Source organism: Thamnophis sirtalis, unplaced genomic scaffold, assembly GCF_051295495.1.
Source record: "Thamnophis sirtalis isolate CommonGarterSnake01/CBP01778 unplaced genomic scaffold, rThaSir2_p1.2 scaffold_12, whole genome shotgun sequence".
NCBI lineage: Eukaryota > Metazoa > Chordata > Lepidosauria > Squamata > Natricidae > Thamnophis > Thamnophis sirtalis.
The window spans coordinates 62,944,969-63,072,588 of NW_028261392.1; the positions used below are offsets into that span (position 1 = coordinate 62,944,969).

The 127,620-nt window shown below is 41.3% G+C and overlaps 1 protein-coding gene across 3 annotated transcripts; it reads left to right on the top strand.

Moving 5' to 3' along the window:
• Positions 1–5,281: 5,281 nt before the first annotated feature.
• Positions 5,282–115,404, top strand: RGL1 (ral guanine nucleotide dissociation stimulator like 1). Of its 3 annotated transcripts, none has more exons than XM_087726979.1 (18): positions 5,282–5,437; positions 6,928–7,038; positions 39,935–40,143; positions 53,835–53,912; positions 67,016–67,200; positions 72,123–72,235; positions 77,273–77,488; positions 78,426–78,529; positions 80,249–80,333; positions 83,883–83,972; positions 85,728–85,814; positions 86,478–86,510; positions 89,411–89,532; positions 96,276–96,365; positions 100,421–100,607; positions 105,959–106,213; positions 109,888–110,002; positions 114,870–115,404. In XM_087726979.1, the coding sequence occupies exons 1-18, from the start codon at positions 5,411–5,413 to the stop codon at positions 115,055–115,057; spliced, it is 2,295 nt and encodes a 764-aa protein (XP_087583105.1). In that variant the 5' UTR covers positions 5,282–5,410; the 3' UTR covers positions 115,058–115,404. The 3 variants fall into 3 exon arrangements, with proteins under 3 accessions (XP_087583105.1, XP_087583107.1, XP_087583106.1); XM_087726981.1 differs by having other exon boundaries at positions 106,145–106,213; XM_087726980.1 differs by lacking the exon at positions 53,835–53,912.
• Positions 115,405–127,620: the final 12,216 nt, after the last annotated feature.

The window sequence follows — 127,620 nt, forward strand, 5'->3', positions numbered from 1 at the left end:
TGACCGGAAATTCATAATTATGAAATTATGAATTAGTACTAAGGCCGGCCCAAGTAGCTATTCAGAAGTTAGTGGTTAGAAGTAATTGTAAAGCAAGATATGGAATTAAAACCAGAAATATTTTGTTGGCTATTTGAAAGGGAGTATAATATATATTTAATTTTACACATGTTAGCAGCTGCTGGAATTGTGTTTGCACAACAGTGGAAAAACAGAGATATGTAAATGAATAAATATTACAATGTGCAGGAATAAATAAATTGACAATTAAAATCAAGAAGGCTTTGAATACTTTTTCACGTGGGATTGGTTTTAGCAATTGCCAACTAACGGAAACAGAAATTAGAAATCCAAAAGTATGAAAGGAAACACCAATTATGTAAGGAAAGGTCCCTAAAATGCATAAGGAAATATTACTAGATCATTATTAATGCGTAGATAACTGCGGGACATTACACACCCACCAGTGGTGGGTTTCAAAAAAAATTGGAACCTCTTCTGTAGGTGTGGCCTGCTTTCCGGGTCCACTGGTGGAACCTCTTCTAACCGGTTCAGTAGATTTGACGAACCGGTTCTACCGAATAGGTGCAAACTGGTAGGAACCCACCTCTGGTATACAGATAGAACTCAGCTTACGGCCACAATTGAGCCCAAAATTTATGTTGCTAAGTGAGAAATGTATTATGTGAGTTTTGCCCCATTTTACAACTTTTCTTGACACATTTGTTAAGTGAATCACTGCAGTTGTTCATAACATGGTTGTTAAGTGAATCTGGTTTCCCCATTGACTTTGCTTGTTGGAAGATTGCAAAAGGTGATTTACATGACTCACGGACACTGCAATGATCATAAATGTGAATCAGTTGTCAAACATCAGAATGTAAATCACGTGACCACGGGGATGCTACAACAGTTGTAAGTGTGAAAAACAGTCATAAAGTCACTTTTTTCAGTGATGTTGTAACTTTGAACAGTCACTAAATGAATTGTTTAAGTTGAGGACATAAGATTTGGTGGCATGCAAGTTACAAAGATATAATTCAGGATAGGTCTGAAGTCTTATTGGAGTTGCACCATAATCAAGTAGGTTTATTAAAGGTTTAAAGGTTTATTTAGTTTGTATGCCGCCCTATTCCCGAGAGACTCAGGGCGGCTAACAATCTGAAGGGGAAGGGGGGTACAAAATAAAAAGACAAACAATTTAAAAATACAGCAACAGTCGTAATATCAGATGGGGCTGGAAAATTCAACAGCCCCAGGCCTGCCGGAACATCCAGGTCTTAGTTGCTTTGCGGAAGGTTGGAAGGGTAGTAAGGGTCCAGATCTCCACGGGGAGATCGTTCCAGAGGGCCGGAGCAGCCACAGAGAAGGCCCTCCCCCGGGGAGTTGCCAGCCAACATTGGCCGGCAGATGGAATCCGGAGGAGGCCTAATCTGTGGGATCTAATAGGTCTTTGGGAGGTAATTGGCAGGAGGCGGTCTCTCAAGTACCCAGGTCCAATACCATGTAAGGCTTTAAAAGTGGTTCCACCACAAAACCGCGGACGACAAAATCGCGGTCGACGAAAGCGCGCATTTGACGTCATCACAGCGCGACGAAAACATCACGCTGTGATCGAAAAATGTAAAAATAAAGCGAAAACCTTACCCTAACCTCCCCAAACCTAACCCTAAACCTAACCCTAAACCTAACCCTTAACCTAAGCCTAAATCTAACCCTAAACCTAACGCTAAACCTAACGCTAACCTTTAACGTAACGCTAAACGTAACCCTAACGCTCTAAACCTAACCCTAACCCTAAACCTAACCCTAACCCTTAACCTAACCCTAACCCTAAACCTGACCCTTACCTTTATGTGAATCGGCTTGCTTTAATTTTATTTTTATTTCAATTTTTAATTTTTTTCGTCGCGCTGTGATGATGTCAAATGCGCGCTTTTGGCGATCGCGCTTTTGTGGACCACGGTTGGGTCACGTTAAAAGTAACGACGTAAGTAGGTAGTGCAAGTAAAACTATTGTAAAGTATAATCTTCTCTCGCTTGACAATGTGACTTTGCAAAGATCATTACGAAGTCCAAATTTGTAATAAAACATCCAAGTTGCTATTCTATTAATTTAACAGATAATGCATCATCTAAAATTCATCACCAGTTTTATTAATCTCCTCCCTCGTTTTTCCTCCCTTTTCAAAAGACTTTCCCACCCTATTCCTACAGGAGGATCATTCGCTCCTATTTCTCACCTTAACCAGCTGTTTAATCCAAGTTTGTATAATACCTTTGCATTCCATAGTGTTGCAGGAAATGACAGGCTTTAGACTTCTCAGGATACAGGAAAAGTTTATTTGGCAGCCAGGTTCAGAAAGTAAGCACAATGGCTAACACTGCAAATTCTGAACCACCTTCGTCATCAAAGCCTATATATTCTTATACATTCTCAAAAGCATTGCAACACGGAAATACTTAACTCATTTCTTATTGGTTATTTTGGGGGGAAAGCCTTATAAGTAGATGAGTTTTATAAAAAAAACCCGCAGTTGGATTGGGAGGAAGAGATCCACAGAACTCAAAAGCCTACTTGTAATGTTCCTACACCTTGAGTAAACTAACAAGAGTAGGCTAAAAACAGGTGAAAGTTTTTTTCAGATGGCAGGATTCATCCCCCAGGCTGACAGGCGAATTTCATTAACTCTCCTGCCATCAGCATTTCCTATTCTGGTGTTGAGGACTTTGATAATCCATGCAGATTGAGCCATTGAAAAGGCTTCCAGGCTGGGGGCTTGTCTGCCTTGAGAGCCCTACTTAGCTAAGCCTTTGTGGAGAGGAGCCTTCCGTCCCCATTGTCAATTTTTACTCAGGGTTCAAACTTCTTCGGAGAGAAGGACTCCAGCTAGCTTCAGACAATGGCAGTTTATTGAAGCCTCATCTTTCACACACACACACACACACACACACCTGATTCCCTGGCGTCGCTTTTGGTTAAGGAAAAAAGTAAGATAATTGCATTTCCATTTAGCTTCTCTGGCACCCTACCCAGGATTTATACATATTTCAAACAGTTCTTTAGTATCATAAGGAAATACACCCCCCCCCCCCCAAGAGGTGGGTTCCTACCAGTTCGCACCTATTCGGTAGAACCGGTTCGTCAAATCTACCGAACCGGTTAGAAGAGGTTCCACCAGTGGACCCAGAAAGCAGGCCACACCTACAGAAGAGGTCCCAACAAATTTTTGAAACCCACCATTGACACACACACACACACACACACACACACACACACACACACACACAGACAGACTGACACAGAGAGAGAGAGAAAGAGAAAGAAAGGAAGAAATAAATAAAGAAAAAAAGAAAAAAGAAAAAGTGAGAGAGATGAAAGAAAAAAAGAAAAAAGGGACAGAGAGACAAAAGGAAGGAGAGAGAGAGAGAGAGAGAGAGAGAGAGAACACATGGCTAGCAAGCCACTCCCACCAGGTCACATGGCCGGCAAGCCACTCCCACAAAGGAGGCCACACCCACAGAGTAGGTTTGAAATTTTTTTGAAACCCAACACTGATGGTATCATAAGGAAATATCCCCCCCCAACATACACACATTATATCCCCAATAACTATTATCGTCAGCATTTAAACTGCACCAAGAGCTGCAACCTTTAAAAGCTACACATGCATTGTTGGATTGCAGTCACTATGGAACAATTAGCGGAGTTTATTTTAGCCTTTTTTTTTTAAATGGGACTTGAGAAAAAAAATCAGATAAGATTTTTAAAGAAAAGTTTATTTTAAATACATAAACACATCAAAAAAACAAACACATGACTTAAAACAACATAGGAACAAGAAGTTCCATCGTATATCCAACAGCAGTTCCGTATCAGTTTCTTTACAGTTAGTGTTTTCCCTTCTATACATTTCTATCTTGCATTCATGGTCCCCTTATTCGTTATCCATTTTTATATACAATTCTATATTTATTTATACTTAGCTATTTATACCAAAATATTGTTTACCTATATTATGCTTTATATTCTTACTGTCATTTATTCTCTTACATACAATTATAGATATACATTCACATAGTTATTCTTTTTCTTTGCCATTCTTATACTTTTGTTATTCCATTTAAAAGGTTATAATATACAGTTTGAGTTGCTTTGTTTACCATCCCTAACACCTGTTGTAACACCACCTTATTTTTCCTTTCTTTTCTCCCTCCCTTCCTTCTCTACTTACTTCCTTCCTCCTCTCCTTCCCCTTCCTTCTTCCCTTACCTCTCCCCTACTCCTACCCTCTCTCTTCCCCTTCCTGCCCTCTCTCCTTCTCTTTCTCTCCCTTCCACCCTCCTCTCCTTTCCCTTCCTTCTTCCCTCCCTTCCCTATTTCCTTCCTCCTCTCCTTCTCCTTCCTTCTTCCCTTACCTCTCCCCTACTCCTACCCTCTCTCTTCCCCTTCCTGCCCTCTCTCCTTCTCTTTCTCTCCCTTCTACCTCCTCTCCTTCTCTTTCTCTCCCTTCCACCCACCTCTCCTTACCTCTTTCTTCTTTCCTTGCCTCTCCTCCACTCTTCCTCTTCCCTTCCTACTATCTCTCCTTCTCTTTCTCTCCCTTCCACCCTCCTCTCCTTTCCCTTCCTTCTTCCCTCCCTTCTCTCTTTCCTTCCTCCTCTCCTTCCCCTTCCTTCTTCCCTTACCTCTCCCCTACTCCTACCCTCTCTCTTCCCCTTCCTGCCCTCTCTCCTTACCTTTCTCTCCCTTCCGCCCTCCTCTCCTTCTCTTTCTCTCCCTTCCACCCACCTCTCCTTACCTCTTTCTTCTTCCCTTGCCTCTCCTCCACTCTTCCTCTTCCTTTCCTACTATCTCTCCTTCTCTTTCTCTCCAAGTCAGATAAGGTTTAACAGAACTCCGTTAAAGATTAAAAAAAAAAATTACGCATGTCAGAAAGTTGAAAGGATAAACTCGGGAAACTATAGCAGAACTCTACTTTGTTGTACCGTGAGTTTAATCACTGCAATAAAGTGAGGAGAGAGATGCCGAAGGGAGCGGGAGTTCAGAAAGTTTTCAAAGCCAGGGAGAGCTGGCCGAGCTTCATTGGAGGATGCTGGCTTCGTGTGAAGCCTAGAAAGAGTTCACTAGCATAAACAGGAAAGCCTTACATCACCCTGGTGTCTGTGTGTGTGTGTGTGTAGGGGAGGAGCCCTGCCTGCTCTCCACTCTTTGTGATCATGAATTGAGCGCAGAGCGCAGAGCGCAAGAGAGAGAGAGAGAGAGAGAGAGAGAGAGAGAGAGAGAGAGAAAGAGAGATAGAGACCTTCGCCTTTCCAGCCAGGCGAATCAGTGCCTGCCAGAGGGTTGATTAGAGCGGGTTCCTACGACTCACCATGCCCCTTCGGAGCGCGGAGGAGAAACCCAAGGATGAAACTGCTTTGGAGAGCTAAAATGGTAACACACACGCGCGCACACAAAGCTTCCTTGCTTTCCTAAAAGGCTTCTCTGCCCAGCCAGAGGGATTCATACTTTTGGGGACTCCGAGGTTTGTCTTTTGGAGAAGGGAAACCGCTCTGGTGCTGACTTCCCAGAGGGGAAAAAAGAGATTTTGAAGTCTTTTTTTTTCTTTAAAGGAAAAAACCTCCCTGCGACTTAATGCGAATTCGCGTTTGGAAACGACAAACGCCTGCAATTCTCCCTCTTAAGGGTGGGAAAGAACGGCGGGGGGTGGGAAGAGGAAGGGGGGGGGAAACGAAGGGGCTAATGAGCTTTTGTGCACATCTCGGAAGCTTTGGTAAGCCCTTCGGCCATCAAAAAGAGTTATTTTCCTATATGTGTATCTGTGTGTGTGTGTGTGTATCTTGTAGAATGGTTTATTGCAGTGATTAAACGGACGGTGCAGTTAAGTATAGTTCTGCTATAGTTTCCCCGAGTTTATCCCTTCAACTTTCTGACATGCGTAATTTTTTCTTTAAAAAAAAACTTTAATGGAGTTCTGTTAAACCTTATCTGATTTGGAGAGAAAGAGAAAGAGAAGGAGAGATAGTAGGAAAGGAAGAGGAAGAGTGGAGGAGAGGTAAGGGAAGGAGAAAGAGGTAAGGGGAGGTGGGTGGAAGGGAGAGAAAGAGAAGGAGAGGAGGGTGGAAGGGAGAGAAAGAGAAGGAGAGATAGTAGGAAAGGAAGAGGAAGAGTGGAGGAGAGGCAAGGGAAGAAGAAAGAGGTAAGGGGAGGTGGGTGGAAGGGAGAGAAAGAGAAGGAGAGGAGGGTGGAAGGGAGAGAAAGAGAAGGAGAGAGGGCAGGAAGGGGAAGAGAGAGGGTAGGAGTAGGGGAGAGATAAGGGAAGAAAGAAGGGGAAGGAGAGGAGGAAGGAAGGAAGAAGAGAAGGAAGGGAGGGAAAAAAATAAAGGGAAAATAAGGTGGTGTTACAACAGGCACTGTTAAACCTTATCTGATTTTTTTCTCAAATCCTGTTTTTTTTTTTTTTTAAAAAAAGGATAAAATAAACTCCGCTAATTGTTCCATGGTGCCTGCAATCCAAAATGCATGTGTAGCTTTTAAAGGTTGCAGCTCTTGGTGCAGTTTAAATGCTGACCATAATAGTTATTATGTGTGTATGTGTGTGTGTGTGGGGGGGGCATTTCCTTATGATACCATAGAACTATTTGAAATATGTATAAATCCCGGGTAGGGTGCCAGAGAAGCTAAATGGAAATGCAGTGATCTTGCTATGTATTCTAGCTTTTTCTCCATTGAATAGCTCGCAGTTTGGGGGGGGGGGGTATTTGGGGTATTTTTTGTATTCCGGTTGTCCTTTGGAAAGTCTCCTTTGAAAACAAATTGTGCAGCGGCTGGCTCAAAACTCGGGGAAAATGACTTTGTTTCTACTATTATTACTAAGAAATCCAAGCATTTCCTTTTTTTCCCCTTTCTTCTTCCTGTGGCAGAGCTCAATCCAAGACTGGGGCGAAGAGATAGAGGAAGGAGCAGTTTACCATGTCACTCTCAAACGGGTACAGATCCAACAAGCCGCCAACAAAGGCGCAAGATGGCTAGGGGTGAGTGCAAAAATGCCACTTTGGCATCTTGTAAAAATGCTTAGTGGACTTTGGAGTCCCCAGCTGAGAGCTGCATTCCAGGCTGCCTATATTCTAAAGCTGGGTTTTTTTCCCATTCAAATACTTTCTTCACGCTGTGTTTGGGGAAGTGTAAAGTAAGGATCAGTGATACTTTTGGCCATATAACAATACATCGCCACAGTTTCATAACAAATAGATTTTTGGTTTTGTTTTTAAGAAGACGAGGGAGGCCTAGTAATAGCTGAAAGCCTTTAATGCAGATGTTCCAACGTTTGTGCACCTGTGGGGAAACACTTGTGAATTACTCCCCTTCAAAGTTAGCAATTCTGAGCCAGGTGGACCAATTTTCAGTTGCTTTGTTCCATATTATCTTCTTTTAGATAATCACAAGAGGACACTTTGGTAAAAAGATGGCTTTAGTTTGGACGTGCCTAGCTGGGAAACTTTCCGTGGGACTTCTAAACTTCTCTGAACAAATAGTGCAGTGGTTCCCAAACTTGGCAACTTTAAGACTTGTGGACTTCAACTCCCAGAATTCTCCAGCCAGCTGGCTGGAGAATTCTGGGAGTTGAAGTCCACAAGTCTTAAAGTTGCCAAATTTGGGAACCACTGAAATAGTGGATACATATAGTCTTTGACTTTCAGCCAAAATTGAGACCAAAATTTCTGTTTCTATGTGAAACAGTTCAGTGGTTTCCAAGTTTCAAAGTTTAATGAATTTATATGCCGCCCAATCCCGAAGGACTCCGGGCGGCTTACATAAAAACAACACTAAAAGAATACAAAAAAATTTAAAATAAAGGGGAAAAGCAGGTTAAAAAGACACATCGTGCACTCAATCTTAGTGGGGCTGGACCTCGTTCATGAGGTCAACAGCCCCAGGCCTGCCGGAATAGCCAGGTCTTAGAAGACTTTCGGAAGGCCGAGAGAGTGGGGAGGGTCCGGATCTCTAGGGGTAGATCGTTCCATAGGGCCGGGGCAGCTACAGAGGAGGCCCTCCCCCGAGGAGCCACCAGACGACATTGTCTAGTCGACAATGTGGTAGGTTGCAGGCGGTATCCCCACTGTACGGGCGTACCGGTGCCTATCTGGAGCACCGGGTACCATTCCGGTACGGTGCTCTGGAGAGCCCACCCGAGTTCCTTACCTGTATTTGAGCTCCTTGGCGCTTCCATGCATGTACACGGAGGACAAGGTGTCTGCGTGATGCTCCGCCGAGCAGCTGGAGCATCGCGGAGGCATCGCAAGAGGTAAGTAAGTAAGTAAGAGCCGAGGTGGCGCAGTGGTTAAGGTGCAACTTTCAACTTCAACTTTAATAAGATTTGTATGCTGCCCACTCCCTAGGGACTCTGGTGCAGTACTGCAGGCCACTTCAGCTGACTGTTATCTGCAGTTCAGCGGTTCTAATCTCACCAGCTCAAGGTTGACTCAGCCTTCCATCCTTCCGAGGTGGGTAAAATGAGGACCCGGATTGTTGTTGGGGGCGATACGCTGACTCTGTAAACCGCTTAGAGAGGGCTGAAAGCCCTATGAAGCGGTACATAAGTTTTGAAAATAAAATAATAAATAAATAATAAAAAGTACGCATGCACACGCTGTGCACAGTTGTCAAGTGAATTTTGCTCCATTAATATGACCTCGCTTACTACAGTTGTTAAGTGGATCACTGCAGTTAAGTTAGTAACATGGTTGCTAAGCGAATCTGGCTTCCCCATTGAGTTTGCTTGTTAGAAGGTTACAAAAGGTGATCATGTGAGCTGTGACATTGCCATAAATATGAGCAAAAAGCCAAGTGTCAGGAGTTTGATCATGTGATGATGGGGATGTTGCAACAGTCATAAGTGTGAAAAATTATAAGTCACTTTTATAAGTGCCGTAGCTTCAAACAGTTACTAAATGAATGGTTGTAATTTGAGAACTACCCGTATGTATGTGTTCTTCCTCTGATTTTGTATCTGCAGTTATGTCTGTTTGCTACTAATATGTTTTAAAATGGCAAGATTATACTTTTCTGATAAATTAAATCCAAATGTGTACGTTTAATATCAAGCTGGATATCCGAGAGACCGCCTCCTGCCACATACCTCCCAAAGACCAACAAGATCTCACAGGATGGGCCTTCTCCGGGTGCCGTCGACCGGACAATGCCGGCTAGCGCCGCCCCGGGGGAGGGCCTTCTCTGTAGTTGCTCTGGCCCTGTGGAACGATCTACCTGTAGAGATCCGGACCCTTCCCACTCTCTCGGCCTTCCGGAAAGCCACCAAAACCTGGCTCTTCCGGCAGGCCTGGGGCTGTTGAACAAGGTCCAGCCCCACTTAAACGGAATGTTTGGTGTGTGTTTTTAAATTGGATCCCTTCTTTTTTAAATTGTGTCTCTCCTTTAATTTAACTTTCACTTTTATTTTTGTTTCTGTAAGCCGCCCAGAGTCCTACAAGATTGGGCGGCATATAAATTTATTAAATTGCCAATTGCTGTGCTTTACAGAGTGAACCCAGAGTTGGGATTAAATGTCAACAATTCCATTGGAGCAATGAGATACACTTTAGTTAGATACGGCAATATAGTTTTGTAGTTGGGCCAATTTTCTTTCAGTAGAGTTGATCAGAAGTATTCAGATTATCGTTTTTGTATTTTTTGTATTATCTACTATTTTTTATCTTAATTTTTATTTTCTATTTGTTCTTTTTTTCTTTTCTTTTTTTTTGATTTCTCTCCCTTCCCATCGGTGTGGGTAGGTATTGTTCAAGATTATTACTCCTACCAATACTCCTAAATAATAATTACAGTTAAATGAAAATGGATATATAATAATGCTTGAGTTAATATGAGTTACGTTGGTTGACTGTGGAGGAGATGTACCAAAACTTATTTGTAATCGATTGATATATTAAGAAAGATGCTATACCTGTTTCAAACTAAAATTAAAAAACATTTAATTAAAAAAAAAAAAAGAAATATTCAGAATGTACTTCCAGCCAATGTGGTATATACATTTGAATGTGGGATCTGTGACTTGAAGAGAAAAAAACAACATCATGCAAATACTTAGCTATAAAGCTCCCCACAAAAATTTGATCTATCATTAACTTTCAATCTAACCTACTTGGCAAGATTGCTTTGAGGAGGACGTGGAGACGCCTGTGTATATTATCTTGGCTTCATGGAAGAAAGGGAAAATATAGGTGTAAGATACATTAGTGACTCAGAACCCTGATTGAGTCAAGACTGATGGAAAATTGCTTACAAGATTATCAGGATTAACCAAGCACCCAGCATGAACAGAAACAGATGAAATGTTTCATCTTGCTTTCTTGCTGACTCCAAGAAATTGGGATTAAGAAAACAAATATCTTTACCTGTCTGCATTTTAGCGACACTGCTAATTTAGAGAAACTGACTGTTTTTGAATTATAATATAATATAATACTGCGCCCTACTTGAATCATGACTCTCAGGGAAAATGGCCTGTACCAGGGAGAGCCAGCCTAAGTGGACACATTTGAGATTTTAAGAATATGTGTATCAGCGGTGGGTTTCAAAAATTGTTCGAACCTACTCTGTGGGTGTGGCCTCCTTTGTGGGAGTGGCTTGCCGCCCATGTGACCGGATGGGAGTGGCTTGCCGCCCATGTGACCGGATATGAAGATGCCGACGACACTTGTCAGAACCACCTTAAATTACCTCGCACACAGCACTGGCATGCATAAGAATAGGATGTAAACTTGTTTTTTAAAAGGCATCTTTGGTTTGCGTTAAAACAACTTCAACACACGCAATGTTCTGATTGCACCACAAACGCAGTAGTCATCCTTACCTTTCACAGAGGCACTGAGTTTTATAAATAGGAGCATGATAGTGTAGAATAATCATATCCAAGGACCAGTGGTGGGTTTCAAAAATTTTTGGAACCTCTTCTGTAGGTGTGGCCTGCTTTCCGGGTCCACTGGTGGAACCTCTTCTAACCGGTTCGGTAGATTTGAGGAACCGGTTCTACCGAATAGGTGCGAACTGTTAGGAACCCACTTCTGATGTGTATACTCTCACAAAATAACTTCAGAGGAGGCGTATCCATTCACAAAATGGCCACCAGATCTAGTTTTAATTCATGCAGGAAACAAATTACTATCGGTCATTCTCTCTTCCGACTTGACATTATTGTTGCTTGGTTCCAGCTGTATTTTTTTTCATAACAAAGCTTGCAAACCATTAAGATAAGAGTTTGGCGTTTTATTTGCAGTATACCATTTCACACTGTTAAAAACATTCAAGTAGGAAGCCTGATACGAATGCAAGTTGCATGCAAAATAATGGAGATTATCTTGGTGTCCTAGGTGCAGGGTGTAAAAACAACGTAGGAATGGGATCACACCTTACTCCTGTGATCCCATGCCAACTCTGAAACTGTGGGATGCATAGATGTCAAACTTAAATAGTACTTGTATCCTTCTTTTGGCCCATATATATTGGAGGTTTATGCATTCTGAGAGTTACTATGAAACAGTGGCGAATATGGGTATCTCAACAAAGTAGCTATAGGATGAGTATTTGATTTTATACACAGCCATCTCTGAGTATGTCTTACATGGTACTTGTGGGACTTATATTAATTTTATCCCACAATGCACACATACACAAATAGGTTTGTGGATAAAAAAAAACAAACCTTGGGATTTTTATTATTTTATTATTGAAAAAATCGTAGGTTATGTTTTGACTAAAGGCAGACTAGGTAAGAGAAGGCAAATGTTTTAAGTTACTTGAAATCTTTTGTGGACATTCTCACTAAAGACTTGTGGTTGAAGAACTTACACATTTGCAAAATGGAAGCTATTGGTAGATTTGACCACTCACAAAAGCCTCGTTTATCAAAAGAGAAATTGGGGATGCTTTCTGAGAGTTTCTCATTCGGATAGGCATTATTGAAAAGAAGATATAAGCTGGTTAATTTATTTCAATACATACCTGTCAATTCATTACCGACACTCTTGAAATATAATTGAAACAACAGCTTTAGATTTTGTATTATGATACAACCAAGTAGGGAAAGCGAATTTTGCAAAACTTATAGATAGGCTGTATTGCTAGTTTCCCCTTTTTCATATTCTGGAGGAGTACAAAGTGTTCTTAGCAGAACGGATGAATTCAAATCTGCTTCCTTTGGTGGCAGATTTCCCATCAATGCCTTCTGTTTATAGCGAAAAACTAGTTTTTTAAAAATATAATATTTGCACACAGATGGCAGCTTTTCCTAGGGCTCAAGGCCACCAAGAGTACTTGTATGTCCACTAGGTGAGAATCTGTTTTTTGTATGAAGTTGAGAATTCGAAAAGACCCATTATGGCTGATTTGGGATATGAAGAATGCCAAAATGTTTAGCTGGTTTAGCGTTAACAATTTTGGAAGGCCATCGTGATTTTATTGAAAGCAATTCAGTGCAATCGTGTCATTCTGAACCCAAAATAATAGTGCTACTTGGAAGAGCAATCATCTCTCCCTCTTTTCGGAGCAAAAATCTTCTGATTGTCTCATTCTGGGCTGGAGGAACGAACTGTCCAGTGAGAATGCATATCTGCAGCCAGATTAAATTGTATCGGCTTGTAAAATGTCTGTACAACATGCCAAATCCCACTGATTCCTGGTGAGATAGAATAATGAGAAAATAGCACATTGATATGAGACCCTGAAGTCACTGGTGTGGGAAAGAGGGAGATAAAAGCGACAGAGGGAATTAAGAGGAGAACTGCAGATGTCAAGTATGGAATGACAGTGGGGAACATAGTTAAAAGTTTGTTTCTAGAAGAAAATTCTCCATTTAGGGCAGTTTTCTTTATATTAGGGTCACCTCTGCTTTCTACCATAATATATTATTCTTTCTCATACTTAGCTTTAATAGAAGCAACATAATTTCAAGAGAAAAACTAGTTCTGAGATCAGCAATCCATAGTTCCTGGCCTAAATCCTTTAAATTTTTCATTTTTTTTTCTTGCCACCAATCCAGAAGCAAGAAAGATGGCTTAAGTTGGCTTAAACCTGCTGGGAATTAATTTTGGAGAGAAATAAAAAGAGGTCGGGCCCACACAATTCTTAAAAGCAGCCCACCATAAAACTAATCACACTTTGTAGAGTAATGGTACAAGGATTTTGTTATTCATTTAGTAAGTTGATTTAATTCACTGTCAGCAAGACTTAAAACTGGGAACTGCTGGTTTCCGCATGGGTCAGCAAGGGATATTTTTTTTAGTATAGTTTGAAATTTAGTCTTGTTTCTTTGAAAGGTTTCATTTCCTAGTCCTCGATAATCTGCTGTTCCAGGAAAATAACTGCTTTTATCTTTGTGAAGCTAGGCATTTCTCTCTCCTTCTCAAGTTATATGCAAAATAGCTTAAGTATGTGCCAACTATATCAATATAGCTATACTTTAGGCACACAAAACGTGTGAGGGAAAAATATCAACTTTTCAGTTGTGCAGAAGATAAAATAAATGATTATAGATAGACTGATAGCTTTAGAATATTTAGAAGTTGGCAAATGCCTCAATAATTCTTTGTTGTGGAATAAATTATCGTTGTAGTTATTTTTCACAGTGTGGAATGAAGAGTTATAATTTGAGAGCCTGTAAGAATCTTGTGTAAGAGTTGATCCACTAATAATTGGATTCTGTATGCTGTTTATTTCCAATAACACAAATGCTCTCTTTCTAATGGAGGTATTGTTCCTATTGTTAAGAACTTCAAAGGAAGGTGGTCTATCTTCATCCACTCCAACTTATCTCCCTCACCCCCCAGATGTGTTCATGATATCTTTGTTCCATAAGGTCTATCTGCTTTTCAGGAGGAGGCCTTGTGACTGTCCTCTCCCTCTGATATACATAAACATGACCGCTTCAGGTTTCACTTCCCTGTTAACCAGAAATCTCTCAATGGCCCATTGACATATTTATTGTAGATGAATAAGTCAGTCCGGGCAGATTACAGCAAAAAATGTCAATGTTCTCTCTTGCCTACTTAGATGCTTCATTTGATTGTAAAATATATATTTGCTTAGTCTTGCTACGTTGCAAAACCCACAAAACGTATTAGTGCATTATTTCACAGTTAAGGAAAAACCATCAATGCATGATTTCATTTCATTTCATTTCATTTATTAATAGCAATAGTAGCAGTAGACTTATATACCGCTTCATAGGGCTTTCAGCCCTCTCTAAGCGGTTTACAGAGAGTCAGCATATTGCCCCCAACAATCTGGGTCCTCATTTTACCCACCTTGGAAGGATGGAAGGCTGCGTCAACCCTGAGCCGGTGAGATTTGAACCGCTGAACTGCTGATCTAGCAGTAGCCTGCAGTGCTGCATTTAACCACTGCGCCACCTTGGCTATTATATTTATATGCCGCCCTTTCCCCCCGAAGGGGACTCAGGGCGGCTAACAAATCAAATCAGGGAAGGGGGGGTACAGACAAAAAAATAAAAAACGAAACATAACAATACATAATTTAAAAACACACAACAGTCATACCATTCGAGACGGGGGCAACAGCTCTTTAGCCCCAGGCCTGTCGGAACAGCCAGGTTTTAAGGGCTGTGCGGAAGGCCTGGAGGGTGGTGAGGGTTCGAATCTCCACGGGGAGTTCGTTCCAAAGGGTCGGAGCAGCCACAGAGAAGGCTCTCCTCCGGGTAGTCGCCAGTCGACACTGGCCGGCGGATGGAATTCGGAGGAGGCCTAATCTGTGGGATCTAATCGGTCTAGTGGAGGTAATTGGCAGCAGGCGGTCTCTCAAGTACCCAGGTCCAATACCATGAAGGGCTTTATAAGTGACGACTAGCGCCTTGAAGCGTATCCGGAGACCAATAGGCAGCCAGTGCAGCTCGCGGAGGATAGGTGTTACGTGGGTGAACCGAGATGCACCCACGATCGTTCGATGATAATATATACACACACACACACACTATGGACTGTTCCATTATTCAGATCCTGAGCCATCCTTTTCCTAACCCGTGAAGCTGCTCACACAAAGGTAGCAGAAATACATTTGTCGGATGGAATTTAGAATCGCTACTGTATTTGGGTTCTTTGATATACTGAGATTGTTGAAAGTATTCAACAATATAATCAGTCCCGTTATGATTTTAAGCAGTTTTACACAAAGGAAGGTGTTGCCACCTTGCTAATTGTTGCCTTGCTTTTGAAACCTTTGTCATAGAGTAAATAAATTCAAGGAACAGGAAAAGAGAAGTTTGTAATGTGGAGAGAGAACTCTTGCTTATTGTGAGGACAAAGAAGTTTATAAACAGACATGGGGGTTCTTGTTTTCAGCTTTGAAACTGTATTTAAGGGTGTGCTTCCCCACCACCATCTCTCTTGGGTCAGATAAGTTTATTAATGTGTGTGCGTTTTTCAAGATTTCCTGGGCCATACCAGTTTAATCGTGAATTGCCCCTTGGATTTCTTACAGTTTGACACTGACAGTCAGAACTTTTCGTAGGATTGAGGAAAATTCCCTTTATGAAGAGTATATAAGTAGATTATTTTTTGCCACATTTATTGCCACAGCGCTTTAATTCTCTGAAACAATTTCAAACAGGGAGAATCAGTGGAAAGCCAGCCGCCACATGACTTCTGCCAAGAGGGGTGTGTGCACAAGTAGCCTTTTTATAGTCTGGAGAGGAGCCTAATGACCACCAGTTGAGTGCAATTACCTCCTGTAATTGCATAATTGTTCCTAACGACTATTAGCTCTTCGGTGCCGGACATCCAGGAACAACTCACTACTGGCTTCCGGCTCACTTTCCCTTGTCTCCTCCCTACTGGTCCAAGGCTCAGGTGCTTCTTGGTGGCCAACCAGCCTCTCTGCGCCCTGCTCGGAGTCAGAACCCTGTCTGGGGTCCTCCACATCCTCCAGAGCCGACTCAGAAGACCCCTCGCTGTCGGAGTCTGGTGGCAGCTCCAACGGCTCCTGCTGGGCCACAACACTCCCCTATATGCACCCTTTTTTTCATTCTCTTTGGAAAAAATAAGGAGAGTTATTCGGGCATAATTTTAGTAAACTCAAAAGTTAAGATTCAAGTTCTACTATATGCAGAACTGTACCCTCAGTTCTGTTTCTTGGGCCTGCTATTTTGGAGCTAGTTTTTAGAGCACCACAGTACAGTTAATCATAATAGGATACTTCCCTTAAATAGCGAAGCTTGTAATTTAGACATGTTTGGTCCCCGGAGTGAGAAAAATGCATATTTGTAGCATAATGGCCATGTATGAATTTGAAGCTATTGGTTTATGTGCTCTTGGATGCTTCCTTTGTTCAAAATAGTTCCTTGTCTTCAGAAAGCCTTGAAAGGGAGCTGTCCCGATGGTCTCATTGTAGCCAAAAGGTCACAGAGAAAAGTTCACAGAGAACTGTGTTAAGCCACTTTTTCTTCTATAGAGTGGAAGCCAGGTTTCCATCCCCTTTGTGCCTTCTAAGATGGCTCCTTAGCTGAGGTCATGTAACTAGAAAGCCTGCCAAGAGCAAAAATGTTTGCAAGTTATAGCAGTTTTCCTCTTCCAATAAATAAGTTGATACATAAATGTTGAATTCCTGAGCCCGTTGTTTTAACCATAGTATTTCTGGTTTTATAAACCCTTCCCATCACATTTTGTTGTACAATATCTTTGCATGTACAATTATAGAAAACTTTTGTCATCTCTTTGGAAATTTAGCTTGGATTGGAAAGAACTTTTCCCCCCATTCTGGAATGCAATAGCAATAGCAGTTAGACTTATATACCGCTTCATAGGGCTTTCAGCCCTCTCTAAGCGGTTTACAGAGTCAGCATATCGCCCCCAACAACAATCCGGGTCCTCATTTTACCCACCTCGGAAGGATGGAAGGCTGAGTCAACCTTGAGCCGGTGAGATTTGAACAGCCGAACTGCAGAACTGCAGTCAGCTGAAGTAGCCTGCAGTGCTGCATTTAACCCCTGCGCCACCTCGGCTCTTTTGAATGCTTTTCAAGAGCAAAATATCCAGAAGTTTATTCCAGAATTAAAACTTATAACGCTAGCCTTTTCAGGAGGATAAAAGTTTCATTCCATCCCACCTGCCTTTAGTAGCAATGGGCTTGTGTTTCTTTAGAGAGGTGAATGTGGGACATATATCACCCTTTCCCTGACTGGGCTGGGAAGTACATAAATGTGCATTTTGCAAGATCATTTAATAATTTTTTAAAAAGAAAATTGTGGAAGACAAATAGGGATATCCATTAATTTAATACCAGGTCACAGTTCTGCAGTTCATTTCTGACATTGTGTGGGAAAGAAGTAGGAAATCCAGAAATTAATGGGCCACAACTACATGGATTCACTAACTTTTGCATTCTTACTGTATCAAGGAATTGTGATGAATCTGGGTCTCTTTCACATCTGTCATAATTGCCAGAAGGCATTCCCAACTATGTTATATTTAGGCCTGCGATATATCCCTTCTTTTAGCAATAGCAATAGCAGTTAGACTTATATACCGCTTCATATGGCTTTCAGCCCTCTCTAAGCGGTTTACAGAGTCAGCATATTGCCCCCACAGTCTGGGTCCTCATTTTACCAACCTCGGAAGGATGGAAGGCTGAGTCAACCCTGAGCCGGTGAGATTAGAACCGCTGAACTGCAGATAACAGTCAGCTGAAGTGGCCTGCAGTACTGCACCCTAACCACTGCGCCACCTCGGCTCGTATGCATGGCAATGCACCCGTAAGTGTGTAATAGTGCACAAAATCTTTTTAACTGCATAGCCATGTTGCTTGTCTAGTAGCTAAAAAGTTTTATATATAATTACGTGAACTGTGTATATATGTTTACTTCTCTTATTTCTCATCATACGCTAAATAATAACAATAGTTTTTCTAAATAAAACATAATAAAAGATCTTTGATTGCTTAGACCTGGTATCAGTTCCAGGATTTCAGAAAGTCTTAGGCAAAGAATGAAAATTAGATGTGTGGAAATGCAGGTTTCTTAGTTGCCCTGCAGAAATGGAGAATGATAGTTTTGTTGCAATCATACATCATTAATTAATTTTGGAAACTTCCAGCAATTGCCAATCTACCCACAGTTGGGATAAACTCAGGAAAAAGCATGAATGCCCAATGTTTCTGATTTATTCCTCCATTTCCACTGCTCTTGCATTTCACACTTCAACCTGCAGTGCTAGGAAAGATAGGCATGAAAGAGCAAAATCAAATTAGATTCAAGAAGTGCAAATTTTTGCCCAAAGATTTCTGCTACTCAATCATAGTTATATTTGTTTTTTTCCAGTGTCTTAAATAGCCCTTCCCTCCATTCAGAGCTGTGTGATAATGTATCAACATACATGTTGATTCTGATTTTCAGTTGGACAGTTTTGTTGGCATAACATGGGAAAATATGAGAGGCCTTTTTAAAATATTACATTGTAATATTCCATAGCCTATTCACATTCCTTAGAAGCAATGTGCTCCTTAATGTTATAGCAAAAGCTTACCCTGAGATGAACTTGACTCCTAGATGAAATTGCTAATTTTTTTTATCTGATTGACATCTTTAAAGTGGATCAGCATTAAAACCAGTAGAGGGTTTCAAATTTTTTTGGAACCTACTCTGTGGGTGTGGCCTCCTTTGTGGGAGTGGCTTGCCGGCCATGTGACCCGGTGGGAGTGGCTTGCCAGCCATGTGTTTTCTTTCTTTCTTTCTTTCTTTCTTTCTTTCTTTCTTTCTTTCTTTCTTTCTTTCTTTCTTCCTTCCTTCCTTCCTTCCTTCCTTCCTTCCTTCCTTCCTTCCTTCCTCTCTCTCTCTCTCTTTCCTTTTGTCTCTTTTTTCTTTTTTTCTTTCATCTCTTTCTCACTCTTTTTCTTTCTTTTTTATTTATTTATTTCTTCCTTTCTCTTTCTCTCTCTCTCTCTCTCTTTCTCTCTCTCTCTCTCTCTCTCTCACCTCTCTCTCTCTCTCTCTCTCACCTCTCTCTCTCTCTCTCTCTCTCTCTCTCTCTCTGTCAGTCTGTCTGTCTCTGCGTGTGGGGGGGCAGTGGTGGGTTTCAAAAGTTTTTGGAACCTCTTCTGTAGGTGTGGCCTGCTTTCCGGGTCCACTGGTGGAACCTCTTCTAACCGGTTCGGTAGATTTGACGAACCGGTTCTACCGAATAGGTGCGAACTGGTAGGAACCCACATCTGATTAAAACCCAGTAGCACAGTCCTATAGATGTGTATTTAGCTATAACTTTGATTGGTGGTGGTGTAGTATTATTGATTACCTCTATCAAATACTTCATAAAATAAGTATCCAAGATAGTAAGAATAATGCAAAGAGAAAAATTGGGTAGATAATAAATCTGTCTAACCTTTCTTACTGTAGGAGTGTTTTGTTTTGACAGTGTTTGCCCAGCAAACATCTAGTGGAAACATATTCCTTTCATTTAGATTTATAATAGGCTTACAAATAGATTTTCCCATGGATGAAATGAAAACTGGCCAAGGCAGTTATCGTATTTTTCGGAGTATAAGATGCACCTTCCTCTCCCCAAAAGAATGTGGAAATGTTGGTGTGTCTTATACACCAAATAGAACCATATTTTGGCTTCCAGAAGCCCCACCCCCAAATCCCATTTTTGCAAAAAAAAGGTCTGTTTTTCACAAAAATGGGGGCATTTTTGCCTTCCCCCAGTCCTGCTGAAGCCTGCAGAGTGCTTCTGGGGGCCGTGGAGGACAATTTTTTTTTCTTACTTACCTCACTTGTACTTTAACTCCTCTTTTGTTAAGCTAACTCTAAACAAATTGTATCATTCCTTGCTTTTTCAGTCATAAGCTATCTGGAATTTCTTAGTCCCATATTTATTCTGAATATAGTCAATCCATCTTCTCCATTCCAGCTTGTATTTCTCATCTGAATGGTCCTTAAAATATGCTGATATTTTAGCCATCTCTGCTAAGTTTGTTACTTTTAATGTCCATTCTTGAATAGTAGGCAATTCTTCCTTCTTCCAGTATTGCACCACCAGCAGTCTTGCTGCCGTTGTTAGGTTCAAAATCAAATTAGTCTCTATAAGAGTACAATCAGTAGTTATACCTAACAGAATAACTGAGGGGTAAACTTTATCCCCTTTTTAAAAATATTTTGCATAATCCACCATAGTTTTATCCAGAATGCTTTAACCTTTTTACAAATCCACCATAGAATGTGACAACTATTTCAATGTAGGAATGTTTGAAAGAAACTAAACCAATGAAGTAAAACTTGATTACAAGGTGTTGCCATAACGGTGTGAATTTAGCGTAAGGCTAAGGAGCAAACTACATCCTTTTCAGTGCAGTAATGAATCTTGAATCGTTCCACTAAATGTACGTTCTATGACGATTCTCAGTCATCTAGATCAGTGTTTCTCAACCTTGGCAACTTGAAGATATCCGGACTTCAACTCCCAGAATTCCCCAGCCAGCATTCGCTGGCTGGGGAATTCTGGGAGTTGAAGTCCGGACATCTTCAAGTTGCCAAGGTTGAGAAACACTGATCTAGATGTCCCAAATATGTTTATTTTTCCCCCCCAAAAGGCAACTGAACTGTTTTTTTCTTGAGGAAGAAAATGAAGAAGTTTTGCTTCTTGTCCAAGAAGCTTCATTGGTTCTGGATGGTGGGAGATGGAAGGAAGGACTATCAGAATTATCCTCACCTCCCTCCACCGTCCAGTCAAAACTGATGAAGCTTCTTGGATGAGAAGCTAAAGTCTTCTTTCTCAGGAAAAAAATAGTTCAGTTGCCCTTTTTTGGGGAGGGGGGGAGTCTGCTAAATGTAGCATTTAAAAAAAATAATTGATAAATGAAGCAAAACATTTATATTGAGTCCTATCTCAATTAGGAAAAGTCCAGTTTAACTGTCTTTTGAGTTTGTTATCTTTTCATTGTGACAAATATCTTCTTGGGCAAAGGAAAATAATTTATCTCCTATATATAGATGCTTATTTAGGTTTGACCAGAAATTATTATAAACAATGCGTCCAGAGATTACATTACCCAGAGAAGTTAATTGAATATAGTCTGCTGGGGGGAATTTGCAAATTGCTTGCCCTGACAGCTTTCTTTGATGGAAACTATTACATTCATACATGGCATATGTCTCATTTTACGAAGCATATTTCCCCTCTGGCTCTGTTGCTTACCAAATTGTAGTTGGTTATTTGTATGATTATTGATATGCCTGCAACAGTGATATTTATAATCACTGTTATTTGTTTTCTAGAAAGCCCCTTAATAATGCAGAAATCTGGCAACTGCAAAGTAATTATTTTAATATTTTAAGTTAGTACCATTGCTTTTCACAAAATTCTATTTTACATCATACTATCAGTTCTTATAGTTTACAATATCAATATAAAATAGTTTACCTGCAGAGGTTCGTGATTGTTTATTATTTCATCTTATTTATTTTCCTTCATTCTATAGTTTTATTACAATTATATTAATTCCTAATACATTTACTTTTATCGCAAAAGACCTTAAATATACAGTCTTAGTGGTATTGATATCACGACTATGGTGTGTTCTATAATATGAATTTGTAGTATTTAAGTTACACTATTAACACAATGGGATGGATATAATTTTATCTTTTAACGATATGTTATGCTGGTCAATTACTAAAATAAAAAGACTACTACTATTAGTAGTACTATTACTACTGTTGCTGTTGCTGATTGAGTATGAGGGAAGGATATGAATAAATAGAACAAGCATTCTGTATATAAACACAGAAACTAAACTTTAAATTTGCATGTGGGTAGCTACAGTTTAATATGTACTACTTTTGTTCCTTCTTAGAGCAGCAATCAAGTATATGAAATAAAAAAAGTGTCTTTTGACAAATCAAGTTCTAAATGTACTGTATTTCATTGCATAATCAAAGTAGATGCTGAGGAATTTTGAGGGCATTTCAGTCGGTCATCATTTTTAATCCCCCATTCCCGTCCTATCCCCGCCCACAATTTTCTTTTCTTTTTTTAAATTGAAATTTAAAAAAAAAAGATTTTACAAATATTTTCCTCCCTCCCACACACTCCCCACCCGAGCCCATCTCCCCCCCCAACCTCCCCCCCGACTTCCCAGAGCATAAATCTTTAACAATCATATTCTAAAATAAACTAAAAAATAACTTGGCTTCGTCTTTCATTTGTGCTTTAACTCCTCTTTTGTTAAGCTAGCTATAAACAAATTAAATCATTCCTTGCTTTTTCAATCATAAGCTATCTGGAGTTTTTTTTAGTCCCGTATTTATTTTGAATATAGCCAATTCATCTTCTCCACTCCAGTTTATATTTCTCGTCTGAATGGTCCTTAAGATATGCTGATATTTTAGCCATCTCTGCTAAGTTTGTTACTTTTAATGTCCATTCTTGAATAGTAGGCAAATCTTCCTTCTTCCAGTATTGCGCCACCCCGCCCACAATTTTCAAAGCCAGGTGTAACATCAACTTCATTTCTTACGATCTCAGAACTATTGTTGATAATAGTCTGGGTTTGACAGCTTTGGCTCCAGTGGCGCTTCGGGTCATTTTAGGCTGGATCTGGAGCCAAAAGAGGCCCACAGCTTCAGCTGCCGTCTGAGGAAGCCTTGCTCCAAATCCAGAGCTGTCCCGAACAGCTTCAAACTGCTGTTCCAGCTTTGGTTGATTTTGCTAGGTTCAGCTCTGTAGTATGGAGTTGGAGAGGAGGATGATAACTATTGTTATCATCCCGAGGTGGTGCAGTGGTTAGGGTGCAGCACTGCAGGGTACTTCAGCTGACTGCTATCTGCAGTTCAGCGGTTCAAATCTCACCGGCTCAAGGTTGACTCAGCCTTCCATCCTTCCGAGGTGGGTGAAATGAGGACCCAGACTGTGTGGGCAATATGCTGACTCTGTAAACTGCTTAGAAAGGGCTGAAAGCCCTATGAAGCGGTATATAAGTCTAACTGCTATTGCTATTGCTAGATGGCTGTAGGATGGAGCCAAAGGTATTAGTTATTCACCTGTGTTTATCTTTCTGGTGGAGCATTAGGCTAAGGGTGGGGAAGGAATCACTCATTTGGAACAGGTACTTGATATTGCTTTTGCTGGCCTAGCTCACCCAAATGACATTTTGTGGTTGAAATGCACTGATTTATTTGAAACTGGTAGCTTTATTTTTTGAATTAGGACCAAGCCAAAGTTATTCAGTGGTCTGATGTTCGTCCATGGAATGTTAACAACAACTGTAGTAAGCAAGGAATTGCTAATTCAAGGCAGTCATTTCCATAGTACAACTGGAAATGAGCGTGTTGCATCTTCCATAGCAGACAAGTTTTATAATAATTCCATCTATTTCTGCACGACTTCTGTTATATGAGAAGGAAAGTCATTGTCCCATAATCATCGCCTTCATGTTATTTATGATTACAGAAGTATCTCCAAGTGTATAAATAATACATTTCACTGAATCCACCATGAATTTCTTACATAAAGACAAAGTGTAAAGCAAGATAGACATTAAACTGCCTATTGCGATTAAAGCTCATCCTGAATGTTTCAGAAATTTGTCATGATGACATGCTGAAATTAACTCCCCGTTCATTAACTTAAACTAACATTGACATCAGATAGGGAGTTAATGAAAAATAAAATCCTTTTTCTTCAGAAACTTCCTTAAGGGAGCCAAGATCTATTAAGTGAATTATTGCAATATACTTTACTCACTGAGATCAAGGAAAAAATGTGAAGTTAATGAAACACAAAGCTTTTTTTTTTCTTGTCTGAAATAACCCTGAGGAATTCACGCTTTAGTGAATTGTAGCAATGTATTTCTCATCTATATGATTTTTTAAATTATCCATTTCTCTTGCATCCACTTATTTTCACAAGTAAAATATAAAGTACTTTTGGACTTTGTGGCATCATTTGGTATCCTTCTCCAAGGCCCAGAATAGCAATTCATGGAAAAACACGTTTTCTGGGAAATAGGAACTGTCGAGTCAGCAGCTGGGATGAAATCAAGGGAGCTGGCAGAGAATTTGAACCCACAGCTTTGTAGTCCAGAGCCAAAACTGCTATCTTTTGAACGGGCAGTTATGTTAATTAAATGTGGGTATTCCAAGTACTTCCTTAGAATAATATTATTACTCCTGATCCTTCTATTTTTCTTGAGCAGATTTAGTGCTGGTTATGCTTTCTTCATGAACTGGCTGCAGATGTTTTCAATTGCTCCTTAATTTTTGTTTCATGTTCTTATACATGCAGTAGCTTCTCTTGCAATTCCATTCTATATTACTTTTACGGTGGTTATCGAGCAGATAGCTGTTCCTGTCAAAAGCATTGCCGGATGTTCAGGTACAAGTCATTAATGGAAAAGTAGAGGAATAAAAATAGGAAAAATATAAGGTGTATGTTTTGGTCCTATAACTAGTTTTTAGTTTTGAAAAGCACCGCTATTAGTGGCTTTAGAGTAAATGGACCAAGTTCATCTGAACTATTTTCAGGCCTGGAGTTAATGTATGCTTAAAATGTGATTAACTTCTTGTAGGCAAATCTTCCTTCTTCCAGTATTGCGCCACCAACAATCTAGCTGCAGTTATTAAGTGCAAAATCAAATTAATCTCTACAGCTGTACAATCAGTAATTATACCTAACAAAAATAACTGAGGGGTAAACTTTATCCTTTTTTAAAGAACGTTTTGCATAATCCACCATATTTTTATCCAAAATGCCTTAACCTTTTTGCAAGTCCACCATATATGAAAATATGTAGCGTCGAGAGAGTCACATCTCCAGCATTTGGGTTGTAAGTTCGGATACATAGAAGCCAACTTTTTAGGATCTAAATGCCATCTATAAAACATCTTATAAAAGTTTTCTCTCAAGTTTTGGGCTTGTGTAAATTTTACATTTCTTACCCAGATCCTTTCCCATGTAGCCAACATTATTGGTTCTTCAATATTTTGAGCCCACTTTATCATACAATCTTCAACTAGTTCTGTTTCGGAATCCATCTGTATTAATACATTGCGTATTCTCTTTATATGCATTAAACTTTGATCTCTTATTTGTTAATGCGATTAACTTCTTGAAGGATGTTAAATGTAGATGTATATAACCAAATGAGGTAAATAAAAATATGCTTTACCTTTTGCTTTCACTGAGTAGTCCATCAAAGAGCCGAGGTGGCGCAGTGGTTAAATGCAGCATCACAGGCTACTTCAGCTGACTGCAGTTCTGCAGTTCGGCTGTTCAAATCTCACCGGCTCAGGGTTGACTCAGCCTTCCATCCTTCCGAGGTGGGTAAAATGAGGACCCGGATTGTTGTTGGGGGCAATATGCTGACTCTGTAAACCGCTTAGAGAGGGCTGAAAGCCCTATGAAGCGGTATATAAGTCTAACTGCTAACTGCTAAAGACACAAACCACCTGTTGTTTTGTATATGAAGTCTGTTTAGACAGACAGAGTAGTGTGGCACCTAATTGAGTATGAAGTGTTTAGACAGATGTAATTATGTGGCACCTAATTGTGTTCTTGGAAGCACAGACATGTTTCTAATTGCGCTGCAGAATCCACCCATAACGCCATATTGAATGTTTCAGCCTGCTGCTAATTTGGCCATGTTCTATTTGGCTCATGTGTATATCAAGCAATGAGACTTCCATCTTTCTGCAGACCAAAACAGCTTTTCTATTTTGCAAAACAGCATCTAGAAAGCAAGAGAAAGAACTGAGAAAACCATATTCACGTTGCTAAATCCTGCATCTTCGTTGATGATGAAATACTCAAGTTTATGTATCTGTGTCAAATACATACATGTTTTATGTCAGGAGGAATGAATAATCTCCTCCTGGGAATGGACTTTTGTTTTGTTACAAAGTCTATTCTAGCTACTCCTCCCTTTCCGCATCGTCTAAATTCAGAGGAACTCTCTCTTATCTTTCACAGGTTAAACAAATTGTTTCTGAATTTCCTGGGTAAATCTTTTCCCTTGCTTTTCTCTTTTTAAAAGTTTTTTTTCTGCTTTCTTGTTACAATGCTTTCTACGGTTAAAATATACTCACCACGGTTCGCCCACATAACACCTATCCTCCGCGAGCTGCGCTGGCTACCTGTTGATCTCCAGGTGCGCTTCAAGGTGCTACTTACCACCCATAAAGCCCTCCATGGTAGTGGATCTGAGTACTTGAGAGACCGCCTTCTGCCGATTACCTCCCTCCGTCCCATCAGATCGCACAGATTGGGCCTCCTCCGAATTCCATCTGCCAGTCAGTGCCGACTGGCGACTACGCGGAGGAGAGCCTTCTCAGTAGCAGCTCCGACCCTTTGGAACGATCTCCCCGTGGAGATTCGCACCCTCACCACAGTCCAGATCTTCCGCACAGCCCTTAAGATCTGGCTATCCCGTCAGGCCTGGGGATAAGATCCTAATCCGCCCCACCCGAATGCTGAATGAATGTTGTGTTTTACTGTTTTATTTTATTTTATTCACATATTTTATGTTTTGTCTTGCACTCCTTTCCCACAAATTGTAAGCCGCCCTGAGTCCCCTCAGGGAAAAGGGTGGCCTATAAATGCCAAATAAAACTCTAAAAAAAACCTCTCTAATCTCAAACCAGAGTCACTTTTTCCAATCCGGTTTACCAACACTGCAGTAGATTTGAATAATACAAAATTTTGTGCTCTTGCAATGTAGTGTAATTAATAGGGGCAGAAACTTTTAAGATCCGTATTTACTCACCTGGAATTGCTCTGTTTCTATGGATTTTGCAGGAGGAGAGCAGTTTAGCAGCCATAATGCATTCTTTGGAAGGCAGAAAAGAAATGTGGCGATTTTCAGAGAGAATGGAACGGAACTTTTATAACTCGAATATAAATATGTTGACATATTGAAAAGTTTTTCATAAATGTCACAAAGCTACTCATGTGTCTCATAGGAGCGGGACTGCAATAACAAAGTAATTTGAGCGTCTATGAGAAATATAAATCTTTAGTTTCAATTGTGACTTCATTTTACAAAAAATCTTTGCGGTCCTATATTTTATTGTTCCAGAAAGATGCAGGAGTAACATTGGGTTTGCTACCAGCATCTGCTATTTTAAAGCTTATGACCTGAGCTTCTTATTTAATTTCTTTTTGATATATCTACATCTTGATATATCTCCAGTGAAATTTCAAATAAAACAGTTTACAAGAATAATTTAAACAAGTAGCTAGTGTAAAACCTTCATACTGTAGGAAATACTATCAACTTCTGAAGTGATCGCTACTCAAGATAAAGAAACAGATTTCTCCCCCCCCTCGCCCTCCATGGATTCTCTCCATGGAGAAAACATAGTAGGTTGATGAAGATCTTCAGAAGACCCCAGATGACTTCAGAAGACCCCAGATGACTGTAGCACTGGAACAGAGATATGGTTGGAAGCTAGAGAATGGCACCTTCCATTGAAAATAGGATTATTAAAAGATCATTGGCTTACATTCCTATATCAATCTATACAACATATTTGTGATAGGTTATACAGAGTCCTGAATCATATGCAACCAGCTCTTAGCTAAGCATTCATTATTATCTTTGATTTAGTCAAGGTCCACAGAGAGATATTTATTATAAGGTTGATTATCCTATTGTGGATTTGTAATCAAAACTCTGAGGCTGTGAAATTACAATTGGGTGTGAACAACCTTGCAAAAATCCATTTATATACTGTATCCTCTGAAGTGTCCTTTGTCTATCCTGATGTTGCTATATCTTCCTTTCAGCTTCTCAAGGTAGGCCAAATCAGGAAACTCACAGGAAGGCTATATTCATTGAGATAGGCTATGATAACAGAATCTTGAAAATCTGATTGTGGTTCTCCTTCCTTCCATGCTATACCTCAGTGAGTCATGGTGGAGTTTAGTCTCCCTCTCTTCTTAATACTGTCTTCCTTCCCAGGACTTAAGGAATGTTTCCGTCCTCTTGATTTACATAATTATTTGCTTTCTGATTCTGTACACTTCCTTTGTTCAGTCGAGTGGAAAACGAAACACTTCTACCTTCACTGAGTTTATTTATTTATTTATTTTGTTAAGTAGACTTATATACTGCTTCATAGGGCTTTCAGCCCTCTCTAAGCGGTTTACAGATTTTTAGCAAATTGAGTCAGCAAATTGTCCCCAACAATCCGGGTCCTCATTTCACCCACCTCGGAAGGATGGAAGGCTGAGTCAACCTTGAGCCGGTGAGATTTGAACCGCTGAACTGCAGATAACAGTCAGCTGAAGTGGCCTGCAGTGCTGCACCCTAACCACTGAGGCCACCTCGGCCTTGGTCTCAGAGATAGCCTCCCCATTTCTTAATTGGCAGCTCTCTCTTACCTCTGTCACCATCCAAAACAGATTTTGAGTGGGGAACTGCAAGTTTAAAGGGACTTTCCATCACACCTGCAGACGTCTGATTATAGGACAGTGAAATAGACACCTTTTGTATTGCCACATACCTCTTAAAACAAAGCTTTTGTCGATATAAGTTTCTATACACATACGAACAAAGGTGTGGGTGATAGATTTGGTAACTGATTCTTAAGAATGGCTAGTATGTCTCAAGTTCTGACAAGGTGGCGCAGTGGTTAAATGCAGCACTGCAGGCTACTTCAGCTGACTGCAGTTCTGCAGTTCAGCTGTTCAAATCTCACCGGCTCAGGGTTGACTCAGCCTTCCATCCTTCCGAGGTGGGTGAAATGAGGACCCGGATTGTTGTTGGGGACAATATGCTGACTCTGTAAACCGCTTAAAGAGGGCTGAAAGCCCCATGAAGCGGTATATAAGTCTAACTGCTATTGCTATTGCTAATTGCAGATTCAATTTGTTGGTGATTCTGTTTAGAGTTATTAGTAACATAGTTCTGACACCTTTCTAATTATTTGTAAAATTTCTAGTCTATTTCAAAATTTCCGAAGGAAAACTGCTCTTTCTTACAACGTTATGTCTGACGCTGATGTACAAATATGTCAGCATTATCGTTATTATTATGAGTCCCCCTTCGGGGGAAAAGGGCGGCATACAAATGAAATAAACATACATTATTATTTATTAAACTTATTGGTCATCCATCTCTTTTCAAAGCATCCCTTCATTTAACCTCTCTTAATTGTTAAAAAAAACTTGTCTGGTGAAATCTAAGTAGTCTGTATTTATATAGTAGATGCTGTTGAGATCAGCATGCCTTGTTCTATACATGTCGTGCTTTAGCTAATCAGATTAGCATGATGGAGCTAAATACTAAATGAACTATGGTGTTTTATTCAAACTCAAGGTTGTTTTCAAAAATGGTTAAAACTGCAGTACTGTGTTTAAAGAACTGAAAATACTATCTGTCAAAAGACAAAAAGAAGCCATGCTTAGCCAACTAAAAACTTTACCCCTTGCAATCACTTTTAAAAAGCAGCCAGGTTTGGAAGAGATACATCTCTGAAGAAAATCTTATAGCGTTATCTAAGATAGCATTTTACACTGCTTTAAGTAATTAGCAATCTCCCCTTTTCCTTAAGGGAAACAGAAAGACAGAGAAGAAATTCTATCCCATAAGAGCCGAGGTGGTGCAGTGGTTAAATGCAGCACTGCAGGCTACTTCAGCTGACTGCAGTTCTGCAGTTCGGCTGTTCAAATCTCACCGGCTCAAGGTTGACTCAGCCTTCCATCCTTCCGAGGTGGGTAAAATGAGGACCCGGATTGTTGTTGGGGGCAATATGCTGACTCTGTAAACCACTTAGAGAGGGCTGAAAGCCGTATGAAGCAGTATATAAGTCTAACTGCTATTGCTATTGTTTTTTGGGAGGAAAGCTTTATAGTAATTGCTTCATGAAACAATTTGGCACTGGTTATAGTTATATCACTGTGCTTTTACCTTACACATCTTTAATATCAAGATACATTTAGTCCTTGACATACAATTGTAGTTGAGCCTGGAGTTACAGTCGCAACTCACTGTGGTCATAAGTCAAGATATCATGTGACTGAATTCAAAGTTATGACTGTTTTTTATGGTGATTATTAAGTGAGTGTTGTGGTTGTTAAGTAGCCACCACAGTTGTTAAGTGCATTTATTTTCCCCAATGAGCAATTTTTGCCAGAAACTACAGGTAGGACACAAATTGTGTCCATGGGACGCGGGACACTGTAAACAGCCATAAGTGTGAACCAGTTACCAAGAACCCAAAATGTGACCACATGACCACAGGGATGTGTGAGGCTATTGTGACTTTGAAAATGGGTTGTATGTAGTTCTGTGGTGGTCATTAAGCTATTGGTTATAAGTTGAGGACCATTTAATGGTCACTAAGTGATTGGTTGTGAATTGAGGACTATCTGGAAATCCACTTTTTTTTCTTTATTATAGCAGCAGCTATTAAGCAAATGTATTTTTTTTAAAAAAATAAACCAGTAAGAGTTTGTGATATTCCTGTTAACATTTCATAAAGCTCCATTACATTTGAATGTTATTATTAAGGATACAAAACATATTTATTTTATTTATTTGACAGTGTTTACAATCCAACTCAACGCCAAAGGACTCTTGGTGGTATTCAACATTTTACAATACCAAAACTAAATACTGTGTTTCCCCCAAAATAAGACAGGGTCTTATTTTCTTTTGACCCCTGAAATAAGCGCTTGGCCTTATTTTTAGGGAGGTCTTATTATTTTTGAGATGAAGGAGGCGGCAAGTGTGGTCACCTCATGGCTGCTGTGTTGCAATATTTTTCAGGGAGGGCTTATGCCTCCTTTGTGGGAGTGGCTTGCTGCCCATGTGACCTGATGGGAGTGACTTGCCGCCCATGTGACCGGATATGAAGATGCCGACGACACTTGTCAGAACCACCATAAATTACCCCACACACAGCACTGGCATGCATAAGAATATGATGCAAACTTGTTTTTTAAAAGGCATCTTTGGTTTGCGTTAAAACAACTTCAACACTCGCAATGTTCTGATTGCACCACAAACGCAGTAGTCATCCTTACCTTTCACAGAGGCACTGAGTTTTATAAATAGGAGCATGAGAGTGTAGAATAATCATATGCAAGGACCAGTGGTGGGTTTCAAAAAAAATTTTGGAACCTCTTCTGTAGGTGTGGCCTGCTTTCCGGGTCCACTGGTGGAACCTCTTCTAACCGGTTCGGTAGATTTGGCGAACCGGTTCTACCGAATAGGTGCGAACTGGTAGGAACCCACCTCTGATGGTGAGGCACCATAGTAAGCTAAAGAATGTGACATACCTCATGGGAGTTGAGGGCTGGCACAGGCCATGTATGAATATGTCTCTGTTCAGGGGTTAAAAATATTTTCTTGGCAGGGGAATTTTCATCTTCTGGGTAGAGACACACTCATATGCAGCCTGCCTCAAACCTCCTTTGGTCTCCCCTACATCCTTGAGGAACTCTGTGCTGTTTACCTGAGACTTAATGATAGGGAAGGCTGGAATTGCAGTCATTGACAAAAGCAGTCAGAGGCCGTCTTGCTTAATGACTTCTCTGCTCAACAGCTGACATTCCAGTCCCAATTGTGGCTGTAACTCAAGGATTACCTGTAACTATATATCTTTCTTATAATTATATAGAGCTTAGAACTGGCAACCTTTTTACTGCTAAGGACCACATTTTCATGGGAAGTAATATATTGGGACAGACCACATGAGAGTTACAGTAGGACTGAAGTCAGAATGGAAAAAGGAAAATGAAAGATTGGTAGAGTTTCCTGATCTTTTATAATACACTTCTTTCTTTCTCCTTCTCTTTCTGATATAGCAATAGCAATAGCAGTTAGACTTATATACCGCTTCATAGGGCTTTCAGCCCTCTCTAAGCGGTTTACAGAGTCAGCATATCGGCCCCCACAATCCGGCTCCTCATTTCACCCACCTCGGAAGGATGGAAGGCTGAGTCAACCTTGAGCCGGTGAGATTAGAACCGCTGAACTGCAGATAACAGTCAGCTGAAGTGGCCTGCAGTACTGCACCCTAACCACTGTCTGCCCTCTGCTGTCTACCTTCCAACACATTAGATTGTCAGAAAAGTTAGGAAAGGGTAAAAAGTGGTGTTTGGGGGGTGGGGGGAAGCTTAGCTGTAAGCTGCCAGTCCTGATACATTCTTGGAGAATGAGTAGCCTGTATATTCCTGTCACATTATTTTAAATGCTGCAAGAGAGTTGTAGTTACTCTTTAAAAAAAGCATGCTAAATGCTTACCAGATATTTTATTTGGAAAAGTTAAGTCAATTCGTTGCGGTGGTTAAAGCATCAAACTAGAAACAAGGAGACAAGTCACACATTAGGGACAAAGTCAGTTTATTTATTTATTTATTTATTTATTTATTTATTTGTTTGTTTGTTTATTTATTATTATTAAAATTTATATGCCGCCCAATCCCAAAGGACTCCGGGCGGCTTACAAAAAAGAAAAGAAGAGAAAGGAAAAAAATAAGGAAAAGACAGTTTACAATCACAACACACACGCATTCGTTCTAATCGGGGCTGGACCTCAACAATGAGGTCAACAGCCCCAGGCCTGCCAGAATAGCCAGGTTTTAACAGATTTCCTGAAGGCCATGAGAGTGGGTGAGGTCCGGATCTCTGGGGGTAGCTCATTCCAAAGAGTCGGAGCAGCCACAAAGAAGGCTCTCCTCCGGGGACCCACCAGCCGACATTGTCTGGCTGACGGCATCTGAAGGAGGCCCAATCTGTGGGATCTTACCGGCCGTTGGGAGGTATGTGGCAGTAGGCGGTCTCGCAGGTACGCTGGGCCTAAGCCATGTAGGGCTTTAAAGGTCATAACCAACACCTTGAATTGCATCTGGAGACCAATTGGTAGCCAGTGCAGCTCACGGAGGACAGGTGTAACGTGGGTGTACCTCGGTACACCCAATATCGCTCGCGCGGCCGCATTCTGGACTAACTGCAGTCTCCGAACGCTTTTCAGGGGTAGCCCCATGTAGAGCGCGTTGTAATAATCCAGCCAGTTAGGTGAACTTGAGGCAGTCTCCCTCTCAGCCCTAAGAAGGAGGCAGATCATTGCGAAGAAGACTCCAGTGACTTCTGCAGGCCAGGAGTCAAGACTGACTTGAAGGCACTGAAAAAAACCACACACGTTCCAAATACTGGTTTGGAATAGTAGAAACTCACAACAGGTGAAGAGCATCTCCGTGGAACTTGGAGCTAAATAACACTGAAATGTGAAAGTAAGAAGATAATCCTTCAAAAACAACATGACTTTTCTTGACCTTCAATGAGGCCTCATATGTTCTTCATTCTTAAGTCCCGCTGATGGAAAAATTGCCCTTCAGCTACAGAAGTGCCCTTTGAAAAGCAATCAGTGTGGTTTACTTGTAGGTGGACAGTTGGCCAAGAAGCAAACCCCCCAAAACCCCTCTTGTTTTCAGGAATCATGTCAGAAAAGTCTCTCTGATTGAATCCAGATTGAGCTGTTTCCTGTTAGCGTGCTAACTCAGCCTTCCGTGTCTTATTCCACAAGTCAGTGTTATTGAACGGTTGCTTGCCAAGACTCTCTTAAAAATTTGGGGGCAGAACTGCTTTAATAACGCAGACCAAAATTATGCCTTAGATGTTCCTTCAAATGACTTCAAGCGTATTGTTGTTGGTAGCTGATAAAATGTACTTTTATTATTTTTTTTAAGCGCACAAATGCAAGGAAACATTTTTTAATGTCTCCCCCACAGTGTAGCATTCCTTTCCTCTAGAGAACCATCTGAAGCCCAAATCTGAATACTTTCGGGAAGAGCTTTACTCAAGTTTCTGTTTGACCCTGAATTAAATAACCAGGTGCGGTAACTAGCATTCTGGTGGGCATTTTTGGGGTGCTAACTACCAAGCATTATTGGGCAAAGTAATAAACTGAACTAGTGAATTAAATGGGAATGTAGGATGAAGTATATCAAAAGCTTATTGGAATGCTTTTATTTTATGGATTGATTTATTTAGAAGATTTGTATGGCCGCCAACTCACTCTCAGTGACTCTGGGCATCAGTATTAAAGCGACATTCTGATTTCTTTCTACAAAGAGAAGAAATACAGTAGGGAAATGGGGATAAGATACAGAAGAAGAAGAAGGAAAATATCACAGGATAGTTGCATACACATTTAATCACAGACCCAATGGCTTGATAAATTTTAAGCAGATTGTGGCATGCAAAGAAGGAATCTTAATTCCTGTCTCTGCTGCAGTAATCATGACTGTCTGCAATAAAAATTACCAGTGGGAAGTTGGGGAAAAAAACACTTTTTCAGACTAATACATTTTACTAAAAGGCATTCATTAGATGCATGGGATGGCTGGGCTGTTGTGGGATTTAAATTAGGATGAGGTGGGAAGAAGGGAGGGGAAGACAGGTTATGCAGACACAGATTACATGTGTACAAGTATCTTATAAATTCACAATTGCAATGTGTTACATTGTCTTTGCTGAGAGTTTCTGAAATTGCCTGAAAACCTTTGAGCTATGTGAGTGAATCTCATTTGATGGTGTTAATATTTTCCAGAATGGTTACTTCTGAAGTCTACAATAGAAAGTCCTCTTCAGTGGTGGGTTTCAAAAATTGTTCGAACCTACTCTGTGGGTGTGGCCTCCTTTGTGGGAGTGGCTTGCCGCCCATGTGACCGGATGGGAGTGGCTTGCCGCCCATGTGACCGGATATGAAGATGCCGACGACACTTGTCAGAACCACCTTAAATTACCTCACACACAGCACTGGCATGCATAAGAATAGGATGCAAACTTGTTTTTTAAAAGGCATCTTTGGTTTGCGTTAAAACAACTTCAACACACGCAATGTTCTGATTGCACCACAAACGCAGTAGTCATCCTTACCTTTCACAGAGGCGCTGAGTTTTATAAATAGGAGCATGATAGTGTAGAATAATCATATCCAAGGACCAGGGGTGGGTTTCAAACAAATTTTGGAACCTCTTCTGTAGATGTGGCCTGGTTTCCAGGTCCACTGGTGGAACCTCTTCTCACCGGTTCGGTAGATTTGACGAACCAGTTCTACCGAATAGGTGCGAACTGGTAGGAACCCACCTCTGTTCCTCTTGTAGGGAGCTGAAATGCTCTGATATTATGTTGTCCTTGTTTCTGAGCCCCAATGTCAAACTTGTGTCTCTTAGTTCTTTTGTACAAAGCTTTCTTGTTTGACCTACATAGAATCCAGAGGGGGATTATTGACAGTTGGTGTCATATAGTATATCACATTGGAGGAAAAGCATGTAAAGGAGTCTTTAATCTTGTATATGAAATTGTTGAGGCAGTTGTGAGTGCTGTTGGTGTAGATGTGGAGGCAAATAGACATCTGGATTTGCAGCAGGGACCAATCCCCAAGTTAGCATCATTGTCCTTTTTCTAATTGCTTGTTAGAATCTGCTTTAGGTTGGATTCCTGCCTGTTGACTGGAGCCAAGATCCTTCCCCCCCCCCCCCAAGAGGTGGGTTCCTACCAGTTCGCACCTATTCGGTAGAACCGGTTCGTCAAATCTACCGAACCGGTTAGAAGAGGTTCCACCAGTGGACCTGGAAAGCAGGCCACAACTACAGAAGGGGTTCCAAATTTTTTTGAAACCCACCACTGGTGGGTGTGTAATGTCCCACAGTTATCTACACATTAATAATGATCTAGTAATATTTCCTTATACATTTTAGGGACCTTTCCTTACATAATTGGTGTTTTCTTTCATACTTTTGGATTTCTAATTTCTGTTTCTGTTAGTTGGCAATTGCTAAAACCAATCCCACGTGAAAAAGTATTCAAAGCCTTCTTGATTTTAATTGTCAATTTCTTTATTCCTGCACATTGTAATATTTATTCATTTACATATCTCTGTTTTCCCACTGTTGTGCAAACACAATTCCAGCAGCTGCTAACATCTGTAAAATTAAATATATATTATACTCCCTTTCAAATAGCCAACAAAATATTTCTGGTTTTAATTCCATATCTTGCTTTACGATTGCTTCTAACCACTAACTTCTGAATAGCTACTTGGACCGACCTAAGTATTAATTCATAATTTCATATCCAGTCACATGGGCAGCAAGCCACTCCCATGCGGTCACATGGGCAGCAAGCCACTCCCATCCGGTCGCGTGGATGGCAAGCCACTCCCACAAAGGAGGCCACACCCACAGAGTAGGTCCCAACAATTTTTGAAACCCACCGCTGTTTCCCCCCTCAACTTTGACAGAATGAAAACTAATAAACAAAGAGAGTATTCAGCAAGAATTACTGGTACCTTTTAGGTACCAGTAATTAAGCAGAGAGAGATTCGTATGAGTTTGCACATAATTGTAAAATGTGGAAAGCTGTGTTTTATGCTTTTATGGTGAAATTGTGGGAAAATCTTGGATGTTGCTTTTCTCATTTTGCCATAAAAACGGCTATGGAAGGTAGCTTCTTGTGCCTGTTAAAATTACATGCAAATTCACACAACCGCATACAATAGTGACTTGTATTCCACAGGAATGGAAAAGGCCCTTTCAACTTCCATGCCGCCTTGATGCAGGAGCAGAAATTGGAGAATAAAAAGAGAGTGAGGTCTTTGAGCTTTGCTCAGTTGGATTTCTCTCTTATAACATATGCATGGATGCTTCTCAGAATCTTAAGTGCTAGTGATGGGTCTTCTCTTGAGAGATAATTTGTGTCGTCTAGATCTTGTTGCCTTAAAGTATTGCCTGTTAATGTTTCTTTTCTGGAATCTCTTACTACTAAAGGGATGGACGTATGTGCCCCGTTTCTTGTAATAAAATTTATAATTTGATGAAAAAAATTGTGGGGAAAAATTAAATGTCTCACCCTTTACTCCCTTTTTCTTCCTTTCTTTGCTCTTTTCTTCTCAGTTCCCATCCCCTTAGACTGGTTTATTCATTATCTTTTGTGGAAACTACATTGCTGGAGAACAAATCTGCACACAAAGTTAGCCACATGGTTAGCTGTTTATATGAACAGCTGCCCATGTGGTTTGGCTCAGCGATACATGTGCCAGGTCAGCGTTTTTTATGGTTTCATCTTTATGCACACATCTAATCACTGCGTCTGACACACGCAGTCTTCTCTGCTATATGATACAGATGTATTGAAATATATATTTCACTAAGATATGCAAACAGAACCTTTGTTTCACAAACAAAAATTGTGGCTTTTTTTTTAAAGAGTAAAAACAGATGAAAGATACCACTCCAGATTGCTAGCTCTGACTCAGTGGCGGGTTTCAAAAAAATTTCGAACCTACTCTGTGGGTGTGGCCTCTTTTGTGGGAGTGGCTTGCTGGCCATGTGACCTGGTGGGAGTGGCTTGCTGGTCATGTGTTTTCTCTCTCTCTCTCTCTCTCTCTCTCTCTTTCTCTCTCTCTCTCTCTTTCTCACTTTCCTTCCTTTTGTCTCTCTGACCCTTTTTCCTTTTTTTCTTTCATCTCTCTCTTTCATTTTTTCTTTCTTTTTTTCTTTTTTTCTTTCTTTCTTCCTCTCTTTCTCTTTCTGTGTGTGTGTGTGTGTGTGTGTGTGTCAGTGGTGGGTTTCAAAAAATTTTGGAACCTCTTCTGTAGGTGTGGCCTGCTTTGTGGTGGAACCTCTTCTATCCGGTTCGGTAGATTTGATGAACCGGTTCTACCGAACTGGTGCGAACTGGTAGGAACCCACCTCTGCTCTGCCTCCTAATGTTTGGTGAAGTATTGACTTCTTCATTTCCCTATATTTAATGAAGTTATGCCATCACACTACTGGGATTGGACTAGAATACCTCCAAGGATCCTTCCAACTCTGCTATTTTGTTATTCTGTTACTGGTTTCCAGTTTGGAGTTTGGAGTTTTATTTCATTTGTATGCCGCCCTTTTCCCTGAAGGGACTCAGGGCGGCTCACAACTCAAACAAGGGAAGGGAGATACAGACAGTTAACAACAACACAAAAACAATACATAATTAAAAAACGCAACAGTTTTGAGCTCCTTTTGCTAGATGCTTAAATGTGGAAGACTGTCTTCTGAAGACTTAGAACGACTGATCTATTTATCTGCAAACATTTTATTTATTTGGAATAAGAAGTTTTTGAAAGTCTTTCATGCCTGGTCTTCTACGTTATCTTTGATTCCTGTAGAAAAACAACATAACCTTTTTGCATGCACATATTCAAATTAGTTATGACTATGGAATAATTGCTTTTATCCTATTTATTAATGGAGTAGGGTTCTCTGTACTTTTTTCTTTTATAAATTCATTGCAATGCAGATTCTTTATCCATCTACTTTTTTGAAATGAGATCTTACCATACTGAACCACTGGATGAAATATGCCTGCTAATAATTTAACAAGAATGAAACTAGAAAGTACAGTATAGTGTCTTATCTCTGAAATACAAACAAGGGAGGAATGTAACGTTGCAACCATAGGTTTATTTGGATTATTTCGGATTTGGGGGGTGAAACCTGGGCTGCCTAGAATCATGGTAAAAGAATAAACTCCTAGGTTTATTTTAAAAAGAGAAGAAAGGAAGCTTGGGGAAAACCTAACTCTTCAAGAAAAGAAAAATCATGATTAAAATGTTTCTGCCTGGTTCCAAGCCAGCAACCTGTGCTATGTTGAGCAAAGTTCTTTATCATTCTGAGATGGAAAATATATATGTGGATGGAATTAAGCAGCTCAGGTAGGAATGTTGCTAAATGGTAAGGAAGTTAATGTAATTGCTACAAACCCATCTGTTCTCTTGAGCTGAGATTCAATCACAGGGCCTCACAGCTGATTAGGGAGGGTATATACCAGAGGTGGGTTCCTACCAGTTCGCACCTATTCGGTAGAACCGGTTCATCAAATCTACCGAACCGGTTAGAAGAGGTTCCACCAGTGGACCCGGAAAGCAGGCCACACCTACAGAAGAGGTTCCAAATTTTTTTGAAACCCACCACTGGTCCTTGGATATCATTATTCTACACTATCATGCTCCTATTTATAAAACTCAGTGCCTTTGTGAAAGGTAAGGATGACTACTGCGTTTGTGGTGCAATCAGAACATGGCGTGTGTTGAAGTTGTTTTAACGCAAACCAAAGATGCCTTTTCAAAAACAAATTTACATCCTATTCTTATGCATGCCAGTGCTGTGTGTGAGGGAATTTAAGGTGGTTCTGACAAGTGTCGTCGGCATCTTCATATCCGGTCACGTGGGCGGCAAGCCACTCCCATCCGGTCACATGGGTGGCAAGCCACTCCCACAAAGGAGGCCACACCCACAGAGTAGGTTCGAACAATTTTTGAAACCCACCACTGGTATATACAGCCCTTGAAAGCTGTTGACCCTTTCTTGGTCAACTGTTATTCTACATCCTCTGACCCACAAAATCTGCAGCGTCCAATTCGATCTCTCAGAATTCAAAAATGATCAAAATACGTTTCAGTTACTCTGTTTGTTTCATTATTTATTGTTTGCTTCACTGTATGAACCCAGCTGCTCTGTGGTTTCACTTTACAAGAGCCGAGGTGGCGCAGTGGTTAGGGTGCAGTACTGCAGGCCACTTCAGCTGACTGTTATCTGCAGTTCAGTGGTTCAAATCTCACCGGCTCAAGGTTGACTCAGCCTTCCATCCTTCCGAGGTGGGTGAAATGAGGACCCAGACTGTGGGGGCGATATGCTGGCTCTGTAAACCGCTTAGAGAGGGCTGAAAGCCCTATGAAGCGGTATATAAGTCTAACTGCTATTGCTATTGCTATTCTCCAGGTGTTTTCAAACACCAGTTCTATTTTGTGTAGTTGTAAATCTTCAGACCATTTCATCACCCCTGAAAAGATATTGTGTGGCAGTGTTATTTCTACCAATAAGAGTGTATTAATCCCCCCCCTTTCCCCTCTTAATTTGTCTATTAACACAGGTTGAAGGCGACCAACTTCCTCCAGGCCACACTGTCAGCCAATATGAAACCTGTAAGATCAGGACAATAAAGGCAGGTACTCTGGAGAAGCTTGTGGAGAATCTATTGACAGCATTTGGGGACAATGACTTCACCTACATCAGCATATTTCTATCAACGTATCGAGGATTTGCATCTACAAAGGAAGTACTGGAATTGCTCCTTGATAGGTAAGAAGTTCTATAGAAAGGATATGTATTTTATAAATTAGGGCTGTTGGTTTCAGTTCCGAGTTTGGCCATTTGGTTTGCAAATGTTTCATCACCATTCAAGGAGACCTTGTCAGTGCACTTTGAAGTGTGCTCATCTGTCGAAGCATGGGCCTATATATATCTTTTATCTGATGCAAATTGGTGAATGTTGTCGTTTGGAACAAATAACATTCGCCAATTGGCATCCATGTGAGGATGCTGATAGCTCCATCCATTAGGCAAATCTACACAGAAATCAACCCTGGAAGGAGTCCTTAATTCCCGGGGATGTGTCATCCCGGCACACCTGGAAGGCATTACGCTAGGAAAGGCTGGAATGTACCATTGATTGCTAAAGTATTGTTGTCTGATTTCAATTAGAAGATGCGATGAGTTCTTAAAAGCTAAGTCCAGCAAAGCCATCAGTGTGATAAATTAAGTTTTTTTCACACTTAACACTAAAAAAATGAAATCACTGGACACCAGCACATTTTATTCTTTGTCTTTTCCCAAGGAATTTCCCAATGGAAGAGTGGGTGAGTGGGTGTGTGTGTGTATGAGAGAGAGAGAGGAAGAACTTTTCATTCTCATAATGATTTCAGCTTCATATTAACTTTAAGAAAATGATAAGTATGCTGATTTCAGCATACTTATCATTTTCTTAAAGTTAATATGAAGCTGAAATCATGCTACATTTAGGGTAGAACTTCTGTCTCCTGTTTTACTTCCTACCAGGATTGTTTTGAAAATCAGTGTCTTCTAAACAATGGAAGAAAAGAAAAACTCTATTGTCTTGCAATATTCACTTTGTCCTTGCAAGGAGATAACTTTTGCTGGCCGAGGTAACTAAAGTAACGTCTTCCTATCGCCTGCTTTGCATTTGTTTTTCTTCATAACTCATGTGATTTCCCATGGTTTGTATTGTAAAACAAGAACTGAAAGTTACTTTAAAAGCAAAACAAGTATCGGCAAGCCCACGGCTATTATCAGAGTTCCCCGCTAAGGATGGCTCCTCTTTGGAAACTTTCTGTTTTCCTGAAAGGGCATTGCAGTGCAACAGGAACGGTCTCTATGCTGTCCTGATAAGGCTTGAACTTCCTGTGGGCAAATTTGCCTTACTCAGGCTGATGGACTGAGGCACAGGATCAGGGGTGGCAGAAGGCGGCTTGTTCTGCAGCTGTGCGTTGTTGTTCTTGCTTTGCAGTTTAACAAAGAACATCAGTTTGCAGAGTTTCAATCCAGCACTTTCCATAAAACACAAAGCTATATATAGCAATAGCAGTTAGACTTATATACCGCTTCATAGGGCTTTCAGCCCTCTCTAAGCGGTTTACAGAGTCAGCATATCGCCCCCACAGTCTGGGTCCTCATTTCACCCACCTCGGAAGGATGGAAGGCTGAGTCAACCTTGAGCCGGTGAGATTAGAACCGCTGAACTGCAGATAACAGTCAGCTGAAGTGGCCTGCAGTACTGCACCCTAACCACTGCGCCACTTCGGCTCCATATAGTAGTATGTTCACTCCCTTCAGAGGGGAGCTTATTCTTATTCTTTAGTTAGGGAAGCTACACAGGTAGCTTACAAATAGTACTACTACAGGTAGTCCTGGTTTAATAACCACACTTGGAACCAGCAACTCAGTTGTTAAGTGAAGTGGTCACTAAGTGAAATCTCAACTGTGTTTATGATATTATTTCCTTTGCTTGACAAACCTGCAAAGGTTGTAAATAGAAGGATTGGTTATAAAGTTATTTTTTTAATCCCCATGGTAACGTCGCTAAATAAGGATTACCTGCATTTATAAAATAGCGAAGACATGAAATACCAGAAAAAGTGATAGAGATTGTTGTTGTCGTTGTTATTATTATACAATTGTATCACAGCGGCCAGTTGTTTCGCCGGATTTGGCATTGGTTACTAGTCGGGCCCCACCCAGGGGCCTAGGACGTCGTAACGTGTTTTCGTAATATGCGTGCGGATCCAAGCAGTGCGGCTTTTTGCATTTGACGGATGGTGATTTTGTCAATTTTTAACTGTTTTAAATGCAATTCCAGTGCTTTTGGAATAGCACCCAGTGTGCCAGTTACCACTGGAATTACCACTGCTGGTTTGTGCCATAGTCGTTGAATTTCAATTTTTAAGTCCTGGTATTTCGTGATTTTTTCATGTTCCTTCTCGTCGACCCTGCTATCACCTGGTATTGCGATGTCTATGATTGTGACCTTGTTTTCTCAACCAGTGTGATGTCTGGTGTATTATGTGCCAGTATTTTGTCCGTTTGTATGCGAAAATCCCACAAGATCTTGACCATCTGATTTTCGGTGACTTTTTCAGGCTGATGTTCCCACCTGTTTGTTGCTGTTTTAATATTATAATTTTTGCACAAATTCCAATGGATCATTTGTGCTACTGAATTGTGCCGCAATTTATAATCAGTCTGCGTGATTTTTTTACAGCAGCTGAGTATGTGGTCAACAGTTTCATCAGCTTCTTTGCAAAGTCTGCATTTGGCATCGCCAGAGGATTTTTCGATTTTGGCCTTAATGGCATTTGTGCGGATAGCTTGTTCTTGCGCAGCCAGGATTAGTGACTCTGTTTCTTTCTTTAATGTACCTGTTGTTAACCATAACCAAGTTTGTTCACTGTCCACTTTATCTTTTATTTTTCCAGAAATTGGCCATGCAGTGCTTTGTTCTGCCAACTCTCCATTCTTGATTTTATCACATCTTTTCTGTACTCTTGTTTCGTCTGTTGGATAATTACTAATTATTATTATTGTTGTTGTTATGTGGATAGAATCGTGCAGCAATCTCTGGCTCAGTGTTGTGGATAAGATAGCCCATGCTAACTTAGTTTGGCCTTGACTGCAACAAACGCATAATTTTGGAGAGGGATTTCTCTGCTCTGCCATTTATAAGTTGCTCCTCAAAAGCTTTCTGAGTTTTAGTTCTTGCTCTATTTTGTTTTTTTGTGATGTTGATATACGGTATTTAATTATCTATTTTCCCCTGCCCCATCCCCCCCAAAGTAATAATCAACTTCAAGGGTCACTTTGGGGGGGGAGGAGGGAATTTGGCTGAAAAAAATACAGATTTATGAAGCGAGCTTCTGTTCCCTCCATTAAATTTTGAAATACAGTTTGGATGCTACAGTTGCAATGCTTATATGATGAAATCAGCATGGGAAATGCACAGGAGCCCTCCTTTTTTTGCCCCCCCCCCAATTTCTATAGCAGTTAGACTTATATACCGCTTCATAGGGCTTTCAGCCCTCTCTAAGCGGTTTACAGAGTCAGCATATTGCCCCCAACAACAATCCGGGTCCTCATTTCACCCACCTCGGAAGGATGGAAGGCTGAGTCAACCCTGAGCCGGTGAGATTTGAACCGCCGAACTGCAGAACTGCAGTCAGCTGAAGTAGCCTGCAGTGCTGCATTTAACCACTGCGCCACCTCGGCTCTAATTAATCTTATCATTTTGAAGTAGGATACATATGAAAATGCTTTTAAAAAATAACCTAAAAAACAAACAGAAAAGGCTTTAATTTTTTTGCATCCTTGCCTTCCCTACTGGAACATTCTATATGAGAAATAAGAATTTAAAAATGTTAAATGTAGACCTTTTCTTATTTTAGTGGTTGTGGGTGGATGGGATATTTTCCTTAAAGTTGCACTGAAATAATGCGTAAAGTGACCAGACATCCCGCTTTTGGCGGCAGAGTCCTGATTTTTCAAAATTTGTCCTGTGTCCCGCGACGTGTTCAAAAAGTCCCGATTTTCCAAAAGAAAGAAAAGACGCTGAATCATCAATTTTAAAAAGGACGCCGTTAAAAAAAAAGTTTTTATTTCTCTGAAATATCATTCCCGATGTGGCCTTTAGAGGGCAGTGGTTTCCCTCCCTCCGCTCGGCTCACTCGCAGCGCCCGACGAGGGGCGAGGCTCCCTCCCTTCCTGCGCATGCGTGCGCCGACACCCGATGTTTTTGCGACAGCCGTCTGGCGGCCTCGGGCAGGGGGTGGGTTCTGGCGGTGGCAGCAAGGCGAGGAGGAGGCTCAATCCCGGGCCAAGCGGCTCAGCCGTCGGAAGTTTTTTTTTTTGCCCGCTTTTCTCTGGCACCGCTCTCCCTGCAGCCATGCTGTGCAAGCCGCCGTCAGCAACCTGGTCTGGGTAAGCTGAGGGGAGGCAGGTGGGGATCCGGTTGGGAGAGGCTGGCGATGGGGGTGACTTTTGAAAGGGTTGGGGGGCGTTGGGGGAAGGCAATCGGGGGAAGGCTGCTTTGCAACCGCCAGCGAAGTCCCATCTAAACTTCATGGTTCGCCCTCCCCGGCCCGTTCTCGGGAAAGCCGGGTTCTTCCTCCCTCCCTCCCTTCTCTTCCCTTCCCCCCTTTCGCCTCCCTTCCCTCTTTCCTTCCCTCCCTCCTTTCCTTCCTTTCTTCCTTCCTTCTCTTCCCTTTCTCCCTCCCTTCCTCCTTCCCTCCTTTTCTCCTTCCTTTCTTCCTTCCTTCGCCTCCCTCCCCTTTCCATCCTGTAAATTGTTCAGAGAGGGCTGTAAAAGCACCATGAAGCGTTACCCCTGCCGTCTCCGCCACCTCCGCCGTGCTTTTGAGGAGCCACGAGGCTGCAGGAGCCAATAGGAAGGTGGCGGAGGGGGCGGGAGCAGGAAAAAAAAAGGCCCCATGCTCCTCAAAAGGACGGAGGAGGAGGAGGAGGCGGCAGCAGGGGTAACGCTTCACGGTTTTACAGCCCTCTTTTTTTTTTTTTACAGCTCAGGTGCTCCGAACCCCCCCCCCCCCGTCAATGGTGTCCCGCTTTGCGCATCTTAAAATCTGGTCACTTTAATCATGCGTGCTTATGTTTGACAAAGCAACTGAAACGAAATCAAGATAAATGAGATTTCTGTGACTAATAAAGTTGAATTGTATTGATATGACTTGACTTAAGATTTCAACAACTGCCAAAGTGATATAGATCTAAGATTATTTCTAGAAATATAGTAGTAGTAATAACTGAGTACATTATTTCTACGCTATCTTCAAATAGTGTACTTTGCCTTATTTTTCACAGTATTCTTTTTACAATTTTAAAAAAAAGCTTACTTTTGTTTTTTTTAAAAAGGTGAAAGATGCAAAAAATAATAATAGAAAATTCTCCTAACGGGTAGCAACCAGGGAGAACAAACATTTCTTCTGGTGGAATTTAAACACCAGAATTTGATGAGGTTTTGATCTCAGGAAGCAGGGGATTTCAGCAGTAAGGAACATGAAGATCCGAGCACAAAGAAAAAAAAACCCGCAGGGATTTAGAGAGAGAGAGAAAGAAGCATAATAAAGGCAGCAAATATAAAATAACTACAACCAGACAATATCTGGAAGTTTTATTTCCTGCTGGAAAAAAAGAACCACTACAAAGCAAGGGGGAAAAAAGTGTGTGTGGGGGGGAGAGAGAAAAGATGGGCAATAAAAGGATCCAGAGATATGTAATATTTAAAATAAGCCACAGCAAATAAAGAGATTTATAGGCAGGCTATCCAGTACTTGGAGAAATAAAATATATGGAAATCAGGTAAACATTGAAATCGAATTGGATGGGGATGGCTGCAGTTGGGAAAAGAGGAAGGGGATGGTCTTTTCGGTCAAAATTTGCTTATTTGTTATAAGTCTGTTTTTACTCCAGTTGCTGTTTTTATGTGTGTTGTTTTTCTGCTGTCCCCCCCCCCCGTCCCCCATGTTTTTTTATGTTTTAAAACATTTACTGTCAAATCATGAATTTGAGATGAGGAAAGGAAAGGAGAAAGGAAAGGAAAGGGAAAATTTTCAGTTATCCATTGTTAGAATCTGTTCTCAGTATATTTCTTATTCTAGCTTTATTTAATTCAATTTGTGTTCACTTGTTTTGGGTGATGTATATCCATCAGAGGTGGGTTCCTACCAGTTTGCACCTATTCGGTCAAATCTACCAAATCGGTTAGAAGAGGTTCCACCAGTGGACCCGGAAAGCAGGCCACACCTACAGAAGAGGTTCCAAAAGTTTTTGAAACCCACCACTGGTCCTTGGATATGATTATTCTACACTATCATGCTCCTATTTATAAAACTCAGTGCCTCTGTGAAAGGTAAGGATGACTACTGCGTTTGTGGTGCAATCAAAACATTGCGTGTGTTGAAGTTGTTTTAACGCAAACCAAAGATAGAAAGGGAGGAAGGAGGGGACGGGAGAAGAAAAAGAAAGAAGGAAACTTATTTAGCAAAGGAGAAAAACAAATGCTGTCGCTTTAAATCGGAACTGAGCATGCCTGGCTGTGGAATTCTGGGAGTTGAAGTCCACAAGTCTAAAAAAATTGCTGCCTCGCCAGTCATAAACCTCACCGCACGTCACTGCTCCAAGGTCCCTTCCAGCTCTATTCTGATTGATTGATTGATTGATTGATTGATTGATAGTGTTGTCTGAGTCTTAATTGCTTCTGGGGTTGCTTTTTCCACAAACAGCTAGATGTGAGATCTTGCTTGTGAAACCATAAGAATTAGATGGCATTGCTGCTTAGGTGCCACCTTCAATACTATAAATTTAAGATGGTAGATTTCTCTAATTTTCCCTCCTCCTATTTTCCCCGCAACAGCAACTCTGTGAGATAAGCTGGGGTGAGAAAGAACGAGAACTCAGCCAGACCTTGTAGTCTGAAACTACTCTCTTAAGATTTTAGTCTGATTCCTTAACTACTAAACTGAACTGGTTCACTTCTACCATAGGAAGAAAACAGAATAAGGTTATTTCATCCTTCCCATTTTTTCTGAAGTTTCTTCGTTCCTTATTACATGGCTGAATTAAGCATTATTGCAGCACTTATGAAGTTTATATTTTTACATTTCTGGAGTGCAAAACAACTTTTAGGTGGATAAGCATCACTTGTGAGTAGTCACAATAGGATTTTGAGTGGCATTTAGGCATCTGGCATTTATAATCTCATTAAATTTTTAACAAATAGAAGGTTACAGTCTTACGTTCATTAATCTGTAAATGAATTTTGCTGCATCTCGTTCAAGCCTTAAGGGGTTTATTTCAGAGTATATAAATGTGTGTGTTTGTGTGTTTTGTTAAACATATCACACTTACCTATAATGGGTTTTTTATATTGGCCTACATATTGATGATCCCTTCCTAGCGAAAATGTCCTGATACAGGCCTGCTATTTTCCCTCTACATATAAAACTGAAACTGCTCTTAAAAAATCTTTCAAAAATCAGGTTTATTGGATGTAATAGGCATTAGAGGAAAATATGAATCTACAGTGTTCACGTGTACATATTAATATTAATGTTTTGGATTGTTCTACAGAGTTTTTTTATTATTTAAAAGAGTTATGTGGCCACTCATCCTACATGTCAGTGGTGGGTTTCAAAATTTTTTACAAACCTACTCTGTGGGTGTGGCCTCCTTTGTGGGAGTGGCTTGCCGGCCATGTGACCTGGTGGGAGTGGCTTGTAGCCATGTGTTCTCTCTCTCTCTCTCTCTCTCTCTCTCTCTCCTTTGTTTTGTCTCTGCCCCTTTTTCCTTTTTTCTTTCATCTCTCTCTCACTTTTTCTTTCTTTTTTCTTTTTTTATTTCTTTCTTCCTTTCTTTCTCTTTCTCTTTCTCTCTCTGTGTGAGTCTGTGTGTGTGTGTGTGTCTGTCCAAATTTTTTTGGAACCTCTTCTGTAGGTGTGGCCTGCTTTCCGGGTCCACTGGTGGAACCTCTTCTAACCGGTTCGGTAGATTTGACGAACCGGTTTCTACCGAAGAGGTGCGAACTGGTAGGAACCCACCTCTGATTCCAACTTTCTAGGTTTGAAACTCTGCATGTTTCTTCCCATCCACATCTTGATAGTCTCCATGACTCCACAGAAATGCTTGTTTGCATCCTCTATTCAGCCCATGTTGGAGATGTACAGTTGAATATCATCCACAAACTGACATTGTATGATAATATTAATCTATCTGTGTCGTAGATCATCAAGTGTAGAGCTGATAAAAGGGTAATTCTTCTATGAATTAGTACTGAGTTGTATCTGAGATTTTTGAGATGTAGATTTGACGAACCGGTTCTACCGAACTGGTGCGAACTGGTAGGAACTCACCTCTGCTACACGTATATCACAGAAGTGAGTATATACCCCCCTCACATTTTGTAAATATTTAAATATATCTTGCTAGCAGTTTCGGCATGAATGGCTGTATGTTGCGTTAATTTGTGGGACAGCATATTTACACTGTTATACAGGCTGTATACTCACTACTTTACATCGTAGCCGAGTGTCATTTCTCCAGTGTTATCACATCAAAAGATATACTTAAATATTTGCAAAATGTGAGGGGGCGTACTCACTTCTGTGATATACTGCTACATACCATAGCCTTGAGTGTTCTCAAAAACACAGACTTATTTACACTGACATTGATAGAGATTGAAATACTAATCCAGTTTGCAGTCCTTTCTTCCCAGCGCCTCAGACTAAGCTCTCCGTTTTTCTAAAAGGTATTTCCGAAAGGATCATCAGCCATCTGCACATTTATAAAGATTTGAAACTTAAGTATGCCTGTAAACAAAATTGCTCCATTAAGAGGTGGCAATTCTAGAGAAGCCAGCCATTAAATGCTGTGTAAAGCTGATTTATGCCTGTGAAAATTGACAAAATTTAAATGTTGAAATGGACACTGGTGGATATGCATCCAAAATTGCACTACTTCTCAAGTACTACCTCTTTTCACTTTATCCTGAAGTAATTTAGATGCATCTTTTTCACCACAAGCCTTTTATTAAGTATTCACCCACAATGTAGCAGACTTGGTATTTTATTGAGTATATCAGTCAGTGGTGGGTTTCAAAAATTGTTCGAACCTACTCTATGGGTGTGGCCTCCTTTGTGGGAGTGGCTTGCCGCCCATGTGACCGGATAGGAGTGTCTTGCCGCCCATGTGACCGGATATGAAGATGCCGACGACACCTGTCAGAACCACCTTAAATTACCTCAGACACAGCACTGGCATGCATAAGAATAGGATGTAAACTTGTTTTTTAAAAGGCATCTTTGGTTTGCGTTAAAACAACTTCAACACACGCAATGTTCTGATTGCACCACAAACGCAGTAGTCATCCTTACCTTTCACAGAGGCCCTGGGTTTTATAAATAGGAGCATGATAGTGTAGAATAATCATATCCAAGGACCAGTGGTGGGTTTCAAACAAATTTTGGAACCTCTTCTGTAGGTGTGGCCTGCTTTCCGGGTCCACTGGTGGAACCTCTTCTAACCGGTTCGGTAGATTTGACGAACCGGTTCTACCGAATAGATGCGAACTGGTAGGAACCCACCTCTGATATCAGTGATGGTGAACCTTTTTTGGCTCGCGTGCCAAAAGCGGGGGGAACGCAGGGGGGTCGTGTGCTGGCGTGCCATAGCCATAATGCTATGCGCACGGCCCCAGCATCCATGCGCACACAGCCAGCACTCCCCCTGTTTTTAGGGTGCTTTTTTTGCTCTACCTAGCCTCACAGAGGCCCTCTGGAGGCTTCATGAGCTTCCCTGAAGCCTCCAGAGTGTGAAAACCCAGCCCTATGGGCAAATGGGAAGTTTGGGAATGGACTTACAGTTTGCTCATAGGGCCGTTTTTTGTCTTCCTGAACCTTCGGGGGGCCTTCAGGAGGCTTCTCCTGAACACTCTGGAGGGCTAAAACCGGCCATACGTGTGAACCGGAAGTACATTCCTGAACTTCCAGTTGCCCGTAGGGCTGGTTTTCATGCTCTGGAGGAGCCGAAAAATGGCCTCAAAAGAAGGCTGAAGGCCAAAGTCAGTGGGCCAGCGCATGCATGCATGCTGGCCAGCTGACAGGACAACACCTCAAGTGCCCTGACAAATCACTCCACGTGCCACAGGTTCGCCATCACGGGAGCATATCCTTGGCAAAGACTATCTAACAGGAATCTACAGTCAGATCCAGTGGTGGGTTGCGGGCGGTACGCCCCGGTACGAATGTACCGGTGCCTGCCAGGAGCACCAGGGGCCATTCCGGTACAGTGCTCCGGAGGGCCCACCCGCCTGCCTGCTGTCCTTACCTGTATTTGAGCTCTTTGGTGCTTCCATGCATGCGCATGGAGCACACGGCGCCTACATGATGCTCCGCCAAGCAGCTGGAGCATCACGGAGCATTGCAGGAGGTAAGGACACATGCGAGTTCTGCGTGTTGGACGCCGGTTCCCGTTGTATCGGTTGCACCAGGATCCGGAACCAACCGCTGGTCAGATCCCAGTATCTGAAGCAATCCTTCATAAAATCAATGTTCTGTATATTTTCATTGTTCAGTTTTGAAAGCAGTACAATTCTGGCTGCATTTTGCATTCTCTGTGCCATGTACAGAAGTGGTGAAACATGATATTCCCACCATGTCTTAGTGGTAAAAGCAAAGGATATCATTTTCTGTTTTTTTAAGTCTTCTTTGTACTACAAGCAAAATGTAGATCGCATCGTCTGGAGAGGATATGCTAAAATCAAATGTAACAGGGACACTGCACATGGATAAATAGTGCAAGGACAATAAAATACCGTTTACTGTGAAAAATATTAACATTATTGGTACTTTGTTCAAATTCAGCATTGGTGGAAACAGACAGCAAGTTTAACACTCCTCAACCATGTAATTTCAAATACATTATATGTGAGAATGGGTTTATTAAGTTTTCAACCTTTGTTCTTACCATGGTGAATGGTAAGAGCTGAGGTGGCGCAGTGGTTAGAGTGCAGTACTGCAGGCCACTTCAGCTGACTGCTAACTGCAGTTCGGCGGTTCAAATCTCACCGGCTGAAGGTTGACTCAGCCTTCCATCCTTCCGAGGTGGGTGAAATGAGGACCCAGACTGTGGGGGGCGATATGCTGACTCTGTAAACCGCTTAGAGAGGGCTGAAAGCCTTATGAAGCGGAATATAAGTCTAACTGCTATTGCTATTGTTATTGCTATTCCATCCTTCCGAGGTGGGTGAAATGAGGACCCAGACTGTTGGGGGCAATATGCTGACTCTGTAAACCTCTTAGAGAGGGCTGAAAGCCCTATGAAGCAGTATATAAGTCTAACTGCTATTGCTATTGCTATTGAATCACTTGGCTTTTAAAAGTTCATTCTGAATCAGGATTTTACTTTGTACATATTTCTATTGGATTTTATTTTGCTTTAAACCTGATACATGCCTGTATCCTTTGGAATAAAGAAGGTTTAGCTGTATAAATAAATGCTGTATGGATGTATGATTCCCTCCCACCCTCCCCAAGAATCTATTTTTGCCATTCGCTTTATTTTCTTATATTTGATCATAAGAAAAATAATGAGTATATAAATGGGACATAAGATAGGTTCATTATTGTTCAAATCCTAACATTTGAACTCTACTAACATTTTCTTTTCTGGCTTATATCAGGAGAGAATTTTATCTATTATCTAATATTTCAGTTGCTCTGGAAGTAAATTTGTTTCAATGTTCTCAATCTGTTCTTACAATTAAAAACTCACACAAGCATTGAAGAAAAGTATATGAGTTTGGGTGAGGATAGAGATGTGGTAATGGGAAAAATTAAGGTCAAGGATAAAGAGAAAAAAGGCTTTTCCTGGAATGAACTTCTGGACTGGGAACCAGGATTATAAGAAGGAAATCTTAGAGAAAAAAAATGGGAAATATCTAAGAGCTTAATAAAAAAAGGCATTACAAGAAGAAGGCTTACAAACTCAAGTGTTTGTTTGTTTATGCTAAGGGGAGGGAGACGGGAGAGTTAAGCTGATTCGGGCATTGGGCAAGTTAAACAAGGCTTGAAGACAAATTATATTTTGGATGCACACTGAGAAAAGGAACTGTGGCAAAATCTCCTTTAGCTTCTCAGGCCAACCTTGATTACTGCAATGCGCTCTACTTGGGGCTGCCCCTGAAGAGTGTTCGGAGACTACAATTGGTCCAGAATGCGGCTGCGCGAGTGATATCAGGTGTACCTAGGTACACCCATGTTACACCTATCCTCCGCGAGCTGCACTGGCTTCCCATCGGTCTCCGAACGCGCTTCAAGGTGCTGGTTGTTACCTTTAAAGCCCTACATGGCTTGGGACCTGGATATCTGCGGGACCGCCTCCTGCCGCATACCTCCCAACGACCCATAAGATCCCGCAGGCTGGGCCTCCTCTGGGTACCGTCGACCGGACAATACCGGATGGTGACTACTCGGGGGAGGTCTTTCTCTGTTGCTGCCCCGGCCCTGTGGAATGATCTACCCACAGAGATCCGGACCCTTCCCACTCTCTCGGCCTTCTGGAAAGCCATTAAAACCTGGCTGTTCCGGCAGGCCTGGGGCTGTTGACCCCGAAATACGGTCCAGCCCCATTCAGAATGGAATGCATGATGTATTGCATTTTATATCTATTTTGCTTCCCTGTATCTTACTTTATTTTCTTTTTTTTATTATTATTTTTGTATTGTAAGCCGCCCGGAGTCCTACGGGATCGGGTGGCATATAAATGTTATTAAACTCGAAACTCGAAACCTTCTTTATTAAACAGAAGAAGGCTGGCTTAAGAAGCTAAAAAAAAAGATTAACTAATAGATAGTTAATAGCTGTGCTCACTGCGTATTCCAATAGAGTTGTTTTTAAAACATTTGGAGGGTACCGGGTAGAGGAAGACTGACATAAGGATTAGATGTTCACTACTGGAAGAAAAGTCGAAAGGAAGAAGAGGTTTGTAGGATTGACAGATAAGAGTTTGCCACATTTCCCTGCTAAGTGTGGGTAATGGGATTGGAATCCAATACATCTGGAAATTGTCAGATCAAGGAAGACAGGAGCTTTGTATCCTTAAGAGCTGTATATCAATTGAATGCTGTTTCTCCTATTTCTTAAATCCAGGGAAGTAATGAGCAGGGCCAGATTTAGATGAAAAGAGGCCCTAGGCTATTCCACTTATGAGGCCCTTTCACCTCCCATTTTTAAGTTTGTAAATTACATGAGAGACAATAAAATACATCATTACTGTGATATATATCAATATATATCATTATATATAGCTGGCCTCCCGACGGAGGGCGGCTCTGCTCTGCGGCAAAGGCAGCGAGGCCAGCCGCCTCCCCTGCTGCGCTCAGCTGCCCGGCTCGGCCCCCTCGCCCTCACCTGCCTGGCCGCTGGTGGGCTCCGCGTCGACGGGGCGGCTACTGGGAGCGGCCGCGCCTCTCGCCCGACCGCCGGTGCCGGGAACGTGGGCGGGCTCCCCAACTGCCGCGGCGCTGGAACGATCTTAACCAATACATTTTTATGTTTGTTTATTAGTCCTATGCGTAGAATTTCTCCTTATTTTCGGTTCAGTGTTTTAGTGTTCACTGTTTTTCGAATAGTGTAATTTTAATTTTGCTAACAATTTGAATGTAGGCCCCTCTTGATCTTGAGGCCCTAGGCTGAAGCCTAGTTAGCCTACAGGAAAATCCGGCCCTGGTAATGAGGGAGCATATGGTTTGGATGGACAAGGAGAAAAGAACAAATTCCCGTTGTGTTAACTTCTCTGCTACAAACTAAATACTGAGTTCAAAGCACTTCCTAATATCTAAATCCTTAGACATAGCTTTCCCCGTTTTATCTTTACTCACTGCCTGAATATTCCTATAATTATTTTGCCTTTAGATATGGAACTCTGGAGATCTCAAACTGTGAAGAAGACGGGTGCCAGAACAATGCGGAGACCAAAACAGTCCTCAGGAAGTAAGTGTTGCATTTCTCTGAACAGCAAGAATCACAGCCAAGGTTGAATACCGAGAAAAGGATGTGGTCAGTATTCATCTGGAAATTATACACAAATCAGTTTATTGCACAAAGGAATGTAGGAACTTTGTCACAACTCTATGAAAGATCAACCTCTTAGGAAGATGAGAAGTTAACTATCAAAATAAAGCCAAACATAGAAACTAGAATTAGTAGATTAAATACCTGTGGGCATTATCCAACTGAATTAATTCCGATAAGTAGGTTAGGAAATACATGCTTATAGCAATAGCAGTTAGACTTTATATACCGCTTTCATAGGGCTTTCAGCCCTCTCTAAGCGGTTTACAGAGTCAGCATATTGCCCCCAACAATCCGGGTCCTCATTTTACCCATCTCGGAAGGATGGAAGGCCGAGTCAACCCTGAGCCGGTGAGATTTGAACAGCCGAACTGCAGAACTGCAGTCAGCTGAAGTAGCCTGCAGTGCTGCATTTAACCACTGCGCCACCTCGGCCACCTGCTTCAGCATCTCCCATTGAAATGAAGGACTCAAATATGACTGGGTCGGTATTACTTTTGCCTGTTACAATAGCCATAACTTCATTCTGTTCCGTACATTTACTTAACTAAAAACTATCTTAAATTTTTACATTTGATTTAATGTGTGAATGATTTCAGCATTGTGCTTGAAGGATTTTAGTCATCTCAATTTCACCGAAACACAGTGATTGCATTTATGACAAAATCAAGCTAGAAGTTGTTTTTTAACTATCAGCCTTATAAAAAAGACATCATGTTGAAATAGAGAACATTTTTAGTTTTAAAATGTACAAGAAATCTTTAACTTGGGTGTGCTGCAGAGGCAATCATCAAGATGACAATTGAGCATAATTTCAGAGTCACTAAGAGTGGTTCCATCTTCACTGATCTGTTAAATATAATACATGATATGGCTTATCATGCATAAAACAACAGCTTTTCCTCTTCCTCCCATATATGCATGTTTCAATGTATGAGTGATTACTTCTCTGAAATAGGAACAAAGCTCAGATAGAAAGATGATAGGGAGAATATATAAATTCCTCCTGAAGTATAAAATGGAAGAGGAAATTGCGAAAGAACAAATGATAAAATGGGCACAGAACTTTGGCTATAATATTGAATTAGACAAATGGGAAAAAATTATGGGAATAAATTTAAAAATGACACTATCAGTTGCATACAAGGAAAACCAGTACAAAATGTTTTACAGATGGCACCTGGCACCAACAAGGTTAGCTAAAATCTTAACAAATACCTCCCCAAAATGTTGAAAATGCGAATCCATACACGGAACATATTACCATTTATGGTGGACCTGTGAGGAGGCTAAAAATTTTTGGAAAAGGATCAAAAATTGGCTGGAGGCAATAACAGGCGTTAAAATAGAATGGAAACCTGAAGTTTTTTTTATTAGGAATTATGTCTGCGAAATACAAAAAAGAAACCCAGTATTTAATACTACATATAATTACGGCAGCAAGGATTGCCTTTGCCCAGAAATGGAAAAACAAATTAATTCCGAGCGAAGATGAAATAATAAGAAAGGTTATGGATTGTGCTGAAATGGACAAACTAACTAAATAAATCCAGGGAAAAGAAGAATCAGAATTCTACCAGATATGGGATAAATGAATAAGGTGGATGGAGGAAAGAAACAAGAATCCATGAAGGAATATAACAAAACTCAAAAAATAATAGTTATGAGTAAAATAAGAGGGTTAAGAAGGGTGAAATCCAAATGAAATACAATAGAAGGGGAAATAATATAAGGTGAGCGGTATCGATTGATGATTGCTATTATAAAGAACAGGAAGTTCCTGTTCCTATTGTATTGCGTAAATGTGGTGTACGTCTAATTTTTGTGTGTGTGTGTATTATACATGTTTGTTAATAAAAATCTTTTTTAAAAAAAAGGAACAATCTGTAAAAAAAGGAACGATGTGACATGCTAATGATGGTCTGAAGATACACGAAATATAAGTTGCCTTGATGTTCTGCTTTCTCTTCAATACTGTAATTTCTAACCTCAGACAGTGTGTATAAATGCTCCTTGTCCCTCATATTATGCTTCAGTCAATTTTGTTCACTTCACAAGTTAATGGTGTAACATAAGTGGCCCATATGGTATATCTCCTAGCACTCCAGCCCACATTCATCCATCTGATTAAAACAGATTGTTATTTTCAAAAGTTCATCCCAGAGCAAGCCATTCTCTCTCTTTAGGAAAATCAAGGGGAAAAGACTTGTGCGTGTTCAATATGGATTTAGTATGATTGAGGGAGAAATAATTCAGTTGCGTTTCATTTCTGAGAAGACTTTTTAACCAGCCCAAGTTTCCGAGCACCGATCTCAGAACAACAGCGTACTGCCTATAAAACTTAAAACTTCTTGCAAGAAACAGAAACTTGAGGTCCCTGATCCAGCATTTGAAAAGGCCCATAGTCTTGATTCTTTTGTAGCGTGACTCTGAGCTAATTTATTAACCTTTCAGGTCTTGAGAAATGTTCTGACTTGGCATTGACACAATGTCTTTTTTTGGGTTAGACTTTCTGATTTTTCAATGCCTGGCAGAAAATAGTCCCTGCATTATTCTCTCCCTCTGCCCTTTTGTCGTGAAGTACGCATTTGCAGCTCACAAGATAATTTAAGCTATCTCAGATATGCCAAGGGGACTTTGGCATAATATGGTGGAGAGATAAACTGGCTTGGCGTGGCTCCAGCCTATGCCATTGATTTCCCTCTGGTATTGGGCAAGCCTCTTCATCCTTGTGTAACTTTTAAAACCCAGCTATAAAATTGAACTGGATTATTGTAGGTACCTATTTTGCTTCTCTGAGATGACAGTGGATATTGAATTCCCCCCCTCTTTGTCTTCTACAATTGCCCTCCTTTTGGGAAATGATTTAATATTTAACTGGGAAAATACAGTATGTATGAGTATGTTATCTTTTTGCCCTTCTGTGGCTGCCAGTCAGTGTAGGATTCAGCCAGTTCGCACCTATTCAGGAGAACCGGTTGGTAACTTTCTAAGCAGTTGGGAGAACCGGTTGTTGGAAGAAATCTCCTTTTGTTTTTTCCCACTTTACAGGGCTAATCCTGTAAGGAAGGCAGGAAGGAAACATTCTGTTGTTTCTAGCCTCATCTTTATTGCCCTGCTTACAGAAACTGCCTTATTACCATTGTAACAGCTAAGGCGAAGCGCCCATCGACCTGAGTGACATTGAGTTGGCCACACCCACCCAGTCACCAGACCACCAAGCCACGCCTACCCAGCTGGTCATTAGGGCAGAGAACCAGTTGTTAAATTACTTGAATCCCACCACTGCTGCCAGTTATGACAGTGTTTCTCAACCTTGGCAAGTTGAAGATGCCCGGACTTCAACCCCCAGAATTCCCCAGCCAGCATTCGCTGGCTGGGGAATTCTGGGAGTTGAAGTCCGGACATCTTCAACTTGCCAAGGTTGGGAAACACTGAGTTATGGTATACAAACATCAACATAAATAACTTTTTTTTTTAAAAAAAGACCCAGAATTAAATAGGCAAATGATAGTATAAATAGGTAATTTTTTAAAAAAGAGAGACCTAGGAAATTTGCTTTTAGATGAGGTAATTAGTTTATCAAATATTAGAATCTTTGATAGTAAAATTGCAGAATCATTCTGGTTTTTTTTTTGAAGTATCATAGCTTTTGGTTTTTGCTTTTAATGATGCACTTTCCAGTTAGTACTTCTTGGTGGCCAGGATTTTGTTGCCTTTGTCTTTTGTTAATTATTCCTCCGGTAAAGCAAGGTGTTTTCTTTCACTGTTCTATAAATAATTGCATCAAAAGAATGGAGGGAGTTAAAGCAAGGCCTGAATGAATGTGAAAGGCTTCTCGGGGCGCCTGGGAAATCCACGGTGAGAGCTGTTTTAAGTTGTGTTTGCGTTGAGTACAATCAACGTTCATTGTAGGAAAGGGTAAAATAACAAAAAAGAAACCACTGCGGCTGACCTAAGGAGAAAAAAAGGCCAAATAGTGACAATTAAGAGAACTGGGAAATTGGGGAAGGTTCCAAAACAAGCCAAATTACTTGCACAATGGGAAAGGAGAGGAGTGAGATCATAGTGGCTTAGTACATAAATGCCAATATCATGAAATTATAGAGACCTATTATAACATGCATCCTTTTCATCTCAAGAGTCTTAAGTGTGTTTTCAATTCTTTTTTTGGCTTGAGGCCACATTTTGGGCTCGCTCCTTGCAGAATATTTATTGTTTTTATTATTATTATTATTATTTTTATTTTTTCAAAACAAACACAACACACAAAATCTTCCTTTTTTACATACTGTAGAAAGTGTATCAGTTGGTTTCAAAAGACTTTCGTGCATCTCTTCCACAGTCATCAAGCATAATTCATATTGACTGAAGTATTTTAACTCAGATATTTATACATATTACCATCATTATACCTCCATTTAACTACAATTGTTTAATTGTTATCCCTCCTTCCTTCCCTCCTTCCTTCCTTCCCTCCTTTCTTTTCTCCTTCTCTCCTTCGTTTCCCCCTTCCTTTCCTCCTTCCTTCCCCCCTTCCTTCTCTGCTACATTCCCTCCTTCCTTCCCTCCTTTCTTCTCTCCTTCTCTCCTTCCTTCCCTCCTTCCTTCCCTCCTTCCTTCTCTCCTTCCTTCCCTCCTTCCTTCCCTCCTTTCTTCTCTCCTTCCTTCCTTCCCTCCTTCCTTCCCTCCTTGCTTCCCTCCCTCCTTCCCTCCCTCCTTCCTACCCCCCTTTCTTCTCTTTCTTCTCTCCTTCCTTCCTTCCTCCTCTCCTTTCCCTTCTCTCCTTCCCCTTCCTCCCCTCTTTCCTACTCTTACATTCCCTCCCATTCTTCCTCTGCCTTTCCCTTTCTCCTATTCCTCTCCTTTCTCCTCTCCTTCCTATCTTTCCTTCTACTCCTCCCTCCATCCACTCTATCCGTTGTTGTGTTTACATATTCTCTTCTTCAGGGGATGACCTGGTTCTCTTTTTTTTTTCCTTATTTGAAAGTTATATAAAAAGTATTTATTGTTGTGGGGAGTGGATGAATGTAGGATTCACTTCAGTAACTTTTTAATATATTCTGCAAAATTGCAATGAGTAAGATGATGTGACGGTTTTTAGTTTTATTCAGTGAGCCGCATTATGTGCAGCTTTTAATATGTCACAGTTTGATCATGTTTTCATTGACCAATTTAGCCCCGATAAACATGGCTGCAAAATGGATGATTGTATTTTATTTTATTTTTGTTTGGTCTCATTTAAACCCAACAAAATTTAGGTTGTTAATAATTGAGCTCCAAGCTTTTAAATTTTGGGGTTTTTCCTCTCCTGGCCTGGATTGTTAAATTTATATCTGTATATAGACTTGGATTGCAGAGGAACTGGTGAAATATTTTAGATTTCCACTTAAAAAGCACAGTTTTTTTTCGAAAGTATGACCGTAATTCCACACCATTTTTTCAAGAAATAGAAGGCAAAGCGTTAAGAAAAATTAAAAAAAGTTCTCACCAAGATTTCATTTGGGTCAATTTTCTGTTTAAGGTCTTGGAAACGAGCTCTGTCTGTGTTTTCAGCTGGCAGAAACAGGGAGATATTTTTCAGGGACGTAAACATTGAGGCTGCTACAAACTTTGGCCTTCGATCCAGCCTTTTTCCGGAAAGCTTTCCTCCCTAATGTGCTGATTAAACAGTCAGCTGATGGGAGGCCAGTAAGTTATAAGGGCAAGTCTGCATAGCTTGTTTTATTGCCTCCGTGTTGATTGACACGAGTTTGTAGGGAAACTCAGATTTTACTGTAACTTTGAACTCCCACAAAGACGGCAGCCATGTGTCTTATCCTTAATAACACCCACATTCTGAATGGAATACAAAAGAAGAAACTTCACACTTTCCGAACAATAAAGTATATTGTTTGCTCCAGGCTGACCTGCTTGTGCTGTCCGTGGAACTGATAACATGCCTACTCCACTGAGTTAGCTGCCATCTTATCTCCTGGAGAAAGACTTAACACTTTCTGAGTAGTGTGGCCACTTACACATTTCTGGGGGGGAATTTCGTTCACATGCATTTTTGTTGCAGTGATTTCTATGATTACTTATGTGCAAATAATTGTTTGCAAATTTATACATGGAAAGTTTACCTGTATAGACTCAGTGTATCATGAGAAAAATGACTAGGGGATCATTATAAATGCCAAGCTTTTTTCTTTGTTAACTGTTGATAGATAACATCTAAACTCCCGTTGCCCATTTTAAAGGGTTTTCTGCCTTTAAGTCAGTGGTGGGTTTCAAATTTTTTTGGAACCTACTCTGTGGGTGTGGCCTCCTTTGTGGGAGTGGCTTGCCGGCCATGTGTTCTCTCTCTCTCTCTCTCTCTCTCTCTCTCTCTCTCTCTCTCTCTCTCTCTCTCTCTCTCTCTCCCTCCCTCCCTCCTTCCTTTTGTCTCTCTGTCCTTTTTTCTTTTTTTCTTTCATCTCTCTCTCACTCTTTTTCTTTCTTTTTTCTTTCTTTCTTTCTTTCTTTCTTTCTTTCTTTCTTCCTTTCTTTCTCTCTCTCTCTCTCTCTCTGTGTCTGTCTCTCTGTGTGTGAGGGGGCAGTGGTGGGTTTCAAAAATTTTTTGGAACCTCTTCTGTAGGTGTGGTCTGCTTTCCGGGTCCACTGGTGGAACCTCTTCTAACCGGTTCGGTAGATTTGACAAACCGGTTCTACCGAATAGGTGCGAACTGGTAGGAACCCACCTTTGCTTTAAGTACAACTTAGATGAGGCAGCTCTTCAAGCTGACAGCACTTTTGAAAAGGAAATCCTGCTCTATAAAGGATACAGCCATATTGATTTAAAGAGTTGCTAGGAAAGAGTACAGAAATTCAATTTCATGTAACATACATACCGTGACCCCAAACACAGGTTTTGCAGATTTTTGAGACAGGATTAAACTTGCTTAATACTATAAGTATTAAATTTAAGGCTATAAATAGTTATGTAAGTAGACACGCATTCCCTTCAGACTGGCCTATGGCAGTGTGCTTTACATGGGGCTGCCCTTGAAGAGTATCCTGAAGCTTCAGTTGGTACAAAATGAAGGAGAGCGAGCTACATTAGCTGTCAGTTTGCTTCCAAGTCCAATTCAAGGTGCTGGTTTTAACTTTTCAGTCCTTCTTGAATGGTACTGGTTATCTGAGGGACTGTGTCTCCCTGCTTACATCAGCGCATCTTATTAGATCTGCAGAGTGGCCACCTTGCAGGTACTATATAGCAGAGGTGGGTTCCTACCAGTTCGCACCTATTTGGTAGAACCGGTTCGTCAAATCTACCGAACCGGTTAGAAGAGGTTCCACCAGTGGACCCGGAAAGCAGGCCACACCTACAGAAGAGCTTCCAAAAATTTTTTGGAAACCCACCACTGGCAAGGATCTTGTAACTTGACAGCTTTAAGACTTGCATGCTTCAATGCCAGAGTTTCTGAATAGCTACTTGGACCAACCTAAGTACTAATTCATAATTTCATATCCGGTCACATGGGTGGCAAGCCACTCCCATCCGGTCACGTGGGCGGCAAGCCACTCCCACAAAGGAGGCCACACCCACAGAGTAGGTTCCAACAATTTTTGAAACCCACCACTGCTATATAGGTATATCAGGGTGGCCATGTTGCAGGTACATTCATTAGGTGGGCCCTAGGAGATGTGCCTTCTCTGTTGTGGCATCCCATTATACAACATTATTACCCCCAAATTAGATTAGGTTCCTTTAAATATTCCGTGAAGCCTTAAGTCATGGATACGTTGTCAGGCAACCGGAGACTTGCATACATGGCTCCATTGTTGAGATGGCCATTTTTATTCTCCCTTTGCTATGGTTTGTGTTTTTACTTTTATGATATTTATGAATACGTTTTTAAATTTTTCTTTTTATTGTTCTTATCTTATTGTTATTCACCATTCAGAGTCACTTTTTGGTGAGATGGGCGGCTATATACATTTGATTAATAAAATAAATAAATGAAATAAACTTCTGTTGATGAAAATGTGTACATTTAGAGCCGAGGTGGCGCAGTGGTTAGAGTGCAGTACTGCAGGCCACTTCAGCTGACTGCTAACTGCAGTTCAGCGGTTAAAATCTCACCGGCTCAAGGTTGACTCAGCCTTCCATCCTTCCGAGGTGGGTGAAATGAGGACCCAGACTGTGGGGGCGATATGCTGACTCGGTAAACCGCTTAGAGAGGGCTGAAAGCCCTATGAAGCGGTATATAAATCTAACTGCTATTGCTATTGCTACATTATGAATCAAGTTCCTTTCTCCAAAACTTTCATCAATGCTTTTTTAAAGGCTATAATCTTTTTTTCCCCCCAGTTCTGCACATTCCTTTCACTAATGCTAAGCCAAATTATTGTTTATTTGGGGAGACGCTGTCAGAATTGCTTGTTACCAAAACCTTTTGAAGCACATTTGAGGCAATGCTTCCCGATTATGGAACTTCCAGATGTGTGGATTTCAGCTTCTACAATTCAGAGCAGTAACTGCTGGCTGTTGAATTTTGGGTGATGAATCAGAGCCGAGGTGGCGCAGTGGTTAGAGTGCACTACTGCAGCCACTTCAGCTGACTGCTAAGCTGCAGTTCAGCGGTTCAAATCACACCGACTCAAGGTTGACTCAGCCTTCCATCCTTCCGAGGTGGGTGAAATGAGGACCCAGACTGTGGGGGTGATATGCTGACTCTGTAAACCGCTTAGAGAGGGCTGAAAGCCCTATGAAGCGGTATATAAGTCTAACTGCTATTGCTATTGCTATTTGGAAGCCCCCCATAGTGGAAAATGCTGCATTCACAAAAGAGAATTAGGGCACAGCATTAAGATCCTCATTCACATCCTTGGACAATGTTCTTCAGCTTTGTGGCATCCAATATGGGCAAGAGTACCGTTCCCAATATTCTCAGCAGCTTGGGAATTTGTCCGGGCTGCCCAAAATTGATAGGTGCTATTCTTTAATGTATCAGGAGTTTGCTATATCAAGGCTTTGCTAAGGCATAATAGTCTGAGCTGGGAATGTGCACACTGTAGAGAAAGAGAACATGACTGTAGTGTTTCCCATCCACATGTCAGTAACAATTTGTTGATGGGACGCTTGTTTCTGCTGTCCTTTGCAGTGTGCATTTCGTCACAGCGAGGGCTTGCTGAGCTTAAAACAGTTAATGCTACAGGATTTATGTGGTTTTTGTTCTTCATTTGGCATTTTTTCCCCCGGAGAATAACAAGAACAGTTCAGTCTTCCAACTTCAGTTGCACTTGCTTGCTAGTCTGCATAAGAGACCTTAGTTACAGACGGAAATCTAGGGCAAGTCTCCACTTGATACTGAGAGTGTGATTCAGCCCTGAAATTCTGCAAGAGCTGGGATTATTTTAGCCCAGTGCATTGGAACAGAATGCTGCGAAGTGTGAGGTTTAAAAGTTAGGTTTGTATGAGAAAGGAGGAACGGAGATTTTTTTTAAAATTTTTATTTTATACACATAAGTACATCAACAACAGAAACAAACACGTAACTTAAAAACAACATAGGAACAATAAGTTCCATCGTATACCATACCGCAGTTCCGAATCGGATTCTTTGCAGTTAGTGTTTTCCCTACTATGCATTTCTATCTTGCGTTCATAATCTCCTTATTCGTTATCCATTTTTATGTACAATTCTTTATTTATTTATACTTAGCTACTTACGACCAAATATTATTTACTTATATTATGCTTTATATTTTTTACTGTCATTTATTCTCTTACATACAGTTATAGGTATACATTCACATAGTTATTCTTTTTCTTTGCCATTCTTATATTATTATTATTCCATTTAAGAGGTTATAAGGTATAGTTTGGAATGCTTTGTTTACCATCCTTCGCACCTGCTATGACACCACCTTGTTTTCTCTTTCTTTTCTTTTCTCCCTCCCTTCCTTCTCTACTTCCTTCCTTCCTCCTCTCCATCCCCTTCTTCCTTCCCTTTACCTCTCCCTTACTCCTACCCTCTTTCTTCTCCTTCCTACCCGAGGTGGCGCAGTGGTTAGGGTGCAGTACTGCAGGCCACTTCAGCTGACTGTTATCTGCAGTTCGGCGGTTCTAATCTCACCGGCTCAAGGTTGACTCAGCCTTCCATCTTTCCGAGGTGGGTGAAATGAGGACCCAGATTGTTGGGGGCGATATGCTGACTCTGTAAACCGCTTAGAGAGGGCTGAAAGCCCTATGAAGCGGTATATACGTCTAACTGCTATTGCTATTGCTACCCTCTCTCCTTCTCTTACTTTCTCTTCCTCCCTCCTCTTCTACTTTTCCTCTCCCTTCCACCCACCTCTGGAATGAGATTTTTAAGCACCTTCCTTATTCCTTTTTCCCAATTTTGTGGGACTTGTTTATATAGCATGTTTGTATTAGTTTCACGGTGCAGCTGACCTGGCTTTCCTAAGTACACCCCATTATTTATTTATTTAGTTTGCAATATTTATATCCTGCCTGAATCCTGACAGGATTCTGGGTAGGCAAGAATTGTATTGTATTGTATTTAGTTTATTTGTATGCCGCCCTTCTCCAGGAGGGACTCAGGGCGGCGAACAACTCAGGGGGGAAAGGGAACATAAACAGCAGTACACATGATTAAAATACACGAAAATCACACAGCCATACAAGTCGAGAGGGGAGGGGAACTCATCAACCCCAGGCCTGCCAGCACAGCCAGGTTTTGACGGCTTTCCAGAAGGCCTGGAGAGAGGTGAGGGTCCGAATCTCTGCGGGGAGTTCATTCCAAAGGGCTGGAGCTGCTACAGAGAAGGCCCTCCCCCGGGTAGTAGCCAGATAGCATTGGCTGGTAGACGGAACCCGGAGGAGGCCGACCCTATGAGATCTAACGAGATACAACACAGAATCCAAAACCCAAATCAGAAAAAGCCAAAAATCAGGACAAGTCACCAGAAAGTCAGGGCTGAAAGCATGTTCAAACAAGTAGGTTTTAACTGGTTTGAGAAATGCAAGCAAGGTTGTGGTAATAGGTTGTGGTAATATGTAGTTCTGGGTAGATGGTATTCCAGGAATTAGGGGTGGGGGGGGGTCACAGGTTTCAAGCTGAGTTTCTTTGAACCTATCCAGATCCTCAATGCCTCCAGATACCATTCAGGATTTCCAGCCTGGCTTGGGCTGGCTGTATATAATTGTGCTGTGGCGTGTCAGCCGCTGGCCCCTCCAGCAGCCGAATGAGATGAGGCGGCGTGGGAGTCAGGGCCAGCATCAAGGCGATTTGAGAGCTCCAAGGGGGGGAGAGGGAGTGGGGCTGTCAGCGATAGACCCCGAGCCTTCCATCAGCCCTCAGGTGGAGAGTCAACAGCCCCCAGGTCTGGAGGTGGCTGATGAAGAAGAGGAGGAACAGCTGGGTCCAGTGCTTGATATCTGGATGCGCAGAGGAGAGGAGAGCAGTGGAAATCTATGGGCCGATCCTTGGGATAGAAAAGCCATCGCTGCTAGTGAAGCCCCACGCTAAATAAAAAAAAGGCAGGGTGCGGAGATGAATAGGTTCGGTATTCATCTCCCTGCTGAACAGTCTCCTGCTGTGGGAGAGAGACTTTTTGCTGGCGCTCCTAATAAAGGAATCATTGCTTCAAATTTGTCGTATTTGGGGAGACGGGTCAGAACAAATTGACTGTCATTACATAGTGCTAACATCTCACCCCTTATTTTTTTTTATTGAAAATTTTAGGAAAAAAAACTTTTACAAATGTTTACCTCCCCCCCTACCCTACCCATCCAAATCCCACCCACCCCAATCTCCCCCTGCCCCAACTTCCCAGAACCAATACAGGGTATAAATCTTTAACAAAGATGTTCTAAAATAAACTTTAAAAAAGTTGGCATCATCTTTCATTTGAGCTTTAACTCCTCTTAGCTAGGCTAAGTCTAAACAGATTATATCATTCCTTGTTTCTTCAGTCATAAACTATCTGGAACTTCTTAGTCCCGTATTTATTTTGATTATAGTCAATCCATTTTCTCCACTCCAGTTTATATCTCTCATTTGAGTGATCCTTGAGGTATGCTGATATTTTAGCCATCTCTGCTAGGTTTGTTACTTTTAATGTCCATTCTTGAATAAGTAGGCAAATCTTCCTTCTTCCAGTATTGCGCCACCAACAGTCTTGCTGCCGTTATTAAATGCAAAATCAGGTTAATCTCTATAACTGTACAATCAGTAATTATACCTAACAAGAGGGGTAAACTTTATCCTTTTTTAAAGAACATTTTGCATAATCCACCATATTTTTATCCAAAATGCTTTTACCTTTTTACAAGTCCACCATATATGATAGTATGTAGCATCGAGACAATCACATCTCCAGCATTTAGGTTGTAAATTCGGATACATAGAGGCCAGTTTTTTAGGATCTAGATGCCATCTATAAAACATCTTATAGAAGTTTTCTCTCAAATTTTGGGCTTATGTAAATTTTACATTTCTTACCCAAATCTTTTCCCATGTATCCAACATTCAAAATTTTGTGCCCACTTTATCACCACTTGTAACTTGACAGCTTTAAAACTTGCGTGCTTCAAATGCCAGAGTTTCTGAGCCAACATTTTGGTTGCTAAGCAAGAGCGTTGTTAAGTGAGTTTCACCACATTTTACAAGTTGGCCATGCCCACCCAGTCACATGGCTGGCAAGCCACTCCCACCCAGTCACATGGCCAGCAAGCCACTCCCACCCAGTCACATGGCCGGTAAGCCACTCCCACAAAGCAGGTCACACCTACAGAAGAGGTTCTAAAAAATTTTGAAACCCACCACTGGTCTCAAGCCTTTGACCAAACCCAACTGATTGATACAGATTTCGACAAGGCCATGGAAGTCCTGGTTGAACCCAGCATACACTGTAGATACCTTTTAGATTTATGACAGAATTATAGCACCGTTGATTTTAACCTATTTGGGGTTTTTTAGGTTTTGTTGCCTGACCCGGAATATAATGATACCAATGTAGCTGATGATATACGATGCATTTCTGTTTTGCAGTGCCATCGCCTCGATACTCAGAGCCTGGTTAGACCAATGCTCGGAAGATTTCCAAGAACCACCCCATTTCCTTTGCTTGCAGAAACTTCTGGATTATCTGGCCAGGATCATGCCAGGCTCAGACCCTGAAAGGAGGGCACAGCAACTTTTGGAGCAGTTTCAGAAGCAAGAAGTAGTAAACAACAGTAAGGATAATTCTGCAAATATTTTAGCAACCACTTTTTATAAAGAAGCAATCATTGGACTGTTTCGGCATTTATTACGCTGTGATATTGGTTGGAATACAAAGGACAAGTGAGTTGTAAACTTATTATGCTGTGATATTGGTTGGGAAAAAAAGGACAAGTGAGTTGCAAACTTTTAATTTAAGTGTGCTTGGTGAATCAGTTTTCTGATTTTTCTCTGTAGGAAGGCGAGGAGCTGAATGCTTCTGCCAAATTCCCTAGCATTTAAAACTGCTGCTTTGAGATGATTATCAGCTTAAGTGCAGCCTGCAAGTTTTCAAAAATAAATCCACCATTGCTCTGGTTTTTCACTTTTAAAAACTGGTCTCTTCTGTGATTCAGCAGGGATTTTTTTTTTTAAATTACTTTCCTTTGCTTTGACAAAGGAAGTGTCTGTGACTGTTTTTTCCTATCTGAATGGTCTGGTGCTGACATCCGAGGACAAAAGGAAAATTTACGTTAGCGTGTCAAAATGCCACTGGAACAATTGTGAACAGTAGTGACACTGGAATGCTGTTTGCAGTGCCAGGACTGATAAATAGCCTTTCCCCTTCCACCCCCCAAGACAGAAGGTTTCCTACGGGCATAATTAGCATATCTAGAAAGCCATTGGAACTTGCCTAATGAACACAAACCAAATGAACGTCCAGTTTTCACAGAGAAGCCGTAGGAAATGGATAGGAAATGATAGCACGCAGTAAGGAACGAATGCAATAAACTTCAGGAATTCTTCCCTTCGAATATTATCTACGTGAATGTTGCAAATGTACAAGTTACGTACAATTAGTCATCCTTGGCACCGACTAAATGTGCTTTTTTTTTTCTCTCGAAGGAAAAAAAACCTAAACGGTTCTTCTCATCCGAAATTTCAAAATCTCCTAGGATTGTTAATTTGTACCTAATGAACACATATATCAAACAAAGGAAGTCTAAATGCTGAGAACTATAATTAGCTGTTTACAGAATAAAAAGTTCCCACAGAACTTCCTAGACACAGCAGAAACTCTAGGTACAGAAGTCTTGCCTCTTGATTTCTTACTGGGGGGGGGGGGAAATGGAAGATTATTTCAGCCAAATCTAAGATGTTTTCAGTGAGAACCCTCAACCCAGATTGTCATCGCATTAAAAAAATAAATAAAGCATTGATGCACATTTTACAGGAAAAAAAATACAGGAATAGAATAGATTAACAAGAGTTGGAAGGAACCTTGGAGGTCTTCTAGTCCAACCCCCTGCCTAGGCAGGAAACCCTATACCATTTCAGACAAATGGTTATATAAAATTGCATTGTTAATATTAATTGGGTTTGTTTTTGGATACTTTATTTAATTTCCTTTTTAACTTTTGTAATATGTGTTTCTTTTAATGTTGTACACCGCCCTGAGTCCTTTGGGAGAAGGGCGGCATATAAATCCAAATTAATTTTTTTAAAAAAAAAAACCCTATATCATTTCAGATAAATCCAACATCTTCTTAAAGACTTCCAGTGTTTGGGGCATTCATAACTTCTGGAGGCAAGCTATTCCACTGATTAATTGTTCTAACTGTCAGGGAATTTCTCCTCAGTTCTAAGTTGCTTCTCTCCTTGATTAGTTTCCACCCATTGCTTCTTGTCCTACCCCTCAGGTGCTTTGGAGAATAGTTTGACTCCCTCTTCTTTGTGGCAACCTCTGAATTGCTATAGCTTGTGTAATATCTAACAGTCATGGCCATCTCAGAAACCAGATGCAGTAGAAGAAGTACAGTTTGTTTCCCCCATTAATAATGCTTTGTAAAACTTCAGAAATGTTTAGGTAGTATGGATAAAATAGAGGCCGCACTTTAAATGAAATTAATTCTCTGAGATGAAGGGATTCTCCACAGTTTTGCACTTTGAATAGGCCACCCTCACTTATTGCCACAGGTGGAGAGATTCTGTGATTCTGTACCAGAGGTAGCTTTTGATACAACATGCATATCAGCTATTTAGAGGAAGAAATAAATTAATTTCCCCTGGGCAGGAGGAAACTTCTTGCAAAAGCCCGAATAATTTGTTTGAACTTAGCTACCCCCTTTGACATTTCACTTGGTTGAACTGGTTAAGGATCTATTCACCACATCCCACAAGTAAGTTACTTCCCTCTATGCTCTACTGGTGGCGCAGTGGTTAAATGCAGCACTGCAGGCTATTGCTAGATCAGCAGTTCAGCAGTTCAAATCTCACCGGCTCAGGGTTGACTCAGCCTTCCATCCTTCCGAGGTGGGTAAAATGAGGACCCGGATTGTTGGGGGCAATATGCTGACTCTGTAAACCGCTTAGAGAGGGCTGAAAGCCCTATGAAGCGGTATATAAGTCTACTGCTATTGCTATTGCTACTTAAAAAAAATGTTTCTGTAACACTGAGTCATAATTGAAGCATAGGATAAATCAAAAAGAGAAGCCTTTGGAAGTTTAAAAAGAAAAAAAAATAACTAATTGTATGTATATATTTGGGACAAATATAAAAAGATGGGGCTGGATTCAGCAAGGAGAGAAGGATGGGTGAGAAATAAGTATTGATTGATCCTCCTATAGAGAATTAACTAATTGGTCCATTTAAGTTTTCTTTTCCTTGGCAAAATTAAAGATCCACAGAGGTTCTCTATGAACTGTGAAAGAGAGGAATCTGGGGACTGTATGATATTACAGAATGTGGATGTAATATTGTAATGTATGGTTTCCTGCTGTTACTACATTCATATGCTGTATTTTCCACAGTTTAAAATCAAACTGAGAGATATCCAAATTCTGGCTCAGCGTGAGGTTTATTGACAGGTTTTGAGCAAGTCACTTAAGGTATCTCATAAGGTTTGGGATAGTAGGGCAATCTCTTGTTCATGCCATGAAATTTCCTAAAGTCAGGTACGGATGCAAGAATAATACGCTTGTTTCTTTACTACTGCTTTGCAACATCTTGTGTTTACATGACTGCAATTTGACCGATGACTATAATGATTTATGACATAAAATCTGGTCCCAATTGGGATCGTAAGTCAAGGATTACTTGTATTCATTATCTCCCCTTCAACTTACCTAGATCTAAAAACTCCATTCTACCTAAAATGGAGATCAGCATCATATTGACTAAGACACTCTACTTAATCTACTCATCAAGATCTACTTTATGCAAGCTCCTTTTTTTGTGTGTGTTTTGAGCTTTCATAGATTATTTTCCCTCATGTGTTTTTCTGACAGATTCAGGGAGTTTCAGTAGAATTAGAAAGCTGCCAGTTATCTATTGCCAGAGATGAATGTTCTAAAAATAAATTGATTAGTTCTACAGCCTAAAGGCCCTAACTTTAGAATCTAAGGCAGTTTGTTTCTCAACAATTTTGCCTGGAAGAATCAACTGCTGGAATAGCAAATAAAGGAGAAAGCAAAACAACAACAAAAACAATCCTATCTGCAGATCCTTTATTTTAAATCAGCCTCTGTAGCTGATTTAACTTTCTCTTCGTTTGTCTGCTCTTGATAGAAGAGCTGACACTTTGATTCAAGTAAGAATGTGCTTAGGAAATCCTACATAGGATTTGGTTTGTTGTCCCCATTATGAATAGTTAAATATAAGGGAAGGAGAAATAAAATGACTTCTTTAAGTAGAGTAAATTCTCTGTGGTGATCTACATGAATGTCATTGACTTCATTGCTTTGCTGTGTCTCTTCGTCAACCCTTTTAATTTCTAAAACGGTTATTTTCTTTTTGGCTATAACATCTTTGGATGCTTTGAGCATTCTCACGTAAATATATATAAATAGTATAAAGGTCTTTGCTACCATAAACTCATAGCACTCACAGGTTTTCCTTCTAATACCTCTTAGCTACTCCCCACCATCTATTATTGGAAGTGGGTATCTTCCATCTATTACTGGAAGTGGGAAGTGGAAGTGATCTATTACAATCTATTACTGGAAGTGGGTATCACCAGCCTCCTTTAGCATGTTGTATACAAGTATTCAAGTTTTGAGTTTAATAAAATTTGTATGCTGCCCACTCCCATTGGGATTCTGGGCGGCTCACAGCAAGACAAAAGAAACATTTAAAATTGAAGAATAAAAAATACAATTAAAAGTCCACAACATCCATTCCATCTAAGCGGGTATCAATCAACAGCCCCAGGCCTGCCGGAGTAGCCAGGTCTTGACGGCTTTACGGAAGGCCGGGAGAGTGGGAAGGGTCCAGATCTCTACGGGTAGATCGTTCCACAGGGCCGGCGCAGCAACAGAGAAGGCCCTCCCCCGGGGAGTCGCCAGCCGGCATTGTCCGGTTGACGGCACCCTGAGGAGGCCCAACCTGTGCGATCTTGTTGGTCGTTGGGAGGTGAGTGGCAGGAGGCGGTCTCTCAGGTAGCCAGGTCCTAAACCATGTAGGGCTTTAAAAGTAACGACTAGCACCTTGAAGCACGTCTGGAGACCAATGGGGAGCCAGTGCAGCTCGCGGAGGATAGGTGTAACATGGGTGTATCTAGATACACCCCATATCGCTCGCGCGGCTTTGTGCTTTGTGAATAGTGCCTTTTGGTCTTTAGGCTTCTTGCTTCACTTAAGCAGAGTTCTTTACATGTTTCTTGAAGTGGGTCAGTGCAAGATGAAAGAAGTCTCCTAAAATATACTCCTTGTTTCATCAGTGTATGTTTCTTGTTTTCGCTAAGCAACATTTCAAACGATGTGCAATGTTTGATCATGCCCAACAGCTTCCTCATTTGCCCATGCCCTCTCTTTCCCTTTTTACCCTTTTTGTGATTAAAAGCATAACCCTGTTTTTTTTGTCTCAAACTAGTCTTCAGCGCAACTTCAGTTAGACTTACATGAAGTAAAATGAGAGGACACATTTAGTAAATGTTCACTATGCATTATATCCTGACAGGTGAGATTCATGATATATTTGCAACTGAAGAAGAAACAAAGATTAGTGGAGCAGAAGAATTTTCTTCTTTCCCAGAAGATCTGGTAGCAGAACAGTTAACTTACATGGACGCAGTAAGTATAAACAGATGTATACTTTTTGTAAGCATGAATACAGATTATGCTTCTGAAGTGTTTGTTTTATTTATCCCTTAAATTTTTATTTAGCTTTCCAACCATATAGTATCCAAGATACTCAACAGTTAAATATAAACCAACAATCAAAATATAAAGACCAGTTGATGAAACATCAGAAAACTATTGTATACAATTTTAGTTGATGCAAACAGCTAATTAACCATATGTGACCTTTTGATACCTCTTTAGAAAATGTGTGGGGTTATTTCTATTGTTTTTCCTAGCTGAGGTAAAATTGCCCTTTAATTCACCCTGATTGCATGATAAAGAGGGCTGTTAAATTGCGCCATCCATTTTCCTGGCATGCTCACCGACTGAAGAAATTGTTAATTATTAATCAGATTTATATCACCCATCTCATCAAAAGCAACTCTGGGAGGTGCACAACAATCAAAGAAAACCAACAAATGTAAACACTGCAAATACAACACATAGAAATCTGTATTAACGCATGCCATAAAAGCAAGGGAGGATAAAAATCACTTCGATAATGGAGCCATCTAAATAGGTCTCTGGTTTAATTTTCTTTCATTTGGGAAATTTGCACATCCAAATTCTGTAACCTTTTGTTAATAGTCTTCTCTAAGATTGTGCAGTTATGTCCCTTTTTAAAAACTTGGAATCAGTTTATGAAAAAAACAAACAACATTTGGTTGCAACTATTGATTAAAACACATATTTTTAAAGGGATACTTAAACGACACTTTCTTAAAAGATAGTTTTATAACAGCATTTGATAAAAAAAAAACAACTAAGTTACAGTAGAAGACTGCTGATTTTTTTTTTTTAATGTTGCAAAACTATTGCAAAGCTTAGGGCAAATTGTGAACCAGTTAAATGGCTCCTTAAACGTTAATCGTTCTTTGTAAAGATTGTTTAAAGCAAGTTTGTTTACGTGATATGTTTATCTGTATTGTCATCTGTTACTAGTTGCTGATTGCTCATTGGTCCATTTTGTTCAGGGGTGGGTTTCAACCGGTTCGCGGCGGTCCCTGCGAACCGGTTGGTTGGCGAACCCGGAAGTAAGTAACTTCCGGGAACGGCGAAGGGCCCACCCGCCCGCCCGCGCTCCTTACACGGTTTTGACGAGTTCTGCGCTTCCACGCATGCGCAGGACGCATACAGCGCCTGCGCGATCCTCCAGGAGCAGCTGGAGCATCGCACAGACGCTAGTACGCATGCATGCACCACGCGCATGCACGAGGACGCCGCCGGCCCCGTTCCAACCGAACCGGTTGGAACGGGGCGAGAAACCCACCCCTGATTTTGTTGTACTAGATGGTTTTCTGCAATTGGAAAGTGATAAAAACGTTCGAAAGAATTGCAGAACTTTGCATGAAAGATTAAGTGGATAGGATTGGATTCATTCCAAGGCAGTCCATGGACTGAATTTTCAAATACATAGGCAAACCATCAGTGGTCAGTTCCGGATCTCGGTGCAACCGGTATGGTGCAGCGGCCACCACATAAATGTGCACAGCGCATGTGCGCAGAGCGTGTGTGCGTCCTTACTTCCTGCAATGCTCCACTTGCTTGGCGGAGCATCACACAGATGTCATATGCTGTGTGCGCGGAAGCACCGAAGAGCTAAAATATAGATAAGAACAGCGGGTGGGCAGGTGGGCCCTCCAGAGCACCCTACCGGAAAGAGCCGAGGTGGCGCAGTGGTTAGGGTGCAGTACTGCAGGCCACTTCAGCTGACTGCTATCTGCAGTTCAGCGGTTCAAATCTCACCGGCTCAAGGTTGACTCAGCCTTCCATCCTTCCGAGGTGGGTGAAATGAGGACCCAGACTGTGGGGGGCGATATGCTGGCTCTGTAAAACCGCTTAGAGAGGGCTGAAAGCCCTATGAAGCGCTATATAAGTCTAACTGCTATTGCTATTGCTATTACCCAGTGCTCCCTGCAGGCACCAGTATTCCCGTACAGGGGCGTACCGCCTGCAACCCACCACTGCTTCCCATGTTCTAAATCTATTTTGTTCTGCTTTTTTTTCTTCCTCATTTGACATTTTAGTTACAGTGACATTCAGATGTGGAATGATAGCCTTAGTGATGTTTTGTTGGTTCAGACTTTGTGACAGGCCACAATTAAGAGCAAGTCTTGGTTTGCAAAACCATTTGAAATCCTTTTTATTACTCTGGCTATTTGATTAACTGTAATTACAGTAAATTCACAGGCTAATTATGTTTTACAGTCTGCAAAACCTAATTAAGCGTATACAACTGTAATCTAGAAGAGCATTCAAATTAAGTGAATTTATTTTGTTTCCAAATATTATGTTTCAAGGAACATTCTGTTTTCAAATAAGGTAGATCCAGCAGTATTTGCTCATTATTCATGGTTAAAAAGCCTCACGTCTCAAATACAGTATATCATTGACCTGTCTAAATCACGTTAAACATAGTTAAGTGAAATAATATTTTAGGTATGGACATGTTTAACACTTTGCAGGTAAATCAGAATTCAAGAGTTTCAAAAAAAATCTTTTTTTTTCATCAGCAAAATATACATCTCATAAATTGGATATTGTCAGTCTTACCTATCAGTGATCTGTCTCAGGTTATATACAAGCCAGCTAAAATGTTACCGTGTTTATGAAATCAGAATATTTCTTTATGAAAATTGATTGACAAAAAGTTTAGTTAAACAGGCTGAATTCTCACGATTTGTCTGATATTTTTTGAAGCAGTTTGAACCATTTTCCTCTAGGGCTAATAGATGGAATGGAATAATAAAAAAGTATCTTAACTGTTAAATTATTCCTAAAACAAATTGGCGAATATTGAACTTGGCTCTTTAATTCCAGGCATGCAATTATAATTATCGTAGAATAATTTAAAAAGCATTGACTCATCATTCAGTCCTTATACATTTTAATAAAATTAAACAAGCAACAAATATTTCCTCAGCAATATAGTAGTCCAGATGAAATTAGCTAAAGGAATACTTACGTGCGTACAAAATATTTGAAGTAATGCTTTAAATCCATGGTTTTAAAGTTGTTCATTGATAGTTGGTCATATATCTCAATAACACACATGGGTGCTGCTTTCTGCATTTTATGCAATGCAGTAAAACACGTTAACGTTGCAGGAAGAGCTGTGCCACATAAAGTAGCATATGGGTTGCAAATGAACAGACCATGGATTTCCACTGGGGGATTTATGTCCCTATCCGGGTACTTGAGAGACCGCCTGCTGCCAATTACCTCCCACAGACCCATTAGATCTCACAGGGTTGGCCTCCTCCGGGTGCCATCTACCAGCCAATGCCACCTGGCTATTACCCGGGGGAGGGCCTTCTCTGTGGCAGCTCCGGCCCTCTGGAATGAACTCCCCGCAGGGATCCGGACCCTCACCTCTCTCCAGGCCTTCCGAAAAGCCGTCAAAACCTGGCTTTGCCGGCAGGCCTGGGGGTGATGAGTTCCCTCCCCTCTCGACATGTATGGTTGTGCGACAGTTGTTTACTTTTATTATTTGTATTTTGTTTTTTATGTTCCCCTTTTTCCCCCTTGAATTGTTCACTGCCCTGAGTCCTCCCGGAGAAGGGCGGCATACAAATAATAAAATTCTATTCTATTCTATTCTATTCTATTCTAATTGTTGCTTTTTGCTGGCTTGGCTGTCCAATTCCCAAGCAGGGCCCTTTGTGGAAGTTATGAGCTACAAAAAATAAAGGGCTGAGTAACCACTAATGCTGACCTCTGTGTTTCATTTCCCTTGCAAACTGCCCTCTGCTCTGCTACATTTGCTGTTTTTTGATATTTGATTATTCGCAAACTAGAACCGTGGCAGATTTATACTGTTTCAAATACGTTTTTGTTGCACCTCTACCCGAGTCATTCCTCAGAGGCTGTGTGTTGAAAAATGGAGAGGGAGAACTCTTCCTTGTGAATATTGTAAAAGTAAATATTAGATAAGTTTAAATTGATTCTTGTATTGTATTATCCCATACTTTTGTTTGCATACACCGGTGGTAGTCAACCTGGTCCAGTGGTGGGTTTCAAAAATTGTTCGAACCTACTCTGTGAGTGTGGCCTCCTTTGTGGGAGTGGCTTGCCACCCATGTGACCGGATGGGAGTGGCTTGCCGCCCATGTGACCGGATATGAAGATGCTGACGACACTTGTCAGAACCACCTTAAATTACCTCTCACACAGCACTGGCATGCATAAGAATAGGATGTAAACTTGTTTTTTAAAAGGCATCTTTGGTTTGCGTTAAAACACCTTCAACACACGCAATGTTCTGAACGCACCACAAACGCAGTAGTCATCCTTACCTTTCACAGAGGCACTGAGTTTTATAAATAGGAGCGTGATAGTGTAGAATAATCATATCCAAGGACCAGTGGTGGGTTTCTAAAAAATTTGGAACCTCTTCTGTAGGTGTGGCCTGCTTTCCGGGTCCACTGGGGGAACCTCTTCTAACCGGTTCGGTAGATTTGAAGAACCGGTTCTACCGAATAGGTGCGAAGTGGTAGGAACCCACCTCTGACCTGGTCCCTACCGCCCGCTAGTGGGCGTTCCAGCTTTCATGGTGGGCAATGAGGGTTTGCTGTAACTCTGCTTTGTAAATTTTATAAAGTAAAGTTACTTCCCTACTTTATAAATCACCATCACTGCAGAACCGGTGGGTGGTCAGAAAATTTTACTACTAACAGAGATACAAAAGTGGATGGTAGGTATAAAAAGGTTGACTACCCCTGGCTTACACTATTCTTGAATATAAATGCATGCCCAATAAATATTACTGCTATGACTTACTTTTGTTATTACTACTACTAAAAAAACACTATTGCTGTCTATGAGATTCAAGGGGGAAAAAGATTCAAGGGGAAAAAGGATGTGGTCATTCCCACCTTTCAGAAAGGTTGGAATGACCACCATGTTGTGTATTTCAACACTACACATAGGAGAAATAAACAAAACTCGTCTTACAGCGTTGACATGATGTTTTATATGTTGTTCCAGACACTGTTTAAAAGAGTGGTACCACACCACTGTTTGGGCTGCATCTGGTCTCAGAGAGATAAGAAAGAGAACAAACACTTGGCTCCCACCATCAGAGCTACCATTGCACAGTTCAACGCAGTCACCAAATGCGTCATCAGGACCATTTTGAATGGCAAGGAGCTGAAAACGCACCAGCGTGCCAAGATCATAGAGAAGTGGATCAATATCGCCCATGTAAAGACTCATTTTGTTCCCGTTGTCTTCTTGCTATTTATACAAGTGCTGGAGTGTGTGTGTGTGTGTGTGTGTGTGTGTGTGTGTGTGTGTGTGTGTGTGTGTGTCCGTGTCCATTATAGCATGCATAAATATCAAGGTTCTTCTAATCCCGATCTTTTGAGTGTTTTCTTCTTCTCCCAATAATATAGACAACAGGTAGACTAGCTTTAGCCATAACATATCAGATGTCCTTGGAAGTTCCAATAGAACAGTCAATTTCCCCAATTTTCAATGGTAGAAAGGCCTTGATATTGTAGATCAATTTAGTTTGGGAAGTAATCCCAATCCTTTCCAGTCCCAATATTTTTTGATTGCATTTGTTTCTTTATTCCCTCTTTTGTTTTATATGCTGCTCATCCAAAGTGCTCTGGGCGGCTTATAAGGTGTTCTACAATCTGAATAGCGACAATTCATAAGATAACAATGTTCTGCATAGATTGCATTTAGTTACTTTCACTTACTTTCACTTACAACTGAAACACGTTTCAGTTGTAATGGTTGGAAACTATAATACGAAAGATCAAAAGGTGAAGAAAACAAGAATACAGTAACTCAAACTCTAGAAAGTACTTTCAAGTCCGAAAAAAGCAATGTATTTTTTTTAAAAAAAGAATTGGTCAATGTTTATGTAGTTGACAGGTTCCTTTTGTAAAAAAAATAAGAATTCAGAGAAACAATGCTTCTAAAAGAGTAACCCACTAAGGTTGAGTGCATGTTGTGTTCTTGTAACTTGCTTTGTCTTTGTATTTTAAATTTTTTAGTATTTTTAAAACTGTTTTTATGTAAGCCGCCCGGAGTCCTTCGGGATTGGGCGGCATACAAATTCATTAAATCTTGAATCTTGAACTGACGAATGTGTAAACGCTTCTCTGTTCCATTTTCACTCCCTTTATAGGAATGTAGGATTCTTAAGAATTTCTCCTCTTTGAGAGCCATCGTTTCAGCACTTCAGTCCAACTCCATCTATCGGCTAAAGAAAAGCTGGGCATGTGTTGCAAAGTAAGATCAATATCCAATCCATTCTTGGGCAGTGGATAGTTATATCCAGGGGTGGGTTTCTCGCCCCGTTCTAACCGGTTCGGTTGGAACGGGGCCGGCGGCGTCCTCGTGCACGCGCGCACCGCACGCATGCGTACTAGCGTCTGTGCGATGCTCCAGCTGCTCCTGGAGGATCGCGCAGGCGCTGTATGCATCCTGCGCAGGCGTGGAAGCGCAGAACTCATCAAAACCGGGTAAGAAGCGTGGGCAGGCGGGTGGGCCCTTCGCCATTCCCGGAAGTTACTTACTTCCGGGTTCGCCGACCAACCGGTTCGCGGGGACCGCCGCGAACCGGTTGAAACCCACCCCTGGTTATATCCCTCTATAAGCTTCTGTAGCTTTTGGGACTTGGAAATCTATAATTTACAATTCCTGTAGAGTTGTTGATGGGCTGTTGCAGGTGGGAGGAAAACTAAGGGGAGTCAATCATGAGCAAAAATGAGACTTTTAATTTATAACTAGCAGTTACAAATTGGCTCAGAAGCCTCTCTAAGGATGCCTAATTTAGCTGCCGGTATTACAATTTTTCTACAGTTCCTCAAATACAGAAGTGTCTGAAGTCTCTCCAACTTAATCCCTGTGACTCCATCCTCAGCAAGGAATCTCTTTGGATGATTTTGGCCAGTCATATTCTCTCAGCTTAGTCTGTTGTGAGGGAAAGGAGCAGTTTTACTCTGCTTTAAACTTCAGAACAAAAAGTGGAGTATAAATGTCTGCATTTCAGAGAATCTAGAAGCCTGGGTGGGATGGATTGGACTGTTGCATCAGAAAAAACACTGAGAGACTATAGCAATAGCAATAGCAGTAGACTTATATACCGCTTCATAGGGCTTTCAGCCCTCTCTAAGCGGTTTACAGAGAGTCAGCATATTGCCCCCAACAATCTGGGTCCTCATTTTACCCACCTCGGAAGGATGGAAGGCTGAGTCAACCCTGAGCCGGTGAGATTTGAACCGCTGAACTGCTGATCTAGCAGTAGCCTGCAGTGCTGCATTTAACCACTGCGCCACCTTGGCTCACTATAATGAGCTGCTTCTTGTTTTACATTATGGTTAGAATCATATTGTCAGCGTTCCAAATACCATGTAGTATCAAATCAGAATCGAAGGCAAAACTATGCTTAAAGTTCCAATTTAATAAAGCAGGCATGTTGGCCCATAGCTGTGGGATCCCAACTCTGGAAGTTACATCAGAATCCCACCCAGTTAAAAGTTCATGATCTTGTCCCCACACCCACAATCCATCACATGGTCCAATCTCCTTCTTCCACGCTGGCGTCCATGCCCAGCTTCTTCCGGTCAGGTGTACTGGTGTGGAGACAAAGGATGACCTTAGCTTCTAGCAAAGAATGAAAAACAATACAATTCCAAAATCCTACTCCTGTCTATTCCCCCCTCCCATTGACTATTCTTAAAGAAACAGCACAATGAAATAAGAGAAAGTGTGGCAGGCCAAAATTCTAAAAGGAATAGAAATGCAGGCCTGACACATATTCTTCTTGCTTAAACAGTGACCTAAAAGAAGAGATGTAATTGGGGATTTGCCTGGGTCCTAAATCTAAGAAATCTCCTTACAAGATGATGCCCTCATCACCATGAAATTTTAAATTAATGGAGCAAATTGTCATTTAGCTTCAGGAAAACTGAAAATCTTAAAATCATTCCATTTTCTTTTGGACAGAGATAGAACGTTGATGTTTGAAGAACTATCAGAAATCTTCTCAGATCATGACAACTATTTGACAAGTCGGGAGCTGCTAATGAGGGTGAGAAGCAACAGATACTTCAGTGACATTGTAATACTTTACAACTACAGTGTTCGGTTTTGGCTAAATAACTATCGGTTCGGTAGATTTGACGAACCGGTTCTACCGAATAGGTGCGAACTGGTAGGAACCCACCTCTGGTGTGCATGGATTTAAAGATAGAGAAATCAGATTAGCTATGCAAAGTGCAATATTTGGAGAGAAAGATTCCTTTGGATTTGAAATTGAGGTCATTTGAGTGATATTTTTTTTAAAAAAATGTTTTGTTAACAGAAAGCTGGCAAGGATTGAGTTGCATCTGGAATGAGATAACTCATCCCGAAGGAAATTATCTGAATATTCTGTGCTCTTCCAGTGAGACAGAAATAAAAGATGATAACTCTGAAAAGTCATTAAACTGTTTAGAGGTAGTTGCAGGGGAAAAAAATGACATGCAAAATGACACAAAAACTGGTACAAATGTGCAGTATGCATATCTCTATAATCTATTCCTTGAAAGGCCAACGGCAATGTGAACTGAATTATTAATCAGAAAAAAGTATGCCAACTGTAGAAAAATACGTGAAAGGATTGCAAACAGAGTATTTTATTTATTTATTTTGTTTATGGCTGTATAGATCTCTTCAGTCAATTGTATTTAAATGCAACCATCAAAGCCAATGTAACAATAAAGATGTACTAATTCAATGTATAATTAAGGTCAAGTATTGTAGTTGATCATAATAATAATAATAATAATAATGCTGCTCTTGGTATCCAGAGCTTAACAACAATCAAGTCTTGAAAGCCTTCTGGAACGGCCTTTTAAGAGGCTTGCAAGGCCAGAGAAGTTGTGGTTATTCGAGAGGAATGGAGCCCATACAGAGAAAGTTCATTTTTGGACACTTTCAGTTGTGCCTCCTGAATGTTTGGGATTTGATTAGACATTCTCTGTACGGGCAAAATCTATATGGGATGGGTAATCTTGAAGATGCCCAGGATCTTTGATTATATTCAGAATGTAAAAATAGATAATACTGCACCTGAAGAAACTGTTACTAGCAATATTGAGTCTCACTGATGACTGTATAGGCCACTGTTGTGGCCCAGCAGGAGCTGTTGGAGCTGCCACCAGACTCCGACAGCAAGGGGCCCTATGAGTCGGCTCTGGAGGATGTGGAGGACCCTGGACAGGGTTTCGACTCTGAGCAGGGCGCAGAGAGGCTGGTTGGCCACCAGGAGGCGCCTGGGCCTTGGACCAGTGGGGAGGAGACAAGGGAGAGTGATCCAGAAGTCAGCAGTGAGTTGTTCCTGGATGCCCGGCACCGAAGAGCTAATAGGCGTCAGGAACAGTTGCGCAGTTACAGGAGGTAATTGCACTCAGCTGGTGGTCATTAGGCTCCTCTCCAGACTATAAAAGGACTGCTTGTGCACACGCCCCTTTTGCAGAAGTCAATGCAGGAACTAATGTTGGAGAACAGTATTGTGAGCCTGGCAGGCTGGATTGCTGCCCCGGCTTATCTGTGCCGGTTTGCTGCCAAGGACCTGTCTGTCTGTGAATAAATTCCGTAAAGTATCTTTGGCTTGGAGTGTTTTGGTGTGGGACGAGGGGGTTCAGAACAGGCCACTATGCTTTGCCCCAATTGAAGTTGGCTAGTGGTTTTCAAAGATAGTCCCATGTATATTGAACTACTACACATAGCCCATACAGGAGATGTCAATGGTGTGAATGACAAATGTCAGCATTTTTCAGATAAATAAGGCTCCAATGGGTGTACCAGCCAAAGCTGAGCAGATCCCCATGGTCCTGGAACTGTAATTCCAGGAAGTGTGGCCTGTTCACCTCAGCAAAGCGTAGAGGTTTAAAATTCCAAAATCAGCAAGCTTCTGTAAAAATTATCATTCCAACTTTCTTGGTTTGAAACTCTGCATGTTTCTTCCCATCCACATCTTGATAGTCTCCACAGCTCCACAGAAATGCTTGTTTGAATATCATCCAGTTGAATATCATCCACAAACTGACATTGCATGATAATATTAATTTATCTGTGTCGTAGATCATTAAGTGTAGAGCTGATAAAAGGGTAAATCTTCTATGAATTAGTACTGAGTTGTATCTGAGATTTTGAGATGTAGAAATTATTGAAGTACTTGGAGCAATAATCACAGGACAATGAAGTTCTATCTGCCTACGGTATTTATAGGAAATGACCTTGATAGAAAAGTCATCTTTAATTTTAGAAAATGCCATTTCTAAAAATACAATTATTTATTGCTTTGTAAGGGAGGGTCAGAAGGCTATCTAATTTTCTAAGGAAGTTTGGAGATTAAATGTATACAATTGATTGGAAAGGATATGAAATATTCAGGAGGATGACAGCATCATTAAGTTGAAAAGCAATGTAAAAGAAGCCCATAAAAAGCGAGGGCATTTTTAAAACATTCTTATTAAAGTGAAGAAAAAAGGAAAGATAAAAACAGAAAATCAAGATAACAAGGCAATATTTTTTTAAAAAAGAAAAAAAATACTGACTTGGTTTTTTATCATCGTGAGAAGACATATCCCTCTGTAGTTATACAGAAAAACAAGTTAAAACATGGCAATAAGTTAATTTTAATCTGTTTCAAAGGACCAGATCATATTGTGAAATATGGCTCCTGAAATCATAGTGTTACTGGCAAAGTGATTCCCAAGGCCTGTTGTTGGAACACAGAAACATTTTCATTTTTCCTTGTTAGTCAGCAAAGCAAAAATATTAGTCACATCATAATGTAAGCGTATAAGGGAAAAAAACCAACAGAGCATTATATAATGGAAAGGAAAATGTTATTATTAACACATAGGTTGAACGGTTCCACCACAAAACCGCGGTAGACTAAAGCGCGCTCGACGAAAGCGCGTACGTGACGTCATCACAGCGCGACGAAAACAGCACGCTGTGAGCAGTAAACTTAAAATTAACGCGTGAATCTAAACCTAACCCCCCCAAACCTAAGCCTAACCCTAACCCTAGGCCTAACCCTTAACCTAACCCTAAACCTAACCCTAACCCTAACCCTAAATCTAACCCTTACCTTTATGTGAATCGGTTTGCTTTAAAAGCGCTTTTAAAAGCGCCCTTTTTTCTCCGCAGTCGTATTTGTCGCGCTGCTGCTGATGTCACGTACACGCTTTAATCGGGCGCGCTTTAGTCTACCGCGGTTTTGACGGGTCACGAGGTTGAACTGTTTAAGAATAAAAACATATTAACTGTCCAGAAGCAGGAAGGTTGTGATCCAGATGTACCCAATTCGGAGAAAATTGGAAGTGAACAAATACTTGGCTTGGCTCAGAGGTATTTGGCATGTCAAGTTTGACTTGTATTTTGAACCGAGCATTCCTCACCTTCAGGAAACTCTTGAAACATTTTTGTGCGAGCCTTTTTATTAATTTATCTCTTTGGTTGCAAGATGAGTCACATGTCTTTTCAACTTTCGAAAGAAGGACGTAGCATTCAGTGAGCATGGGAAATGTTTGTAAGCCTGTTCTATGGCCTTTTTGCATTCATTTCCCTTCTATTTTCATCACAGGAAGGAACATCTAAATTTGCAAATTTGGACAGCAGTGTGAAAGAGAACCAGAAGAGAACCCAGCGGCGGCTTCAACTGCAAAAAGATATGGTAACTTTTTTTCTTTTCCATTTGTATCATGAGATGCTCCAGAAATCCAGGATGACATTATTCTTCTCTTTGAAAAAATACAACAAACAGCTATAGGAAAGATAACTGTTTTAGAATTCACCCAAATACAAACAAAATAGGTTAGGTTCAAGTTAAATCAAGTTCAAATAAAATTAGGAAATCACAATTTCTCACTCTGAACCAGTATATTCAACCAAGTCTTGAAGATTTGCTTAACTTTTTTTCATAGCTTCATGAAAAAAATACAATCAATAGCAATAGCAGTTAGACTTATATACCGCTTCATAGGGCTTTCAGCCCTCTCTAAGCGGTTTACAGAGTCAGCATATCGCCCCCACAGTCTGGGTCCTCATTTCACCCACCTCGGGAGGATGGAAGGCTGAGTCAACCTTGAGCCGGTGAGATTAGAACCGCTGAACTGCAGATAACAGTCAGCTGAAGTGGCCTGCAGTACTGCACCCTACCCACTGCGCCACCTCGGCTCCTTAAAAATCAATCAAAAGGTAATAGTGAACAAATTCCTTAAGTTACTAATGGTGGATGAGTTCCTTAGACCAGAATTTTTGAGACACACACTTGTAACTTCTCATTGAACAATAGTTGATCAATTATGTTTGAATAATGCCTTAGATACTTCAACAATCAGGTTTGTATGGAGAAAATTTGAAGTTAAAATTACAGCGAAATTAAACTTCTTCTTCCCTTGAGTTCCATTAAATTTAACAATAAAAGTTTTTTATGATTTTATAAGATTTCCCCCCTGTTCTTCAGGGGCTATTAAATGACATGTTTAAATCTAATTTGTCCATTGTTTTTCCCTTCCAAAATTTTTGTTTCTTTTCCTGTATTCTATAAACATTCTAAAAACCATATTGAACAAGAAGGTTTTATTACACTTGCAATAATACATTACCAATTTGATCATCACTTTTTCTTCCCCTGTGAAAATAAGGTGACATAATTTTACAAGTGGCAAGTCATTTTATTTGTATGAATATACTATTCCCCCAAAGCAAATTGCTTACAATGGCAAACAATATACTGTATTAAGGAAATAATATGCTGGCGTAAAGCATAAGGGGAAAGAAAGAAAGAAGAGAAATACAAAGATAAAAGTTTCTTAATGAAATAGTAAGTAGCCTCAACAAATCTCTCAGGAGAGGCCACTCCACAATATTGTGTTGTATTGAAATAGCTTCATTCATTTCCTGTCGGATCACATTTGATGTATGAATGGTTCTTAAAGCTTAGCTCAACCAACCAGGAAAACCAGCCACTGCTAGGCCAGAATCCTGATTGCTCCTTCACAGGTGGCCATATCAACATGGAAAAGATCGAGGAAAAAATAGCAATAGCAATAGCAGTTAGACTTATATACCGCTTCATAGGGCTTTCAGCCCTCTCTAAGCAGTTTACAGAATCAGCATATTACCCCCAACAACAATCCGGGTCCTCATTTTACCCACCTCTGAAGCATGGAAGGCTGAGTCAACCCTGAGCCAGTGAGATTTGAACAGCCGAACTGCAGATCACAGTCAGCTGAAGTGGCCTGCAGTACTGCACTCTAACCACTGTGCCACCTCGGCGTAGGAAAGAACTTAGTGTAGATATTTGAACTACGGAGGGCTAAAGATCCCTGAACCACATAGAAGTTTGAACTGGATCCAAAGTCAAAACCCACTTAATGAATCAGAGCTGCGTTGGTTAATCTCTTTACGCTTTCATTTTGCTCAGGGTGTAATGCAAGGCACTGTTCCTTACCTTGGAACTTTCCTAACGGATTTGACCATGCTTGATACGGCGCTCCAGGACTATGTAGAGGTAGGATTGTAACACTCACTCATGCATACTGTCATAGTTTTGCCTTCAGCATGTATTTGTAAAGCATCATCTCACTAGGCACAGACCAAACCAGTGGTGGGATTCAGCCGGTTCGCACCTATTCGGGAGAACCGGTTCTTAACTTTCCAAGTGGTTCAGAGAACCGGTTGTTGGAAGAAAGTATACATATGGATGGTCTCTTGGGATGAGCCGATAGACAGAGAAAGGAAGCAGTATGCTTCCTCCCATATTTGGGCATACCAGGGGTTGTGACACTAAACACATACCTATTTCCCTGGCTCAGCTGATAAAGGAGGAGAACCTGTGGCTTAGTGGCTAACACAACTGCCTAATATGTAATACAGCCCAGGTTCGAATCCCAGTAAGGGTATGGCTAGCTGATGAGAGCTAAATAGCTTGAAATAGATCTATACTAGTCTCCCTTTATTTATTTATCAGCACAAATGCAACATACATATATATTCAAATTATTGAAGGAAGTTTGGCAGAGAGGCCATGATTGATTGCAGAGTGAGATTTAAAAGCATCTTCATGGTACCAGTCTTGAAAGTTTTGCCCTTTTGGAAAATGTATTCCTTTGTAGCCATTATTACCTCCATTAAAAATGCAGATTTTGTAACTATACCATCCATTTCTTTGCAGGGTGGGCTGATAAACTTTGAGAAGAGAAGGCGGGTAAGTTTGCATTTTGATTCCACCATTCAGTCACAATTTAATGGTCCACAGAAATCTGAGGATTTATTTATTGTTTTTAGAGAGAAACAGGAGAACACTGTAATTATAGAGCTTAACATTTTCAACCAGAATTGTAAAGCAAGTTCCAGGAGAGACAATGGGACTATTAAACACAGTTCCTCTCAAGTACAATTTGACTAGTTTATCTTTTTCTTCCCCTGGTTGGCTGTACAATATGCCTCCCCATAATACTGTATGTTAAGCACATCAACATAGGTGTAGGAATGTCTCGAGATTATAACTTTTTGTGGTAAACGCTCTTCATAGCTTTTCCCCAGAATATTGTGCTGTTACCTGAAATCTCATAAAACTTTCACATTCTCTCTGAAATCTCACAAAATCTTTAGCAAGAAATCCAAATCTTGCAAAACAAAAAGAAAAAATCACCATTAGCAATAGCAGTTAGACTTATATACCGCTTCATATGGCTTTCAGCCCTCTCTAAGCGGTTTACAGAGTCAGCATATCGCCCCCACAGTCTGGGTCCTCATTTCACCCACCTTGGAAGGATGGAAGGCTGAGTCAACCTTGAGCCGGTGAGATTAGAACCGCTGAACTGCAGATAACAATAGCAATAGCAATAGCAGTTAGACTTATATACCGCTTCATAGGGCTTTCAGCCCTCTCTAAGCGGTTTACAGAGTCAGCATATCGCCCCCACAGTCTGGGTCCTCATTTCACCCACCTCGGAAGGATGGAAGGCTGAGTCAACCTTGAGCCGGTGAGATTAGAACCGCTGAACTGCAGATAGCAGTCAGCTGAAGTGGCCTGCAGTACTGCACTCTAACCACTGCGCCACCTCGGCTCTGTTCCATGAGATTTCACCCATTATTATTTTTTTTAAATGAAGATGGATAGATACCATCTAGGAAACGGCACGTTGTCATCACCGTAATTACGATAGCCGATGAAAAGATGTTTTCAATCAACCTATCTAGGATACATATCATTCATTTAAAACACTGATTTTAGAAAAAACAAACTCAGTGTATCGTAAAAGTATTGTGGGCAGCCACATGGATTCAAGTTATTGTAGTTTTCTTTTAAAAAAGACCATTGCAAAGTCAGCACATTTTGAAGGTTTTAATAGTCAATGGGAAATGTCTCAGAGTCAGAACATGTTTTTATTCTTGTGAAACCTCTCTGAAATGCATCAAGGCATTGCCCCTGCTACATATTGCTGGCCTACCGCAGATGAAGGGAAGCACAACTTCTTAGGGTTTTGGTGGCTGGATTGGCACTGGGCACAAGCTGTCCTGCAAATCCAGAGACCAGCTATTGTTGTCCAGAGCCTTGGACCAGTGGGGAGGAGACAAGGGAGAGTGATCCGGATGCCAACAGTGAGTTGTTCCTGGATGCACGCCATCGAAGAGCTAATAGGCATCAGGAACAGTTCCGCAGTTACAGAAGGTGATTGCACTCAGCTGGTGGTCAATAAGGCTCCTCTCCAGACTATAAAAGGACTGCTTCTGCACATGCCCTTTTTGCAGAACTAATGCATTAACTAATGTTTGATGAACAGTATTGTGAGCTTGGCAGGCTGGATTGCTGCCAGGGCTTATCTGTGCTGGATTGCTGCCAGGGCTTATCTGTGCCAGTTTGCTGCCAAGGACCTGTCTGTGAATAAATTCCGTAAAGTATCTTTGGCTTGGAGTGTTTGGGTGTGGGACGAGGAGGGTCAGAACAGGCCACTATGCTTTGCCCCAATTGAAGTTAGCTAGTGGTTTTCAAAGATAGTCCCATGTATATTGAACTACTACACCTAGCCCATACAGGTATTGTTGTGCAGAGCTAGTAAAGAGAAGAGGAGGCAAACAGAGTTTCTTTGCCTCTGATAGGGCTCTTTTTACATCCAGCAAGTACATAGTTAAAATCAATGACTTCTACCCATGTTGAAGATCATACCTCCCTCTCTTTAACACAAGTATTAAGAGGGAGCTACAGACTTAATACACTTGCAAAAGTTTGCCGGGTTTCCTCTCATGGTATGTGGGCCAGTCAGTTTTGAACCCCATGTGCTCCACCATCAGAGGTGGGTTCCTACCAGTTCGCACCTATTCGGTAGAACCGGTTCGTCAAATCTACCGAACCGGTTAGAAGAGGTTCCACCAGTGGACCCAGAAAGCAGGCCACACCTACAGAAGAGGTTCCAAATTTTTTTGAGACCCACCACTGTCCACCATTCACCCAAATTTCCAAATCATCAAGCAAGGGACATTTTTTAGGTTCTTAGAGGCTTTGCAGTTCGATTATTACATGCATAAAAGTGGAAAGATTTGAGACTACCCATCATGGAAGTATGGATGAAGATGACGGAACTTGTTGAGATGGCCAAATTGACTTCTTTGAGAAGAGAAAAGACATCATCTATAGTTGTTGACTGGAAAGTCCTTTTAGATTATTATTTTTTTGCATAAAACAGAATTTATGGTTTGATGATTAGGGGAAAAAAAGATTATAGAAAAAAATAATAGTCATGTAGTAACCACTGATTAAGAAGTAAATTTATACTTGTTTTAAAAAAAACACCAGACACTATTTTTTAAATACTTTTTGTCTTCTTTCTGCATTTTTGTCTTTGCTTTCTTTCCCCCCCCTTTTCTTTATTCTGTATTAATTTTGTTAGTTTTTAAATTTTTAATCATTTTTAAAAAAAACCAAAGAATAGATGCTTAGTGCCATTCAGAGCCAAATTATCTTGTCAGTGAACTGGTCGTGAGTTGTTCAACATCTCTAATCATCCCACGTCCTTCTGCTGCTCTGCACTGTGAGACTGTGAGTCTATATTGGGCTTCCTTTTTCCTTATTCAGATGGCCTCTCCTGTTCCGTTTTTTTTCAGGAATTTGAAGTCATTGCTCAGATTAAACTCCTACAGTCTTCCTGTAATAGCTACTGCATGACTTCGGACCAAAAATTCATCCAGTGGTTCCAGAAACAACGACAATTAACAGAGGAAGAAAGGTGAGATAAAACTTTCGTTTGTAACAGGCAGATTTTTTTTTTTTACATAATTCCAGCTCTTTCCTTATCTCCTTTGATCATCTGAGACAAAAGAACAAAACTGTATTTTAAAATTGTTGTGGAATGCACAAGACATTGAATCACCTTTGAAATGTCTACAAGAAACACACAGGACCATTAAGTTCAATGTAAAGGTGGCGCAGTGGTTAGGGTGCAGTACTGCAGGCCACTTCAGCTGACTGTTATCTGCAGTTCAGCGGTTCAAATCTCACCGGCTCAAGGTTGACTCAGCCTTCCATCCTTCCGAGGTGGGTAAAATGAGGACCCGGATTGTTGTTGGGGGCAATATGCTGACTCTGTAAACCGCTTAGAGAGGGCTGAAAGCCCTATGAAGCGGTATATAAGTCTAACTGCTATTGCTATCAATTTTTTATTCTTTTTTCAAATATATTTTAGATAGTTTTTGTTAAAGATTTATACCGTGTATGGGTTCTGGGAAGTCGGGGGAGGGAAGGCTGGGGGTGGGGGAGGGGGGGAGGGAGGGATGAATATTAGGCTTGACGAGGGGGTTAGATTTTAATGTAATATGATTGCACATGTATACTGTCTTCTCTTGTTTTTTCTTTAAAACTAAGATATATTAAGTATGGATATGGATATGGAAGCATAAATACCATCAACATAGAATGGAGTTTGCTCAGAAGTGGAAATACACCAATGGGAGGAAGAGTGGGAGACAGAATAGAGAAGAAAGATAGGAAGAGAGGGATAGGAGAGAGGAAGAGTGGGAAACAGAGGAGAGAAGAAAGATGAGAAGAGAGGGATAGGAGAGAGGAAGAGTGGGAAACAGAAGGGAGAAGAAAGATAGGAAGAAAGGGATAGGAGAGAGGGTGAAGGGGGGAAGATGAGGAGGATGAGGAGGAGTGGAATGTAGAGAGAGGAGAAGGAGAAAGGAAGGGGAAGTAGAGTAGAAAAGGATGATGGAGGGAAGAAAGGATGTAGAAGAGTGGGAAATAGAAGAGAGAAGAAAGATAGGAAGAGAGGGATAGGAGAGAGGGTAAGAGGGGAAGATGAGGAGGATAAGGAGGAGTGGAATGAAGAGAGAGGAGAAGGAGAAAGGAAGGGGAAGTAGAGTAGGAAAGGATGATGGAGGGAAGAAAGGAGGTAGGAGAGAGGTAGAAGAAAGAGGTGTATGGCGAGCAGAAGAGCTAATAATGGGTTTTTATCTTTCTGGGCATTGATGACAAGAGGAACTGATGTAATTACTACTTAATACAATAGGATATTGGCTATGTAATAGTATACATGTGACTGTATGTTATGAAAATGGAAAATAAAAAAGTATATTAAAAAAAAGAAACACACATGCTGCTTTCACAGGGAGGGATAAGTATGACCCTGTACTTATGTGCAGTGCTTACAAATACACACACACACACACACACACAAACGGCAAAGCTTTGATCACTTGTTTAGGTCTGCCACCTTGATTTTTTTTGAACCAGCCCTGGAGAAGTATAGAACTCTTCATACCATTAAAGAGCCGAAGTGGCGCAGTGGTTAGAGTGCAGCACTGCAGGCCACTTCAGCTGACTGTTATCTGCAGTTCAGCGGTTCTAATCTCACCGGCTCAAGGTTGACTCAGCCTTCCATCCTTCCGAGGTGGGTGAAATGAGGACCCAGACTGTGGGGGGCGATATGCTGACTCTGTAAACCGCTTAGAGAGGGCTGAAAGCCCTATGGAGCGGTATATAAGTCTAACTGCTATTGCTATTAAGCAGTGGAGAACTCCAGGTACAGTCCTAGAGAGATCTAGGGAGATTCTCAGTCATCCAGGTCATGATTGTCCAAAAGGTGCTTTTTCTCAAGAAGCAACTGGAGTCAGAGCTGAAGAAGCTTCTTGGATGAGAAGTTAAAACGTCTTCAAAGAAAATCCAGAAAGTCCATTTGCCTCTTGAAAAAAAGCACCATTGGGACAGTCCTAGAGAGGCTAAGGTGATGCTACCTGGGAAACTTGTAGCAATTTGTTATTATGAATTCAATATACAAATCAGTGGTGGGTTTCAAAAATTTTTAGAACCTCTTCTGTAGGTGTGGCTTGTTTTGTGGGAGTGGCTCAGCGGTCATGTGACCGGGTGGGAGTAGCATGGAAGCCATGTGACTGGGTGGGAGTGGCTTGGCAGTCATGTGACCAGATGGGCATGGCCAACTTGGTGCGGATGGGGGGAAGCGATCAGACCAGTGGCAACCGGATGGGTGGGGCCCGGATGGGTGGAGCGAGCGAGGGGGCGTTCCACTGCTGGAACCGGTTCTAAATGGCACGCTAGATTTGTGGAACCTATTCTAGCGAACCGGTTAGAACCGGCAGGAACCCACCCGATTCAAACATACTAGAAACAGTGCCTCAAGAACCAGGAAACCAATCACTGCAAGACGGTATCCTTTGGAATAGGATATTGGTATCCTTCCTTTGCCCTGGAAGATGCTATTCTTAACTTTATCTTTCTCCTAAATGCTTTTTCCTCTCACCCAAGATCTGATAATTTTTAGGTCTGGAGAACCTCTACATAAAAATGTTTATTTCGACAGCTATTTGTTTCGCAAAAAAAATGTAAACATGTCACACGGCTTTTAGCCCACCCAACTCATGTTCTGCAATATTAACCATAACAGCAAAGTGGTTGGCCAACATTTGAGTCCTGGCACATAAAGATTCCCACCACAGCAAGTGCTAACACTGCGTAGTGCATAAAATTTTTAAAAATGCTATTTTTTTTTCCCAATCATGATCTCACACAGAACCCTAGCTGAGAAAGGCTGAGCTCAAGGTTCATTTTAAGCCTTCCAAACTCTTCAACATGCTTCTGTTAAAACTGAAATGATCCATCAAGGTAGTATCTGTTAATAAATTCTGACTTTGGGCTTCTCTCAAAATAGCCAGCCAGCATTTACAGCAATATGCGGCTATATATAACCCATGAAGTTGTCTTTTTATATCAACTTCCTTTTCCCGTGACATTTTGAGTTCCACCAAACAGGTGCAAAGCTTGTTTTTTTTTAATCTTCTCTCTTTCTCTGATGTTGCCATGGTTGAATTGTAATTTGTGAGCCCAAAAGGCTGGATTTCAGTAATGCAGAGTAGCAACTGCATTTTATGGGTTTTATTTACAGATTTAACTCATTACAGAAAAGCCTTCTGTGTACATGTCTATGCTTCTATGCGCTGTTGGCTCTCCTCTCTTCTTAGCCCATGTTTGGAATATAAGGCCAGGAGTGCATTTTACTTGAACATTTTATTTGTTCCTACTTGGTTCTGGTGCTCAGAATTTCATCTGGGTACTTGAGAGACCGCCTGCTGCCAATTACCTCCCACAGACCCATTAGATCTCACAGGGTCGGCCTCCTCCGGGTGCCATCTACCAGCCAATGCCACCTGGCTATTACCCGGGGGAGGGCCTTCTCTGTGGCAGCTCCGGCCCTCTGGAATGAACTCCCCGTAGGGATTCGGACCCTCACCTCTCTCCAGGCCTTCCGAAAAGCCGTCAAAACCTGGCTTTGCCGGCAGGCCTGGGGCTAATGAGTTCCCCTCCCCTCTCGACATGTATGGTTGTGCGACTGTTGTTTACTTTTATTATTTGTATTTTGTTTTTTTTTATGTTCCCCTTTTTCCCCCTTGAATTGTTCGCCGCTCTGAGTCCTCCCGGAGAAGGGCGGCATACAAATAATAAAATTCTATTCTATTCTATCTGCTCATGGAGTTAGAATACATTATATTAGAATATAGAATATATTGCATATACGTTGAAAAGGATCCATCTTGGGTCATACATTGGTCTCCGGACGCGCTTCAAGATGCTAGTTGTTACTTTTAAAGCCCTACATGGTTTAGGACCTGGCTACCTGAGAGACTGCCTCCTGCCACTCACCTCCCAACGACCAACAAGATCGCACAGATTGGGCCTCCTCCGGGTGCCGTCGACTGGACAATGCTGGCTGGCGGCTCCCCGGGGGAGGGCCTTCTCTGTTGCTGCACCGGTCCTGTGGAACGACCTACCTGCAGAGATCCGGACCCTTCCCACTCTCCCGGCCTTCCGTAAAGCCACCAAGACCTGGCTGTTCTGGCAGGCCTGGGGCTGTTGATCGATATCCAGCCACACTTAGACTGAATGGATGGTGTAATTTTAAAATTTGCATCTTTATTTTAAATTTTAAATGCTTCTTTTATCTTGCCTGTAAGCCGTCCAGAGTCCCAAGGGAGTGGGTGGCATAGAAATTTTATTAAATTGGAAATACAGAAATAGGAGCTTTCTACAAGATGTAATGAAAGATGATTTTTTGTGTCTGTGTTTTCCTTTAATAAAAACAATAAAAACATTTTAAAAAAAGAAATAGGATCCAAGGAAGAAGAATAAACCCAAGAAGTATCCTAGTTCCTATACAACACAAAATATATCTTCCAAAGGAGCGGGGGGGGGGGGGGGAACACTCTTCGGTTATATTTAAAACTTATTGAATAACAGAGTTTCTCAGTCTTGACAATTTTAATACATGCTTGCTGGGGGATTCTGGGAGTTGAACATGTGTTCAAGCCGCCAGGGTTGAGAAAAACTGGAATAACTTATAGTAACATAGCTACTTAGTTTGAAGTAAGGTCTGCATAGGTATAAAACCTTGTTCCAAACTAAAAATAAATAAATAAAACAAAATACCTGCACTGGTTACCGATCAGTCTCCGGATACGCTTCAAGGTGCTAGTCGTAACTTATAAAGCCCTTCATGGTATTGGATCCGGGTACTTGAGAGACCGCCTGCTGCCAATTACCTCCCACAGACCCATTAGATCTCACAGGGTTGGCCTCCTCCGGGTGCCATCTACCAGCCAATGCCACCTGGCTATTACCCGGGGGAGGGCCTTCTCTGTGGCAGATCCGGCCCTCTGGAATGAACTCCCCGCAGGGATTCGGACCCTCACCTCTCTCCAGGCCTTCCGAAAAGCCGTCAAAACCTGGCTTTGCCGGCAGGCCTGGGGCTAATGAGTTCCCCTCCCCTCTCGACATGTATGGTTGTGCGACTGTTGTTTACTTTTATTATTTGTATTTTGTTTTTTTTTATGTTCCCCTTTTTCCCCCTTGAATTGTTCGCCGCTCTGAGTCCTCCCGGAGAAGGGCGGCATACAAATAATAAAATTCTATTCTATTCTATCTGCTCATGGAGTTAGAATACATTATATTAGAATATAGAATATATTGCATATACGTTGAAAAGGATCCATCTTGGGTCATACATTGGTCTCCGGACGCGCTTCAAGATGCTAGTTGTTACTTTTAAAGCCCTACATGGTTTAGGACCTGGCTACCTGAGAGACTGCCTCCTGCCACTCACCTCCCAACGACCAACAAGATCGCACAGATTGGGCCTCCTCCGGGTGCCGTCGACTGGACAATGCTGGCTGGCGGCTCCCCGGGGGAGGGCCTTCTCTGTTGCTGCACCGGTCCTGTGGAACGACCTACCTGCAGAGATCCGGACCCTTCCCACTCTCCCGGCCTTCCGTAAAGCCACCAAGACCTGGCTGTTCTGGCAGGCCTGGGGCTGTTGATCGATATCCAGCCACACTTAGACTGAATGGATGGTGTAATTTTAAAATTTGCATCTTTATTTTAAATTTTAAATGCTTCTTTTATCTTGCCTGTAAGCCGTCCAGAGTCCCAAGGGAGTGGGTGGCATAGAAATTTTATTAAATTGGAAATACAGAAATAGGAGCTTTCTACAAGATGTAATGAAAGATGATTTTTTGTGTCTGTGTTTTCCTTTAATAAAAACAATAAAAACATTTTAAAAAAAGAAATAGGATCCAAGGAAGAAGAATAAACCCAAGAAGTATCCTAGTTCCTATACAACACAAAATATATCTTCCAAAGGAGCGGGGGGGGGGGGAACACTCTTCGGTTATATTTAAAACTTATTGAATAACAGAGTTTCTCAGTCTTGACAATTTTAATACATGCTTGCTGGGGGATTCTGGGAGTTGAACATATGTTCAAGCCGCCAGGGTTGAGAAAAACTGGAATAACTTATAGTAACATAGCTACTTAGTTTGAAGTAAGGTCTACATAGGTATAAAACCTTGTTCCAAACTAAAAATAAATAAATAAAACAAAATATCTGCACTGGTTACCGATCAGTCTCCGGATACGCTTCAAGGTGCTAGTCGTCACTTATAAAGCCCTTCATGGTATTGGACCTGGGTACTTGAGAGACCGCCTGCTGCCAATTACCTCCCAAAGACCCATTAGATCACACAGGGTTGGCCTCCTCCGGGTTCCGTCTACCAGCCAATGCCACCTGGCTACTACCCGGGGGAGGGCCTTCTCTGTGGCAGCTCCGGCCCTCTGGAATGAACTCCCCGCAGGGATCCGGACCCTCACCTCTCTCCAGGCCTTCCGAAAAGCCGTCAAAACCTGGCTTTGCCGGCAGGCCTGGGGTTGATGAGTTCCCCTCCCCTCTCGACATGTATGGTTGTGCGACTGTTGCCTACTTTTATTATTTGTATTTTGTCTTTTATGTTCCCCTTTTTTTTCCCCTTTGAATTGTTCGCCGCCCTGAGTCCTCCCGGAGAAGGGCAGCATACAAATAATAAAATACCAAATACCAAATACCAAATACCAAATATAATTCAGTGATTTAATTTTATGGTAGCGGTATTTTACGCAGTTCTAATCAAAAGGTGATCTCTTATCTTCTAGCTATGCCCTTTCCTGTGAGGTTGAAGCAATGATTGACACAACCACCACGTCTCCTAAACCGCGGAAGAGCATGGTGAAACGCTTGAGCCTGTAAGTTTGCACGGGGGAATGAAGGTTGGGAGTCTGGAGAACTGAGGGTTGTTCCCTGGAGAGAACATCTGTTCTCCTTCGTGCGAAAAGACTGAAATCATGTGCAAAAACCACACTTATACCTGTGCGGATGAACAATCCTGTGTTATTGCTGCAGATCCTCGCTTAAAGGAAAGGCATTTGGAAGCATAGATGTTTCAAAAGCTTCCTCCTTGCCTTGTTTTAGAGGCAAGTAAAGAATTCATAGGGGACGCAGTGGCTCAGTGGCTAAGCTTGTCGATCAGAAAGGTTAGCAGTTCGGCGGTTCGAATTCCTAGTGCCGCGTAACGGAGTGAGCTCCCGTTAACTTGTCCCAGCTTCTGCCAACCTATCAGTTCAAAACCATGACAAAATATGCGATTAGAAAAATGAGGACCACTTTGGTGAGAAGGTAGCGTTGCGTGTACCTTCGGTATTTAGTCATGCTGGCCACATGACCACCGAGGGGTCTTCAGACAGCGCTGGCTCTTTGGCTTTGAAACAGAGAAGAGCACCACCCCCTGAGGTCAGGAACCGAGGTGGCGCAGTGGTTAGAGTGCAGTACTGCAGGCCACTTCAGCTGACTGCTATATGCAGTTCAGCAGTTCTAATCTCACCGGCTCAAGGTTGACTCAGCCTTCCATCCTTCCGAGGTGGCTGAAATGAGGACCCAGACTGTGGGGGCGATATGCTGACTCTGTAAACCGCTTAGAGAGGGCTGAAAGCCCTATGAAGCGGTATATAAGTCTAACTGCTACTGCTATTGCTATAGGAACGACTAGCACATATGTGCGAGGGGAGCCTTTATCTTTGAAAACAATTCATCCTATTTGAAATATAGGATGTCTCTCTCTAAGCCCCAAGAGGGCTTATAGAATTTACCTTATATCATGATACCCAACTGAAATTTGCAAGTTAACGCTATTCTAATCAGCTTCATTCTTCCATATCCAAGGGATTTAATAGTGTAACTTGAAGACTCATTAACTGAAGCAAACTGTTTTTCACAGATTTAAACAAAGAAAAATGAGTGTGAATAATCAAGCACTCTACTAGAGTTTCCCTCACCTGTACTAAGACTTGAAAAGTGAAATAAATAATTCTTCCCTGACTATCTATATCTATATCTACAGTATATCTGCACAAGCCTACTATATACACAACTCCATGTGATAGTTGTCCAAGCCAGCATATATTTTTATTTAAAGGAATATATCCCAATCTCATTTCACTGTCATGGTTAGATGTTGAAGCAAAACACCTTTTTTCTATTCCGACCCCATCCTATATTAACAATAAACGATCTCCCCCCCCCAAAAAAATTAAATCAAAACGTTGCAAATGAAGAAGAATTGACTGAAGCCTCGATGCTATTTAGAATAATAAAGAGAATCTATATTCTCTTTAAGAGCCAAGGTGGCGCAGTGGTTAAATGCAGCACTGCAGGCTACTGCTAGATCAGCAGTTCAGCGGTTCAAATCTCACCGGCTCAGGGTTGACTCAGCCTTCCATCCTTCCGAGGTGGGTAAAATGAGGACCCAGATTGTTGGGGGCAATATGCTGACTCTCTGTAAACCGCTTAGAGAGGCCTGAAAGGCCTATGAAGCGGTATATAAGTCTACTGCTATTGCTATATTAGAAAATTGATATTAGGTATATGTACTTTTGATGAATTACTATATATAAATATAGTATATAAATACATAGATAAATAAACATGGAAAAAACTCCCAACTTCAACCACTGCCCATATTTATTCATAATTCCCAGTGAAATTGATATAGCTGTATAGCTTTCATCAACTAGGCCTGCAATAATATATAAAACTTCCCTGAACAAAATTAGATACCATATTTTTCGGAATATAAGACACACCAAGGTTTTGAAGAGGCAAATTTAAAAAAAAGTAGGTATGTAGATAGAGGGATAGAGAGGGAGAGAAAGAGAGAGAAATACAGTAGGCAGGTAGGGGGAGAGAGTAGTTAGGTAGGCAGGTAGATAAAGGGATAGAGAGAGAGAGAGAAATAGAGAGCGATAGAGAGAAATACAGTAGGTAGATAGGGGGAGAGAGAGGATGTAGGTAGGTAGCGGGATGGAGAGAGAGAAATAGAAAGAGATAGAGAGACAAATACAGTAGATGGGTAGGGAGAGAGAGAGTAGCTAAGTTAGTAGGGAGAGAGAAATAGAGAGAGAGAAATCCAGTAGATAGATAGGGAGGGAGGGAGGGAGAGTAGGTAGGTAAGTAGGTAAATAGGTAAATAGAGGGGGAAGAGAGAAATACAGTAGATAGGTAGGGAGAGGGAGGGAGGGAGAGAGAGAGAGAGAGAGAGAGAAGTAGGTAGGTAGATGTTTCCATGTGTATTTATCAATGTGCTGGAGAAGGAAACAGCTGACAATCTGCAGCACCTAAGACTTTGTTTCTGCTGGCACAGCACTTGATCAATGTAATTCTCATCAATCACTTAAAGAAAAAGGGGGGAGTTTTTGCACTCTGCAAACCTCCCAAAAATGGCCCGTTTTTTAAAAAAAGGCATGAATAGCCTTGGGGGAGCTTGCAGAGTCCTCGGGGGGGGGGGGGCAAAAATAAGCAAAAAACAGCCTATATTTTGCAAAAACGGGTCCGTTTTTTGTCAAAAGAATTGCATGCCTAGCCTTATGGAGGCTTATAGAGTGCTGCTGGGGGGGGGGGTAAAAACGGCCCATTTTTGCTCATTTCTCCCCTCCCCAGCCCCCAGGAATTCTCTGAAAGCCTCCATAAGGGTATGCACGACCATTTTGGTGAAGGGGGCGGGGCTTCGGGAGGCAAAAATGCTGTATTCAATGTATAAGATGCACCCATATTTTTAGCCACTTTTTTGAGGCAAAAAGGTGCGTCTTATACTCCGAAAAATATGGTACTCGCCCACCTGCTTTTTATTTTCTCAAGAATACAGAATAGGCATGCACTCCTTATCACCCCCCAAGACTCTCACTTTCTTTTAAGAGCCCAGTAAAACTCCAACGTTTTCTTCCAGCTGGGAACTATAAATAAAGAAGAGGGGTGGTTAGCACTTTGATAAGCCCCAGGCAGAGTGTATCTCTCCTGGATATCCAATAAGCTGACTGGTTGGATACACGCCTTCGATTCACATCTGTTGCAACTGTTCCTTGATTTTCGTATCACTTGCCTGTCTCCTGGATATCTCCGTGATGCCGCCTCCTGCCACATACCTCCCAGCATCCTGTTAAATATCCAGAATATTCTAAACTATCCTAAAGGGCCAGCAACAGTCTATGCTGCGCCCTGATTGGCTGGGACGCAGCATAGACTGTTGCTAACCAGCTAACCTTCCCTGATTGGCCGAGGTAGTGCGTCAGCAGATGCTGAGCAGTACTCGGTCCCTGATTGGTTGTAAATAGTTACATTTGCAAGTATAAATACCTTGGCGCGATCTACGCTGATTTGAATCGCTGTCATCTTGCACATAATAAAGATCATTGTTCCTCACATCCATGGCTCTTGCGTTCCTTCACCCCAATCCATAAAACATCCGATAAGATCTCACAGAGTGGGCCTTCTCCGGGTGCCGTCGACTACACAATGTCGATTGGCGGCTCCTCGAGGGAGAGCCTTCTCTGTAGCTGCCCCGGCCCTATGGAACGATCTACCCCCAGAGATCCGGACCCTCCCCACTCTCTCGGCCTTCCGAAAGACTACTAAGACCTGGCTCTTCCGGCAGGCCTGGGGCTGTTGATCCTCGATGGAGTTCCAACCCCACTAAGAACTGAGTGCATGTTGTGTTCTTTTAACCTCTTTGTTTTTGTATTTTAAATTTTCTAGTATTTTTAACTGTTTTTATGTGAGCCGCCCAGAGTCCTTCGGGATTGGACGGCATACAAATCCATTAAAATTCAAATTCAATTCCTCTGAAGTTACCAAGAATGTGGTTACGGGGAATAACATTGCAGGCTTGTGCACTTCAGATCCAGTTCGTTTTCTCTACTCTTCACCAACATTTTTGCCTTCTTTCATTTGTCACTTTGTTGTGTTGAGACAGCTTATTTCTGGGACCCGATGTGATTGCTAATAGCACGCCTACCAAAGAACAGCCCAAGTCCGTACCGAGCGGGAGCTCCGGGGAAAGCATGGATTCAGTCAGTGTATCGTCCTGCGAGTCAAACCATTCCGAATCGGAGGACATCTGCATCACTCCTACGGATACCCCGGATGAGGCCCAAAAGAAAGTATGAGCCAGAAAGATCACTCTTGATTTCCAGGAGGGAGATATTGGGATTAAAGGAGGGATCTTAAAATCTTTGCCATCACACCTCCCTTTAGTGCAATCTCAATGGCTTCAACTGGTCCAGAATGCGGCTGCGTGGGTTATCATGGGGGCACCTAGGTGCTCCCATGTTACACCCCTTTTAGGCGGCCTGCACTGGTTGCCGGTTGTCTTCCGGGTGCGATTCAAGGTACTAATTATGACTTTAAAGCGGTCCATGGCTTAGGCCCAGGGTACCTGCGAGACCACCTACTGCCACCGGTATCCTCCCACCGTCCAGTGCGATCCCACAGAGTCGGCCTCCTCAGGATGCCGTCAGCCAGACAGTGTCGGCTAGTGACCCCCCAGGGGGAGAGCCTTCTCTGTGGGAGCGCCTTCCCTCTGGAATGAGCTGCCCCCGGAGCTTCGTATAATCCCCGATCTCCGGTCCTTCCGACGTGCCCTAAAAAGTTGGCTTTTCCAGCAAGCCAGCCTGGCCTGAACAAAAGAAAATAAATTATTGATCATTGTTAATTTTAATTCGATTTTTTTTAAATGTTATTGTCAATTCTAATTGGGTTTGTTTGGGATATTCTATTTAATTTTTAAAAAACTTTTGTATTATGTGTTTCTTTTAATGTTGTACGCCGCCCTGAGTCCTTGGGAGAAGAGCGGCATATAAATCTAATAACCCTAAACCTAATGGAGGCAGCTCCCTTAAAATGCCAAAGGCCAAAAGGAAACTAATATAAGGAAACTTTGGGAAAGGTGGATTTATTGTAATAACGTACAACTAAAAAGTTTTTCACCCCTTCCATGCATGCTGTCTGCCTCTCCCCAAGGATATATCTTCCGGTTTGAAAATCCTGGGCTAGGTCTACCTGAAAATACTGGCTGTGATGCAGAAACTTTTCTACCCAACTTTCTTCCTGGTGTAAACATGGGATATTCGTCTGAAACTCATTTCCAATTTTTAACTCTTGGTTAAAGAGTTGGCATGATGAGAAAGGATTTCGGATCCTCGTGGGAAGTGAATGGAGCATCCCCCCACTGCACTAGCAATCACACCCTACGGGTTGATAAGTCTTGTTGGAGGGTTTTGATTTGCCGCAGTGGTGATTCGGAGACTTCAGCTTGTTCAGAATGCAGCCGCGCGAGCGATCGTGGGTGTACCTCGGTTCACCCACGTAACACCTATCCTCCGCGAGCTGCCCTGGCTGCCTATTGGTCTCCGGATACGCTTCAAGGTGCTAGTCGTCACTTATAAAGCCCTTCATGGTATTGGACCTGGGTACTTGAGAGACCGCCTGCTGCCAATTACCTCCAATAGACCGATTAGATCCCACAGATTAGGCCTCCTCCAAATTCCATCCGCCTGCCAGTGTCGACTGGCGACTACCCGGAGGAGAGCCTTCTCTGTGGCTGATCCGACCCTCTGGAACGAACTCCCCGTGGAGATTCGAACCCTCACCACCCTCCAGGCCTTCCGCAAAGCCCTTAAAACCTGGCTGTTCCGACAGGCCTGGAGCTAAAGAGCTGTTGCCCCCGTCTCGAATGGTATGACTGTCGTGTGTTATAAATTATGCATTGTTATGCTTTGTTTTTTAAAACTTTTTGTCTGTATCCCCCTTCCCTGGTTTGAGTTGTGAGCCGCCCTGAGTCCCCCTTCGGGGGAAAAGGGCGGCATATAAATACAATAAACTGAAACTGAACTGAAACTGAACTGATACTTTCTGCAGTAGGAGAAAGCCAGATTCTGGTACAATGAATGTGCTCAGTTGACTTTGCCAACTGATTTACAGGGGCCCCAGTTTACCCATAATATGAACCCGAAATCATTTTGTCCCTATCCATCTCATCTCTCTATAGCAGTGTTTCTCAACCTTGGCAACTTGAAGATGTCTGGACTTCAATTCCCAGAATTCCCCAGCCAGCATTCGCTGGCTGGGGAATTCTGGGAATTGAAGTCCAGACATCTTCAAGTTGCCAAGGTTGAGAAACACTGCTCTATAGGATCAAAGTGAAGCAACCTGCGAACCTCCAGATATTGCTGAATTATAATGCACAGTATCTCTCATCGTTAGGAGTGTGTTTTAGTAATCCTATAGCTGGTCAAAAGTTTCTGCATCCCTGAATCAGGTTATCAGCTTCCTGAGACGAGAACAACAGCAGAGTCCTTGGTGCTCTCAAGAGTATTAGGAATGTATGATTTTCTCCTTGATAGATCCTTGAGTAAGCCATTGTTTTCTTCTAGATTGTTTGTCAGGTGTTAATCCTTGTTTATCTGGGTGTTGATTGCTGGAGAGGATGTGTTGGGGTCTTTTTGTTTCCTTCTTAGCCTTTTCATTGTCTCTTTTGAAAGCTTTGTAAATATAATTTATATCTCCATGTCTATTGATGGTTGATTCATGTCTACGAACAAAACAATTAAGCTCAGAGAGCATCAAGGATTCCTTAGTTCAAATCCAAGATTTAGATATATATATTCTTTGACTGGAACAAAATGAACATAAAGGTGATCTCGACAGAAAAGTAATGTTTCTGTGGTGAATATAACCCTTAAAAACTTTATAAAAGGCCCTCCTACTCTACAGGGGAAAGAACTTCAGTTTTTTTTAAAAAAATATATCAAAAGGAAATATTTTCTAAGATTGTAGCCTCAGCTGTAGAAGGAGCTGACAAAAAAAATTGTAGGTTCTGCCATCTGCTGGTCGGTTCTAAATTCAGGAAATATGATTTGTTTGAAGGCGTCTTACGTTACATATACTTCTTCTCCCTCAGAGTATTTAGTACTAGCATGCAAAGAAATAAAAAGCTCAAAAGAGCATGTCTGTCTTAACTTGGACTGTTTCAGTTCTTCCAGTGGTGCAATTCAATATAAGCTGCTTCAATGGAACTTACTTTAAATATATGTATATAGAATAGGATAGAATAGAATAGAATAGAATAGAATAGAATAGAATTCTTTATTGGCCAAGTACACCAAGGAATTTGTCTTTGGTGCATAAGCTCTGAGTGTACATAAACTAGAATAGAATAGAATAGAATAGAATAGAATAGAATAGAATAGAATAGAATAGAATAGAATAGAATTTTTTATTGGCCAAGTACACCAAGGAATTTGTCTTTGGTGCATAAACTCTGAGTGTACATAAACAAGAATAGAATAGAATAGAATAGAATAGAATAGAATAGAATAGAATAGAATTCTTTATTGGCCAAGTGTGATTGGACACACAAGGAATTTGTCTTTGGTGCATAGAGTCTCAGTGTACATAAAGAAGAATAGAATAGAATAGAATAGAATTCTTTATTGGCCAAGTGTGATTGAGTAGAGTAGAATAGAATAGAATAGAATAGAATAGAATAGAATAGAATAGAATAGAATAGAATAGAATTCTTTATTGGCCAAGTGTGATTGGACACACAAGGAATTTGTCTTTGGTGCATAGGCTCTTAGTGTACATAAAGAAGAATAGAATAGAATAGAATAGAATAGAATAGAATAGAATAGAATAGAATAGAATAGAATAGAATAGAATAGAATAGAATAGAATTCTTTATTCGCCAAGTGTGATTGGACACACAAGGAATTTGTCTTTGGTGCATATGCTCTCAGTGTCCATAAAAGAAACAGAAAAAACATTAATCAAGAGTCATAAGATACAACACAGTGATAGTCATAGGTTACTACAGTAATAAGCAATCAAATCATACTAGGAAACAAATAAAACAATATAAATCGAAAAGATACCAGTAACGTGGTTATAGTCATAAGTGGGTGGAGATAGGTAACAGGAAGGATGAGAAGAAGAATAGCAATACAAATAATTTGACAGTGTTGTGGGAATTAGTTGTTTAGCAGATAGATGGTATTCAGGAGAAAACTGTCCTTGTCTCTAGTTGTTCTGGTGTGCAGTGCCCTACAGCATCGTTTTAAAGTTAGAAGTTGAACCAACTAATGTCCAGGATGTGAGGGATATGTAGATATTTTCACAGCCCTCTTTTTGACTTTGCAATATAGGTCCTCAATGGAAGGCAGGTTGGTAGCAATTGGTTTTTCTGCAGTTTTAATTATCCATTAAAGTGTTTGTCTGTCTTTTTGGTTGCAGAGCCAAACCAGACAGTTATAGAGGTGAAGATGACAGACTCAATAATTCCCCTATATAAGTGAATCAGCCCAGTTTGAGCTTTCTGAATTGGTGCAGAAAGAACATTCTTTGCTGTGTTTTTGTGATGACGTTTTTGATGTTGCGTGTCCATTTTAAGTCTTGAGATATGATAGAACATAGATTTTGGATGTAGCAATCTGATGTAGCAAAAGAGTTGAAAATTCTAATTACATCTACAAAGGATTGGCAGGATAACAGTTTTTAGTGGAGGCAAAGTTGAACTGACAAAAATATTGGAACCTTTTTATCTCCAGGTGATGGCCCTAAACCAGTGGTGGGTTTCAAAAATTATTGGAACCTACTCTGTGGGTGTGGCTTCCTTTGTGGGAGTGGCTTGCCACCCATGTGACCGGATGGGAGTGGCTTGCCGCCCATGTGACCGGATGGGAGTGGCTTGCCGCCCATGTGACCGGAAATTCATAATTATGAAATTATGAATTAATACTTAGGTCGGTCCAAGTAGCTATTCAGAAGTTAGTGGTTAGAAGCAATCGTAAAGCAAGATATGGAATTAAAACCAGAAATATTTTGTTGCCTATTTGAAAAGGGAGTATAATATATATTTAATTTTACACATGTTAGCAGCTGCTGGAATTGTCTTTGCACAACAGTGGAAAAGCAGAGATATGTAAATGAATAAATATTACAATGTGCAGGAATAAATACATTGACAATTAAAATCAAGAAGGCTTTGAATACTTTTTCACGTGGGATTGGTTTTATCAATTGCCAACTCACGGAAACAGAAATTAGAAATCCAAAAGTATGAAAGAAAACACCAATTATGTAAGGAAAGGTCCCTAAAATGTATAAGGAAACATTACTAGATCATTATTAATGCGTAGATAACTGCGGGACATTACACACCCACCAGTGTGGGTTTCAAAAAATGTTGGAGCCTCTTCTGTAGGTGTGGCCTGCTTTCCGGGTCCTCTGGTGGAACCTCTTGTAACCGGTTCAGTAGATTTGACGAACCGGTTCTACCGAATAGGTGCGAACTGGTAGGAACCCCCCTCTGACCTAAACTTTAAAGTTTAGCTACCAGATTTGAATGGTAGATAGTTGTGGGTTGTTTTTTTTTTTTTAAAAAAAACCCTCAGTTTAGAAACTAGTGTAAATCAAATAAATATTTTGATTTTTCTTTTATGACTTCACTCCTTAGCTTACAGAGTCCTCCTCCTCATGTTCCTCCATCCACTCCATGGACACATCTTCATCAGGAGTCTCATCCTTCACCAATATCCTTGTGTCTCCTCCTTCACTCGCCAGCAATCCCAGAATCCACAAACGCTCCATCTCTGTCACCTCCATTACCTCAACAGTCTCCTCTCCTGTTTACAATCAACAGAACGAAGACACCTGTATTATCCGTATCAGTGTTGAAGACAACAATGGCAACATGTATAAGAGCATTATGGTATGTCATGAGAACTGTGGTTATTTATAAGGGGCCGGTATCACTGAGATACCACAATTTGAAAGATAGCAATAGCAATAGCAGTTAGACTTATATACCGCTTCATAGGGCTTTCAGCCCTCTCTAAGCGGTTTACAGAGTCAGCATATCGCCCCCACAGTCTGGGTCCTCATTTCACCCACCTCGGAAGGATGGAAGGCTGAGTCAACCCTGAGCCGGTGAGATTTGAACAGCTGAACTGCAGAACTGCAGTCAGCTGAAGTAGCCTGCAGTGCTGCATTTAACCACTGCGCCACCTCGGCTCTGATCCCGAATCGTTCATGCAAAAATTCACAAATTCACTTCCTATTACCTCCTGTCAAAAATCCTAAAGCTCTTCTACCAATCACTGAAATAATTTCTGACATGCTGAATAACTTTGCTTTTTTTTTTTAACATGCATTTTTTCCAGGGCTCTTCAGAGCAAATTGTAGGGCATTTTAAAAACTATTTTTTTTCTACCTTTTTGGTCCATTGCTTAAGCATACAATTGCAAGTCCCTAAAAAGAAAAGATATTTTGTGTAAGACCTGTTGGAAGAAACTACAGTTTTTTTAATCCAATAACCAACCAATCAACTCTAGATAATCTACTACATGGAACTTGATAGTTAAAAGTCAGACACTGAGAAATATAGAACCAGAAATAGCTAATTTAGTCCCGTCCCCACACAATAATCTGATCTCTTTATTAACTACACTACAGTGGTGAGATTCAAATAATTTACCAACTGGTTCTCTGTCCTAATGACCAGGTGGGTACGTGGGGCTTAGTGATCACGTGACCATGTGGGCGTGGCCAACTCAACATTACTCAGGTCGATGGGCGCTTCGCCTTAGCTGTTACAACGTAATAAGGGTTAACCGGAGAGGCAGTTTCTGTAAGCAGGGCAATAAAGATTAAGCTAGAAACAACACCAGAATGTTTCCTTCCTGCCTTCCTTACAGGATTAGCCCTGTAAAGTGGAAAAAAACCAAAAGAAGATTTCTTCCAACAACCAATTCTCTGAACCTCTTAGAAAGTTAAGAACCGGTTCTCCCGAATAGGTGCGAACTGGCTGAATCCCACCACTGCTACACTATCTGAGAATTCTGGGAATTATAATCTCAACATATCTGAAGAACATCAGATTGGGAAAATTGATCTTGTTGGATATTAACAGAGTTGGAAAGGACCTTGTATGTCATCTAGTCCAACCAATTAGTTATGCATCTCTCTATGTTTTATGTTTCTCTTTTTATATAGCAATAGCAATAGCAGTTAGACTTATATACCGCTTCATAGGGCTTTCAGTCCTCTCTAAGCGGTTTACAGAGTCAGCATATCGCCCCACAGTCTGGGTCCTCATTTCATCCACCTCAGAAGGATGGAAGGCTGAGTCAACCCTGAGCCGGTGAGATTTGAACCGCTGAACTGCAGATAACAGTCAGCTGAAGTGGCCTGCAGTACTGCACTCTACCCACTGCACCACCTCGGCTCATATAAACTATGTATTACATTACAAATGGCAAAACGTATCAGTTAAAAGAAAAAAAATATATCATTTCCCCTTATTCATCCTCAGATTACTGCACCATCAATTTTTTTTTTGGCACCACTTCTTTGCAAGATGATTGTACCTGCTATCCAAATCACCATTCTGCAGATTTATGTGTATGCCTAGAAATAAGTTGCACTGAATTAGCAGAGGGAGATGGGAAGACAAAGGGGTTTTGTATGCTCTATTGATTTACAGTTCTGCTCTGCCTTCTTTCAAGCCAGGTTTTGATTTACATGGAATTGCTGTTGAATCAAGAACATACAGTGTATAAGACCTACTGGAATTTCTCTCTTTTTTTTAAAAAAAATATTTGCCTCTATAGGGAATTTGTTTTTAATATCAAATATCTCTAAACAATAATGGGAGCATTCTAATTAGGGGGCTATTGATCAAGATACATTGCTCTTAGTTGTAAAAGCAATATAACCGTGCTTTTATATTTCCCTTTTTTGTTGCAATCTCCACTGGTTTGTGAAATTACTTTTTCTGCTGGTGCAGAATGCAGATATACCAAGACAGCCCAAAATGTAAGATGGGATCTCTCTTTCTTTTAGACTGAGTGAAAGTGCGGATCATTTTTGTGTGTGTGTGTATGGGGGGGAAACAACACATATTGTGTTTCTTTTTTTTTCAAGCTCTTTGAACCAACGCACCTCAGATTGAACTGTTTGTAGCTAATTTAAGAAAGAGATTTCTCCAGTGTGTGTAAAAAAACAGCTTCCCCTCAGTGCATCAATACAAATTTCTCAGGCTACAAAGCAGTGGTGGGTTTCAAAAATTTTTGGAAGCTCTTCTGTAGGTGTGGCCTGCTTTCTGGGTCCACTGGTGGAACCTCTTCTAACCGGTTCGGTAGATTTGACGAACCGGTTCTACCGAATAGGTGCGAACTGGTAGGAACCCATCTCTGCTACAAAGCCACATATTGATTAAATGTATTGTACGTCACATCCCTAGAAAAGTACATAAATAAGCCAAATAATTCAAGCATTTAATTAAAACTAGTTAATTGATGCTCCCAGAGCAACAAAGGCAAGCTTTCCCCAGATTTTAGATGTGTCTTTCTTTCTTTCTTTCTTTCTTTCTTTCTTTCTTTCTTTCTTTCTTTCTTTCTTTCTTTCTTTCTTTCTTTCTTTCCTTCTTTCTTTCTTTTTTCTTTCTTTTTTTCTTTTTTCTTTCTCTTTCTTTCCTTCTTTCTTTCTTTTTTCTTTCTTTTTTTCTTTCCTTCTTTCTTTCCTTCTTTCTTTCCTTCCTTCTTTCTTTCTTTCTTTCTTTCTTTCTTTTTTTCTTTCTTTCTTTCTTTCTTTCCTTCCTTCTTTCTTTCTTTTTTCTTTCTTTTTTTCTTTCTTTCTTTCTTTCCTTCTTTCTTTCTTTTTTCTTTCTTTTTTTCTTTCTTTCTTTCCTTCCTTCTTTCTTTCTTTTTTCTTTCTTTCTTTCTTTCTTTTTTTCTTTCTTTCTTTCTTTCCTTCTTTCTTTCCTTCTTTCTTTTTTCTTTCTTTTTTCTTTCTTTCTTTCTTTCTTTCCTTCCTTCTTTCTTTCTTTCTTTCTTTCTTTCTTTCTTTCTTTCTTTCTTTCTTTCTTTCTTTCTTTCTTTCTTCCCTGGATTAAAATTGGAGCCATACATTTTTCCCAGAACAAGGACCAGAAGAAATTTCTTCCCTCCGTCAGGTTTATCCCCTTTCATACAGTGGAAACGCCTAAAGTAATGCTTCTGGGAGATCCTGAAATTCTTCCCCTCCTTCCCCTCTTCAATATCCCATAATAACAAGTGCATAACAGGGAGCCATAAAATGGGCTTAGTTTTATCATCGCTACTTTGGTTTCCCCTTACATCACACATGTAACTCACAGCAAAATTTGTAAACACTAAACTCAACTTATTTCTTCCACAAATAACCTCAGCTGCAAAAATAAATGTTTCTCTTAGCCAACTGTTTATGTAGCATTCTTATCTGACGAGTCCCATTCAACTGGTATTTCTTTCTTTAAAAAAAGACAGCTCGGGCATTAAGACGTAGGCAATCAAACCATAAAGCCTTCCTGGAATCCAGATGTGGAGAAGAGGAAATCTGTCATTGAAATCTGTCCTTTCTTTCCAGTTAACTAGCCAAGACAAGACTCCTGCTGTCATCCAGCGAGCGATGTTGAAACACAACCTGGAATCGGATCCCGCTGAGGATTATGAACTCGTGCAGGTCATTTCTGAGGACAAAGGTAAGAAAAACAAGGCTTTTGTTGGCTGCTTAGGAAATCAGTTATTTATTTATTTTCCCCCTGAAGGCATAGGGCTCAAGCCATGCCTCTGGGGTGTTTTAATTTGCAGGTGTAGCTGAAATTAATCCATTCTATCAGACCTGAACTTTAATATCTTAAAAGAAATAGGCAGTTGTGGGGGAGGGTTGCACAGAGAGTGAAATAGCAATAGCAGTAGACTTATATACCGCTTCATAGGCCTTTCAGCCCTCTCTAAGCGGTTTACAGAGAGTCAGCATATTGCCCCCAACAATACGGGTCCTCATTTTACCCACCTCGGAAGGATGGAAGGCTGAGTCAACCCTGAGCCGGTGAGATTTGAACCGCTGAACTGCTGATCTAGCAGTAGCCTGCAGTGCTGCATTTAACCACTGCGCCACCTTGGCACATACGGAATGCCCCACTTGTACAAATAGTCCTTGACTTAGGACCACAATTGTGTCCAAAATGTATGTTGCTAAGTGAGACTCACTTATGTTTAAGTGAGTTTTGCTTGTTTTTACGATTTTTCTTACCGCAGTCGTTAAGTGAATCACAGCAGTTGTTACGTTAGGAACACGGTTGTTAAGTGAATCTGGCTCCCGTTAACTTTGCTTGTCAGAAGGCTTCCAAGGGGTGGTCACATGACCCCCAGGACACTGCAACCATCATAAATATGAACTAGTTGCCATGTATCCGAATGTTTTATCACATGGCCATGGGAATACTGCAACGGTTGTAAGTGTGAAAAATAGTCATAAATCACCTTTTTTCAGTGCTGTTGATGAACTCTGAACAATCACTAAATGGATTGTAAGCAGTAGCAGTTAGCAATAGCAATAGCAGTTAGACTTATATACCACTTCATAGGGCTTTCAGCCCTCTCTAAGAGGTTTACAGAGTCAGCGTATCGCCCCCACAGTCTGGATCCTCATTTCACCCACCTCGGGAGGATGGAAGGCTGAGTCAACCCTGAGCCGGTGAGATTTGAACCGCTGAACTGCAGATAACAGTCAGCTGAAGTGGCCTGCAGTACTGCACCCTAACCACTGCGCCACCTGTATTAACAACTCTTAGTCCCCTCCATCTTGGAACCTGCCTTCTTTTGCAATTCTACAATCTTGTTTTTATATTTTAATCTTAAATTATTCAGTTTCTAATGTTTTACACACACACACAGACAAACACACACACGGCTCAGTGTTGGGGTCCCCGTAACATCATATTGGACTCTGTGCAGATCAGTAGTGGGATTCAGCCAGTTCGCACCTATCCGGGAGAACCGGTTGTTAACTTTCTAAGCAGTTCGGAGAACCAGTTGTTGGAAGAAATCTGACACCCCCCCCCCACTTTACAGGGCTAATCCTGTAAGGAAGGCAGGAAGGAAACATTCTGGTGTTGTTTCTAGCCTAATCTTTATTGACTTTATTAAATGGCTTACCAGACAGTTTCTTACAAGTGTTTAGGTTTACATAGAACTAGGACTGCTTCAGTCACAAACCATGCCTTCTGTCCCTAATTGGAAAAAAGCCAGTAGTTTGGCAATAACTTTGGGCCAACACTGAAGAATAGCCGAGCCTTTTTATGCCGGAAATTATGCACCAGTTTTGCTTACAATTGGGTAATAGTGTTTTTTTTAAAAAATCTCTTTAACTTTACCTTTTTGAAATGAACCAGGTGGCTGGCACTGTCCATATTAGCAATAGCAGTTAGACTTATATACCACTTCATAGGGCTTTCAGCCCTCTCTAAGCGGTTTACAGAGTCAGCATATTGCCCCCAACAACAATCCGGGTCCTCATTTTACCCACCTCGGAAAGGATGGAAGGCTGAGTCAACCCTGAGCCGGTGAGATTTGAACCGCCGAACTGCAGAACTGCAGTCAGCTGAAGAAGCCTGCAGTGCTGCATTTAACCACTGCGCCACCTCGGCTCTTTAAAGTAATGAAGGACTTTATCAGCATTCTTTTTTTTTAATATATTTTTTTTATTACATAGACAACACATACACACAACAATGAAAAAAACACACAAAAAACCCCATCATCACATACAGCATGTCATTTGGTTACAGGTGTTTTAACATTCATCATTCTTATGCATTTATTATTTCATTTAATAGGTTATAATATACAGTTTGGGTTGCTTTGTTTACCATCCCTTCCTCCTGTTGTAACACCACCTTATTTTCCCTTTCTTTTCTCCCTCCCTCCCTTCTCTACTTTCTTCCTTCCTCCTCTCCTTTCCCTTCCTTCTTCCTGTACCTTTCTCCTACTCCTGCTCTTCCTCATCCCCTTCCTACCCTCTCTCCTCCTCTTTTTCTCCTTTCCATCCTCCTCTCCTTACCTCTTTCTTTTCACCCTCTCTCCCTTCTCTATTTTCTTCCTTCCTCCTCTCCATCCCCTTCCTTCTTCCCTTACCTCTCCTTTGCTCCTGCTCTTCCTCTTTCCCTTCTTACCCACTCTCCTTCCTTTTCTCTCCCTTCCATCTTCCTTTCCTTTCCCTTTCCTTTCTCCCTCCCTCCCTTCTCTACTTTCCTCCTTCCTCCTCTCCTTCCCCTTCCTTCTTCCCGTGCCTTTCTCCTACTCCTACTCTTCCTCTTCCCCTTCCTACCCTCTCTCCTCCTCTTTCTCTCCTTTCCAACCGCCTCTCCTTACCTCTTTCTTCTTTCCCCCGTCTTCCTTTCATTCTCTCCTCCTCTCTCCCTTTCTTTTTCTATTGTTGTTGGTGTGTCTATTTTGAATCTCAGTTTATGTTTCCTTGGGATGGTATTTCCACCAACCCAAACAGCATTCTTGAGCTCAGTAGAATGGAATGTGGCTCCAGAGACAAAGCTAATATGAGAACTGGAGTCAGTTGCCATCCCCATCCCATGATCAAGGTGTGCACTGTTAGTAACAGCCAGTGCGCTTCCTGTAGTTCAAGGGGGGCCCTTTGGTTTGCACACAAAAAAAAAAACAACTTGAGAGAAGTCAAGGTAATATCCTGTGCAAACTGTGTTTCATTTTGCCTTGATAATTATGATGTGATAATTCTCTTCTCTTCTCAGATATTCCCATTACTATCTCTCTGAAAAAGAAAGGAAATCTTTGGAGCTGTGTTGCTTTGCTTCCTGCTGCTTCTGTAGCTTTTGCTTCTATGCACTCCTGTGAATTTTAGCTTATTAGTATTGCTAATTGGAGTCATTATTCCCAACTTTCCCTAGGTGGCTTTTCTCAGTCCCCCCATTTTTCTTTTTTAATTCATCAGAACAGTAGGTTTATTCCAAACCTCAGAAATAAAGTGAATTTGGGCTGATCTGCAGTCCTATTCAGTCAACCATAACTTTATGGCTTTCAGCTGACTGTATCCCAGCCAATTCAGTCGATAAATCAGAGTTAAACAAATCATGGCTTAGTTTAACAAGGGAACCCTGCCATTGGAGTCATTTTTGTTGAGCGTAGCTAAAATGACTGGGGAAAAACAACACAAAATATGCATATGTGTGGCCATGGGGAGATGTGGATGAAAAGGGAATGGCTATGGGAGGAATGCCTTCAAGGGCAGCTCCTGGCAATAGTCCAAAGCCATTCAACGGAGGAGACAGCACAAATCTTTGATTCATCCTATCACACAGTGGTACGTGGGATTTCTGTAACCCTCCATCTTTAAACTGTCTTTGCCAGCTGAGGACTCACACTCGGCTCCTTACAGAGTTACAAAGCTGTTACTCCTTACGAACCTCTTTTCAGGAAAACTCACTTGAGAAATCAATGGCTGTTAAGTGTATAACATTGCATGTTCTCACTGCTTATTTTGGCTGTTGGTTTTTGTCGTCCTGCCCCCCCCCCCCAATACACACACTTCAGCCTCACCACCCTTTTTGTATGTTGGTTGAAGATTCACGTATTCCTTGGCCATTCAGAGAATGAGGGTAGTCAAAAATTAAGAAATTTAAGCTTCAGCAGATCAAATAAAATAAAAGATAGGAGAAGCTCACTAAATATCTTTGGAAAGGAACAGTATGTCTGGGCCAATGTTATAGCAATTCTCCAAGATATTCATGTGATGTATATTGAGTTGATGACAGCTAGCTAGCTAGCTAGCTAGCTAGCTAGATATAGCCAGAAAGCTAGCTAGCTAGCTAGATGATAGATGATAGCTAGCTAGCTAGCTAGCTGGCTGGCTGGCTGGCTGGCTGGCTGGCTGGCTGGCTGGCTGGATGGATGGATGGATGGATGGATGGATGGATGGATGGATGGATAGATAGATAGATAGATAGATAGATAGAGATAGAGATAGAGATAGAGATAGAGATAGAGATAGAGATAGAGATAGAGATAGAGATAGAGATAGATAGATAGATAGATAGATAGATAGATAGATAGATAGATAGATAGATAGATAGATAGATAGATGGATGATAGATAGATATAGCTAGAGTGGGTAGGGTCTGGATCTCTGGGGGTAGTTCATTCCATAGGGTCGGAGCGGCTACAGAGAAGGCCCTCCCCAGGAGAGCCGCCAGCCGACATTGTCTGGTTGACGGCACCCGGAGAAGGCCCACCCTGTGCGATCTTATCGGCCATTGGGAGGTATGCGGCAGAAGACGGTCTCGCAGATATCCGGGTCCTAGGCCATGTAGGGCTTTAAAGGTAATAACTAGCACCTTGAATCGCGTTCGGAGACCGATAGGAAGCCAGTGCAGCTCGCGGAGGATAGGTGTAACGTGGGTGTATCTTGGTACACCCAGTATCGCTCGCGCGGCTGCATTCTGGACCAGTTGTAGTCTCCGAACACTTTTCAGGGAATATGAGGTAGAAGGAGTCTGTCCGCCATTTGTCACAATTTTTTTCCCTGCTTTTTTCCAGAACTGGTCATCCCCGATACCGCAAACGTCTTTTATGCCATGAACAGCCAGGTGAACTTTGACTTTGTCCTGCGGAAGAAAAACTCCCTCGACGGGCAAGTGAAGCTGAGGAACCGCTCCAGTTTGACCCTTCCCAGGACCAACAGGAGGGGCTGCTGGAACAACAGAAACAGCAAAATTACCCTTTGAGGGTGGATCAGCCCAACACCCAAGAGGTGGGCTTGAAGGACCATTGCAGAGAACTACTTACGTGAAGATGAATGTGCCAGTATTCAGCTTTAGAGAGTACAAAGCTAACACTTGCTATAAATAAGCACATAATTAATTAGTTAATTACGGAGAGCAGACGGAAAAAGGTCCCGAATGGATTTGCACCCCGTAGGCACTATGAATTCAAAGCCACTTTCTATCAGGAAGACAAAGACTATGCAGATGATGTTCCAGCCGTACCACAAGACTCTCCGCCTCTTCTCAGTTTTGACAGTATTAATTTGGAGTGTTTTAGGTGCGTTTTTTTTTATAAACGGAAGAAAGCATTTTAATCCCTTGTGTTCTTACCAGAGGTGGAAGAGCATCAGACTAACCACTGGCTGATGACAGTCCTGGGAGATGATTGGGGCCACTTTGGTAGAGGCAGTCCAGCTTCTGAAACACGGGGAATTAGCCTTATTTAGAATTCTACCCCTGCCAATCCTGTTAGAAATGCTGGAAGAATCCATTTCCTGCTCCAGGAGTCAGCTGTTCACCGATGACTATATGAATGCACACTTCAGAAGTTGCTCTTAATGCCACTATGTTCTTTTCCTTATGCTTTGCTACTTTTTTTTATAAAAACAAATTGGGTGAGTGTACGTGTGCAGGTATGTGTGTGTTTGTGTGTGTGTGTATATATATAAATATATAAATATATAAAAAGTCAAAATATATTTCCTTGGAGTGTGCAGTTTTACTCCCATTTCAGCCGTGGAGCTGTTTTCCTGTATTCAGCCATATTGGCATTCTAGTAAACTATAACAGTTATGTTTTATACCGTACTCAGTCTGAGAGAGCAAAACAAAAATAATAATAATGAAATAAACCTGCTTAATAGCCATCGTTTGAAAGAGCCCAGATATTTTTTGTGATTAAAAAAAAAACATTTAAAGAATCCCCCTATATTTTTTTAGAATTCAACCATATATATGAATGAATATATATTAAAAAAAAATTAATGTTGCCTTTGTTACACAATTGCTATATATATATATATATATATATATATATATATATATATATGTATGTATGTATGTATGTATGTATGTATGTATGTATGTATGTATGTATGTATGTATGTATGTATAGAGAGAGAGAGAGAGAGAGAGAGAGAGAGAGAGAGAGAGAGAGAGAGAGAGAGAGAGAGAGAGAGAGAGAGAGAGAGAGAGAGAGAGAGAGATTGCAATTGTGTAACAAAGGCAACATTAAAAAAATGGCTTTCTGCCTAGATGGCTCCCAGAGTGAGCCGATAGACAGAAAAGGGAAGCAGTATGCTCCCTCCCATATTTGGGCATACCAGGATTTGTGACACTATCTATCTATCTATCTATCTATCTATCTATCTATCTATCTATCTATCTATCTATCTATCTATCTATCTATCTATCAATCTATCAATCTAATCTATCTATCTAATCTATCTATCTATCTATCTATCTAATCTATCTATATCTATCTATCATCTATCTATCTATCAATCAATCTATCAATCTAATCTATCTATCTATCTATCTAATCTATCTAATCTATCTATATCTATCTATCTATCTATCTAATCTATCTAATCTATCTATCTATCTATCTATCTATCTATCTATCTATCTATCTATCTATCTATCATCTATCTATCTATCTATCATCTATCTATCTATCATCTATCTATCATCTATCTATCTATCTATCTATCTATCTATCTATCTATCTATCTATCTATCTATCATCTATCTATCTATCTATCATCTATCTATCTATCATCTATCTATCTATCATCTATCTATCTATCTATCTATCTATCTATCTATCTATCTATCTATCTATCTATCTATCTATCATCTATCTATCTATCTATCATCTATCTATCTATCATCTATCTATCTATCATCTATCTATCTATCTATCTATCTATCTATCTATCTATCTATCTATCTATCTATCTATCTATCTATCTATCTATCTATCTATCTATCTGTAATACAGCACAGGTTCAAATCCCAGTAAGGGTATTGCTAGCTGATGAGAGCTAAATAGCTTGAAATAGATCTATACTAGTCTCCCTTGATTTATTTATCAGCACAAATGCCACACACACACACTCACACACACACACTCACACACACACACAAACATATTCATTCAGTGTTGCACAACAGTAGTTCAATCAGTGAAATGATGAAATTAGAGTAATAATGTTGGTACCGTTTATAAATATTCCAAACACGGGTGCTAAGCAAGCTTCTCCCTGATAGCTTTTTTCTGATTTTTCGGCTTTAGTGATCAACAGAGACATTCCCCTGTCTTCCCACCTCCACCTTGCCATCTGCTGCTGTATCAGCTGTTTCCTTTTGAAGGCTGGGTAGCATTCATCACGCGCATTCAACCCCTTCTGTAGGTCTTTTGTAAAGACCAAACAGAGCTGCGACTTTCACCCATTTGCCATAAAGCAGACTGTCATCAATGGAACTCGCTCATTTGTAATAATATTTATGACTGTAAATTTACATGCAAGATTTTTTTTCTCACTTCTTTCTCACAACCTCAACTTGAATGTATTGCCAGGTTTAATTGGGTTCACGGAAAGTCTGTCATACTCCGATTCAGAGTTCTTTGCATTCTCAAATGTACTACTGTAAAGAAAGTAATGCATAATCACACTCAGGGCAGTTTGTGGGTTATTAGTTGCACCATCATAGAAAAAAAAAATAGAGAATTGACACCGTAAGTAACACCTTCTGAATACTTCAACAAAGCGTGCTTAGTCCACGTAGAAAAAGGAATGGCTGGTTGAAGCACAGTGACACCTAGAAGCCAGAGAATCAGTAGTAAGAAATAAGTAGATTTGTTTTTCCTTGAAGTAGAAGGGCATAAGGGTCTCCTGAAATTCCCACTGATACATATATGTACACCGCAGGGGTGGGTTTCTCACCCCGTTCCAACCGGTTCGGTTGGAACGGGGCCGGCGGCGTCCTCGTGCACACGCGCAGTGCACGCATGCGTACTAGCGCCTGTGCGATGCTCCAGCTGCTCCTGGAGGATCGCGCAGGCACTGTATGCGTTCTGCGCATGTGTGGAAGCGCAGAACTCGTCAAAACCGGGTAAGAAACGCGGGCGGGCGGGTGGATCCTTCGGCGTTCCCGGAAGTTACTTACTTCCGGGTTCGCCGACCAACCGGTTCGCGGGGACCGCCGCGAACCGCCTGAAACCCACCCCTGGTACACCGGGATGAGGGTGTGGTTGGAATTAAGATTGCTACATAGCCGAATGAGATATTTCAAGGCTTTTTTGTTGAAAACGGTTCACCAATTTCGGCTTTGTGAAGCTAATTTTGCTATAGTTATCCAGGAGTTTAACCCTGGATAATTGTAGCTTAAAAACAGGTATGTTTTTAAATGAACACTTGTCAGATTGCGATATATTTGCACTATATAAAATCTTCCATTTCAAATGCTTTATATTTGAGCCACTTGCTTAATTTCTCCATGTTGTTGTCTACAAGAGGTTGTGAGTGTTTCAGTACACTGAAGGTGTCTCACTCTTTGTTAGTTAGATGCAATAGGTTACTCTGTAAGGTAAGTCTCTAGATTAGGGACCCTAGCTGCATGCAAGAACATGAGGTTGCTTGAACTCTGAGATTCTGGAATACCACTGTTACTTGTGGCGTTAATGGTGCAGCTAAGCTGACTTTTCTAGTGTACACCTTCTCTGTCTTAATTGACCAGCACTATGATAAGCAAAAAGTTTAATACATGTAGGCCTTTCTGATGTTGGTTATGGCAAATTGAAATAAAAATGTGTAGGTGGCAGGGACATGCAGTCAGGGGAGGCAGAGCCTCACCACTGTCATCATGAAAAGAAAAGAAAAGGAAAAAGGAAAAAGGCAAGAACTGAGGTCAGGCTGAGCTAGTTGCTGACAGTCACCGTGGATGGCTCTGCTTAACTGTTTAAAAAAGCCTCTAAAAAGGCGCCCTCTACAGGAGGAGGCAGGAGAACGACGTGCCTCATCTAGTCTGACTTTAGGCGTTTTATGATCACTCGAGCAGAGTTAAGCAAGGGTTAAAAGCCTAAAAATTCCTGATGTAGGTGAGGCACGTCGTTCTCCTGCCTCTTCCTGTAGAGGGCGCTTTTTAAGAGGCTTTTTTAAACAGTTAAGCAGCGTCATCCACAAGTCTAAAAAAATTTGAAACCCACCACTGTGTCAGTGCCTCACCAGCCATAAACCTCACCGCACGTCACTGGTAGGTGGGAAGAACGTGAATTAGTAAGTGAAAGAAATCCAGGTATGTTTGGGCATGTGTGAAACTAGGAATGGGGAAGATGTCATCGTTTGCAACGGAGGTACTATAATCAGATTTTTGGAGGTAATACAGAAGAATCCATGTAGGGAAGGAAAAGAGCTAAAACGTATGTCAGGAAGTATGGATTGGTGTCAGGTTACATTGTGGATACAGGTGAAAATAAGAATCCATACACTATGTCATACTCCAGTGTACACGTGACCCGACAAATGTGTGCACGACAAAAGCGCGCAAACAAAACTGTGACGTCATCAACGCTCCAACAACAGCGCTCCGACAGAAGCGCGATTTAAGTTAAGGTAAGGGTTAGGTTTAGGGTTAGGTTTAGGGTTAGGGTTAGGTTTACAGCGTGCTTCTGTCGGCGCGCTGTTGTCAGCGCGCTGTTGTCAGCACGCTTCGGTGCTCATTCCACGCGGTTTAGAACTCGCAATTTTGTCATCGCAGTTTAGTCGGGCACGCTTTTGTCGTTCGCCCTTTTGTCGGTGAACCCAGTGTACAATGGTAGCAAAAGAAGTAGCAATGGGTTTTGCAGTCTATGGGCAGGGATGAGTGGGCAGTATGATACAATGGATGGGAATAAGACGAGATAGTACAGAACAAAGTTGCTGGATTTTTTTGAAATGTAAAACTGAATGAGAAAGCTAATTGATATCTGCTTAGGAAATCATCCGTTTTGAGTATATGATTGAAGCACAGGTCTGTATGTGAACATGGCAAAGGAATGATGAAAAATGTAAAGTTATGATTGATTTTCTACAATTAAATTTGGGGGGGAAATTCGAAGTTTCGAAGTTTAATAACATTTGTATGCCGCCCAATCCCGTAGGACTCCGGGCGGCTAACAATACAAACAAATCAAAAGAAAAAGAGGAAAGAAAAGATAGATTTAAAAAACACACCATGCACTCCATTCCAAGTGGGGCTGGACCATATTTTGGGGTCAACAGCCCCAGGCCTGCCAGAACAGCCAGGTTTTAGTGGCTTTACGGAAGGCCGAGAGAGTGGGAAGGGTCCGGATCTCTACGGGGAGATCATTCCACAGGGGCGGAGCAGCTACAGAGAAAGACCTCCCCCCGAGTAGTCACCAACCGGCATTGCCCGGTCGACGGTACCCAAAGGAGGCCCAATCTGTGAGATCTTATAGGTCGTTGGGAGGTATGTGGCAGGAGGCGGTCCCCGCAGGAACAAAAGGAAAGTAGCAAAAGAAACGAGAATGAAAGAAAGAAGAGAAAGAAAAGAAAGAAGGAAGATAACACAATGACTGAAAAGCAGACATAAAGGGATGTGGAACCTGCTCAGAATAGTATTACCAGTATTACAAGGTGATATCACTTTGGTTGTTTGGCATATTTATAAGGAATAATTATAATACAATAGCAGTACAATACAATAGCAGAGTTGGAAGGGTTGGAGGTCTTCTAGTCCAACCCCCTGCCTAGGCAGGAAACTGAAATTTGTTCAGTATTTGCAGGATAAAATCGCCCAGATCCGGACAGGCTTGGACTCTGTGTAGATTCAGGCGAGTCGACGGAGATGAATCTTGTGGAGACTATCTGGGATGAGTTTGAACCTGTGACCCCCCGAGAGCGTGGACAGGATTATGGGGAGACTCAGTGCTGCCACTTGTGTGCTGGACCCATGACCCTCTTGGTTAGTTTCGGCTTCCCGGGAGGTGACACGAGGCTGGCTCCTGGCGATTACCAACGCAATCTGGGCGTCCTCCTGGATACGCGGCTTAGTTTAGACGAACACCTGACGGCCATGGCCAGGGGGGCTTTTTACCAGGTTCGCCTGGTACGTCAGTTGCACCCCTTCCTGGATCGGGATGCTCTGTGCACAGTCACTCATGCCCTCGTCCTTTCTCACCTGGACTACTGTAACGCTCTCTACATGGGGCTGCCCTTGAAGAGCACCCGGAGGCTTCAGCTGGTCCAGAATGTGGCCGCGTATGTTATCATGGGGGCACCTAGGTGCTCCCATGTTACACCCCTTTTAGGCGGCCTGCACTGGTTGACGGTTGTCTTCCGTGTGCGATTCAAGGTACTAATTATGACATTTAAAGCGCTCCATGGCTTAGGCCCAGGGTACCTGCGAGACCACCTACTGCCACCAGTAGCCTCCCACCGTCCAGTGCGATCCCACAGAGTTGGCCTCCTCAGGGTGCCGTCGGCCAGACAGTGTCGGCTAGCGACCCCCAGGGGGAGAGCCTTCTCTGTGGGAGCGCCTTCCCTCTGGAATGAGCTGCCCCCGGAGCTTCGTATAATCCCCGACCTCCGGTCCTTCCGACGCGCCCTAAAAAGTTGGCTTTTCCAGCAAGCCAGCCTGGCCTGAACAAAACAAAATAAATAATTTTGTTAATTTTAATCTAATTTTTAAAATTGTATTGTTAATATTAATTGGGTTTGTTTTTGGATACTTTATTTAATTTCCTTTTTAACTTTTGTAAGATGTTTTTTTTAATGTTGTACGCCGCCCTGAGTCCTTTGGGAGAAGGGTGGCATATAAATCTAAATTAAAAATTAAAAAAATAAAAAACACTATACCGTTTCAGACAAATCCAACATCTTCTTAAAGACTTCCAGTATTGGGGCATTCACAACTTCTGGAGACAAGCTGTTCCACTGATTAATTGTTCTAACTGTCAGGAAATTTCTCCTCAGTTCTAAGTTGCTTCTCTCCTTGATTAGTTTCCACCCATTGCTTCTTGTTCTACCCTCAGGTGCCTTGGAGAATAGTTTGACTCCCTCTTCTTTGTGGCAACCCCTGAGATATTGGAAGACTGCTATCATGTCTCCCCTAATCCTTCTTTTCATTAAACTATTCCTGCAACCGTTCTTCATGTTTTAGTCTCCAGTCCCCTAATTTGTTGCTCTTCTCTGCACTCTTTCTAGAGTCTCCACGTTTTTTCTACATTGTGGTGACCAAAACTGAATGCAGTATTCCAAGTGTGGCCTTACCAAGGCATTATAAAGTGGTACTAACACTTCACATGATCTTGATTCTATCCCTCTTGTTTATGTAGCCTAGAATTGTGTTGGCTTTTTTGGCAGCTGCTGCACACTGCTGGCTCAAATTTAAATGGTTGTCTACTAGGACTCCAAGATCCCTCTCACATTTACTACTATTGAGCAAGGTACCACCTATACTGTACCTGTGCATTTCGTTTTTCTTGCCTAAATGTAGAACCTTACTCTTTTCACCATTGAATTTCATTTAATTAGATAGTGCCCAATGTTCAAGTTTGTCAAGATCCTTCTGTATCTTAAGCCTGTCTTCTGGAGTGTTGGCTATTCCTGCCAGCTTGGTGTCATCTGCAAATTTGATGAGTTCCCCATTTATTCCCTCAGCCAAATCATTGATGGAGATGTTGAAGAGTACTGGGCCTAAAACAGAGCCTTGGGGTACTCCACTGCATACTTCCCTCCATGTAGATGCAGTTCCATTGAGGAATATACATTGAGTGCGGTTGGTCAGCCAGTTACGAATCCATCTGGTGGTGATGCTGTCTAACCCACATTCTTCTACTTTATCTAGTAGTAGGTTATGGTCTACCTTATCAAATGCCTTACTGAAGTCCAAGTAAACTATATCAACGGCATTCCTCTGGTCCAGTAACTTTGTCACTTTGTCAAAGAATGCAATAAGATTAGTCTGGCATGATCCGTTTTTGACAAACCCATGTTGGCTTTTGGCTAGTACTTTGTTTACTTCTAGGAGTTTGGGGTGTTGGAACAGGTGTGTTGATTTGAGACCTAAACATAGATCCGATTTCATATACAGCTACTGTCACATTATTGGGTGAAAAATTACATGATGCAACAAGGAGCATGAAGCTAAACACTAATCTGGCAACAAGGTAAATGTACTCACTGGGGAAACGGAGTTAATAATTGCAAGTTTTGTATAAATGGTGAAAGATCTACATTGAGTGGATGAGGTAGAAAATTTACTATAGAGGGGGAAATGGAAGGGAAAATGTTAGGAAGTACAAATGTTGGTAATAAAGTAGATGGTGAGTGATTTTGTGAAGAATGAAAAAAAGAAAAATAAGATTTATTTTTTGTATGGGAATGGGAGAGGTCAAGAGAAAAATGAAGTTGAATGCTAAAGAAAAAATGAAGTTGAATGCAAGGAGAAGCTTTACTTAGCAGGACCAATGCAGCTAGGGTCAAGAATGAAGGTTAATCAGATCTAAAATGAATGTAAGATTAACCTTCATTCTTGACCCTAGCTGCATTGGTCCTGCTAAGTAAAGCTTCCCCTTGCATTCAACTTCATTTTTTCTTTAGCATTCAAGATTAAATGACCAGTATGAAACAAAGTATTTCGAGGTTTTGTCATGTACAGAATATGAATGAAGATCAAATCGCAGAACAAGTATGTGAAGGATGTATGACTCAAGGGAAGGGGAAGATAAAAAAAAATGTTGTAGTTGGGTCAAGTTGATGATGATCTTAAAAGGGAGAAGTTAAGTTTAAAGACCATTGGGTTCTTTGGTTCCATTTCGTTGATGGGTTAGGTAACTTCTTCAGAGATGGACGAGCTCAGAGAAACCGTGGTACCCAGCAGTTCATCCCTGAGCTACCTACAGTATATATTTTTCACTGTTGGGAAGAAAAGTTTTAACAACAAAAGGCAATGTGTGAAGCCAGGCACATGAATATGGGGGAAGCAAGAATGGTTTCTGAAGACAGGATACTATGAGATATAGTGGAGGTAGGGTAATCTATTTTTATCTATTTCTTATTCCATACATTTTACTTATTTATCTTACTATTTCTTACTTGTTTTGTGTTTGACATAAGGTTGCTCACTCTGAGATAGAAGAGCTTGGTATGTATGTATGTATGTATGTATGTATGTATGTATGTATGTATGTATGTATGTATGTATTTTTTATGTATGATGTATGTATTTATTAACAGTAAGCTTTAAAAGTGTCCAGATCCTGGATGAATATTCAGAAAACCAAGACCTATTCCCTAGGTTTTCTGGTGAAAAATAAGCAATACACACAAGAGTTAAGTGGGTAAGTATATGCACATATTCACCCTTTGTATTTATCTGTAGAATTAGCTAGATTTTTATATTGTTATGCTTGTTCTTACCATTTTTTTCTAAACAAAAACAAGAACGATTAACAATGGTTGTATAAAATAGTATTTTATTTATCCCTATGATTTAGCCTATTCATTGAATCTTTATTAAAAGATTTATTTTAAAAAAACTATCATCGTAAAAAGAAAACATTCAATTCACTGTCACAAAAATCTAAACTTTGGATGTAGAATTTTAGATCCAACACAGATTAGAACAATAAGCATCTCATTAATTCCAGTGTTTCAAGAATTGTTTTACCTCTTGATTTGGCAGTGCTTTGAATGATGAATTCAGCTGGGGTTGTGAATATTAAGTAGCCCCGAACTACAGAATTACAAGCTTCCAGTCCTATGTGGGGAGTGTAAAATAGGATCCATCACGCACAGCTTACAAAGCCTGTTTTCCTCCTGGTTGCTAGGATAAAAGGAACATTTGGTACCAAACTCCTTTTCTCTCCTCAGTTCATTCTCTCCTTCCCAATTCCAATTAGTATGAGAGGGAAGTTAGAAACATGAGCTTCAATCCAGTTTAGAGGATTAATCCATTTCTGGAACTTATTTAATGGATGAAAGGTCTTGGGAACATGTGATCCAAGGCTGCCTTTGTTCCATTCCCCCCCCCCCCACCTCCCAACATTTTCACACTTCCCTACTGCTGGCATTAGATTTCTGCATGCATGATTATCTATGTGTTGGGGGGTCTCCCAAATATACTGAAACTAACTCAGGTAAAACATAAAAACTAATTTTTATCCAGTCTCTGGACAAGCTCGCTAGGAGCTGTAGTTACAGTGCATCTAGAAATCTGAAGCAGATTTGCAAGTGTTTGCCCTAATAAACGTATATAACTTTACTTCTGACTGATGAGAGGATTTTGAGTTGGTTCAACCCCCCCCCCAACAAATTTTCATTGTATCACACAGGTGGGTTTTAAAAAATGCCCTCCATTATTTCAATGATTTTTGCTAGCATAGCAATCTTCTGCACTTGTCCATCATCACCCATTCTTTTAAGAAACTGGCTACTCATTTCCTGGTATCAAACCAGAGGTGGGTTCCTACCAGTTCACACCAGTTCGGTAGAACCGGTTCGTCAAATCTACCGAACCGGTTAGAAGAGGTTCCACCAGTGGACCCGGAAAGCAGGCCACACCTACAGAAGAGGTTCCGAAATTTTTTGAAACCCACCACTGACGCACACACAGACTCACACAGAGAGAGAAAGAAAAAGAAAGGAAGGAAGGAAGGAAGGAAGAAAGAAAGAAAGAAGGAAAGAAGGAAAGAAGGAAAGAAGGAAGGAAAGGAAAGAAGGAAAGAAAGAAAGAAAGAAAAAGAAAGAAGGAAAGAAAGAAGAGTGAGAGAGAGATGAAAGAAAAAAAGGAAAAAGGGACAGAGAGACAAAAGGAAGGAAGGAGAGAGAGAGAGAGAGAGAGAGAGAGAGAGAGAGCGCACATGGCCAGCAAGCCACTCCCACCAGGTCACATGGCCGGCAAGCCACTCCCACAAAGGAGGCCACACCCACAGAGTAGGTTCGAAATTTTTTTGAAACCCACCACTGTATCAAACATATGGTGCTAAAATTGTAAGGACATAGATCACATAGAAAACAGAACTGCTTCTTTGAAAAAACCTAAAAGGATCAAAGAGGTATGATATAACACATATCCTTTCTGCTAATTATTCCTGATGGCAGCAGATTATATATTCCTTCTTCCCTCATTTGATTTCTGTAGTCTTTTGCTACTTTAGTGTAATGTAAACCGTTTCCGAAAATGTATTTTGACCCACCACATTCCCCTCCTCCCCCCCATTATTGTTTTAATGAATTGTAATAGAAGGGGGAAAACAATGGCACAGCATACACCAGAGGTGTCAAACTCACATTGTCACAGCGTCGTCATGTGACATATCGGGACTTTCCCCTCCCTTTGCTAAAACGGGCATGGGCGTGGCCAGCAGGTGACCCATCTAGGCCATGGGCCAGGAGTTTTGACAGCCCTGGCATACATGAAATATACCCCAAACTTATTTTGCCAAGAAATATATAAATCATCAGGTACAGACTTGGAAATTCAGATTTTTTTAAAAAATCACTCTGCCTCTCATTAATTTTTTTTTTTTTTGTTGCAATTCCACCTACCTGGTCCTAAATTATATGCCCCATTATTCGTGTGAGCATTGGAATTTTGTTTTTAAAATTATATAAAATATAACAAAAAAAAAATGACCATGCGGGCTTTTCTTAATTTAGGGCATGGTAAGATGTTCTGACCCCCTCCTCAGTCCAGTAACGAATGCCGAGACAAGCTTAAGTGGAAGGTACTTTAAGAGCAAGATACCAAAACCTCGGTGGCTGAAAGCCAAGCAGAACAAACAGATAAGGACCTTGGCAGCAACTCAGACAAACTTGGGCAGCAATAAACACAGATAAGGCTTGGCAGCAATCCAGCCTGCCAAGCTCACAGCAATGTCCTCCGACATTCAATCCTGTGTTGACTTCTGCAAAGAGGGGCGTGTGCACCAGTAGCTTTTTATAGTCTGGAGAGGAGCCTAATGACCACCAGCTGAGTGCAATTACCCCCTGTAATTGCGTAATTGTTCCTGACGCATAGTAGCTCTTCGATGGCGTGCATCCAGGAACAACTCACTATTGGCCTCCGGCTCACTCTCCCTTGTCTCCTCCCCACTCGTCCAAGGCTCAGGCACCTCCTGGTGGCCAACCAGCCTCTCTGCGCCCTCCTCGGAGTCAGAACCCTGTCCAGGGTCCTCCTCATCCTCCAGAGCCGACTCAGAGGGCCCCTCGCTGTCGGAGTCTGGTGGCAGCTCCAACGGCTCCTGCTGGGCCACAACAGTAAGGAACATTGGAAAGTACTAGAGTCAGGTTGTTATTGTTGGATATAATGTAATGTAGTACAATAAAAGTGTTACAGGGCAGTAAGATATGTTGAAGATTCAATCACCTGTACTGTAGGTTCAGGATTCAAAGCATTTTATATTTCTTTAGATAAAGCTTCAAACCAGTTTCCGATTCCCACAGATCGCTCCAGGCTACGATGCTAAAATCATAAATAAATGACCAAGACACCAAATCATTGCACTCTGCTATATAT

Coding starts and splice junctions, on each gene's coding strand:
- RGL1 (XM_087726979.1), top strand. CDS start 5,411: ATGAAACTGCTTTGGAGAGCTAAAATG. Junction 80,334..83,882: donor GTCGGGAGCTGCTAATGAGG/GTGAGAAGCAAC, acceptor TTTTCATCACAG/GAAGGAACATCTAAATTTGC. Junction 110,003..114,869: donor GGTCATTTCTGAGGACAAAG/GTAAGAAAAACA, acceptor GCTTTTTTCCAG/AACTGGTCATCCCCGATACC.